Source organism: Erythrolamprus reginae, chromosome 1 (genome assembly GCF_031021105.1).
Source record: "Erythrolamprus reginae isolate rEryReg1 chromosome 1, rEryReg1.hap1, whole genome shotgun sequence".
Taxonomy (NCBI): domain Eukaryota; kingdom Metazoa; phylum Chordata; class Lepidosauria; order Squamata; family Dipsadidae; genus Erythrolamprus; species Erythrolamprus reginae.
Window position 1 is genome coordinate 397,797,153 of NC_091950.1, and position 138,210 is coordinate 397,935,362.

The following is a 138,210-nucleotide window of genomic DNA, read 5'->3' on the forward strand; positions in this document are numbered from 1 at the left end:
AATATTATAAGCATATAATATGCTATACATTAATTAGTTTAATTAATATTGTTAGATATGGACTGATTACTGACATTAATTAATCCATTTGTCGGACACTCTTTATTAACCATGCCCCCAAAATAACTAAAAAAATATTCCACAATCAAGCCCTCACAAAACGATGACCGCCCTCTACCAACGACGGCTTATACTATAAAGGTAATAAAATGATTGACGGCGGCGTCCGTTGGAAAAAAGCCGGTCGGCCTCACGCGGGCCTTCCACCGTCCGTTGGCCTGAGGGGCGGGGTGGGGGGGCGAGGCAGGCGGAGAAGGCGAGCGGGCGCGAGGCGGCCTCGAAAGCCTCGGTGGCGGCTTCCCCGCAGACCGAGCCACCTCGATGGAGGACCCACTGCTCTCAGCCGCGCCCATTAACCCCAACAACTTCCCCGCCAAGCTGTGGCGCCTGGTCAACAGCCCCCGCTTCCGCTCCATCCGCTGGGACGCCCGGGGCGAGGGACTCCTCATCGACCAGCCCTTGTTCGAAGCCGAGCTGCTGGGCGCGGGCGGCAGCGGGATGGCCGTGGCGGTAGGAGGCGGCCCTGGAGGCGACAGCGCCGGGCCCCCCTCCGCCGGCGGCTCTCCGGTGTCCCCGTCGTCGTCGTCGTCCGCCTCCTCCTCGCCGGAGCTGTTCAAGACGACCAATTTCACTAGTTTCATCCGGCAGCTCAATTTGTACGGCTTTCGCAAAGTGGTGCTAGGCCCGCCGGGAGGCAGCGGGGGCTCTTCGTCTGGCGGCGGGTCCACCGCCGGCGCCTCAGCCGCCGCCGCTGCCGCCGCCTCGGCCCCCGGCGGGCCCTTGCACCATTTTCACAGCCCGCACTTTCGCCGCGACCGGCCCGATCTGTTGGTGCACCTCAAACGCCTGACTAGTGCCAACAAGGCCAAGCTCGCCGCGGGCCTGGAAGTCACTAGCCGGCCGCCCAACCGCTTCCAGCGCCTCCTCAGCACCTCCCTTCACGGTGGCGAGGCCCTGCTCAGCCAGCAACATCAGCACCATCACAATCCCCCGCCGGCACATGCAGGGGCCGTGGCTGCCAAGAACGACAGCAAGCCCGGTGAGAGAGGAGGGCGTGATGGTCACCGCCATGAACGGCACCTTCTCCCTTGTGCAATGAGAAAGTTACTAACGATGACAGCCATATGGTCATAACAAATAAAGGTTCAGTCAGGGTTGGTCACATGGTACTGAGCACTTGCAGAGTGCGCCTTGAGCAACCAGTCTGCCAGAGTTCAGCCCCAGTTCAAATGGGAAGCATGTGCAGAAGCTCTCCCATTCCATCAACATTTAGCATCTAAATGTTTATTTAAAAAAAACAAAGAGTTACTGCCTTTCATTTTAAGAATAGTGAGCTTTCTCTGTGCCCTTAAGGCTGAAGGGCAGTGGTTCTCAACCTTTCTAATGCTGCAACCCCATAATACAGTTCCTCATGTTGTGGTGACCCCCAACCATAAGTCTAGCGCCAATTCTCCCAACACAGCTTTAAGCTGATTGGCAGGAAGGTCAGAGGGACACCCCCACTGTAAGCACCTGATAGGTCAGATTGAAAAAAATACATTCCAATTTGTCAGAATAGAAGCTTTATTTCCTAACACCATGGGAAATTTGCCTTTTCCCATGGTCTTAGGTGACCCCTGTGAAACTGTCATTCAACCCCCAAAGGGGTCCAGACCCCGAGGCTGAGAACCACTGCTGTACAGGTACTCCTCAACTTACAACAGTTTGCTTAGGGTCTTTTCAAAGTTACAACCACTTAAAATCATTTTTCGCACTTAGGACCGCTGGAGCACCCCCATGGTCACATGATTTACATTCGGATGGTTGACAACTGGTTCATATTTATGATGGTTGCAATGTCCAGGATCATGTGATCATACTTTTGAGACCTGACAAGCAAAGTCAGTGCGAAATCTAGATTCACTTAGCAAGCAAGTTAACTAATTTACTTAACATATGTAGCAAGAAATGTCGTAAAATGGGCCAAAACTCAAATTTCTTGCTTAGCAACATAAATTCTAGGCTCAATTGTGGTTGTAAGTTGAGGACTACCTATATTTATATGTCATTTTTACCCCAACTGGACCGCTATTTGCTCAACTTAAACATTCTGGGTTTGCATATTAAGTATGAAACACATAAGTCAAGATTAATCCAGTCAAATATGATTGGCTCTTCAGTATCTCATAGGAATAAACCTATAACTCACTGGCTTTGTTCACAAAACACACTTAACCAGATTAATTAAAGTTCTAGTGGCTGTGTTTGCACAACATATAAGCTTGATTGCTACTAGTTTCCATTAGCTTTTATGTGGCCTAGTATGTTATTCAAAGCCACACTGATTAGTCAATTGTTCAATGTATTATATGAATCAGAAAATGAATTTTCTGTAACCAAGTTAACTATTGTGTGAATAAAGCCATGTAATCACTAAAGAAGCAATATGAATCACCCAAGGGCCCTGGTTCAAATCTTTGGTTATTCAATGTCAATGCAGAATCCGTTCAGTACTATGTTGAAGTCTGGTGATTAAAGACCTTTACTCTGCCATGCATATTTTATACAGGTAGTCCTCAAATTACAACCTTTTGTTTAGTGACCATTTGAAGTTACAATGGCACTAAAAATAGTGACATGACCATTTTTCACACTTATAACTGTTGTAACATCCCCCTGGTCACATGATATACATTCAGATGCTTGACAGTTGACTTCTATATAAGATGGTTGCAATGTCCCAGAGACGTGATCACTTTTTTCATTCTGACAAGCAAAGTCAATGGGGAAATTAACATCCATGTCACTAATTTCACAACTGCAGTGATTCACAACTGTGACTAGAAAAGTTGTAAAATGGGATAAAGCGCTTAACAAATTTCTCACCTAGCAACATAAATTTTGGCCTCAATTGTGGTATAAGGTTGAGGACTATCTGTATTTAAGTAGTTAGAAGTCTGTGAATAGAAGATTTTTAGCTATAGAATCTCCGCTCCTCCAATATATTAAATAAGGTTTTAAATTAGATTTCATTGAAGTCAAAATTATTATAGAAATAAATGCTTGCAGAATAGAAACATTTATTTAATGTTAAAGATATCCCCAAATAAATCTTCGTACTACGACACACTTCTATAACAAAATCTCACACAACTTTCAGTCACAATTTATTGCATCGTACTAAAAGACCAAAGAAAAGTCCATTTTGAATCCACTCTGCCTGAAAAAATGTTAAAGCCAAATGTTAAACCTAAAATAGTGTTTTTAAACAATTATCTCCTGCTCTGCAGATTTAAGCTGTGCAGTGCCTTTCAAGGCTGATAGATTTAATGAGGATTCACCTATTCATTTAGTACACCTGCTCGATGAATATTCAGAATAATCATCCCTACTTGAAACCACTCTGCCAAATCTTTAAATAACCTGACCAGTTGGGTTTATATCATGAAAAATTAAAAAATAGGTTTGAGCTTAGCACATTTTGTGCATCCAGCCAATTCATTTTATAAATATTAATTAAAATATGATTTAATTGCATATTTTCTTTTCCTCAAACAATGCTGGGTAATTCATTTTTTAAAAAAAATCTGAAAAAACTGTAAAAGTTTACCTGGCTTATTTGGAACAAGATACATGTTTTATGCATGTTCCATTTGTTTCATCTTTTGTTAGAATATGCTTGCAGTGATTCCTTTCTTGCAGCTTTTAAATAATTGGTGCTGTATGTATTTCATACTATTACCATTGTGTTAGTTAATGCAGCTCTTTTTTCAAGTCTCCATATCACTGAAAAATGAGCATCAAATTTACTAGTTGCTATGACTATAAAGGTAAAGGTTTCCCCATTCAGCCATGTCCAACTCTAGGGGGCGGTGCTCATCTGTTTCTTAGCTGAAGGACCCAACATTATCCTTGGTCATGTGGCCAGCATGGCTACATGTTAAGGCATATGGAACGCTGTTACTAAAATAATATCTATCTATCTACTGCAAACTTTCAAAATGCTAGATAGCTAGGAGCTGGAGCAAGTAACGAGCACAGCATATGGCACTTGGGTCTCAAACCTGGGCTGTCATTGACAAATTCACTCTCTTTAACAGCTGAGCCAATGTGTCCTCTTTTGCTATGGCTTTAGAAACATTAAATAATACTTGTCAGCCATAGGACCAGGATGAAAATAGATTAAATTATTCATCAAGATCAATTGGAGATTACTAGCAGGTTAATAAAATCTAAACAAAAAGAACAGAAGCAGGCATTCTATAATATTTTCTCCATTTTTAATAGGGTATATTATTTTTTTATTTAGACCCAGTATCGCAGAGGAGAAAAAGTAGAAATGTCACAAACAGCTAGAAGAAGTATTTCACAGATGGTCATTATAAGCTTAGAACTATAAATTATCATTTTTAATTGCATCCATTATCAGGATGATTTCATGTATTGCTACACAAATATACCCATGTAAGAAAATAACACATATATTACAAAAAGTAATAAATACACGTGTAACGGTTTCGGTAAAATGAAGACCCACATTGTTGGTGGCAATATGCTGACACTAAACCACTCAGACAGTGCTGTTAAGCATTATGGAGTGGTATATACATCTGAATGCTACTGCTATTGCTATTGCCAAAATACTTCTTGTAATTGTAAAATAATAAAATGAGGTTTGATAAAACAGCAAAAAACAGGTTCTGTTTATAGATAATCCTTTAAATAATTTAACTGAACAGCATCTAGCACGTTAAAGCAATGAGAGAATAGTAACTCTTAGAATATTTGAATTATCCAATGTAAGTCTGAAACAATGATTATGATGAATCTCATTTGGGATGAAAAAGATATCGCTCTCTTTCCAAATAAGATTACTACTGAGAGTTTATTAGCACCAGGACTTCAGTTGAAAATTTCCTCAGGCTGTTAAACAGCAGAAAGTAGTCTTTTGCATATTCTGGTCCAAAATGTTTTAAAGGATATTACTAGTTCTCTATATGCAGTCCAAAATAAACAATAAGCCAATGCATTTTTTAAAATCACATACTTCCAGTAGGTGACAATTCCTTAATTGCCCAGTCTGTTCTGGAACAATTATAGTTTCTCAGTAAAGTTGGCTTCATATAGAATGTACTGCTGTAACACACAGGTAGTGTAAGTAGAGTAAGGTATGTGTCATTTGATAGTGTGATCTTCAAGAATAGGTGTAAATGCTCTAGCCCACAGTAATATGTCTATAAATTTAGACTAGTGCATTATTTATTTATAAAATTTATATAGCCATCCATCTCACCAAAGGCAACAATGAGCAGCATACAACAGAGATAGCAACAAATATGTGTGTGTGTGTGTGTGTGTGTGTGTGTGTCTGTGTGTTTTCGTAGATTTTCACGGGTACAGGTATGAAGGTCTTGGCATATTCGGGTTTCTTCCCGTGTAGGATTCAGAGATTTCTGGCAACGTTTCGACGAGGTCCCACTCGTCATCTTCAGGCTGGTGCTTCTGTCCTTGTTCTAGGGCGAACACAGCAAGACCTGAGCTGCCTTCCCTCTATAAATACTGGTGGGGGGTGTGGTTTGATGGCTCAGCAGCTGTGTTGAAACTTCCTGGTGAGTCAGTGGGGTAACCAACCCTCATTAACAAACGTACCTCAGCCATACAAACTGAAACCAGACTCAGAACAACACAGGACACTACCACCAATCACCTCCACCAGACCCAAACCCACATCCACCCTACAGACCAAATACGACCACCACCCAGAAGCCAAACTATAGCAGTGCTCCCAACTGTTGCAGCCCCCTCTGACTTACACACAAAGCAAACCGACAAACACCATAAACACACGACCAGACCACAAACTCGCATCCAAACAAAAATTGTTACACCCCAGACACACATTACAAAACAGCTAAGTAGCCTGCAAGCTCCAACTACTCAGGATATCACCCCCAATCCACAAACATCAACTAATCAGCATACATAAATTACATCAACGATCCCAGGTGTTACCCCACTGATTGGATACTGTAGCCTAGAGGGTAATTCTCTGCCTTACAAGGCAAAGGTTGCAAGTTCAAGTCCCAATAAGGGTATGGCTAGCTGATGAGGCCAAAATAAGGCTGAAACAGGGCTATCCTAGTCTCCCTTAATTTTCAAATTCAGCAAAAACATGTGACATATATATATCTCCCAGATTATTATTAGTGTTAAATATTATTAAAAAGGGGCCTATCATATTTGATTCTGAAATTGATACTCCTAATATCAAATTAAATATAGGAATCAGGGGGGGGGGGTGACAAATCAGTACATCAATCCAGATTATGTTATCACTCTAGACCAGTGATGGCGAACCTTTTTTTCCTTGGGTGCTGAAAGAGCATGTGTGCGTGCTGTATCATTTGATGAAAACTAATATAGGCAAACATGTTTAGCCGTTATTCTACAATATTAGAGACTTAGTGGCTTCCGACATATGTTTGATAGTACATCAAATTTCTCATTTTTCTCTCCATCTTCAGCTCCATTGACTTTAGAACAGGTTCATCGATCTTTTCGGCGAGACAGTTTATCTCCTTATTCCTACCTGTCACCATCATCTCACAACCAAAATGCTTTTCCACTGAAAGGTTCCGATCGGACTCCTTTTCCTCCCAGAACATGGCAGAACTCTCTTGGAATGCTCCCAGGTCAGGTGGAGACATCAGCTTTTTCAGACAAAGGTGTTCCATTTCCTGTGTTGCAGAGGTTCCCAACAGAAGTAACTTACACTCTGCAGCCCAGCTCTACATCTGTGCATATTCAACAAGGGCCGCAGACAATGGCCCCATCTTCCCAGAAATATACCAGTTATGCAGCTTCAGCTCCATACTCCCAAGCTTACTATCCAACAGGTAACATGTTCCAATATTAGTTTATTTCATCAAAAGTTTAAGAGTGTGCTTTAAAAAGTTTACAAGCAACAACCTCCAGCAAGGCTCCCATGCAACCACAAAACTATTAAAATATCTGTTATATAAAAATACAGATGCAAATTTGTAATAATGTATATAGTATGGAGATCATTTCATTGTAGGATTTGTGATAAGGTATCCCTGATAATATAGAAATGCCATGGAAAATCTGCTTGTTATTTAGACAAAAAGAGCCATGGGGAAAATTTGGGGCTTCTATGTCCTGCCCACTATTGTATTACAGCTATTTTTTGTGACCACTGGCTGTGCCACCTGCAGCTAATAGAATGAAGCAGTAATAGTCCAACAATACCTGAATTTATAGTTTTTTCTTATCTCCGCAATAGTAATCATTTGTTTCAATGCAATGTAAAAATCCAGCAAAGAGCTATCATCAAAAATACTGATGGCAGCTCCCCACCATTCTTTTAGCTGGAAATGTAAGAAAAAAGAACATAGCCTGGAATTTATAATTTAATCTGCACTCAAGTTTATACTTTAGAATTGTGTTTACTATGGAATCACACATCTACTTTTTAAATATTTGATATTTGTTGTGATCTACCCCAAACATCTATACTCAATTATTTTCAATAATGTCAGGAAATAGCAGTGTTTTGATTTATGACTTACCAGTAAGTCTAAAAGTTATTTCATATGTATTCAGAATCCATGTCATACACTTTGATCATAGACTAATGAAGTATTTACAATATGTCTATTTTTTAAACTTCAAATACCCTGGAAATCTGCTGCACAGATCCATAAACTATGCAGTGTTTCTAGTGTAAGTCACCATACAAAGGAATACATTTATTTAATGTTTACATTGCACCCACTGAAGTTTTAGCAGGGACTTAGGGCTCTGTCATATTAGCTTTTGCTGTTCATATTAGTTAAAGCAGCCCTGGGGTTTTACCTTAACACAACAAGCAAACAAAATGTTCAGACAGACTGTTCTATTTTAAACACCAGTGCTGTCAAAGCTGTGCTCTTCTACTGAGGTCATAAGCAGACACTTGGTTAAAAATGACTTCTGAGCAGTAGGATTATAAGCTTGTTCAACATCAAACAATAGAGAAGATTCATTCAACACAATCATGTTTCTGAATGACAGTCTGATTATTTACATCTGAAACTTATTTTGAAAGTTGTTCTTTACTGGTTCTATAAATTAGTTGTGTACAGTATCCAGTGAGTTTGAATATTATCACTAAATGCTGATCTTTTCTTTCCCTTATTTATTATTTATTCAATTTTTATGCCGCCCTTCTCCTTAGACTCAGGGTGGCTTACAACATGTTAGCAATAGCACTTTTTAACAGAGCCAGCATATTGCCCCCACAATCCGGGTCCTCATTTTACCCACCTCAAAAGGATGGAAGGCTGAGTCAACCTTGAGCCAGTGATGAGATTTGAACCGCTGACCTTCAGATCTACAGTCAGCTTCAGTGGCCTGCAGTACAGCACTCTACCTGCTGTGCCACCCTGGCTCTTATGCAATAGAAGTAGTTCTTAACTTATGACCGGAGTGGGCTACTGCCTGGGTGGGGGGAATGCTGTGGGATAGCGAAAATGGAGCTCCACCCCAGAGCACCCGATTTGCACTGAAAGATGCTGAAAGAAAATGCAGGGTGTCCTGCATAAGCCACACGTACAGTGTAGTAGTAAACATTTTGTTAGCCCTTCACTGCTTACGGCCATAATTGAATCCAAAATTTCTATTGCTAAGCAAAACAAGTGAGTTTTGCCATATTTTATTTATTAAAATTTTAAACTTTTTGACCTTCCTTGCCATAGTTGTTTAGTGAATCACTGCCGTTATTAAGTTTGTAACCCAGTTAAGTGAATTGGGCTTCATTGACTTCGCTTGTCAGAGGGTCATAAAAGGTGATCACATGACCTTGGGACACTGCAACTGTCATTAATATGAACCAGTTGTCAAGCATTTGAAGTTTGATCACATAACCATGGATAATATAGTGTAAAAAGCAATTATAATCATTTTTCCAGTGTTTTGTAACTTTGAATGAATGGTTGTAAGTTAAGTTGTATTTACCTTCATAAATTCCACAATACTCCTTGGTGATGTTCTGCCTTTAAAAGTTTACTAAAGAAATTATCATTGAGTGATAACTAGCTGACTTTCTATATATATTGGGCTTTGTAATTGCGAAACAACTGCACACGCTTTTGTTTTCATGGACTCAAAAATTGGTTTATATAAAACATATTAATGACCCAGTGGTGGGATAAATAGAAATAGAATAATCTTTGTTATGCATTCTTCTGCATTTGCCAATTTGAAGACTGCAGTATCTGGATCCATCCAGGCTAAGTAGCTAGTCCAGGTTTAAATTTTAGGTTTAGTGAATTTTATCACAGGGCCAGGCTTTAAGACAGGGTGCTCTAGAAAGCACAATTCTTTACAAGACTATGTTTGGCGCCCCAACTCTGAACCTACCGTAGCTATACACAAATTTTGGATTAATAAAGAATTTACTCGAGTCTTTTTTCACGTTTCTTATGTTTGGGCTGCTATATATCAACTATGGGACTCAAGACATGGTGTTGATTTGGGAGAGAGGATATGTATTAGTATATTTTACCCAGTGGAGAACTATTTTCAGTTTTCCTCTTATACTTAAAGAACCCTTTCAAACAATGTGTTTAAAACATATAAATCATTTACTTAAGGGAAGGAATTAGTCCTCAGATCATGTCTGCTTTTTCTATAGCCCATCTCTGCTGATCCTATACTATACCATAATCCACTGCTAGATTACATTTGAGAAAACTGTAATAGTATTAAAAGCAATTCAGAAAACCCTTTTAATTGAGAATATTATTTCTGCCTTTTAATTTTTTTTCTTTTCTTTCTAGCTGTATTACAATGTTGTTCTCCACCAACCCACATGGATCCCTTAAGTGGTTGTGGTAGTCCTACAGCCTCAATCTATACACACTGCAGCTATTTTCAGGTGAATGAATTGGCTAACTTCCAGTGACCTATCTAAGGCATGTCCAATGCAATATATTGTAAGCTTTTCTGAATCCTGACCTTGATGGCATGTCATAACATAGTGAAGTTTTGAAAATTCACTTTTTTTCTATAGTAGTTAGCTGTATGGTATTAAGATTAAAAAGTAAATTTAAGAAACATCAAATTGATTCCATCTTAGTCACAAGTTTATTATATCTGTGGCTGAACACGTAAAATTTTTGTTCATGGTAAATTATTTCAATTAGAAATTTCTTGTTTACAAAAACAAAAAAATAGTTGTAGAATGATATATAATATTTAAAAATGCTGTTAAGCATTTTCTTTTGAAGGAAAATAGTTCCTAAAAGCATAAACATCTATATTTAAATGTTCTGTATTAATTGTTTTGACTCTGAACTAATATAAATTATTCACACAATAGACTTTCTCCCAAGATTTCTGAAGATTAATGTCAGGAAGCCCAGTTCAAATTCAGTCTCTGAATTATATTAGTTATATTAAATTCAAATAATATTTAGTTGTTTATTTCCTTAGAACCTTTCCTTTTAGAGATAAATTACAAAGAGGATGCCATTTGTTAATGAAGACTTTGGAGTCTTCATTAACACTTTTCCCCCCAAAAATAAATACAGTGGTACCTTAACTTACAAACTTAATTTGTTCCGTGACCAGGTTCTTAAATAGAAAAGTTTGTAAGAAGCAGCAATTTTTCCCATAGGAATCAATGTAAAAGCAAATAATGCGTGCGATTGCGGAAACCACAGAGAAGGTGGAGGCCCTGTTTCCTCCCAGGAGATTCCTAGAGAGGCCCCACGGAGCCTTCCCCCACTTTTTCCGGCCCTGTTTCCTCCCAAGAGATTCCTAGAGAGGCCCCACAGAAGCTTCTCCGTCTTTTCTGGTTACATTTTCGGAGGCTCGGGTTTGTAAGTGAACAATGATTCTTGAGAAGAGGCAAAATAATCTTGAACACTAGGTTCTTATCTAGAAAAGTTCGTAAATAGAGGTGTTTGTAGGTAGAAGTACCACTGTTCTTTTTTCCCAAAAGTATTGTAGACAGCATATGCTAAAGACAAATGTATCATTGGGTTATATAGTCTTGTTTTACTCATCGTTGCTAAAATGCACAACTAAATGTCTGTGTCTCACTAGAATCCAGCAATGCAATCTTCATATCCAGTTGAATTTTTGCCTTCTAATTGGTCCTGCAACACTTCTGATGAAAACAAGAAGACAGAAGTCAATCTAGAAGCTGTCTTCCAGATTGTTGATGAAATGCATTCATCCCCAAAGCTGGAAATGGTAAAAGTAGAACCAGTGGAGAACCAATGTCCAACTTCACAGTCAAATCGAAACCAGCAATTAATAGTTAATTCAGGGAATAGTGATACAGCTTCTTCAGGTCAAACCAGCCACTTAGAACCTCTAACACCTGTAGGCTCAGATATCACATCCTTTGTTGTAGAATCTGAACAAGCTATAGCCTGCTCCTTGCCACAGTCTCCAGAGTTTATCTATGCTATTCAAACCACAGAACCTGTGGAGAATACCACAGCTCAAATAGTGCAACAGCCTACAGTCACACCACAAACATTAGCAAAGGTCAAAGAACAACTGAACCAGTCTTCTGCAGTGTCTCCCATGGTATTTGTTCAAGAGGAGCTTCCATTCAGTCAGCCACAGGTAGGGAACAATGATATATTCTGGACTGATAATCTCATCTCCATGTTCTTCAGTAGTAAGCCGATATTTAAATTAGAATTAAAACAAAATATTTCATGGCGTCATCAAATCGTTGATTTTCAAAATTATAAAATACAAATATTGCTTAATGTGCACAATTGAATATAATATTCACTATTAAAGTTTTGTTAAAACAAATTCACCTGTGTTCATATAACATACTTGACAGGTCAGTTAAAAACCAGCAGCTGTGTTTACACAACTTTCTAAGGTTAATATTTGGTTAATATTAACTTTGCCTAGCTTTTTTGTCACTCAGCATGTTGTGTGAACCCGGCCAGTTTCATTAGTTATTGTTGACTGAATTGTGTAAACTCAGAAAATGAGCAATTTAAAAACAAGTTTATTGCATGATTGCAGTCATAATATTAAGATTATTGTCATGATCATAGGTCAAATTGTAACTAAGGAAGTCTGAACTCAAATCCTCTATCCCAAAATTTTTATTGGCCTGCCTTAGACCAATTACCCAGGGCAGGTTATACAAGTTGCGTTAAACTATAGTTTGTTTAATTTGGTTCATAAAGTATTCTAAACTATATTCAGTAACTTCTTATCAATTCTGAGGGTTCTGTTCCCCTCCAACTAGTTAATTGGAGATGATAGATTTAATACTTTATGGGACAAAAAGATTTAGGGTTCACTAAGTCATGCATCACAGCATTAAGAAATGGCAGAGAATATTTGAAAATTGTGTTTCTAAAACATTTTTACCATTATGTATTACTAAAATGATGCCTATTTGGATGACACTGGCAATTAAAATAAGAGGGATAATTTTAAGAGTAAAATTTAATTGTTCTTTGAAAGATAGTCTCCTTTTCCACAATAGCCCATATATTCTGTTGGTTGTTCTAAACATATCTTTGCGCGTGTAGCTTTTATAAAGGAATCTTGGATGATAGATTTTCCACTTTTCCTTCTTACCATAAGTCTTTGTTATGGCATCATGTGTGGAAAAGAACAGAAACCCGTGATGGCAAACCTATGGCAAGTGTGGCACAGGTGGCACGCACCTGTGGGCACACGAGCTGTCATCCAGCTCAGCTCCACCACGCATGCATGTGCACCTCCTGCCAGCAGCTGAATTTTAGGTATCTGCTGGGCATGCACAGAGGGCAACGGTGGGGTGGGTCACCTGCGCATGGGGCGTGGGAAATGCTGGGTGCTCTGACTTCCCCCCCAGCCCATTATGGTCCCAGGAGGCTGCAAGGAGGCCTGCTAGGCCCAAACGGGGCGGGGAGTCATGTGCGCATGCACCGGTCGCATAAGGGGTCATGTATGCATGCGGAAGATGTACAGCTTTCGGCACACGATGAGAAAAAGGTTAGCCATCACTGACCAAGACCATCTTGGCCCCCTGGAAAAGTAATGAAATACAGTGTTCCCTCGATTTTCGCGGGTTCGAACTTTGCGGAACGTCTATACCATAGTTTTTCAAAAATATTAATTAAAAAATACTTCGCGGTTCCCCCCCATACCACGGTTTTTCCCACCCGATGATGTCATATGTCATTGTCAGACTTTCGTCTGCCTTTAAAAAACATTTTTTAAAATAAACTTTAATAAATAAACATGGTGAGTAATAATCTGAATGGTTGCTAAGGGAATGGGAAATGGTAATTTAGGGGTTTAAAGTGTTAAGGGAAGGCTTGGGATACTGTTCATAGCCACAAATAGTGTATTTACTTCCGCATCTCTGCTTCGCGGAAATTCGACTTTCACGGGCGGTCTCGGAACACATCCCCCGCAAAAATCAGGGGGACGCTGTAAATATTATATTGTGGACTTCCTTGAAAGGACTTGTGTCGGTTTCTGAAATTTTTGAAATAAAATGTATTGCTTATTTGTGTGTTTTACTTCTTTATAAGGAGGATCCTAATGTAAAGTGTGAGACAAATACATCAGAGACTGTTGCATCCTCAGAACAAATTGGTTTCCTCGTTTCAGAGGTGGGTCCTCTCAACAAAGGTGCCAAAGATTCAGTTTCCTCCATCCAAACCAAAAGCAGAGAAAGAAGGAGCAGTTCACAGAAGGGCAAATCCCCTGGTAAGAATGGTAGGCTTTCGGGGTCTTCTCATATAAATTTAATTATATTGAAATAGCTGAGGCTATGTTTTTCCTCAATTTTAGAGGAATTTTGTTTCTACTAATTCCCTCGACACCTGCATAAAAGGACAGTTAACATGAATTACACTTATTAATAATAATAATAATAATTTATTGGACTTGTATGCCGCCCCTCTTTGAAGACTCGGGGCGGCTCACAACAATAATAAAACAATATAGCAGTAAAACAAATCCAATATTAAAAAACATATAAAAAACCCCAGCAATTAAAACTATGCAGCACATACATACTAAACATAAAATATAAAAGCCTGGGGAAGGATGTCTTAGTTCCCCCATGCCTGGCGATATAGCTGGGTCTTAAGTAATTTGCGAAAGACAAGGAGGGTGGGAGCCGTTCTAATCTCTGGGGGGAGTTGATTCCAGAGGGCCGGGGCTGCCACAGAGAAGGCTCTTCCCCTGGGGCCCGCCAGACGACATTGTTTGGTCGACGGGACCCCGGGAAGGCCAACTCTGTGGGACCTTATCGGCCGCTGGGATTCGTGCGGTAGAAGGTGGTTCCAGGGGTATTCTGGTCCACTGCCATGTAGGGCTTTAAAGGTCATTACCAACACTTTGAATTGTGACCGGAAACTGATCGGCAGCCAATGCAGGCCACGGAGTGTTGCAGAAACATGGGCGAATCTAGGGAGCCTCACGATGGCTCTCGCGGCCGCATTCTGCACAATCTGAAGTTTCCGAACACTTTTCATGGGTAGCCCCATGTAGAGAGCATTGCAGTAATCGAACCTCGAGGTGATGAGGGCATGAGCGACTGTGAGCAATGACTTATCTTTTGTACAAAGATTGAAATACAGGTAGTCTTCGACTTATGACAACTGAGCCCAAAATTTATGTTGCTTAGTTAATTTTGCCTCATTTTGCGACCTTTCCTGCCACAATTGTTAAGTGAATCACTGCAGTTGCTAATTTAGTACCATGGCTGTTAAGTGAATCTGTTTTCCCCACTGACTTTGCTTGTCAAAAGGTCGCTAAAGGAGATCACATGACCCTGGGATGGTAATGATGATGATGATGATACAACAGCACATAGTTGCTAGAAGACCTTGGAGGTCTTCTAGTCCAGTGTTTCCCAACCTTGGCAACATGAAGACATCTGGACTGGCTGGGGAATTCTGGGAGTTGAAGTCCAGATATCTTCAAGTTGCCAAGGTTGGGAAAAACTGTTCTAGTCCAAAGAAGCAATTGCCAATAATCTGAATTTTGATCATGTGACTACAGGGATGCTGCAATGTTATACGTGTGAAAAATGGTCATAAGTCCCTTTTTTTAGCACTGTTTTAACTTTGAATAGTCGCTAAATGAACTGTTCTAAGTTGAGGACTACCTATATTTGTATGGGGCATGTTAATAATTCTGATTATTAATGCATTATTGATCATCCCTCATAATAAATGTTGAATAACCTTCATTCGATTCTGTGAATGAAGAAATGTGCAGAATTGTAGGGGTGGTGGTGGTATTTTTCTGCTCAGTTAGTCCCGCTTATGCTTAGAAGACTTGTGTAGGATTTCAACTGAAGGACAATTTGAGTATTAGATTGACAATCTACAACGTGTTGACCTTTATCTGATCTCTTTATTTTACAATCAAAATATAGTCAAAGATCTGAAAATAATTTAGAGTATCATTTAGGCCTGCTCAATGCAAGGTTTGCAAGACAGAGTGGAACTTCACAGCCATACATATCTAGCAAAGAGAAAACCCAACAATTCCTGAAATAGCTTGTTTAAATGTTAAACAATTGTTATCACAAAGTCTGAACTGTTATCATCTTTTCTGCAATGAAATGTCCGTTGTAATTGCAGTGCTTATGGTTTAGGGCTTGTGTTAAGTATTTTTGGAATGTTTTAAAATCAAAATGTTTGGTAGGAGGACCCACACTTACCTCCCATGTCATAGGTTTTATTCCTGGTGATTTTCATTCACTTTTTTTCTAATCACCATAGTAATTGCCTCTCTGAGAGCTTTCTGTTTTGCTGAAGAAAATTTGGTACTTGGATAATAGGCACCTACAAGGTGGGAGTGCAATTGACAAAATATTGTTGCGATACCACCGTACAAACTCTCTATTTATGTACTTGCACACTGTTGTGATGCAATATGAAAGAGTAGGGCTTATTTCATGACATAGCAACGTCTGTCTAATCATTTTGGCCTCATGATGCTTAGGAATGGATCCTTGTGACTTTAATAATTTCTTCCTTGATAGCACTTTATTTGATCCAGGAATGATATTTCTTCTTGGAGACATGAATTCTTTGGCTTTTGAAATTTTGTTTCAGAAGTATAAAAATTGTGGCAACACCTTCCTCCTTCTGATTATGCTAATCAGATGGAGGAAGGTGCTGCCACAATGCTAATCAGATGTCTCATCTTGAAATACATAGTATGCTGTGATTTCTTTGTTATCTGCTTGGACTGCACTTACATACCGTACATGTGTATTTAAATAAAAATATTAATAGTAACACTTAAACCTGCAGGTTCAGTCTGTTACGTTTCAGCTTTATTTGCTGCCTTTCTGAGAAGGATGTCTGTTTGATATAAAAAAACAGTGTAATTTCAACTCACTACCTTTATTTGGTGTTACAGATTACAAGTTAAAGCCAATGCAGATGAGATCTTTAGCAGCAGCTATATTTATTTATTTGTTTGTTTGTTTGTTTGTTTGTTTGTTTATTAGATTTGTATGCTGCCCCTCTCCGAAGATTCGGGGCGGCTCATAACAGCAATAAAAACAATATAGCAGTGGAACAAATCTAATATTAAAAACATATAAAACCCTATCATTATTTAAAAAACCAAACAGCACATTCATACCAAACATAAAACAAAATATAAAAAAGCCTGGGGGAAAGGTGTCTCAACTCCCCCATGCCTGGCGGTATAAGTGAGTCTTGAGTAGTTTATATTCCCTTATATCTTGATGCTATATATGTAAGGAAGAACTTCCTGACGGTCAGAGCGATCAACCAATGGAACTGCCTGCCAGGGGAGGTGGTGAACTCCCCAACTCTGGACACCTTCAAGAGGAGATTGGACTTCCATTTGGCTGGGGTGCTGTAGGGTTTCCTGCTCAGGCAGGGGGTTGGACTCGATGACCTAACGGTCCCTTTCAACTCTATTAATAAATAAAATAAATACCTACCCTATATTCGTTAACGATAACGATTAACTATTCACCAATATACATAATAGAAAGAGACCACACAAATATAGTTATCTGTAGATTTTCCAGGTGCCCTGTGGTAGAGGATTAATCTTATCATGTCCTAAGGGTGAAGGTCTTAATCCCATCACCCTGGAGTTGAAGTGGGGCAGGGAGCCGCAGGGAGCTGCTTTGTATTTAAAACACGTTTCTCCTCATCCAGAGAAACTTATTCTTCCTTTTCAATATTTCCTAGGATATTTCATTTTTCTAGGAGAGGGGAGGTGCTAACTTCCGTCACCACTTACAAATCCACATCTGCCATGTTCTCCTGTCCATCATTAAATCTTATTTCCAAGCAAGTTCCATGAATCCAGTGTCTTTTTCCCAATTGGAACTGAATCCGGAAGGATATTCCTTACAACAGGGGCTATCTGTGCCGGGAGTCACTGCTCACAGTCACTCATGCCCTCATTACCTCGAGGCTCGACTACTGTAATGCTCTCTACATGGGGCTACCTTCGAAAAGTGTTCGGAAACTTCAGATTGTCCAGAATGCAGCTGAGCAATCATGGGCTTCCCCAGTATGCCCATGTTACACCAACACTCCGCAGTCTGCATTGGTTGCCGATCAGTTTCCGGTCACAATTCAAAGTGTTGGTTATGACCTATAAAGCCCTTCATGGCATCGGACCAGAATACATTCGGGTCCGTCTTCTGCCGCATGAATCCCAGCGACCGGTTAGGTCCCACAGAGTCGGTCTACTTCGGGTCCCGTCAACCAAACAATGTCATCTGGCGGGACTCGGGAAAAGCCTTCTCTGTGGCGGCCCCGACCCTCTGGAACCAGCTCCCCCCGGAGATCAGAATTGCCCCCACCCTCCTTGCCTTTCGTAAGTTCCTTAAAACCCACCTCTGTCGTCAGGCTTGGGGGAACTGAACTACCCTTTTCCCCCTAGGCCTATACAATTTATGCATGGTATGTACGTTTGGTTTTAATAAGGGTTTTAAAATTATTTTAAGCATTAGATTTGTTACATGCTGTTTATTACTGTTGTTAGTTACTGAGTCTATGGAGAGGGGCGACATACAAATCTAACAAACAAATAAGTAAGTAAGTAAGTAAGTAAGTAAGTAAATAAATAAATAAATAAATAAATAAATATAAAATAAATAAATAAATAAAATAATAAAATAAATAAATAAATAAAATAAAATAAAATAAATAAAATAAATAGAAACATAGAAACATAGAAGTCTGATGGCAGAAAAAGACCTCAGGGTCCATCTAGTCTGTCCTTATACTATTTTCTGTATTTTATCTTAGGATGGATATATGTTTATCCCAGGCATGTTTAAATTCAGTTACTGTGGATTTATCTACCACGTCTGCTGGAAGTTTGTTCCAAGGATCTACTACTCTTTCAGTAAAATAATATTTTCTCATGTTGCTTTTGATCTTTCCCCCAACTAACTTCACAGATTTGTAACTAACAGTAACTAACTAAAATATTCTCCCTACAATGTGCAAGAAAGAAAATGCCTAATTTTTCACTGAAACGCTGTTCTGCCGCAGCTGCTGGGGAACTCTAGTTGGCAAATATGGGTTTGGAACCCCATTAATTAAGACAGGCAGGGTACATTTTCTATCTCTTAAGATGTACTATACACCCTAAGAACAAAACTACAGAATAAATATTGGATTGCCATTTGTGTTCTTCCTAGATCTACATTTGCTAGTGGATGTGGCTTGCAAGCAAGAACATTTTCCAAAGGAAGAAGAATTAAGGGAGTGAGAAGTTGATGGAAAGTATGTACAATTGCAGAGCAGTAGCCAGCTGGGGAAGAGCAGTGGCTTTCATTCCAGGAGTATTTTGGGGACTGTTACGACAAATAAAACTCTCTTCCATTGCTCATTTTTGTCACTTGTAAATAATCCTACCACTGTTTTTAATACCTCTTTAATAGGTTTAAATTATTTTTTAACCTGTTTCATTTAACTAATAAACTTATTTGTCCAAATCTGTTAAAAGTGGAAAAGCTGTATTTCAAACAGCTGCCACAATTGTCCCCTTAGGATTGTTCAAATTTCATTTGAAAACTGTTTATCTCATTTTCTAGTTAATTACACAAACGGTTTATTTCTTTCTTCATTTTTCCATCTCTAATAGCTGCTGGATATTTTATGTTAAAGGTACATTCTTGTGTTTTAATAATTTCCTCATTCTAGGGCCAACATAAAACAAATGTTAAGGCTTATGTTGTTTTATTGCTCATCTTAAATGTCTTTGCAAGCTATTTAACTTGTTCGATATGATTGTATTTATTGACAATAGATTTTAAAGAGTAATGACTTTCTACTTGAATGTATTTATGTTGTAATTAGAATACATGCAAATGATGTAGCATGATGAGAATGTGTTTTAAGACTATTCTGATTTCTCAGAACTCTGAAAAATGCGTAAGGATATAATTCCTCAAAAACTCAGATCAGATAGATCTGTTATTCTAATTGACTTTAGTTCCTAGACTTCTTATATCCATTATCTCTCAATAAAAGGCAGGATGAACCAAAGTCAACCACACAAACTCAGCTATAGCTTCATATTGATTTGCAAGATAGTAATATATTATTTCTTACAAAGCTTCCATTGCTTTGATATACTGATTATTTTGAGATAATTCCAATCATTTTTCAGAGGCTCCATTTGTCCATCTATATACATTCAGTCTAATATTACGATAAGAAAATTAAGTGAAGAATAAAATGCTACACAAGCAGTGAGAATATTTAGCAAGGTCTCTGAATTTTTACAAATGGTAAGAGATGCTTGTATATCAGTCCTGACTTAAATTAAAAATAGGCATTTCGTTCAGGTCTGTTGCAGATCCAAATAAATGTTGCAAATACCTGGTTGGACTACAGGAAATAATTGTGTTGTAGCATAGCTTTATTAATAATTCAAAATTATTAATAAAGAACATTTAAATGTGCCTCTATTTTTAAGGCTCAGTCTGGAAATGGTGATATTTATATCTTTACATCTGTCTCTAAACTAACTGAAAAATGAAGCCAAGGAGCTGGATCTCCTACCATATTTATAGATCAGTTATTTGGCTCTTAAGCATTTGTAGAAAAGAAAGAATATTCAAACTGGCAAAAGAGAAAATTATATTCAAAATATTTAAGAAATATGTACAATATTGCTTGATGCTAATACACAGCATAACTCTATCTGGAAAAACCTTCTCAGAACTTTCACAGCTTTCAGCTAAAATGCATTCTATTAATAAATAATAAAAAGGATTACTCCAAAGAAGTCCAGTGTTTGCTATAGTAATACTTAAGTAGGACTACTAGATTTTCTGGCAAAAATCCAGAATAGCTAGACAGCAGAACGCTAGGTTGAATTTTCTGTATCTATATACCATCGTCTAATGATTATCTGAAATTTTGCTGCTTCGGTCTAAATAGTCCTATGGGAGAGTAAAGTATTTGATTTTCATTTGAATAAAATTAAGCACTAAATCACTCCACCCTCAAAAGTGTACTGCACCCTGAAAAGTGTACTAAAGTGAAAAGACACAGTCATTTTAACATTGTATAATAAGCAATTTAAAAGAAAAAAAATTCAGTAACAGCCTACAAATAGATCTTCATTATAATAAAGAACAAATCAAAACATCAAATATCTATATTTTCCTTCTTTTATTTGAAGAAAATTGACCTTTCTCCGTATCTAAATAAAATTATTGCAAAACTGGTTTTCGTATGGAGTTCTGTACATTACTGAATACTTGACTTTCTAGTAACCTGAATGCTGTACCCAGTGGAATTATACCACATCCTAAATTACAGCTTCAACTGGGTAATCTTGCTTTGAAGTTTCCTGTCTGGCCTGTGGTATTACTCACCCAGCTGATGTCAGAAGACAGTAATAGTTGAATTCCAGATTTCTAAAAATCAGCACTACCTAAAATCTTCCTTGCAGTGGCTATTGGGGAAAAAACAACACAACCAAAATTAAGACTTGAAGAAAAGCTATGGTACTAGTTGCAGACTTTAGCTATTCTATTTATAAGCCAATCCTTCTTTCAGGGATGAAATTACTGTAGTTATTTCAATATATGGTTGGGCGGTAGGAAAAGCAAGTAGGATGCTTGGCTGCATAGCTAGAGGTATAACAAGCAGGAAGAGGGAGATTGTGATCCCCTTATATAGAGCGCTGGTGAGACCACATTTGGAATACTGTGTTCAGTTCTGGAGACCTCACCTACAAAAAGATATGGACAAAATTGAACGGGTCCAAAGACGGGCTACAAGAATGGTGGAAGGTCTTAAGCATAAAACGTATGAGGAAAGACAATGAACTCAATCTCTATAGTCTGGAGGACAGAAGGAAAAGGGGGGACATGATCGAAACATTTAAATATGTTAAAGGGTTAAATAAGGTTCAGGAAGGAAGTGTTTTTAATAGGAAAGTGAACACAAGAACAAGGGGACACAATCTGAAGCTAGTTTGGGGAAAAGATCAAAGGCAACATGAGAAAATATTATTTTACTGAAAGAGTAGTAGATCCTTGGAACAAACTTCCAGCAGACGTGGTTGGTAAATCCACAGTAACTGAATTTAAACATGCCTGGGATAAATATATATCCATTGTAAGATAAAATACAGGAAATAGTATAAGGGCAGACTAGATGGACCATGAGGTCTTTTTCTGCCGTCAGTCTTCTATGTTTCTATAATTGAAAGTGTCATACTAAAAATCTTGAGAAACAGATTTGTCTTAGTACATTTGATTAAATTATTTTCCCTTTCCATTTCTCTGTGCATAATTCTTTGGAAAACGCAGCAAGTGAATCTTGCTCGCATAGACTAGCCAATTCACGTCAAAAGGAAGCAAATGTGAAGTGCAATTTACTACTGAATCAGGAGAGGGAGTCTAAGAACTCTGAAAATCACATTCGGGGGGTGGAGTTATTGCCTTTGGCGGCTCCACCCTCACTTTGTGTCAGCAGGTAGAAAGTGCTTGTAGTTCTAGGGGAGGGAAGCGAAGAGCATAAGCTACAGACTACTTTTACCTTCCAGGAGCTAAGCCAGTTGTGATTTTCGGGAAAGAAGACTTTTTCAAGAGCTCTGCAGAACTTTTCAAGTTCACTTCATCCCACTGGGCTCTGTTTTGCCTTTGAAGATTGACTGCATTGTGTTTTTCATGCAGCCTCCTCATGGATATCTGCTGTTTCAAGCAACTGCCGTCCTGCGTACTGCTTAGATATGCCTCCTGTGTTTGCTGAAAGAAGGGGAGACTACTCAAATTCAAAAGGAGTTTCCAGAAATTTTCCTGGATTTTTAGCAAGATTTTAAAGTTGTTTTTGGAAACTAGATTTCAGCCACGCCTGACTCACAAGCCTTCAGCCGGGAGTCAATTTTTCTTTCTGATTCAGACTCTGGAATTTCACATTTACCTGTATAAAGAGTTCCTGTGAGTTTTCCCTACTTCTCTTTCCTTACCTGAAATTTGTAGGTAAGATTCAGAATACATTTTGATCATTGAAATATTTTATCCGAGATTTTTTTTTTTTAAAAGCTGGGGGTTCTTTTTTCACATGGATTTTTAGAGGCACAACTCTCTAACAGATTTGCATACCGGTTTAAATTGATTTTTTTCTTTCTCTAATCAAAAAGTTTAACTGATAAATTTCTGCAGCTTTTCTCAAGCATGCTTTTTTAATGTTTAATTGTGTTAATTTGCATTTAACGTCTAAAAGGAAACACATTCTGAGATTTGCACAGCTATGAAATAAAACACAGGTGTATCTATAGTTGTTTTTCCTGTTTTTTTAGCTTCCAAGTTCTGGAAGACATCTAAGAAATGCCTTTTTTATGTCATAAGTTTGGAGAGCCACGGACTATATTTTCTGTATTAAAAATGACAAACCGCTGGAAAATTCCAACTTAATTTTTTTTTAATTCAACAATTACATTTTTTTAAATTCAAATGAGAGGTGCAAGCATTGGGGGCATGCAAATATGAATAAAAGATCAAACAGATGACAATGAGTAAGAAAAACCAGGTTTGCATTCAAATTCCTAAATGCAAGTACATGCACGGTTACTCTGTGCTTTAACGTGTGGCATAAATAGAAGCAAAAGACAAAGGTGGTTGGCATTAACTGGGAAAAGAATATATGAAAAAAGCAATTCACTTTTCAGGAGCCGACAAGGGCTGCTAAGGTCATCTGATAACAGGTTCGGTCCCATTTGCCATCCTAGGATGTAAAAGCCTGAAAGGATTTGAGAAGCTGACACTGTCTTCCATGGGGAACTGTCTAAAATCAGGTATAGCAGTCTTCCTAGAAGAAACCAAGAACTCTTCATACCATATGCTATTCGTACCCCCTTGGTTTTTCTCGCCATGTCTGAATTTATCTGGAGGAGGAGGAGGAAGAGGAAGACCTGATCTGGGGTTCTTATAATCTGGTGAAGCTCGAGGATTTTACAAACACGTGGCATGGAGAAACTTTGAGGCAAAGGGGAGAGGAAAGCCTGGGAGAAGCTCCAGGTAACTACCCTTCGCTTCTCGTTTGCCCCATTGACTGCAGTTGCACAGAGGGCTATAATCCTCAACAATTTTACCAGTTGTTGGAACCTGCTGGTGGGGTGAGGACACATTCCTAAGCAGTATGTGTGGCCAGAGCACACTGCTGCAGCTGGGAGCATGAGTGTTGGCCCCCAGCTACAGCTGGCAGTCCTCTGGCCTTGGCTGCTAATGGCTATGCTGCAGATACGACTGGGCTACTCGGGACTGGCGCTGGTGGCAGCAATGGAAGCTGAGTGGACTTTGGCCCAGAAGGCGATTATCCGGGTAATTCCTTTCAAACTGGAACCCCTCACCCTGGAAGGAGTCTTTGCTAGCATTGCAGAGATCACCCCTGCTGAAGGCAAACTCTTGCAGGTAAGCAAACCTTTCTTCTGTTGCACTTGTGGACTCCCATGCAAGATCTGCTTGGCCACAGTGGTGATTGATTCGGCTTTGTAACTGAAACCACCAAGTAGAACTGCCCACCTTGTAGCTTCACAACGTTTTCCTCATTGTGTCCCTTTTTATAGCTATTCTTCAGCTAAGCACACGTAAATGAATGGGCAGGTGCACATCGTTGTTCCCAGGGACATTTTGATTTTGTTCTGTATGAATGAAATACAAAGGCATGAACTATCAGAGGCACTCTCATTGGGCCCATGATTTTGGTTTTACCTCTATTTCAATTTCAATTTCAATTTCAATTTATTAGATTGGTATGCCTCCCCTCTCCGAAGACTCGGGGCGGCTCACAACAACGATAAAAACAATATTATAATGGCACAAATCTAATATTAAAAATAACTAAAAACCCTATCATAATTAAAAACCAAACAGCACATACATACCAAACATAAATTATAATGAGCCTGGGGGAAAGATGTCTCAAATCCCCCATGCCTATTTTATATAAAAAAAATAAGGTTAGTTGGGGGAAAGATCAGAAGCAACGTGAGAAAATAATATTTTACTGAATATTATTAGATGCTTGGAACAAACTTCCAGCAGACATGGTTAGCAAATCCACAGTAACTGAATTTAAACATGCCTGGGATAAACATATATCCATCCTAAGATAAAATACAGGAAATAGTACAAGGGCAGACTAGATGGACCATGAAGTCTTTTTCTGCCATCAATCTTCTATGTTTCTAAAATCATGTTCCCCTGGTTCCTTTTATCCATAAGATATATATTGAATTGGATATTTCCACATGTTACTGATCCTACCATGCCTTTCAGAAAGTGCTTCAAGTGACAACCAAGCCTCTTCTTTCCCACAATGACTCAGGAATGTTAGTCTTGGATTCTCTTACTTTGATCAGAGAGAGAGAGATGCTTGGAGGAACTTTCCATGGCTTGAGCAAGAAGAACCAAGTGGAAAGACTGAATGAACTTCTCGGTTGTAAAGATCAGTCTATTGTGATGAAGTGCAGTTGCTGGCCTGACTTCATGTGCCATCTTGTCTTGCAACCTGTGACTCACCTTGCAGGGTCCTCACATGACTTGAATTCATTGTTCACAAGCAGAATGGTGCAAATCTCAAGCAATGTCATATTATACAAAATGCAGATAGATACGGTAGCTGATGCCTTCCAGTAGTAGTGTTCAGGGTGAAATTGAAATAGCAAGGATGTTGGAACAGTTGATTAGAATGAATCAGTTTCGGGATACTTTGCAGGGGCATGGAAGGAGAAAAGAACTTGAAGGTGTTATTAGGGATTGATGAATGGTCAGAGTCCATTGTATCAAGGCACTGCAACTGTCCTGGTTGGTTTCTCCTGTGAAGTTAATTCAAATCCCAAGGAAAACAAACACACATTGTATAGTACTTTTCTATCTTATTGTTTAGGAGCCCACTGATAGCTCATCCAGTTTGCAAGCAAACGATCCCCAATCATGTTCCTGATAGATCCAGTTCGAATGATCCCAATTGGAACTGAAGAAAGATTCCCCACCTGAGAAAGCTCCAGTAGAAAAAAACTGGGGACATCCTAAGGCAACTCTGCTCCTATGAACATCTGTCCTTTTTGAAATAGGGGTAATTCAATGACAGGATTTCTTCCTAGGATGACAAATTTATGAACTGCATACTAACAAAACCTATTAAATGTATGTGAGTAACAAGGAAGGAATAATCTCTGCTTTAGATCTTGTAATCTGCTTCCACCGCATAAAACAGGCTCATATGCTATTTTTGAAAATATAATCATAGTGTGTGTCAGGAAAAGTAGTCTTTCATATTTGCAATGTACATTGTGGCCTCAAGCTGCCAGTGATGTCTACAACGTAAGCCCTGATTCTAAATCCTTTTCTAGGTAACTCTGAGCAAACCCCAATCATTCTGTTCCCAAATTGTATCGATTAAAAACACACTCTTAAAATAGGACTTCTTAAAAAAACCAAAAGTCGGAATAAGGTGTATTTTCTTGTTCATGCTGTTTCAAATTTTAAAGGGCTTAAGCCAAAAAATTAATAGAGATGACATTTTTTGACCACCTTCATTGCTATACAATTATAATCATTCGTGATTTTATATCATACTTTCCTATCCAATCACTTCCCAAGAGTTCCATTTATTATTTTTGTATTAGAAATAGTATTTTTCTCTTTTATCTCTTTAACAAACCCATGAGGAAAGTTACCTTGAAACAGTGACCAGCTTGAGGTCATTTGAAATTATAACACTCCATAGTAATAGCAGTACCTTCTGTGTGCACAGCAATTTAGAGTGGAAGAGGATGGTCCCTGCTTAACCAAGGCGTCCAACATACCCAAATAGAAAAACAAAACAAGTAGAGGAAGTGACATTACAGAATGTTTCAAAATGCATTTTTAAAGGTTCAATTCCAGAGTTAGGTTACGGTAAGATACAAAAAGGAGGAAACTTATTAACTTTTTAATGTTTTAAGTCCATATTGAGAATGCTTTAGTTTGTGATGCAATATTATAAAAGAAAGTGGAAGGAATTTCATATACCTATAGATCAGCATCCTGAACTCAGCCAGTTAAAGTCTGCTTCATTTAACTGTAAGGCAATCTGAATCTGTTTTCAGGGAAATATATGGGCCATATTCAATGCTCTGATCAGTTGAGATGTATTTATGGCCTCAAACGGAGGTGATACCCTTTGTATAGTTTACCATGAATAATTCTAAAAAATTATCATGGCCATTGTTTAACATAGCTTCACAGCACTTTACAAGAGATAGATTGTGTACCAATCCTAAAATTACTCAAAATGACCATTAATTTATTAGCTAATAGAAAGGGAAACTGCAATGCCTAGAGGGGAAAAATTGAAAGACAAAAAGATAATTATTTTCCAAATGTAAAATAGTAATGCACTTGGGGAAAAGGAATCCTCAATCTGAGTATTGCATTGGCAGTTCTGTGTTAACAAAAACTTCAGAAGAGAAGGATTTAGGGGTAGTGATTTCTGATAGTCTCAAAATGGGTGAGCAGTGTGGTCGGGCGGTAGGAAAAGCAAGTAGGATGCTTGGCTGCATAGCTAGAGGTATAACAAGCAGGAAGAGGGAGATTGTGATCCCCTTATATAGAGCGCTGGTGAGACCACATTTGGAGTACTGTGTTCAGTTCTGGAGACCTCACCTACAAAAGATATTGACAAAATTGAACGGGTCCAAAGACGGGCTACAAGAATGGTGGAAGGTCTTAAGCATAAAACGTATCAGGAAAGACTTAATGAACTCAATCTGTATAGTCTGGAGGACAGAAGGAAAAGGGGGGACATGATCGAAACATTTAAATATGTTAAAGGGTTAAATAAGGTTCAGGAGGGAAGTGTTTTTAATAGGAAAGTGAACACAAGAACAAGGGGACACAATCTGAAGTTAGTTGGGGGAATGATCAAAGGCAACATGAGAAAATATTATTTTACTGAAAGAGTAGTAGATCCTTGGAACAAACTTCCAGCAGACGTGGTTGGTAAATCCACAGTAACTGAATTTAAACATGCCTGGGATAAACATATATCCATCCTAAGATAAAATACAGGAAATAGTATAAGGGCAGACTAGATGGATCATGAGGTCTTTTTCTGCCGTCAGTCTTCTATGTTTCTATGTTTCTATGTTTCTATGAGTTTCAAGTGGGGTTACTTTTGGAGAATTATTGTACCACAATTGTCAAAATTCTGCTTTATAGGCTGATAGTTACATTATTCATTTAATCATAACTCAAGACTATTTTGGACTGTATAAGAGAAAGTAAGTAAATTGAACTCTATAAGAAACAAATAGCTGAACCAGCCAAGCAGTTATTTTGTAAATAACAGATTCCCATTTCCAGATGTTTCAAAGCAAACAGCTGTTTTTCAGGTTCAGTAAAGTTTCTGAGCTGTCTTTTAGGGGCAGCTCCACTGAAAACACTTGTCATATTGCATCCTGGATGTTACATATGAAATTATGTTAGATTATTCCAGAGGAGAAGACAACTGATATTGGTGGGTGCAGTTTAGTTGTCATGCAGGCAGTTCTTCTGAGGAACAAAACCCTGGTAGGGTTTGAAAACTGAAGACTTGCTGAAGGTGGATAGTTTACAACCACCAGATTAAGGAATTTTATTATATCGACCAGCTGCTTGGGTGAAGAATTAATAGTTTAGCGTGGTGCGAAGGCAAGTGTCAATACGGCTAAGGAAAAAGAGAGACGTTTGCCATTTCACTGGGCAACTGGCACCAATAGACTATCTCCCAAGTCAGATGTTCCTCATGGAAAAACCAGAAGATTGGAAGGTGGGAATGGCAAATGTTCAAGTTATGATGCATTTAGAAACAGAAGGGATCCCAGTAGGTGATCAGCCACTAGAAGTTGAAAGCTCAATAGGGGAGTGGACTGACAGTTGAGTAAGGCCACGGGGAAAAGAATAGGGGAAAATATCTCATAGTCTCTAGATCAGTAATGTAATATCTTTGAAATAACACACACACCCCTCCACTTGCTAATCTGGAGACAAAAGAAATATCTGCAGAATGCAGTGTGGCCATGAACCTGAGACTTGCTAAGAGTCAGTTATAGACATGGACTGTGGGGCTTATCCATCTTCATGCAATCAACATTCAGATGGTCCCCAGGAGAATCGGTAGCTGACCATGAAAGGAATGAAAGTTCAAGTGTTACTATCTGTAGAAAGAGAGTACAGAACAGAAAAGGAATTGAGATAAATAAAAAGAACAGCTGAGAGGAAAGAAGCATAAGGGGTAGGGATTTAAACAGGCTAAATTTGAAGCCCAAATTCTCAATGTGAGTTTTAAACAATATGCAGCGTCCTTTTAAATTAGGTTGGTGGTAAGTCCCGTGTTATAATAGGAGAAAAGAGAGAAGAGAGAAATCCATAAATCATTTTTGATTCCATTGTACATTCATGCTGCGTCATAGAAGTTGGTATGTCTTGAAACTGGATAAAATTCAATTTCTTCCTATTTTGTATTTTTAAAAAACCTATAGCTTGCAATCCAAAGCTACACATTTGGACTGCAAGCTTTTAGCCAGTAATAAACCTGCAGAAGTGGAGGTGTGTGTATCCTGATGCCAAGACAACCCAAGTGTGCAATATAAACTGGACACTGAAAAGGCTGGTTTCTAACAGATATAATAATCCAAGAGAGCTTCATCACTATAGCAACAATATGAAATGTTTTTCCATAGTTTTAACCCAATCCTTTTAACTTCTGTGTATTCATGCTTTTCTACCTATCTCAGTTTATACTTTCATTTTGTCATTGCCAAGCCTTTCTTTGACCGCCCCTTCCCTTATCGCTGTAGCTCATAGAATTTTCATTTTCTTTGTGCTATTCTTAACTCTCTCTCTCTCTCTCTCTTTCTTTCTCTCTCTCTCTCTCCTGTTCTTCCTGTAGATTTTTTCTGCCTGTTATACTTTTTTTCGTGTGTGTGTGTGTGTGTGTGTGTGCAGGTGTTGTGTTCTACCCAGCTCTGCTTTTCTCTTTCATTTTTCAGCCTTGCAGTCAAAGCATACAGAATTGTTACTCACCCAGTAGTTCATACTCTGCAGTAGGCCATGTTGTGCTATACCGTATAACTAGCTAACCACAACAATTTGGACGTTCTGGCAGTAACTTCATTATATTTCTAGGAAAGGAAAAAGCATATCTTTCTATCCCCATCCTGTGCAAGCCACAGATATTTCTATAAAGAGGAAGAATTATAGGTATTTCAAATTCCTTTTGGTGGCAAGAAGTCGATCTGTAGGAATCAAATAGCATGGGCCCGGTTTTATAGATCAGTGTTTCCCAACCTTGGCAACTTGAAGATATCTGGACTTCAACTCCCAGAATTCCCCAGCCAGCGAATGCTGGCTGGGGAATTCTGGGAGTTGAAGTCCAGATATCTTCAAGTTACCAAGGTTGGGAAACACTGTTATAGATAGTAGCATTTCATTACATTTGTCCTAAATTCCCACTGTTCTTTTTACCAATAAGAAACATGCAACAGCATTTACATGCATTCAATATATGGAAGAAGAGTGTGTGCTTGAACGTGGCAATAGTTTTAAGATGCTTAATCCCTAGCTTTCCTCGTGGTGCTAACTTGTTTTAAGGTGATTAATAATGTGAGTAAAACAAAGTTTGATCGAAAAATGTACAATGAAGCAGTACAACCCTCATACAGTGCCATCTTAAGTTTCATATTTGAGAACTTTCCACATCTCCATGTTATAGAATATGCTGTGTGTTGAAATGTTTTGATATAACTATCAAGCAGTACAAAGCTGCAAAGTAGTGATTAATGCTTTTCTTTAATGTGCAGAAAGACATACTGGTTCTGTAATAAATAGGCATCATATCATATACTGTACAGTGTTCCCTCGATTTTCGCGGGGGATGCGTTCCGAGGCCGTCCGCGAAAGTTGAATTTCCGCAAAGTAGAGATGCGGAAATAAATACACCATTTTTGGCTACGAACAGTGTCACAAGCCTTCCCTTAACATTTTAAACCCCAAAATTGCCATTTCCCATTCCCTTAGCAACCATTTAGATTATTATTCACCATGTTTATTTATTAAAGTTTATTAAAAAAATATTTATTAAAGGCGGATGAAAGTTTGGCGATGACGTATGACGTCATCAGGCCGGAAAAACCGTGGTATAGGGAAAAAAACCGCAAAGTATTTTTTAATTAATATTTTTGAAAAACCGTGGTATAGACGTTTCACGAAGTTCGAACCCGCGAAAATCGAGGGAACACTGTAGTTGGTAAAACGCCCCTTGTCAGAAGGATTGGGATTCCTACTGTCTAATAAAATCACCTATAACTGACCCAATTCTTCACACATGCATGGATTGGTTAATATTATATGTCCCATGTCTAATTTAGCATGTTTCTAGAACAGGGTGTCAAACTGGTGGCCCATGGGCCAGACGTGTCATGCACAGGAGACACCCACCCAGCTCTGCAAAGGGAAATAAATTATTATTTATTATTATTATTTATTAGACTTGTATGCTGCCCCTCTGCGGCTCACAACATACAATGCAAACAATACCCATTAATTTAAAAAACAGTCAATTTACTCAATCACACCCACACATAACATTAATGGTCAGAACAGAGGGGGGGCATATACTAGTTGCCCCACGCCTGGTGACATAGATAGGTCTTAAGGCTTTTGTGGAAGGCGAGGAGGGTGGGGGCAGTATGAATCTCTGGAGGGAGCTGATTCCAGAGGGCCGGGGCAACCACAGAGAAGGCTCTTCCCCTAGGCCCCGCCAAACGACATCATCTGGTTGACGGGACCTGGAGAAGGCCAACTCTGTGGGTCCTGATTGGTCGCTGGGATTTATGCGGCAGAAGGCAGTCCCGTAAGTAATCTGGTTACATGATGGCAACATTACGCCGCAAGTTTGACACCTGTGTTCTATAAGGTGGCTCCACAATATCGGTATTAGGCAGCTAACGTACTTATTAGTGAAAGGGGAGGGGGGAAAGGGGGTTGCTATGAGTGGATGAGGACCACATCTAACACTCTTATTTTGAAGAATCTGAGAAACATGGTTATTGGACAAGAGTCACATCTGGATATATCTTAAATTCTTGGAAAACTTATGCTATATTTCAAAAGGTATAAATGAACTTGAATGTTAACTGATATTAAACAACATCAGGGAGAAACTACCGTACATTGGCAGAGTAATTAGAGAGTATGTATGTCTTTTTAATAATGGGGTTTTTAAATATTTTAAATTGTAAATTATTAGATTTGTCATGAACTGTTTTATTGTATTGTGAGCCGCCCCGAGTCTACGGAGAGGGGCGGCATACAAATCTAATAAATAAATAAATAAACATCACTTAAAATATATTTTGTAGTCTCGGGCAGAAGCTACAATGGATGCATCCAGACACTCCAGTCTGGTTGTAAGCCACAGTTCTTTCAACAGGATAAAGTACAGTAGATCCATTTCCTGAAGTCTAAATCTAGACTGCTAAGAGTCTGCAAATTTTATACAAATTATTATTTTCATTTCAAATTGGTTTATTTCTATTCACCCGTCTTGCCCATCAATGGTTAGCCACGTTTCTTTCAACATGTGGTGTAAATATAATTAGGGTTGAGCACCCTTGTCTCATTCTCCCAATCCAGAGCTGTTTACTTTGGTGGTGATAATCGTTAATGATCCCATCCCTGATTTATCAGTTGCCATAAATTGAATAGATGGTGAAGGTAAATCCTACAGTATTTCTCTAGTGAGGATTTACATTAGAGCCCCTTGTAGCGATGACATACCATATTTGCTATAATAATAATAGTAGTAGTAGTAATAATAATAATAATAATAATAATAATAATAATAATAATAATAATTTATTGGATTTGTATACCGCCCCTCTCCGCAGACTCGGGGTGGCTAACAACAATAATAAACAAAACATGTACAATCCAATAATAAAAAACAACTAAAAACCCCTATTATAAAACCAAAAATACACACAAACATACCATGCATGACTTGTAATGGCCTAGGGGGAAGAGCTATCTCAACTCCCCCATGCCTGGCGGTATAAATGAGTCTTGAGTAGTTTACGAAAGACAGGGAGGGTGGGGGCAGTTCTAATCGCCGGGGGGAGTTGGTTCCAGAGGGCCGGGGCCGCCACAGAGAAGGCTCTTCCCCTGGGGCCCGCCAAATGACATTGTTTAGTCGACGGGACCCGGAGAAGGCCAATTCTGTGGGACCTTATCGGTCGCTGGGATTCGTGCGGTAGCAGGCGGTTCCGGAGGTAATCTGGTCCATTGCCATGTAGGGCTTTAAAGGTCATGACCAACACTTTGAATTGTGACCGGAAACTGATCGGCAGCCAATGCAAGCCACAGAGTGTTGAAGAAACGTGGGCGAATCTTGGAAGCCCCACGATGGCTCTCGCGGCTGCGTTCTGCACGATCTGAAGTTTCCGAACACTTTTCAGAGGTAGCCCATGTAGAGAGCATTACAGTAGTCGAGCCTCGAGGTGATGAGGGCATGAGTGACTGTGAGCAATGACTCCCTGTCCAAATAGGGCCGCAACTGGTGCACCAGGCGAACCTGGGCAAACACCCTCCTCGCCACAGCCGAAAGATAATACTCTAATAATCTAAAGACATATGGCAATTAATGCAATGGCATATGCACTATGGTGCATTTTCACAATACTAGGCTATTCAGATATTAAGAATTTGCAAGTTTTAAATGAGGTACATTTCATTAGAAGTTCTGGTTGCTGCTTTCTGGTCATTAATGGATTTCAAAACTCCACTTAGATGCAGGAATATATAACAACATTCATCTCCCAAAGCAAATGAAATAATTCTTCATAAAATACAAATTATGACATCCAGTCAGCTTGCAAATCTTCCAAATCTCAATTCTTGCTATGATGCTCCATTGGAGACATATCTCCAAGCTCTTAGACCCAGTGGATTGTTCTTACTATCAACCTATTTTATATTTATTTTATATTAAATGTCTTCATGGCCCTTCTTTCTTGTCCTATCTTCACTACTTCCAGAATTTTTTAACAAACAGCAAAAAAAAATTGCCCTTCTATATTGGAAACTGCCTTAAATATTCTTATAATATCAAAAAACATTCTACTGGGCACTACAATTTGCTATATGTATTACACTACCAACTCACTAAACAGGCAGTAGGCTGAGAAAACTGTTATGCTGAGATAAAATTGGCATGTGTCGTGTGAATCTTGAGTAAGATAGATGTCATAGTGCCAAGATAAAAGCCTATGTAGATCTCGCCCAGATTTTGTATTACAGCTGTGCGTGTTTTAAATTAACATAAAGATAAATGTTCATGTATGGCCATCAAAGAGGACATTTTCAGACTTAGACTTTAGTTTAAAGAAAGGCTAGTTAGTTAGTTAGTTAGTTAGTTAGTTAGTTAGTTAGCTAGCTAGTTAGTTAGCTAGCTAGCTAGAGAGCGTCCGCAACTTGGGCGTCCTCCTCGATCCATAGCTCACATTAGAGAACCATCTTTCAGCTGTGGCGAAGGGGACGTTTGCCCAGGTTCGCCTGGTGCACCAGTTGCGGCCCTATCTGGACCGGCACTCACTGCTCACAGTCACTCATGCCCTCATCACCTCGAGATTCGACTACTGTAATGCTCTCTACATGGGGCTACCTTTGAAAAGTGTTCAGAAACTTCAGATCGTGCAGAATGCAGCTGTGAGAGCAATCATGGGCTTCCCCAGGTATGCCCATGTTACACCAACACTCCGCAGTCTGCATTGGTTGCCGATCAATTTCCGGTCACAATTCAAAGTGTTGGTTATGACCTATAAAGCCCTTCATGGCACCGGACCAGAATATCTCCGGAACCGCCTTCTGCCACACGAATCTCAACGGCTGGTTAGGTCCCACAGAGTTGGCCTTCTCCGGGTCCTGTCGACTAAACAATGTCGTTTGGCGGGTCCCAGGGGAAGAGCCTTCTCTGTGGCGGCCCCGACTCTCTGGAACCAGCTCCCCCCGGAGATTAGAACTGCCCCCACCCTCCTTGCCTTCCGTAAACTCCTTAAAACCCACCTTTGCTGCCCCCCGGCCTATACAATTTATAGGACCTGGATTGTGGGGGCAATAGCCTAGCTCTGTTAAAAAAGTGCTATTGCTAACATGTTGTAAGCTGCGCTGAATCTAAGGAGAAGGGCGGCATAAAAATTGAATAAATAAATAAATAAATAATGTATGGTATGTCTGTGTGTATGTCTGCTTAATAACGGGTTTTTTAAAATGTTTTTAAATTATTAGATTTGTCATGAATTGTTTTATTGCTGTTGTGAGCCGCCCCGAGTCTACGGAGAGGGGCGGCATACAAATCTAATTAATAATAATAATAATAATAATAATAATAATAATAATAATATTAATAATAGTTTGTCTTCTATGCTGCCCCTCTCCGAGGACTCGGGGTAGCTCACAACATATAAAGTTCTTCATATCAAAAGCTAAACTTCTGCGGGAACCAATTTTTAGATTTTTGATTAAGCAATACCGGTGGCTATTTAGAAAAAGAAATTGCAAGAATAAAAATGGGGGGGAAAGAGAATAAAATAACAGAATTATTTCTTGGTCAAGTGTAATTGGACACACAAATAATTTGTCTTTGGTGTATATGCTCTCAGTGTACATAAGGAGAATCAAAAACATTTATCAAGAATAAAAAGATGCAACACTCAGTGAGTCAAGGTTACTAATAAGCTATCAAATTGTAGGAAACACATAAAAACAATATAAATTGAAAGATACAAGCAACATGGTTATAGTAATAAGTGGGAAGAGATAAATACTAGTAAGGAAGAGAAGAATAATAGTAATAGAGTCTTATTAAATTAGATGCCGCCCCGAGTCTTCGGAGAGGGGCGGCATACAAATCTAATAAATTATTATTATTATTATTATTATTATTATTATTATTATTATTATTATTAGTTGATAGGGTTGTGGGGAGTAGTTGGCATGGGGAGGGCAACTATCCTTGTGTATAGTTATTCTGGTGTGCATATAATTTCTATTATTATAAAGAAGTGGGATCTCAGAGATAATTTGACATGTATTGTCTTTTTAAGTTCAGCTGAATTTAATATCCTTTGACTGTCCTGGACTCAGTATGGGTCATAAACTTTTTAATGGGTATCTTTAACTTCCCTTGTCCATTGACAGCATTTCCTTAGTGCTGATTTGTGTAATGATTAACCAATAAGTGGGCTTTGGGGCACAAAGTACAATTGATCTATGCAGTCCTTTGAAATGGATGCTGTGAAGACTGACCCTCCATTCCTACGGTGATCTAGATCTGGTGTTAAATCAAAAGGGTTAACACTGCCCAGCTTCAAAAAGCTGCTTTAGCTACACAAACACCATCCAATGGCCGTAGATTGACCAGTGAAATATATAAGGGAACACAAGAATTCCTCTCTTCCTCCAAGCTTAAATGTATTAAATTCTGAACTAGCTTCCCTGAAATTTGTATTGTGAGGTTGAAATGTTTTATTAGCTTCAAGAGAAATATATTATTCAATTCAAAATGTTGGTCATGACCTTTAAAGCCCTACATGGCATTCGACCAGTGTACCTCCGGAACCGCCTGCTACCGCACGAATCCCAGCGACCGATAAGGTCCCACAGAGTTGACCTTCTCTGGGTCCCGTCGACTAAACAGTGTCGTTTGGCGGGCCCCAGGGAAAGAGCCTTCTCTGTGGCTGCCCCGGCCCTCTGGACCCAACTCCCCCCCCCCCCCCCGGAGATTAGAACTGCCCCCATCCTCCCTGTCTTTCGTAAACTACTCAAGACTCACTTATACCGCCAAGAATGGGGGAGTTGAGACACCTTTCCCCCAGGCTTTTTTATACTTTGTTTTATGTTTGGTATGTATGTGCTGTTTGTTTTTAAATAATGATAGGGTTTTATATGTTTTTTTTAATATTAGATTTGTTCCACTACTATATTGTTTTTATTACTGTTGTGAGCCGCCCCGAGTCTTCGGAGAGGGGTGGCATACAAATCTAATTAATAATAATAATAATAATAATAATAATAATAATAATAATAATAATAATAATAATAATAATAGAGGTTTTGCAATAGAAAAGATGTGAAAAGGCAAAATAGAAAGAAGGGCTGTAGCAAATGATGATTGCGTAGTATTCCCTTTAAAATTTGACAAGACAAAACTTTACAGAATCCAACCTTGGATAAGTTCCTAGTGGGAGAAAAATCAGGTGACACGTTTTTGAGAAGCACCCCTGCACAACTACAACTCCTCAAATCCTTAGCCCTATGGGTTGTCTGAGGAGCCCTGGATTAGGGAATGCCCGATCTGGGATGAGCAGCAAGTGTTAAAAGGATAGCATCACTGCTGCTGCTTCTGAATAAACATGAACAGACATGCACTAATATTCCTCACATTTTTTCTTCTCCCCCTAACAATTATTTCTTTAAACACCAGCACAGGGGCTCCAAGTTAGATTTCCATGTTCTTTTGAAGTACTTAAGGGTGCTTCTAAACTAGGTATATATTTGGAATCACAAGATCGCTCAGGCACAGAAAATAGTTACCGTTTTAGACAGCTGGGGAATATACTGTAAATCGAAATCTCTAGATCCACCCAGGGTTTTTTTTAGCAAAAACTTCAGAAGAGAAGGATTTAGAGGTAGTGATTTCTGATAGTCTCAAAATGGGTGAGCAGTGTGGTCGGGCGGTAGGAAAAGCAAGTAGGATGCTTGGCTGCATAGCTAGAGGTATAACAAGTAGGAAGAGGGAGATTGTGATCCCCTTATATAGAGCGCTGGTGAGACCACATTTGGAATACTGTGTTCAGTTCTGGAGACCTCACCTACAACAAGATATTGACAAAATTGAACGGGGCCAAAGACGGGCTACAAGAATGGTGGAAGGTCTTAAGCATAAAACTTATCAGGAAAGACTTCATGAACTCAATCTGTATAGTCTGGAGGACAGAAGGAAAAGGGGGGACATGATCGAAACATTTAAATATGTTAAAGGGTTAAATAAGGTTCAGGAGGGAAGTGTTTTTAATAGGAAAGTGAACACAAGAACAAGGGGACACAATCTGAAGTTAGTTGGGGGAAAGATCAAAAGCAACGTGAGAAAATATTATTTTACTGAAAGAGGAGTAGATCCTTGGAACAAACTTTCAGCAGACGTGGTTGGTAAATCCACAGTAACTGAATTTAAACATGCCTGGGATAAACATATATCCATTCTAAGATAAAAATACAGGAAATAGTATAAGGGCAGACTAGATGGACCATGAGGTCTTTTTCTGCCGTCAGTCTTCTATGTTTCTATGAAAACTCACTGAGTCCAACAAAGCTCTGCTCCCTTGAAATGTTGGGGTTTAGGGCTGCACTCTGGAGCAGAAAAATGTACCGTGTTTCCCCGATAGTAAGACCCCCCCGATTGTAAGACATATGGGGGGTTTCAGGGGGGTCGGCTAATTATAAGCCATACCCCAAAAGTAAGACATATGTCTTACTTTCGGGGAAACATGGTATGAAAAGACAGTAGAACCTCGACATACGTCCCCCCTGCCGCCGCCGTCCCCCCCCCCGCCGCCGCCTGCAAGCGCTCTGCCAGGCGGCTCTCCCCGCTCCGCTCTTCGATATGCCGGAGAGCCGGAGAAGGGGGCGTCCGGACCCCCCCCCCCAGCAGATGTGTTTGTTTGTTTTTGCAACGCCGCTCCATTGGGGAAAGAGGGAAGGTGGTTCGCTCGGAGTTGGGGCTGAACAGAAGCGCGTGGAGAAGCCCAACCTTGGGGTGGGGGGGGGAGAAGGGAGAGCAAGGAGGGCCATTGTGCATTGCCAGGTGGTGGGGGTCTCCCCCAGTTCAAAAGGTGCCTTGGCTGGAAGAGTAGCTGGTTTCCAGGGCATAAACTGGCTCGCTTCCGGGGATGGTGCACATCCGCTCACTTGCAGGGAAACAGCTTTGGGGCTAAAGAGGCGCTCCGGGCGCAAGATTGTATCCCGAGTAGTAATTCCATTTACTGCTCCGATGTGCCTCGTTGCAGGCTTTCTGTCAACGAAATAACAGCAACATGTTCTCGGAAGCCACCGCCTCTTCCCCTGCCTCGCTGCCCCTTGTCTCGGGCGACAAGGGGTGGAAAGGGGGGGGGGTCCGGAGCTGCGCCCTCCTTCGCCCGCCTCCTTTCCAATGTAAGACATACCCCGAAAGTAAGACATAGTGGGGCTTTTGGGGGTAAAAAGAAAGTAAGACACTGTCTTACTTTCGGGGAAACACGGTATGGAGAAACACTTGGCATAGAGCACCCACCTGAATAAGCATAAACAAAGAGGGAGGACTGGAGCCTTCATATTTCAATCTAATAATCTCACCAGATTTCTCTAGTTGATCATTTAATACACATGTAGGCGGATCCTTCAAAGATCTACATATGTTCAGATACTAGGGTTGTAGAATCTCTAAAAAGTTCCATCCTGAAGATCTAGAACAATTGAATGTAAAATACCACCAGTGGAGAAGGTAGGATCATTTATGGTTCTACCAGTGGGATTTTCTGTGTTTCTAGTGTGTTGCATAAACCAATGGCATCTGCTTGTATTCAGCCCAATATTAACTATTAATTGTTTTCCCGAAACCTGATTCTCACTAAGTGTGTCTAACTCCCATAATTCCGATCAGCACCAAGTCCAGTACACTTAAAAGTCCAAGACAGAAACATAGAAACATAGAAGACTGACGGCAGAAAAAGACCTCATGGTCCATCTAGTCTGCCCTTATACTATTTTCTGTATTTTATCTTAGGATGGATATATGTTTATCCCAGGCATGTTTAAATTCAGTTACTGTGGATTTATCTACCACGTCTGCTGGAAGTTTGTTCCAAGGATCTACTACTCTTTCAGTAAAATAATATTTTCTCATGTTGCTTTTGATCTTTCCCCCAACTAACTTCAGATTGTGTCCCCTTGTTCTTGTGTTCACTTTCCTATTAAAAACACTTCCCTCCTGGACCTTATTTAACCCTTTAATATATTTAAATGTTTCGATCATGTCCCCCCTTTTCCTTCTGTCCTCCAGACTATACAGATTGAGTTCATTAAGTCTTTCCTGATATGTTTTATGCTTAAGATCTTCCACCATTCTTGTAGCCCGTCTTTGGACCCGTTCAATTTTGTCAATATCTTTTTGTAGGTGAGGTCTCCAGAACTGAACACAGTATTCCAAATGTGGTCTCACCAGCATTCTATATAGCGGGATCATAATCTCCCTCTTCCTGCTTGTTATACCTCTAGCTATGTAGCCAAGCATCCTACTTGCTTTCCCTACCACCTGACTGCACTGTTCACCCATTTTGAGACTGTCAGAAATCACTACCCCTAAATCCTTTTCTTTTGAAGTATTTGCTAACACAGAACTGCCAATACAATACTCAGATTGAGGATTCCTTTTCCCCAAGTGCATTATTTTACATTTGGAAACATTAAACTGCAGTTTCCATTGCTTTGACCATATATCTAGTAAAGCTAAATCATTTACCATATTACAGACGCCTCCAGGAATATCAACCCTATTGCACACTTTAGAGTCATCGGCAAATAGGCAAACCTTCCCTACCAAACCTTCCCCTATGTCACTCACAAACATATTAAAAAGAATAGGACCCAGAACAGACCCTTGTGGCACACCGCTAAAGATAAAAGAGAGCTACATTAAATTAAAGACTATGTGGGTTGTAGATTTTATGAAGAGCTGCAAACTCACATGTTTCATGGGTCAAACTCTGTTTCATCTAATGCAGAGCTGGGAATTGAGTGGCCACAGAGATCTACAACTTCCGATTCTTTTGAGGAACAACCCCAAAATATAAAAGTATGAAAAAATGCTAATTCCATGTTGCAAAGAAAAAGCTTCTCAGATCTTGGTTCTGTTTATGATGAGATAAAGTTCCTCTGACTCCATGCGCGTTCTCTCTCCAAACATTGAATTTTAATCTTGACCTTCTAAACACTGATTATCCTAAGAACATTTACTGGAAAGATGTGTACAATATAGCTTCATATAATACTGTATAGCTTCATATATTTATAGATAGCTGTCCCTTCCAATTAAAAAATGGCACTCGGGTAACTGGTTTCAAAAAAGCCCAGCTCTTTTTAGGTTTTATGGAGGCAAACTTTGCTTCATGAGCATCTTACACTATCTTTAAGAAATGGGGCACAAATGTCTTCAACTCACATTAATGAGTATACATATGTAAAAGACCATAGCAAATGATCCACTATTTTTCTTGCTCAAAAGTATTTTTGTGAGAAACTGAAGGAACTATGGCTTTAAATCCCACAATTGTTATATATTGACAATGACAATATTCTCCTGAGTTATCATCTGTAACTGATTGTTGGGATGAGGGACAGCAGGGAAAAGGAAGAATTGGAAAAAATGTAAACTTTTGTCTGGTAACATAGCTTTAAGAATTTCCATTAATATTCTTCATTGGCAGCATTCACACAGCCCACTTAACCTCGGTACTGATTAATTAATTAATTTTCTGGATTTGCAACTATAATGATCCATAAGTTAACCCAATGAGCTGTGTTTTTACAAAATGCTGGGCCACAAACCCCCCTAGCAAAGGTTAAAACTAATAAAGCTTGCAATGTTTCACAAATGCTGCCCTTGCCAAGTCATTACTTAACCAGGATAAACATTCAGTGTGAATACAGCCATGACTTAAGTTATATCAGTTTCTGTGATACCTGATTTTTGGGATATCAGATGTAAATAGTACTATGGGCAGATAAGGAAGAGCTTTTGGCCCCAAGTGGGGCTACAATCTAAAAGAAGCTAATCCTATTCCAGATGTGTACCATACACATATCCCCCGTCCTCTGTTAATTTGCAATGTCACTACTAACTTCACTATCCAGAGTGCCTGCAGCTTCACTATCACGGTATTTCTCCAAATTATTGCTCAAGCTTCTTGGCCCAGTTGCCTATCTATCTGGGTCACTACATGAGTGCTAGGGTTTCGGCTAGTTAATTCTAGCAATCTACCCAGGGGTCAGAGAACAGATATTGTAACTATTAAACAAAAGCATGAGCAGGACATTTTATCCAGGTTTGTACTCTTAGTTGATAATATTTTTTCTTTGGGTATCCAGAAAACATCTCTTTGTCCTTCAGAGTTACTGGTATTCAACCTTTATTATTCTCAAACCAACAAGGTCAAAAACGTCTTGGAAATATGGTGCTTGAAGTTCCAGAAATCTAGAGTTCAGTTGAACATAATGTGACCTTTTAGCTTAATCTAAGAATGAAAATATATTAGATTTGGTTCGGTCTCAAGATTACTAATGGAAGCCTGTACCTCTCTGTTTGCATTGAGTAAGATTTGGGATCAATGCCATAGAGTTCCAGAATGAAGACTGTGATTGACATTGTTATAACAATCAGATCACAATCCATGGCAGATGATATTTTACGTTGGAATTCTATATAGAGAGAGGCAAGCTTTCTCACTTTCCTTATAGGCTTTTAGAGGACACATGGTTTATCACTTTGGGAAACAGGATGCTGGATAGGATCCAACAGGATTCTTCCAACTTTCAGATCATATTATGTCTCAGCACTTATCACTGCAGAGGAGACCACAACTCCATGCCTTCTCTCTTGCAGGGTGTGTGTTGAGCCCTTCTTCCTTCATCGGGGTTGAGGAGACATTCCAATCCCTCCTTTGCCTATAAAACGATTTCTTTTGTCAGTGGGAAATTTTTGCAGGGTGTGATCACTAAGGCAAAATAAAGAGCTCCTTTGAAGTGCAGGAGAGTTACTTAGCAAGCCCCTGGGGGTGAGAATCAAATTCCTCCCTCTCTTAGCAGGACAGGCCTGCCTGAACAAGCTGGGAAGCTGGAGGAGCCAGCAAATGGCTCCTAGTGACATGGGATGCGGGCGATCGAAACCTGCCAACAGCAAGCTCCCAGGCTTTCCATCAGGAGCACATTAACTCAGCCCAGAGTTCCAAGCTGCACACTTGTTTACAGGCCTCCCTGCCCACTCGGCTTCCCTGCCTCAGCCGAGGCTCCCCATCTGCCAACGTCTTGCTTAAGTTGCTATGAACACTGGAAGTGCTTTATTTAAATGGGGATTCTGAACATAATGGTGGCAGGGAGACTCTACAAAAGGAAAGTTGCATCAGTTTATGAGCAGTCGTGGTTGCTAAGATTTCCAGCACAATTTAGGTAATGCACTGTATCAAAATTCCATTACAATGGTGCTAATTGATCTGGGGCACAATGATTGAATTATGTCGCTCTGGATGGCTGCCCAAATTATTTGCTCTCTGCAGTAGGTGGGTAAGGCTTCGACCCATGGCTTGTTGGGGAACTCTGAAAAAACGAAATCCAACCCACCTGAAGGGTAACAAAAAAACACAAAACAAAACCCAGCTGCTGTGCCTGGATGTAGGGCTGGGGGTGGAGTGAGGCCTTCAAAGCACATTGGCTTTCTCAAGTCTGCATTTATAAAGGCTGGAGTGCAGCCAAAAGCAGTTTGCCCCTTCAGAGGCAGTGGGAGCAAAAGAGCCTTGGGGGGGAAATGTTACAGCACTTAGCATGACAATCCTAGTGTACCTCTGCTACTACAACCACAGTTTAAAAAAAAAATACCACCCCCTGAAATGATCTGCAATAAAAAATAGGCAGTGGTGTATTAACCAGGAAGCAGACTAAGCACATGCTTAGAGCACCAGGCCCAAAGGGGGCACTACGAAGTTGAGAAAGAAATAAAACTCAAATAAGATTTGTAAAAAAATGGATAAAGTAGGGGGGCACCAAGATTTGTCAGTGCTTAGGGAACCAGTGAGCCTTAAGTGAAAATAGGGTCTCCTCAAAAAGACACAGCTATCTAGTTATGTGGTTTGGGAATACAGATAGTCCTCGGCTTACAACCACAACGGAGCTAAAATATCTAAAACTACACCCACTGTTGCTTTAAAGCTCACTGGTGCCCTAAGCCAGTGTTTCCCAACCTTGGCCACTTGAAGATATTTGGACTTCAACTCCCAGAATTCCCCAGCCAGCGAATGCTGGCTGGGGAATTCTGGGAGTTGAAGTACAGATATCTTCAAGTGGCCAAGGTTGGGAAACACTGCCCCAAGCACTGACAAATCTTGGTGCCCCCTTCTTAGTTTTATCATTTTTCTTTTTTTACAAATCTTCATATTTTTTCCTTTCTGAACTTTGTGGCGTCCCCTTTGAGCCTGGTGCCCTAAGCATGTGCTTTATCTGCTTGATGGTTAATGCACCACTGGCTGCGCCACAGTTGTTAGGTGAACTTTGCCACATTTTATGACCTTTCTTGCCATGGTTGTTAAGTGAATCACTGCATTTGTTAAGTTCCTAACCTGGTTGTTAAGTGAAACTGGCTTCCCCATTGCTTGTCAGAAGCACACAAAAGGTGATCAAAGGATCTTGGGATCCTGCAACTGTCATAAACATGTCAGTTGAATCTGAATTTTGATCACATGGCCATGGGTATGCTGCAATGGTTCTAAGTGTGAAAAATGGTCATAGTCACATTTGTCAGCGCTGTTGTAAGTTTGGACAGACATTAAACGAACTATTGTAAGTCTAGGACTAGCTGTATCTTGAAAAGATCAGGAATGCTGATTGATGTAGGTCATTAATGAACTGGTGACCCAAAACCAAAAAAAAGAGAGAAAAGGCAACTGAGATGAACTTTTCTGTTACTACTGAGCAATGACCATAAGTTGCCCACGATGTAACATTTTGAGACAGCTTTAAAAAATATGTTTCCGGTTTCTTCTACCCAAAAAATGATGTATTACAATGAGGAGTATATACACTGCTCAAAAAAATAAAGGGAACACTCAAAGAACACATCCTAGATCTGAATGAATGAAATATTCTCATTGAATACTTTGTTCTGTGCAAAGTTGAATGTGCTGACAACATGTGAAATTGATTGTCAATGTGTGTTGCTTCCTAAGTGGACAGTTTGATTTCACAGAAGTTTGTTTTACTTGGAGTTATATTGTATTGTTCAAGTGTTCCCTTTATTTTTTGAGCACTGTATTTGCTTTATATTGAAGGAAAGACATTCTGTATATGCTCCAAGAAGCCTCGGTTTTGATTCATACTATCTAGGGCTCAATTGGCAGACTTTGTTCCTCAGCTAAACTAACAAGTTCTTTGAAAACACAATACATTGAAGAAAAGTGAGGTGACACCCAAAATACCACAAAACTACTCTCATCTATCTTGAGCTTGGTGGTTTTACTAGAAACGTCTTTCAAACTCATTTCGTCTCTGAACTGGAGATAATCCTGGCCTGACTGATTACACCCCCCACCCCCCAGCCACTAGATCACACTGCTTCTCATAATTCATTAATAATAGTTGAACTAGGTTTTATTTTATTTATTAATCTAATTTGGGTCAACGCAGGGGCCAAAGAACTATCAGTTGCATTTGACAGGCCGAGCCACAACGTGGTTGAATTGGTTTTCCTGAACCCATCTACGGTGGCTTAAAAAACCACGGCTTATGACTGAGCGAATTCTCCACATACAACCAGTTCTGATTTATTTCCCAATTATGGCCACCGATAAATTGCCATTTAGTCAGTACTCGTGCCACAGGGTCACCTAAACAGAAAAAAAAAGGAGGCTCTCAACCATGAGCCATTAATTGTTATAAGTTGCCCTATTTAATAAAAGGCTGAACTTGAGAGAGATTTGGATAACTAGGGGTGGCCATAATCCCCAAATATTAACGTACTGCTGGCTTTCCTCAACGTGGCTTCCATAGGGGTCTCTCCTGTTGCCCCTCAGGAAATAGCCCGGCCACAATGAGCGGCCCAGAGACACGCATTCCACTCTATAGTCGCCTGCAAATTTTATTTTATTTTATTATATTTCTATGCCACTCAACTCCTTAGAGCAGTGTTTCCCAGTGTGGTACAGATACCCCTAGGGCAGGGGTAGGCAAAGTTGGCTCTTCTATGACTTGTGGACTTCAACTCCCAGAATTCCTGAGCCAATCATGCTAGCTCAGGAATTCTGGGAGTTGAAGTCCACGTGTCATAGAAGAGCCAACTTTGCCTACTACCCCTGCCCTAGGGTTACGGGAAGAGTTTGCTGGGGGTACGCGTTCAGAAAAAGTTCTGAAATACATCTTGCCTTTTCCAACTTCATATTTATGTGAAGTTGCTTTTTCAGCATTTGTAGACATTAAGTTGAAAAAAAGGAACAGACTATTGGACACGGAACCACATCTCACAATAAAATTAACAACCAGGGAATCAAATTATGATGATCTGTCATCTCGGCACAAACGATTTCATCCTTCTCATTGATCCAAATAAATGTTATTTATAATATAACTTTTATTTATATTTTATTATGAATAATTTTATTTTTCGTTTATTTTGTGTATGTACCAAAAAAGAAAAGAAAAAATAAATATATTTTGATTATTAAAATACATCCATTTTTTTTTTGACGAGGGGTACTAAGCGTTAGAAAAATTATAGAAGGGGTACACATATGTCAAAAGTTTGGGAAACACTGTCCTAGAGCAGTGTTGCCCAACCTTGGCAACTTGGAGATATCTGGACTTCAACTCCCAGAATTCCCCAGCCAGCATTCGCTGGCTGGGAAATTCTGCGAGTTGAAGTCCAATTATCTTCAAATTGCCAAGGTTGAGAAACACTGTCCTAGAGGACTCAAGGCGGCTCAAATGCGGGGCCCGGCAGTTGTAAGGCTGCCTCTACCTTGCCCAGGGAGCTGAGGTGAGGGAGGGAGGGAGGTTTTCTTAGGCCCTGTGCCCACCCCGGGGCTTTTTCCGTCTCTACCAAGCCCCGACTCTCCCTGTTTTCTTTTCCCTTTGAGCCGCCGCCGCCGCGAGCCAGCCAAATCCCCCTCCCCGGGGCCGAGAGACCGCGATTCTTGTTCGGGCCTTTTGGGAACCAGAGTGACAACCAAAGGCTCCGCCTGGAGTGTCGGCAACTCTCTGAGGTGTGTTGGAAGAACTCCAGGCCGAGCATCGAAAGGGTTGTTTAATAATATCTGACGGGCGCGGAAGAATTCGGGCAGGCGGCCAAGATACACACGGCCTGTAATAGTTAACTCGATCTGTAAACAGTTCAAACGGCACTGGGGAGGCCACCGGCTCTTAACATTAGAGGCCCGCCTTTCATCTCGCCGCGCCACAAGGCAGCTCTCGCAGGCCCCTGTGGGCCGCTCCCGCCTGGCTGCGGCCGGAGTTGGGAGACGAGGGACTTGCAAGGCGAGCAGCCCCGGACAAAAGGCCTCGCTGCGAAGGGCTGACCTTCAAACCTACCGCGCTGGAGCGAACTGAGGAGATTTTCCCCCGCACGCGGTCGAAATCAACGAGAGCCGCCGCCTCAGCCGGGAGCGCGTCTTTTGTGGCCCACTTTCCCAGGCCTCTGTGTTCGGCCGGGCCGGACGGCTCGACGGAGCCTCTTGGCTTTCAAGTCCAGCCAGGGTGGAGCGGGCTTCTCCAAGCCTAGCGCCCCCTCGACGGTTGTGTTCACACGACATGCTTAACAAAGATTAGGCAAACACAACCCTTGCTGCGTTTCCGCAGCTAGCTAATCCTGGTTAGGATTAATGCATCCAGGTTCGGTGTGTTGCAGGAGCCCAAGAAACCTTTTGTTGTAATTTGTGTACTGGGGCAGGGGTAGGCAAAGTTGGCTCTTCTATGACTTGTGGACTTCAACTCCCAGAATTCCTGAGCCAATCATGCTAGCTCAGGAATTCTGGGAGTTGAAGTTCACATGTCATAGAAGAGCCAACTTTGCCTGCCCCTGTACACTGGGGGAAGCACAGAAAATGGATTTTACACCCGCAACCAGGCTAAGCATGCTGGTTGAATTGGGACAGCATCTGGCTGGAAATGCTGAAAGTCTGAAACATCTGGAAATTAGAATGGGGAAATCTTCAGTATATGGTAGAGATCACGCATGCAAGATATTTGTAGCTTGACAAATGTATCTTTTCTTTTATGTACACTGTGAGCCGCCCTGAGTTTGCGGAGAGGGGCGGCATATAAATCCAATAAATCTAATCTAATCTATATACAACAAAGACAAATTCCTTGTGTGTCCAATCACACTTGGCCAGTAAATAATTCTATTCTAATCTAATCTAATCTATTCTTTACTACTCTGCTCTGCTCTACTCTACTCTACTCTACTCTACTCTACTCTACTCTACTCTACTCTACTCTACTTACCAGTGAAGTCAAGAGCAAATTTGCCCAAACTTCCTTCACCAGCTATTTGCAGGTCTTCCACCTGGTCAGATTGTTTCCCCTTCTCCACTAAATTAAGTTTTGTTCCAGGGAATAATTGCTATTGACAACCCATTTAGGTATTTCCAATTATGGGGAAATCACACATGCTTTTTCGAGGAATTTCTGTGCTTTCCTTTCTGTGTTCCTGTCTTCTGATTGCTTTCTATTGCAGTCACTTAAAAAAAAAAAAAAAAAGCAAACCCAACCTACCTTACCTTTCAGTAATGTAGAAGTCATGAGGGTGTTTGTTTTTCTCATTAAATAGAGGCTACAAAGTCTCATTGTCCCACTGTAGGTTATTAGGAGTTCAAAATACACCTTGGCAGCAATGAGGGCACAAAAAAACGGCGGCATCTGTGGCATAAAGTTCCCTAGTTCCCTGATAATAACCTTGAACATCAAGCAACGGGAGTGCAATTAGGGCAGGATTTTGGACTAGTAATCTAGGGTCTGCTTAGTTAAATCAGATTATTAAATCCAGAATCTAATTTTATCCATAGCATTATTACTGAGAGAGAAGTTGTCCCTTTGCATTCTGAGACTTAATGTCCACCTTTGTGTTGTACATTAAAAGAATTGCTAGCAAAAGATAAAGAATCTAGAGTTTTCCAGATTTTTCTGAATTACTAGTAGCCTAACCTGCATGACCGATGGTGAAGAATTCTAGCTGTAATTCAACAGCATCTGCAGGACCATAGGTCCCTATTCTAAATAGCCACAGTCTCTCTAAAAAATTGAATAGAATTACATGCGCAATGATGAAGATTTTTGGAAATGCAGCAGCAATTTTTGGTTTATTAAGACTAGTAAACCATACCATGATGACTAGGAGGTGAAGAACCATATCTTTGAGATGCAGCACTCCTTCCTTTGATCCATTAGATATACAGTACTGTTGGCCCCACACAGAGAAACTGCTGTGTAAAACAGGCGTGCCAGCTTTCTTTTAACCAGTGTGTATGGGGGGGGGGGGGGAGATGCTATCAGACTTACAATGAAATTCTCCCTTGATCCTTTGCCAAAGCTGGCAGCAGGTGTGAGCTCACCTTTGGTCTATCAGACAACAGATGCAACAGCGCAGATGGCCATTCTTTCCTCAGAAGAATACTCATTACATTAGCCATAAACCCTTCCCTTGACCAGCTCAATACAGATTGACGCCAATTTACAGAATAAACCCCTCCAGTAGATGACCATTTTTTGTTGTATAATTGCCCTTTATCATCCAGTTGTAAAGATTTTCTTAAAGTAATTTCACTCTGCTTGGAGTTAACTGATCAATTACTCCCTTTATTTTTATTTTTTTTAGCTCAGTTTTGTGATTGGAACATTCTAGTCCCATGCCAATCCCAACCATTAGGACTATTTTTAAGTAGCCCTTACCCTTTGGAAGCAACTAAATAGTATTGGAGATTATTATTATTATTATTATTATTATTATTATTATTATTATTATTATATTTGTATGCCGCCCCTCTCCGAAGACTCGGGGCGGCACACAACAACAGAAACAGTACAAATCCAAAATTAAAACAATTTAAAACCCATTAATATAAAAACAACCATACGTCTATCTAATAAATAATAATAATTAATAATAATAATCTCATACAAACCATACATAAAGCGGAAACGGCCCAGGGGAATCAATTTCCCCATGCCTGACGACAGAGGTGAGTTTTAAGGAGTTTGCGAAAGGCAAGAAGGGTGGGGGCAGTCCTAATCTCCTAGAGGGAGTTGATTCCAGAGGTTCGGGGCCGCCACCTAAAAGGCTCTTCCCCTGGGTCCTGCCAGACGACATTGTTTCGTCGACAGGATCTGGAGAAGGCCAACTCTGGGACCTAACCGGTCGGTGGGATTCATGCGGCAGAAGGCAGTCCCAGAGATATTCTGGTCCGATGCCATGAAGATGGAGCAATAATAATAATAATAATAATAATAATAATAATAATAATAATAATAATAATAATACCAACAACGACAATAGCAACAGAGTTGGAAGGGACCTTGGAGGTCTTCTAGTCCAACCCCCTGCTTAGGCAGGAGACACTGCACTACTTCAGACAGATGGTTATCCAACATCTTCTTAAAAATTTCTAGTGTTGGAGCATTCACAACTTCTGAAGGCAAGCTTTTCTCTTTCTCTGGTCAGATTCTAAGCAATTCCTCCATTTGATGCCCACTATGGAAACAGCCAGAGGTGGGCTGCTAAAGTGCTATCTATATAAAACATAGCAGGTTAGGCTAAACAATATAGCAGGTTAGGCTACTACAGTATATATATAGCCCTTTAGCAGCCCACCTCTGGCTGTTTCCATAGTGAAGTATATATATTTAAGTGGAACGGTGACATGTGCTCGCCCCCATGGTTCTGAGTGCTGGACAGGTAGTGAAATTGCTCTCAAGGGCACGCACGATTTCACTACCTGCCCAGGTGCAGTAGCAGAATTGTGCTGGACTCCGCCAGCACTCAGAACCACGAGGGCAGCACACGTCACTTAGCAGCCCACCTCTGGCCCTGTGAAGAAACTTGCCAGTTCATAACAATCACAGTACAAGTGCAATAATTACCATACTTCAAAAAGAATTGTTAAACTGAAAACAGAACTGAAAAAGTGGAAAAGGGTGTATCGTTATACTGTATGCTTCCTAAATCAATCTGACCAGCCACTGAATGACTAGGAATTGCTGAACATTGCTTTGATTCAACAAGGTTCTCTTATGTTTTTTATGGAACAGTCTTCCATGAAAATTCCAAAAGGAAATTCTTGTGAATTAAAATAAATTATTTTTCTTACACTTATATGCATGTATATTGTATTTATAAATGTTTGTGTGATTCAAAATCGCATGAACAAAGCTTCGGGGCATTTTGAATTCAAAGGAAACACCTCTCTGTGTTTATGGAGCAACTGTAATCTTGCAAGAATAATCCTTTCCTCCCTGCCAGCTTTCTATTCTAAACAGGAATGGTTCCTTCTTTCAGTCCTGTTTGTTTTTCTTAGAATGTTTGACGAATTAATTATGAAGGTACCTTTAAAAGTGGGACTTGCTAAATGAAAGCAAAGATTTAGACATAGACAAATGATCTAAAGGCAGTGTCTATGCAAGTGACTAATTTATTCCCAATTTTAGTCAGTATCTTTGCTAGATAATCTTTAACTGGGCCAAGAAGCAAACTGACTAGCGGTGCAATGAAAGAAGAAAAGTCCCATGCATTCCTGGAAATCTTCTACTATATTAACAAATAATGCAGCAATATTTTTGTAGTGGCGGCAGCTGCTAAAAGATCTTCAAGGGTAAAACTGTATGTAGAGCACAGGACATCTATTTTTTTTTTAACTTCTTGATGAAATACCTGACTGCACTGCAGAGCACATGGTAATTAGCTGCCCCGAGTCTACAGAGAGGGGCGGCATACAAATCAAATTAATAATAATAATAATAATAATAATAATAATAATAATCTGTGTCCATTGGGTGTATTGAATCGACAGATCCTCAGAATTCCCAACAAACATGTTAACTGAGCTATAATGTAACTTTATCTGAAAGGCACCATTTGGATAGACTGTGAATTATGATAGATTATGAGTTAGGCAGATCATCCAGAAGATATTTAATATTTTTTTAAAGCTTGTGTCTAAGAAATGGAAAAATGGCTAAGGTCAACCAAAAAAAGTGTAAATGTTTTTCTGAAACTAACAAAAGTTTACTGTAGCACTTTACTCTTTATCTTAGTTGCACATCAAGTGTTGATCTACAGTCCTTCCTCAATAATGCAGTGTATTAATCTTCTGTATTACAATATAAGCCAATTACAGTGGAACCCCGACATAAGAGCTGCTCTACTTAAGAGCAACTCGAGATAAGAGCTGGGAGGGGAGAGATATTTTTGTTCTACTTACAAGCCCAAATTCGAGATACAAGCGCCAAGGAGCTGTCTCCTGAAGCCAAACGCTAACTTCCGCGTTCGGCTTCAGGAGACAGCTGCGAAGCGGCGCGCGTGTTTTAAAAGGTTGCAGCCGGCCTGGGGGGCTCGGGGGGGGTGCTTGCAGCTTTCTTTCTTGCTCTTTTTCTTTCTCTCTTTTACCTTCCCTTCTATTTCTTCTTTTCTTTCTCCTTCCCACCTTCTTCCCTCCCTCCCTTCACTCATTCCTCTCTTACTCTCCCCTTTCATAAGTTTCCTTCCTTCCTTCCTCTGTTCCTGTCCCTTCCCCCTTTCTTTCTTTCTTTCTTTCTTGCTCTTTTTCTTTCTCTCTTTTACCTTCCCTTCCTCTATTTCTTCTTTTCTTTCTCCTTCCCACCTTCTTCCCTCCCTCCCTTCACTCATTCCTCTCTTACTCTCCCCTTTCATAAGTTTCCTTGCTTCCTTCCTCTGTTCCTGTCCCTTCCCCCTTTCTTTCTTTCTTGCTTTCTTTCTTTCTTGCTCTTTTTCTTTCTCTCTTTTACCTTCCATTCCTCTATTTCTTCTTTTCTTTCTCCTTCCCACCTTCTTCCCTCCCTCCCTCCCTCCCTTCACTCATTCCTCTCTTACTCTCCCCTTTCATAAGTTTCCTTGCTTCCTTCCTCTGTTCCTGTCCCTTCCCCCTTTCTTTCTTTCTTTCTTTCTTTCTTGCTTGCTTGCTTGCTCTTTTTCTTTCTCTCTTTTACCTTCCCTTCCTCTATTTCTTCTTTTCTTTCTCCTTCCCACCTTCTTCCCTCCCTCCCTCCCTTCACTCATTCCTCTCTTACTCTCCCCTTTCATAAGTTTCCTTGCTTCCTTCATCTGTTCCTGTCCCTTCCCTCTTTCCTTCCTTCCTTCCCACCCTCCGTCCATTCATTCACCCATTCCTCTCTTGATCGCTTAAAGCCGGTCCCTGGTGCAAAAAGGGTTGGGGACCTCTGTCCTACAGGATTGGGTGGCAGAGAAGTTGAACATATGTAAATTTAAAAGTTTAAGAAAGTTTACAAGTTAAGTGAAAGAAACTTCATTATTCATTTATATGTACATGTACATTTCTTCATTAAAAACATGTCTTTCTGCATAATTTAGACTAACTTTGTGAGTTTTTTGAGGGCTGGAACCAATTAAAATTATTTACATTAATTCCTATGGGGAAAAGTCGTTCGAGATAAGAGCTGCTCGACTTAAGAGCCCAGGTCCGGAACGAATTAAACTCGTATCTCGAGGTACCACTGTACGTTATATCACCATCATTACATTATACCAGCATTATATCACAATACAAAAAACAGATGTCAAGATGGAAAGCATGTAGAGAAAAGCAACAAAAATTATAAAGGGATTGGAGGCTAAATTATATGGCAAATAGCTGAGAGAGCTAGAAATGTCTAGCCACTTGAAGAGAAGGATTAGGATAGAAACAGAAACATAGAAGTCTGACGGCAGAAAAAGACCTCATGGTCCATCTAGTCTGCCCTTATACTATTTTCTGTATTTTATCTTAGGATGGATATATGTTTATCCCAGGCATGTTTAAATTCAGTTACTGTGGATTTGGATTTGTTCCAAGGATCTACTTCTCTTTGTACGTCTCCAGAGAGGGGCGGCATACAAATCCAATAAATAATTAAATAAATAAATAATAAATTCAGTAAAATAATATTTTCTCATGTTGCTTTTGATCTTTCCCCCAACTAACTTCAGATTGTGTCCCGTTGTTCTTGCGTTCACTTTCCTATTAAAAACACTGCCCTCCTGGACCTTATTTAACCCTTTAACATATTTAAATGTTTCGATCATGCACCCCCTTTCCCTTCTGTCCTCCAGACTATACAGATTGAGTTCATTAAGTCTTTCCTGATACGTTTTATGCTTAAGACCTTCCACCATTCTTGTAGCCCGTCTTTGGACCCATTCAATTTTGTCAATATCTTTTTGTAGGTGAGGTCTCCAGAACTGAACACAGTATTCCAAATGTGGTCTCACCAGCACTCTATATAGCGGGATCATAATCTCCTTCTTCCTGCTTGTTATACCTCTAGCTATGCAGCCAAGCATCCTACTTGCTTTCCCTACTGCCTGACTGCACTGTTCACCCATTTTGAGACTGTCAGAAATCACTACCCCTAAATCCTTTTCTTCTGAAGTTTTTGCTAACACAGAACTGCCAATACAATACTCAGATTGAGGATTCCTTTTTCCCAAGTGCATTATTTTACATTTGGAAACATTAAATTGCAGTTTCCATTGCTTTGACCATTTATCTAGTAAAGCTAAATCATTTACCATATTACAGATGCCTCCAGGAATATCAACCCAATTGCACACTTGCACAGGATAATTATCTTCCAATACTTGAGGGTCTGTCACAAAGAAGAGAGGATTAACTTATTCTCTAGGACTGTGTTTCCCAACCTTGGCAACTTGAAGATATTTGGACTTCAAGTTGCCAAGGTTGGGAAACACTGCTCTAGGACACCAGAGGGCAAGACAATAAGCAATAGATGGAAGTTTATCAAGGAGATTCAATCTAAAAGGGGGGATTTTTTGGCAGCGAGAGCAATTGACCAATGGAATAGCTTGCCTCCAGGGTTGTGGGTATTCAATCACTGGAGGTTTTCAAAAACAGACTGGACAGTCATTTGATTGGGTTGGTATAAGGCTCCTGCTATGAGCAGAGAAGTGGACTAGATTCCGGACCTATGATTCTATAATTGTCCTATGATCCATCAGTAGTAACTTTCTCTTCCTTTCTCTTCACAGTTCCACCCCTTGTCTTTGTGTAATACCAGCGAGGATGAACATGATCCAGGATTTGTCTCCATTGTCAAACTGGAAAGGCCTGAGCGGGCTCCCCGGCCATGCCTGTCATTGGCCAATAAGGTATATGTGCTGAGAACAGACTTAATAAACTCCTCCAGAAAGGTTTTTGATCAGCTCCTTGGTTTATTAGATTGCAAATTAAGCTCCTGAATCTCTTTTATATTCAAAGTGGGTAAGGCCCAAACTGAATGGGCAAAGCTGCAGTCTCTCATACACTCCAGTTTCTCTTCCTTACGCTCTTTTCCTTTGAGAAAGATGAAGCATGAACAAGACTTTTCAGAAATTACCATTCCTGGTCATTTCAATTGAGCTGGTGTCGCTGGGCCTCATCTTTCCATTAGCAAAGACACTAGGGCCATGATGGTGAACCTATGGCACGCCTGTCAGTGGTGGCACGCGAAGCCATATCAGAGGGCACGCAAGACTTTGCCCTGTATCAGCACCAGTGCGCATGCTCGCGCTGGCCAGCTGATTTTCAGCCTTGGGAAAGGCCATTTTGTCCTCTGGACACTTCAGGGAAGCTTCCCTGAAGCCCTGGAGGCAAAAAAAATCTCCCAACAGACAAAGTGGAAGTTCAGAAAAATGCACTTCTGGTTGCCCTTGTACTGTTTTTTGCACTCTGGAGGGTTCAGGGAAGTTTCTTGAAGCCCCCGAGTTCAAAAAACAGCACAACAGTAAACCAGAATTGTGTTTTCCCAAACATTCGGGACCGTCTTCTGCCGCACGAATCCCAGCGACCAATTAGGTCCCACAGAGTTGGCCTTCGGGTCCCGTCGACTAAACAATGTTGTTTGGCGGGACCCAGGGGAAGAGCCTTCTCTGTGGTGGCCCCGACCCTCTGGAACCAACTCCCCCCTGATATCAGAGTTGCCCCCACCCTCCTTGCCTTTCGTAAGCTCCTTAAAACCCACCTCCGTCTTCAGGCATGGGGGAACTGAGATATTCCCTTTCCCCTAGGCTTATAGAATTTATGCATGGTATGTCTGTATGTATGATTGGTTTCTTAAATTGGGTTTTTTTACATTACTTTTAATATTAGATTTGTTCATATTGTCTTTTTACTGTTGTTAGCCGCCCCGAGTCTACAGAGAGGGGCGGCATACAAATCTAATTAATAATAATAATAATAATAATAATAATAATAATAATAATAAATAATTCAATTTGCCTGTTAAGTCATTTTTTTCACATACCAGGGTTCAGAAAGGCCTGTGTGCTTGCACACGGGGCAGCAAGGGAAGGGGTGTGGCTATATACACGCATGCTAGCACACCCATACACACCCCTTTTGGCACAAGAACCAAAAAAAGGTTCACCATCACTGCACTAGGGAAAGAGAGCCTTTGGGAGCTGGTATTTAAAGACTCCATATTCACAGTAAATGTCTCCCTTTGTCAGATTTCCTCCTGTCCGTCTGGCTTTCCGTCATGTACTTGCCTATCCATCCATCAAATCCATCTGCCAGAAATGCATTTACCATCTTTTAAATGCCTTCATGGCATCGGACCAGAATATCTTCGAGACCGCCTTCTGCCGCACGAATCCCAGCGACCAATCAGGTCCCACAGAGTGGGCCTTCTCCGGGTGCCGTCAACTAAAGAATGTCGGATGGCGGGCCCCAGGGGAAGAGCCTTCTCTGTGGTGGCCCCGACTCTCTGGAACCAGCTCCCCCCAGAGATTAGAACTGCCCCTACCCTCGTCGCCTTTCGCAAACTCCTTAAAACCCATCTTTGTCGTCAGGCATGGGGAAACTGAGATATCTCCCCCGGGCCTATACAATTTATGTATGGTATGCTTGTGTGTATGTCTGTTTAATAATGGGGTTTTTTAACATTTTAAACTGTAAATTATTAGATTTGTTATAAACTGTTTTTATTGTGTTGTGAGCCACCCCGAGTCTGCGGAGAGGGGCGGCATACAAATCTAATTAATTAATTAATTAATTAATAATAATAATAATAATAATCTTTTAACTGCATGTAAAGAGAGGCAGTTCGGTAAGGGAGGTTAAATAATCGGACTAGAAACCAGGAGATTATGAGTTCTAGTCCTGCCTGGGCACAAAGCCAGCTGGGTGATCTTGGGCTGGTCTCTTTCTCTTAGTTTTAGAAAAGAGGCAGTGGAAAACCACTTCTGAAAAACCTTGCCACGAACACAAACTTGTAGTTTGCAGGGAGTTTTCCTTACAGTTTCCAAAAACTGGACACAATTGAACAGATTTATTTAAAAAAAACAAAACCATGTTATTGTTAAATTTTCTGGGGGTGGAAATGTGATTTTTATCTCAGTTGTTGCTTCCCCAAAATACTCAGAATGATATAAGAAAATACTGGATTTCCTAAAGGAGGGAGGGAATACTGACCTGCTTCTTTCTTGAACCCAGCTTAGAACTGACTTGAAGGACGGACCAAATGGGACTCTTTGCTACTCATCCCTGTTAACCATGATTTCATATGCAATCTCTGCTGTAGACTCCACGTTCGGGAGATGAGCAAATTTGCACAATGCTCCTTGCTTTGAAAATGAGAGCGCCTTTTCCTTTAATGCAGTGTTTTCCAACCTTGGCAACTTGAAGACATCTGGACTTCAACTCCCAGAATTCCCCAGCCAGCATTCGCTGGCTGAGGAATTCTGGGAGTTGAAGTCCAAATATCTTCAAGTTGCCAAGGTTGGGAAACACTGCTTTAATGAATTCATTTCTCAGACCAAAGAATCTTGAAAAGCTTTGTAGAATCAGGGGTGCTATAAGGCCCATGTTGGATCGGTATAATTTTTAAGAGACAGGCCGACTGCTGAACATGAAGGGTTTTTTTAATCATTTTGTCTTTTTGCATTCTATTGGGATAAATTCCATATAGGAATCCATCCCAAAGGTACAGGCACACACATGTGCAAACCACAGATGAAATGCTGGAAAGGTTTAAAGAAAAGTGTAACCGGTCTCCCAGTTTGAAAGCACCTTTACAGCAAAATTTAAGCTCTCTCTGTTCCCAACCTCCCAGGGCAATCCTGGAGCCTGAGATCTGCAGTGCCTTTGATCTTACAGCTGAGAAGTTGTGCTGCTAACCTCTGACCTCCCTGTTCAAGGCAGGCTTGGCAATTGCAAAGCCAGCCTGCTGGAGCAATTCTGGCGGATACCTGCTCACACACGCTTTCCAAGGACGCTGAGATCAAAGGCAGCTGCTGAGAGTGTTCCAGCCTCTGCACTTTGCTCATCAGACTTCCTCTTTTCCTTCCTTCCAAAAAGAGGCAGGTGTTAACTATTTCCATGCCAGAATTGCCCACAAGGGTGATTCTTCAGTGCTAGAGGTGCCAGGGACTATGCAGAAATAGCTAGAGACAGCGACTCCAACTCCTAGAATTCCCCAGTCATCAGGAATTCTGGGAGTTGAAGTCCATGCCTCATAAAATTGCCAAGGATGAGGAATACTGATCTACTCCAAAGGTAGGACTGGGCCCTTCCAACCCCAGAGTCTCAAGCCTTTGGAGAGGAAGCTTTTGATTTATTATTTATTTTATTTATTTAGTTCAATTTGTATGCTGCCCAATTCCCTAAGGATTCTGGGAGGCTCACAACCAAAAAGAACAAGATATACAGTATTAATATTAAAACATCTAAAAAGAGAAACAATTTTTAAAAATTTAAAACCCACAATAAGACCACACATATCATTTATGGCCAGATCTCGGCGATACAATCTAATCAACCAGGTCTTTACAGCTTTCCAGGAAGGCCAGTAGGGTGGGGGTAATATGATTGTCAGGAGGTAGCTGGTTCCAGAGAGCCGGAGCAGCCACAGAGAAGGCCCTCCCCCACAGCCCTGCAGCTGACACTGTTTAGCTGACGGGACCCGGAGAAAACCAACCCTGTGGACCCATATTGGTCGCTGGGAGCTTTGTGGTAGAAGGCGATCCCGAAGATAGAAACAAAGATAGAAACATAGAAACATAGAAGATTGACGGCAGAAAAAGACCTCATGGTCCATCTAGTCTGCCTTTATACTATTTCCTGTATTTTATCTTTGGATGGATAGATGTTTATCCTAGGCGTGTTTAAATTTAGTTACTATGGATTTACCAACCACGTCTGCTGGAAGATAGTCTGGCCCTAAGCCATGTAGGGCTTTAAAGATAATGACAACATTACCTTTATGGGTATTATTATTATTATTATTATTATTATTATTATTATTATTATATATTAAATTTGTATGCCGCCCCTCTCCAGAGATTCGGGGTGGCTCAGAGCAATAGTAAAAAACAATGTACAATACAAATCTAATATTTAAAAATCCATAATTTAAAAAGACATACACACAACTTACCATACATAAACTATATAGGCCTGGGGAAGATGTCTCAGTTCCCCCATGCCTGATGGCAGAGGTGGGTTTTAAGAAGTTTACGAAAGGCAAGGAGGGTGGGGGCAATCCTAATCTCCGGGGGGAGCTGGTTCCAGAGGGTCGGGGCCGCCACAGTAAAGGCTCTTCCCCTGGGTCCCGCCAGACGACATTGTTTAGTCGATGGGACCTGGAGAAGGCCGACTCTGTGGGACCTAACTGGTCGTTGGGATTCGTGCGGCAGAAGGCGGTCCCAGGGATATTCTGGTCCAATGCCATGAAGGGCTTTATAGGTCATAACCAATACTTTGAATTGTGAATGGAAACTGATCGGCAACCAATGCAGACAGTGGAGTGTTGGTGAAACATGGGCATACCTTGGTCCACCCATATAACACCTACACTCTGCGAGCTTCACTGGCTTCCTATTAGTCTCCGGTCATAATTTAAGGTGTTGGTTATTACCTATAAAGCCCTACATGGCTCAGGGTCAGACTATTTACGGGACCGCCTCTTGCTGCATACCTCCCAGAGACCAATAAGAGCACACAGAGTTGGCCTTCTCCAGGTCCCCTCGACTAAGCAATGCAGGTTGGCGGGGCTGCAGGGGAGGGCCTTCTCTGTTGCCGCCCCAGTTCTATGGAATCAACTCCCCCCCCCGCCATGCCCATACTGCTCCCACCCTACTGGCCTTTCATAAGGCCACAAAGACCTGGCTTTGCCTGCAGGCCTGGGGGGCCATGAATTAACAACTCTCATGGCCAAATTGTATGAATGTTTAGTATGCATGTTATTGTGATTGATTAATTTATCGGTTTTTAAATTAGGGCTTTATAATTTTCTTAGATTTTAAATTTGACTTCTTTTTTATTGTTTTGTATTTACATTGTTGTTGTAAGCTGCCCTGAATCTTTCAGGATTGGGCAGCATAGAAGTCGAATTAAACAAACAAACATCTTGAATTGCATCCAAAGACTGATTGGGAGCCAGTACAGTTTGCAGAGAGTTGGTGTAATGTGGGTGTACCTAGGTGCACCCACACAGCTCGCGCAACTGCGTTCTGGATCAGCTGTAGTCTCGGTAGCTCCGTGTAGAGTGCATTGCAATAATCTGACCGTGAGGTGATAAGGGCATGAGTGACCGTGAGAAGAGCCTCCTGATCCAAATAGGGTCGCAATTGGTTCACCAGGCAAACCTATGCAAAGATCCCCTTTTAATTTTCCTGCTTCGTTTGGAGAGATCCTAACCGAGCAGTACTAGGTTAAATGGATATTTGATCTCAACCAGGAGGAGATCTTTGTTTCTTAGCCATAAGAATTCTCAATGGAGACTCTCTCTTCAGAGGCAACATACTCTAGAGCAGTGTTTCGCTGGCTGGGGAATTCTGGGAGTTGAAGTCCAGATATCTTCAAGTTGCCAAGGTTGGGAAACACTGCTCTAGAGCAGTAATGGCAAACCTATGGCACGAGTGCCACAGGTGGCATGTGGAGCCATATCTGTGGCACGCAGGCCGTTGCCCTAGCTCAGCTCCAACATGCATGTGTGTGCTGGCAAGCTGATTTTTGGCTTGCACAGAGGCTCTGGGAGGGTGTTTTTGGCTCCCAGAAAGCCTCCGGGGGGAATGGGGGTGGCAATTTGACCCTCCCCCGGCTCCAGGGAAATCCTTGGAGCCCGGGAAGTGTGAAACACAAGTAGGGAGGACATTTTTGGCTTCCAGAGAGGCTCCAGTGGGATGTTGGAAGGTGTTTTTACTGGGCCCACACGAAGTTGGGAAAAAGGCCGTTTCTGGCCTCCAGAGGGCCTCCAGGAGGTGAGGGAAGCTGTTTCTGCCCTCCGCAGGCATTGAATTATTGGTGTGAGCACTCGCACATGCGTGATAGCATGTGTGCATGCTCATTCGGCACCCAAGGAAAAAAAGGTGTGCCATCACTGTTCTAGAGTATCAGATTCTAAGGGAAAGAAGACTCTTGCTAGTTGTTTTACTGTTTGGAGGGTGGGGAGAGGGATCCAATTGCTTCAATGGAGCAAACATGGGCAGTAATAGTCCAAAGTTGTACTCCGAAAGTACATCAACAGCAACGATGTGCAGAGGGAGGGGGCTGAACTTGAACTTGCCCTTTGAGTAGGAAGGATGAGTATAGAAATGGCATTGAAGTTAATTTAAATACAGTATATCTTAATTTGAGTTAGTTAATTAGATGTCATGCTACACATTTAGGGTTAGCATTGCATGCTTCAAAAATAATGTGGCAGAAGTGTTTCAGATCTTGTCTCTGCTGTTCATTAAGGCTCGTGCATTTCTTTTCAAGGCCTGAGCCTGGAATAAAACGCCGCTGCTTTGAGAGTTTCATTAAACATCCATTGCTTTAATGATCTGACTCCTTAAAACATCAGCATCTTTCAGAAAACCTAAAGAAAATTACACACGCTTTAATGAATAGAAGAAAGGTGCTGTGTTCATGTGAGGTGTGAATGAATCATTTTTAAAGCATACGCAGCTAAAATATTTATCATATAATTTAATGATAAATTTTGGAAGAACAGCATAAAAAGCCTTAGTTATATGTAGTCTGGGTACCATAAAGTTCTGATAACATGTTCAGATCAATTCTAGGAGCTTGCTCCAACATGTTCAGATCAATTCTAGGAGCTTGCTCTAAAACAGTGATGATGAACCTATGACACACATGCAGAATCATGCCCTATGTCAACTCCAGCATGCATGCGCATGCTGGCCAACTCCGGAGGCTTCAGGGAAGCATCCCTGAAGCGCCCAGAGTGCGAAAAACAGCATAACTATAAAGCCCTACATGGCTCATGGCCAGACTATTTACAGAGACCAATAAGAGCTCACAGAGTTGGCCTCCTCCAGGTCCCGTTGACTTGTCACTAAACAATGCAGGCTGGCGGGTCCGCGGGGGAGGGCCTTCTCTGTGGCTGCCCCGGCTTTATGGAACCAACTACCCCCCCAATGTCCGTACTGCTCCCACCCTACTGGCCTTCCACAAGGCCACAAAGACCTGGTTTTGCTGGCAGGCCAGGGGAGGGGGCATGAATTGTCCATCTTTCATGGCCAAATTTTGTTTTATGAATGGTGTGCATGCATAAGATTTGATTGGTTTTTATATAAATGGGTTTTATTGGGGTTAGTTTTTTAGAGTTTATATTCGATTTCTTTTTATTGCTGTATCTTTTTGTATTGTTTTTATGTTGTAAGCCGTCCTGAGTACTTTGGGATTGGGCGGCATAGAAGTCGAATGACTGAATGATTGAATGAATGAATGATTGATTGATTGAATGAACCAACCAACCAACCAACCAACCAACCAACCAACCAACCAACCAACCAACCAACCAACCAACCAACCACAAACAAACAAACAAACAAACAAACAAACAAACAAACAACAGGCAAACCAGAAGTCTGTTTTTCTGAACATCTTGTTTGGCCATTTTTTCACTGTCTTAGGCTTCAGTGAGGCCTGTGCACCTGCGTGTGAGGGTTGTGCGCATGCGCAGGAGCAGCACAGAGAGAGTGCACATCTGTGGGGGGGAGGGGATGGGCGTGGGCATCATAAAATAGGGCACAATTCACTTAACTGTAAACAACATAAATTTTAGGCTCAATTATCGTTGTAAGTCAAGGACTATATGTATAGTGGCCTGTTTAAATCATGGTGTATATTACAGAGGCCAGCATATAAACAAGCCAAGAAATGGATTGCAGTTGTAGATAAGACAGTAGCCGAAGGCCTTGGCTTTTGCTCTTGGCATTTGCTAGTAACATACAAATGTCACCAGAAGGTGTAGGGCAGTGATGGCAAACCTATGGCACGGGTGCCACAGGTGGCACGTGGAGCTGTATCTGCTGGCACACAAGCCTTTGCCCTAGTTCAGCTCCAACCTGCATGTGTATGCCAGCCAGCTGATTTTGGGCTCACACAGAGGCTCTGGGAGGGCGTTTTTGGCTTCCAGAGAGCCTACAGGGAGGGAAAAACACGAGCCTATTGGGCCCATCAGAAATTGGGAAACAGGCCATTTTCAGCCTCCAGAGGGCCTCCGGGGGGGCCAAGGAAGTTGTTTTCACCCTCTCCGGGCATTGAATTATGGGTGTGGGCACTCACACATGTGCAATAGCGCATGCCCACGGAAAAAAAGGTACGCTATCTCTGCTCTAGAGTATTTTGCCTCTGAAGATAGAGCCTCCATTGAGAATTCTTATGGGAAAGAAACAAAAAACTCCTTGCCATCACTGCCCTAAGCCATGTAAAAAACTGACTTATGACTATTTTTCACAGTTACAGCCTTCGCAGCATCCCCAAGCGATCGTGTGATCAAAATTTGGATGCTCGGCAACTGGTTCACACTTATGACCGTGGGCTGTGCCTCGAGGTCATGTGTGATCCCTTTTGGCAACCTTTTTGAAAAGCATTTATTATTTTATTTATTATTATTTAGATTTGTATGCCGCCCCTCTCCGAGGACTCGGGGCGGCTCACAGCAGAGAAAAACAAATCATAAATAATCTGAATACATTTAAAACATTTAAGATTTAAAAGAAAACCCCATATAGTACATACACACTCACAAGCATACCATACACAATTTAAACATGCCCAGGGGCAGATGTCTTAGTTCCCCCATGCCTGACGGCAAAGGTGGGTTTTAAGGAGTTTACGGAAGGCAGGTAGAGTAGGGGCAGTTCTAATCTCCGGGGGGAGTTGGTTCCAGAGAGCCGGTGCCGCCACAGAGAAGGCTCTTCCCCCGGGGCCCGCCAACCGACACTGTTTAGTTGACGGGACCCGGAGAAGGCCCACTCTGTGGGACCTAATCGGTCGCTGGGATTCGTGCGGCAGGAGGCGGTCTCGGAGGTATTCTGGTCCGATGCCATGAAGGGCTTTAAAGGTCATAACCAACACTTTGAATTGCATAGTCAAGGGAGAACCCAGATTCGCTTAACAACTGGGTTACTAACTTTAACAACTGCAGCAATTCATTTAGCAACCGTAGCAGGTCATGAAATGGGGCAAAACTCACTTATTTATTTTATTATGGATTAGATTTGTATGCCGCCCTTCGCAGCCCTTCGCAACGTTTGTTCACTTTATTTATTTTATTTATTTATTATTTAGATTTGTATGCCGCCCCTCTCCGCAGACTCGGGGTGGCTCACAACAAAGTGAAAACAATTTACAACAAATCTAAATTACTGTTTAAAAATATTTTTAAAAACCCCATTTTCTAAACAAACATACATACAGACATACCATTCATAAATTGTATATGCCCGGGGGAGATGTCTCAGTTCCCCCATGCCTGACGACAAAGGTGGGTCTTAAGGAGCTTACGAAAGGCAAGGAGAGTAGGGGCAGTTCTAATCTCCCGAGGGGAGTTGGTTCCAGAGGGCCGGGGCCGCCACAGAGAAGGCTCTTCCCCTGGGGCCCGCCAACCGACATTGTTTAGTTGACGGGACCCGGAGAAGGCCAACTCTGTGGGACCTAATCGGTCGCTGAGACATTTAACAAATGTCTCATTTAAACAACGGAAATTGTGGGTTTATTTGTGGCCATACATCAAGGACCATCTATGGGCAGGTGCTCTTCTTCTTCTTTTTCTTCTTCTCTTTCTTTCTTTCTTTCTTTCTTTCTTTTTAAGAAAATATCATCTTTATTGAAGATAAATAGGGGAGGGGATACATAAAGCAAAAGGACTATGCGAATATTGGTACAAATGTATATGAATTTAGAGTATACAGTTATAAATTAAAATAGGCACTTACATATATAGAAGAAAATAAGGCTAAAGAGAGAGAAAGAGAAAGAGACAAAAAGGGGAAGTAAAGAGAAGAGGAAAAATAAAAAAAATTAAAAAGAAGAAGAAAGAAAGAAGAGATAAATTCATATCTATACATTTATCAGATGTCATAAATAGTGTCAACTTATCCGTTGACCCGATTACTCTACAGCTTTTAAGATCTTTACTATCAATATAGATGAATGTTTTAAGTTTCTAAACTTGAGTTTAAGTGCTTTTCATGCAGTGGGAGAGGATGCCAGCCCTCTTTATATTCTGAGCATACGTGAACCTTGCCTGGTTCATTTAAGTCTTTGGCTGTAAACCGAGTGCCCCGATGATGGTGTTGCTTTTCCCCATAGATGTGAGAACGGTAGAACATGCCAGGGCTCAGCCTTAGATCTCAAGAGCGATAAGGGAACGGAGCGCTTTCAAGTGCCTGCCTGTGTCCTTTGCTCACCTCTAGCTATCAGATCTTAAAGGACAGGTGAGGTCTTCTGAGGGACTTAAGACCCAAATTCCTCTTTCGGGGAGAGGCTGAGCCTGGCAGTGCCCACTGCTGCCCCTTTGTTTGCCTTTTTTTTTTTTCATGTGGCTGCCTGAAGTCTGCCCGCTCTCCAGCTCAAAGCTCAGAACTGGCGAAGAAGAAAAGCCCCCGCTGAATGGCTCACACAGCCCCAGGCTTTGGCGAGGCAGGGCTGCGGTTCGCATCCTAGGCTTTGAAGCAGAGCCAGCGGGCGGCTTTGGGGCCTGCTGGGCCTGGCAGGGATCCAGTGCCAATAGGATGTGGGGGAGGGAAGCAGGTGAGCCAGCTAGCGAGGGCGGAAGGGGTGGGGAAGGGAATTTAAGGTAGACCAGGGAGAAGTGGGAGCAGGCGGGTGCACTGCGGTGCTTGGGTGGCAGGGCTGCTTTCGTCGTGGGGCAGGAACAGAGGAGAGCTTTGTTCCTCCAAGTAGGGCAGGGCTGGGCTGGGCTGGAGAGGAGGGGAACGGGAAGTCAAAGTCCTGGAGGGCTCCTGAGTTTTTCCAAAGAGAAGCAAGATCACACCTTGCTGACCCAGAGCGGGCCTAGCTGCACCATTGTCCTCCTTTGAGCTGAAACCAGGAATCGGCATTTGTGTGCGTACAAAAGTTACACACATACACACACACACGCAAAGTCACCAATCGCTTTTTGGGTTACTTTTGAAATGCGGGTGCAGTTCTCGGTTTTGCAGCGGATAAAAAAAGGCTGGAGAGGAGCTATCCGCTCGGAGCCCTAGGCCTCCAGTTCTAGTTTAAGAAAGCCTTGAATGTGGAGACGCCAAGGATTGAACCAAAAAAGCAGCTCTCAGATGTGCCAGGGTTGTGGCCCATCCCTAGTCCTAATTATAGTCTGGACCTACTCTGAAAGCAGGCTGACTCATTTTGACATTTGCATCTCATGATATTGCTCCACCGCTCATGACCACTGATTTATGTGGTTTTCTATATTTTTAATATATTGGTAGGTTTCTATTTTTAAGCTGAATAAAAACTGTTTTAAAGCTGTTTTAAAGTGGTACACACTGCTTAGAAAAACATAGCGTGACAGCTGATAGAGGCCTGTTTTCTACCCCCCCCCCCCCTTTTAAATAGATGCATCGACTAAGGCAGAGGTCTTCAAACTGGGCAACTTTAAGACTCGTGGACTTCAACTCCCAGAATTCTCTGGGAGTGAATCTGGAGCTGGAGAATTCTGGGAGATGAAGTCCACAAGTCTTAAAGTTGCCAGGTTTGGGGACCCCTGGACTAAGGATTCAGATCAGATATTATAAGGAGTGTGCTGCACCAGTCCAGTTCCATGATGAGTGTCTGTGAGCATGGCAGAGGGAGGGCAGTGCATTGCTTTGGCCCATAGGGGGCACAATCTGTTAATACTGTTACTGTTAATTAAATTTCTATACCGCCCTTCTCCTGAGACTCAGGGCGGCTTATAAAAAAACAATTACAAAATATGTAAGAAATCTAACATTTAAGATTCTAAAAAGCATCAATTATAAAAATCTAACTAATTCATATTCTAAAACCCCAGTTTATTTAAAAACCAATCATACATGTTCCTCCCAACATACACTATTCAATCATAGGCCGGGGCCCGGGGTAGATATTAAAATTCAGTGGCCCCAGGCCTGTCAGCAGAGGTGCATTTTTAAGGCATTACGGAAGGCTGAGAGGGTGGGGGCAATACGAATTTCTGGGGGGAGTTAATTCCAGAAGGCCGGGGCCACCACAGAGAAGCCTCTTCCTCTAGGCCACATCACATGGCATTGCCTGGTTGATGGGACCTGGAGAAGGCCGACTCTGTGGGCCCTGACTGGCCGCTGGGATACATGAGGCAAAAGACGGTCCCATAAGTAATCTGCTCCGATGCCATGTAGGGCTTTATAGGTCATAACCAACACTTTGAATTGTGTTTAGAGACCAGTCGTCAGCCAATGCAGCTCACGGAGTGCTGGAGAGACATGGGCATATCTCGGAAGGGCCATGACGGTTCGCACAGCTACTGGGAACATCTTCCGGGCTCAGGGAAGAAGATTGCTGCTTCTAAATGTTCTAAATATCTGAATAAATGGGCTGGGCTGGCAATAAAATTTATGCATCCCAAGTCATTTAGAATTCCCCAATTTCATTGCAACTCAGTTCTAAGGTAGTCCTCAACTTAACAAATAGTTCATGAACTCAATCTGTATAGTCTGGAGGACAGAAGGGAAAGGGGGGGACATGATCGAAACATTTAAATATGTTAAATAAAGTTTAGGAGGGAAGTGTTTTTAATAGGAAAGCGAACACAAGAACAATCGGGCACAATCTGAGGTTAGTTGGGGGAAAGATCAGAAGCAATGTGAGAAAATATTATTTTACTGAAAGAGTAGTAGATGCTTAGAACAAACGTCCAGCAGACATGGTTGGTAAATACACAGTAACTGAATTTAAACATGCCTAGGGTAAACATATATCCATCCTAAGATAAAATACAGGAAATAGTATAAGGGCAGACTAGAACGACCATGAGGTCTTTTTCTGTTGTCAGTCTTCTATGTTTCTATGTGATTTATATTTGGATACTGGGCAACTGACTCTCATTCATGACGGTCGCACTCTCCCAGGGTCATGTGATCGTTGTTTGCAAACATCTGACAAGCAATGTCAATGGGGAAGCCAGATTCGCTTTAACAACCAGTTGATTAACTTATCAATGGCGGTGATTCAGTTAACAAATGTCTCAAGAAAAGTCGTAAAATAAGGCAAAACTCACTTAACAAATGTCTCGCTCGGCAACATAAATTTTGGGCTCAATTGTGGTCGTAAGTCAAAGATTACCTGTACATACACTCCTTTGTGGCCATTTCTCTCTTTTCAATTGTGATGTTACACAACCCTCCTTTTCCCAACCTGGGATTGTTTTCTGTAAACTGTATTTTGTATTCTGGGGCCGTTAGTCTGCCCTCTGAATCAGCCACGAAGGATTGAGAGTATGCATGGTTTCTTTGTAAGGGTGATTTATGTTTTTATGTTGCCTTTTAATTGCTGTTAATATTGTAGGTCGTATTTATACGCAAAATCTCGCACACATCGGCAATGCAGAGCTGTGCGTGCAGCTGCATTTTCGCTACCGGTATGCAGTGTGGTCCATTCCAGCTAGCAACCCAACACTGCTTGGGGTGGACAAGCTTCTGCCTTAGTGTATTTTGGGATGTGAACTGTGCACGTATGTTGTGTTGTCCATCCAGTCAGAGCTGAAGAAGCTACTTGGATGAGAAGCGAAATGTCTTCAAAGAAAAAATAGAAAGTCAGTTGTCTCTTGAAAAAAACACCTTTGGAAAAAGCTTGACTTGCCTGACTGAGAATGTCCATAGATGACCAATCTATGGAGTAATTGAGGTGGACAACAAAGAATGAGAGAGGCTACGTGGTCACAATGATGCACTTGTTCACATATATTCTCTTGAATTCTTTCCTCTCTTTGCAGGCAAAACTGGCAGGCGAGAGGGGAGCCCGGGCTGTTCTTTTTGACATTACAGATGACCAGAGTGCTGCTGACCAGGTAAGGAGATTCCGAAGAAAAGGGGGGATGTTCCTTTCTTGTTTTTAACAGATTTGCTTTTAAAAAAGAAGTGAGAGGCCAGAACTTCCTTCTCTCGCTCCCCTCTTTTTAAATGTTTCTGATTTTTTATTAATTTGCCAGTTATATGAATAGAATAGAACAGAACAGAACATATTTTTTTAATTGGCCAAGTGTGATTGGATACACAAGGAATTTGTCTTGGTGCATATGCTCTCAGCGTACATAAAATAAAATATACATTTGTCAAGAATCATGTGGTACAACACTTAATGATTGTCATAGGGGTCAAATAAGCAATGAAGAAGCAATACAGTATTAATAAAAATCTTAGGATATAAGCAACAAGTTACAGTCATACAGTCAACATGGGAGGAAATGGGTGATAGGAATGATGAGAAAAACTAGTAGAATAGAAGTGCAGATTTAGTAGAAAGTCTGACAGTGTTGAGGGAATTATTTGTTTAGTAGAGTGATGACAAAAGGAATGTCTTCAGAAGTGCCATCATGAATTGGGATAGATGATAGGTAGACGGGCAAACAGAAATCCCGGACTTTCATTTGAACTGACTATGGAAAGCCTGGTTCTCTTATCTCTTCATGCCTGGTTTCCTCAGACTGTCTTCCCCTGTATTCCTCCAGACAGGAGGAATTGTCAGAGCCATTTCTTTTCATACATGTGAAGCATGTTGGTCACCAGCAGTAGAGGGCTGCAATTTTTTTTTTTACTACCATACTGTGGGCGTGGCTTATTTTGGGGGTGCGGCTTGCCAACCATGTGACCAGGTGAGAGTGGCTTCATTTATTACATTTCATTCATTTATTAGATTTGTATGCCGCCCCTCTCCGAAGACTCAGGGCGGCTCACAACAGCAATAAAAACAATATAACAGTGGAACAAATCTAATATTAAAAACATATAAAACCCTATCATTACTTAAAAATCAAACAGCAACATTCACACCAAACATAAAACAAAGTATAAAAAAGCCTGGGGGAAAAGTGTCTCAACTCCCCCATGCCTGGTGGTATAAGTGAGTCTTAAGTAGTTTACGAAAGACAGGAAGGGTGGGGGCAGTTCTAATCTCCGGGGGGAGTTGGTTCCAGAGGGCCGGGGCCGCCACAGAGAAGGCTCTTCCCCTGGGGCCCGCCAAATGACATTGTTTAGTCGACGGGACCCGGAGAAGGCCAACTCTGAGGGACCTTATCGGTCGCTGGGATTCGTTCGGTAGCAGGCGGTTCCGGAGGTACTCTGGTCCAATGCCATGTAGGGCTTGACGATCATGTGATCGAGGGGTGGCTTAAAGGTCATGTGACTGGATTTAAGGTGGCCATCTTGACGTCACTAACATCAAGGGTTTGGGTTAGGGTGGCTGGCCTCTGCTCGCCTCAAAGAGATACCATTTCCCTATCTATTTACTATTACTGAACATCCCAAATATATTTAATTCTATGTATATATGCCATATGTGTACATACATATTACACACAGGCACACAAAAATATACATTAACTACTATATAAACTGTATGTGTATGTACACCCACCCATGCACGCATAGCCCTTCTAAATTTATATACATCCAACCTCATTTACTGCGATAGGAAGACCATACCCAGAGCCCAGAAGTGAAAAAAAGAACAAAATCAATTTTTTTTCTACCGGTTTTGCGTACCTGACTGTACCCATAGGAGACTATCACTGGTCACCAGCATAGAAATGGATATGAGGATAACTAAAGTTTTTTGGGGAAAGACAGCACTGTTAATATTCACTTATTTTGGCTTTTAGGTGACTCCCTTTCCACCTGTGTCAGGTGACAGTAAAAACAAAAATATTATAACTGCCCTTTCATGTGATATACAGTACAGACTTCCCCATCTATGCCAGATAATGTCATATTTCTTAATGTTAGGCCTGCCATTCTGCCATAATGAAACATGGAAAAGTAGTGCTAAGCAATGCTTGGGTTTTTTTTTTTTAAAGTGACAGTGGATATGACACAAATACACTTCGGAATCCAATTCCATCACACCACATTCACAAATATTTTTTCTTTTTTTTCACCACTAAATTTGAATACTAGGAAAACAGTATTCAGGGATTTCTTTTGGTAGCTCTTAATCTTCATCTCATCCCTGGCCCATGAAAGAGAATGTCTTAGGTTAGAGGTCTTCAAACTTGGAAACTTTAAGACTTGTGGACTTCAATTTCCAGAATTCTCATAGCTGGCTGGAGAATACTGGGAGTTGAAACCCACAAGTCTTAAAGTTGCCAGGTTTGGGGATCCCTGCCTTAAATCATAGAATCATAGTGTTGAAGGGTTGGAAGAGATTTTTGAAATTATCTGGTCCAACTCCTTTCCCTGTCTTGCAGATTTGAAGACTGAATGTTTGCACCAGCAACTAGAATCTTAAACCCACATATTTTGTGACGATACTTGCTTTTGTTCTTGTCACACTTAGTGGAAGTGTGATTACAATAGTCGGCATGGCAAAAAACCACCCGTGCTTTAGAATTAATATGTGCAGGAAAACTGAAAGACAAAGAGCAAGACTGAATACAGATATGGCCTTGTGGCAATAAGGGTATTGATGTGTGCTTATTTCTTCTCCCTTATTGTGCCTGCAGATTACTGACCAGCAACCATTTTAAGTGATTTGGTCCCTTTTGAATAAGGTGGAGTTGGGGATCATTCTCAATGTGAGAATTACATTGAGGATCTGCTAGATAAAGTTGCTTGAATCTGCTTGGAATTGTCCGACTTTCAGCTGTGCTGTCCGGTTATCTGGCCTGAATTTGATCCAATTACTTCCAAAGGAATGGACAGAGTTCCTTGGAATGCTACCTTTGTGTTAGATCCACCTGCTTTACAGATGCCACAGGGACTGACTCGCTCCCAGGTCCTTTTTCATGTCTATATGGAAGCACTGCATATGGTTTGGCATAGGGTGGAGTTTCATCAGTATGCTGATGTCACTTATTTTTATATCTGTGCCTCAGGCTGTCCAAGTGTGGCTATTGAGGCGCTTGCGTTTTCCCAATGCCTGGAGGCTGTGTAGGTCTGGATGGGGGGGGGGGGGGGGAAACTACTTCATTTCAACCTTGAGTGGCTGTGTGTTCTGGAGCTCCCCATACCTGGTTGTTTGCCATTGCTAACTCTGAACGGAGTTACATTGCCTCAACCAGGGTTGATTTGCAATCTCGGGGTCTTCATGGTCTGGTAGCTGATTATTATTATTATTTTTTATTATTATTATTTATTGGATTTGTATGCCACCCCTCTCCGTAGACTCGGGGCAGCTAACAACAGTAGTACAAAACAGCATGTAAATCCAATACTAAAACTAATACTAAAACAATTTAAAAACCCTTATTTGTAAAAGCAAACATACATACAAACAAACATACCATGCATAAATTGTAAAGGCCTAGGGGGAAAGAATATCTCAGTTCCCCCATGCCTAACAGCAGAGGTGGGTTTTAAGGAGCTTACAAAAGGCGAGGAGGGTGGGAGCAATTCTAATCTCTGGGGGGAGTTGGTTCCAGAGGGCCGGGGCTGCCACACAGAAGGCTCTTCCCCTGGGGCCCGCCAAACGACATTGTTTTGTTGACGGGACCCGGAGAAGGCCAACTCTGTGGGACCTAACTGGTCACTGGGATTCATGCGGCAGAAGGCGGTCTCGTAGATACCCTGGTCCGGTGCCATGATACCTAAGAAGCCCCCCTATGGCTAGGGGGGCTCTTTCACACGAAAAGTTCTCATGCACCAGTTGTACCCATTCCTGGATTGGAGGCACTTCTCATTCTCACATTAATCAACCTCACACATGGACTGTTGCGACACATTCTTCATGATGCTGCCTTCAGAAGTATTTAGAAGCATCAGTTGGTCCACAATGCAGCAGTACGTGCAGAATTGCATGCATCATGATACTCCCACATAACACCAATCTATGTGCTCTGCAGTGACTCCAGCAGGATTTTGGTTGCACTTCAACAGACTCATGATCTCTTTTCATGTGATGTGTGGCATGGGGCCAGAGTAACTGAGGGACCACCTCTCCTCAACCGGTTTTGCCTGACTCATTAGATATGACAGAATGAGCATGATCCTGGTCCCCTCAGCCAGGCAGGGCTTGCCGATACCACCACTACCAGTGTGTTGCACACACAAATTTGGGTCTCTGCTGCATGCACGGGTGCTCCAGCGAGATTTTGCTACTGCGCATGTGCAGGAGGCAAAATCTTGCGATGAGATGTGTGTGAGAGAGATTACGGTGATTTCTTTCCATGCGCAGAAGCAAAAAAATTGCTGAAATTTCTCTTGTGCGTGTGTCCGCTCGCAAGATTATGCTCCTGCGGATGCGCAGAAGCAAAACCTAGCTGGGGCTCAGGGGCATGCACCACAGACCCAAAGTTGTGCACACAATGCGCTGTTAGCAGTGGTACCGCACAATGTGCTGTTAGCAGTACTACCGGCGGTGGTACTCACCTGGCTTCCTACTGCACATGTGCAGGAAGGAAAATCGCGATTGTGTGAGATTTCGGTGATTTATTTTCATGCGCATAAGCAAAAAAATGCTGAAATCTCCCTCTCACATACGTGCACTTGCAAGATCTTGCTTCCTGCGCTTGCGCAGAAGCAAAACCTCACTGGGACTCATGTGTGCGCACACCGCAGATATGAAGATGCGCAGGCAGCTCAACTTTTTCTACTGGTGCAGCATCCTCATCCGTATCGATAGGAACCCACTAGTGCCCTCAGAAGAGGTGGGTTACTCCCGGTTTGGACCAATTCTATAGAACTCGTAGTAGGAATTCCAACTCCTGCTCGCCAAATTGGGAGTGATTGCCAGTTGGCCATGCCCTCGAACTGGCTCTAATGGTGGCGCCATAGGCACTGCCACCTTGTTTTTGGCTTTTGCACACACGCAGAATATTGTTTTTTAGCACTGCGTATATACACACAAAGCATTTGCGCTTTCGTGCAGCACAGCAATGTGTGCACGCTCAAGCGGCACAGGAGGAAGTGAACTGGTGGCGAGGTAAGTTAGAACCCACCCCTGCCCCTCAGTGAGGTCATTTCACCTGGTGGATCCTAGGAAGCATGTCTTCTCTGTCATGGTTCCTGCCGTAAGGATCATCTTTGCCCCTAAATATGGATGACCCCTGACCTTGCTAACTCTTCCTGCAGGCATTCAGGCCAGGCTGTTAGTTCTGAAACTCCAATGTCAATGTAAAGGATGGGTATCCTTAGATATCTCAGGGGTTGCAATTATGTTGGAAATGTAAGAAAGAAATAGATACCTATTATCATCAATGGTGGATGTGTAGTAAAGTTAAGCTTTATTGGAAAATGATAGAAATAATTTTAAAAGAAATAGTAATGCTAGAGATAGAAAAAACCCCTGGAATTTTATTTATTGGGTATAACTAGTCAGAAATATAAGAAAGAAATTTTACATTTAGTTATACATATTTTGACGGTGGCCAGGATTGTTTATGCGCAAAATTGGAAAGGGGAAAATATCCCCAAAGAAGAAGAGGTTATCAAGAAAATATTAGATTGCGCTGAAATGGATATGATGACAAGACGGTTAAAAGACCAAGAAGAATCAGAATTTTATGTAGTATGGAATAAACTGTATATATGGATAAATAAGAAAAAGAAAAATGTATGACTTACATCTTGTGTTTTATTTAGTCTATAAATGAAAGTTTTATATATATATAAGATCAAATAGAGTTTTCTTCTTTTCACTTAAAGTATTAAGCTGACTTAAAGTATTAATAAGGTATTCTCTTTCTGTATGGAAACTTAACTTCTAGAATAAGCAGGGGTATTGCAACTCCAAATTTATGTTAAATGTATGTTTGTTGGTTTTCTCTTTTTATGAAAAATCCAATGAAGTTTATTAAAAAAAGAAAAGATATCTCAGGGGTTGCCACAAAGAAGGAGTCAACCTATTCTCCAAAGCACCTGGGGGTAGAACAAGAAGCAATGGGTGGAAACTAATGAAGGAGAGAAGCAACTGAGAACTAAGGAGAAATTTCCTGACAGTCAGAAGGGTTGATCAGTGGAACAGCTTGCCTCCAAAAGTGGTGAAGGCTCCAACACTGGAACCTTTTAAGCAGATGTTGGATAGCCATCTGTCTGAAGTAGTATAGGGTTTCCTGGCTAAGCAGGGGGTTGGACTAGAAGACCTCCAAGGTCCCTTCCAACTCTGTTGTTGATGTTGATGTTGTTGTTGATGTTGTTGTTGTTATTGTTGTTGTTATTATTATTATTATTATTATTATTATTATTATTATTATTATTAATGAGGAAACATTGACCTGGGGTGTGGGTATGTTTGTTATAACTGTTGTTATTTTGCATTTTATATTTGCTATCCAGAGTATCATTGGAGAGGTGGGTGGCCTTATAAATTCATTAAACAAACTGAGTGTATCACTAGCTAAATCAGAAAGGAGCACCGTTTGGATTTCAAAGCAGCTTGATGGTCTCACCTGGTCATTAGGATTGCCTTCTTATCACTACACTGACTGTTAAGCAAAGAGCTTTCTGGGCAGTACCATACAACTCAACGAGATTTTAAGATAGCCATCTCCCCAGTAGAGATGAGACTTGAATCCACTATTTGCTGAAACATGCTAAGGAAGTGATTTCCAGGTTTCCCCCAAGCCAAGTGAATGTTTTGTAGAATGGTCCAGAGAGCCCAACTCATATTCAATCTCTCCACAGTTGAGGAAGCCTCAAGAGCTGAGTCATCCTGTTGTTCTGATCTGGGGCCATAATGCTGAACTTCTCATGAGAGTGGTGAACAACAACCGTGAAGCCCATGTGAAGATTGAGGTGAAGGAAATGCCAGCTTGGGTAAATAAGTTTTTTTTCTTCTTCCCTGGATTCTTATTGAAAATCTGAAGTCAATCTGCTGTATTTTTGTTTCCTCTTTAGCCTAGGACAGGGATGTCAAACTGAAGGCCAGGGGCTGCATCCATTGCTTAGATATGGCCTGCAAAGCTGCCCTGGAAACAGTGAAGGACTGGTGTCTCTACGTAGCCCTCCTGAACTCTGTTTTTGGCTGTGATGGCCTCCAGCAGCCTTCTATCAGCGGAAATGGAGCTCAGCAAGGCCATGCGTGGCCCATCTGGGCTCCTTTTTACTGGCAGAGGGTTGCAGAAGCCCGTCACACCCAAAATTGGAGTCTGTTTGCTGGCAGAGGGCTGCAGTGGCCATGTCCCTCCCCGGGCACGTGCCCCCCCCCCCCCCCCCCGAGGTCAAACACAACCCTGATGCAGCCCTCAATGAAATTGACTTTGACACTCCTGGCCTAGGACAACTTTTTTCAAATTAATTCTCCTTCCAAAGGTGCTTGGCTATAACACCAATCCCTTTTCAGCCAACTTTGATGTAAAGATCAAAAGCAACAGGAGAGAATATTATTTTACTGAAAGAGTAGTAGATCCTTGGAACAAACTTCCAGCAGACGTGGCTGATAAATCCACAGTAACTGAATTTAAACATGCCTGGGATAAACATATATCCATCCTAAGATAAAATACAGAAAATAGTATAAGGGCAGACTAGATGGACCAGGAGGTCTTTTTCTGCCGTCAGACTTCTATGTTTCTATGTTTCTATCTGTATAGTCTGGAGGACAGAAGGAAAAGGGGGGACATGATCGAAACATTTGAATATGTTAAAGGGTTAAATAAGGTCCAGGAGGGAAGTGTTTTTAATAGGAAAGTGAACACAAGAACAAGGGGACACAATCTGAAGTTAGTTGGGGGAAAGATCAAAAGCAACGTGAGAAAATATTATTTCAGTGAAAGAGTAGTAGATCCTTGGAACAAACTTCCAGCAGACGTGGTTGATAAATCCACAGTAACTGAATTTAAACATGCCTGGGATAACAATATATCCATCCTAAGATAAAATACAGAAAATAGTATAAGGGCAGACTAGATGGATCATGAGGTCTTTTTCTGCCGCCAGTCTTCTATGTTTCTATGTTTCTATGCTGACTGTGTGAATTTAGCTAAGGCATATTTGTGACATTTATGGTTTTGATTTTCATATTTTTTCTATTCATTCTTTCTTCATGCCTTGGTTAAATTTAGCTGCTCTCCAGGAGGTTTCTGTTTATTTTACCTGTTTATTATCTTCTTTTACCTGCCCCTCGCTTATTCCCAATTTTTTTGTTTTCACATCAAAGCTGTCAAAAGATGCCACTAATCCTATCATGGCGCAGATTTGCATTGTGAAAGAGTTTGATCCTCTCTTCCTCTTTTTTCCCTGTTGCTTTCAGCTATTATTTTGCTTCTTTGGCAAATGGTCCTGGATTTTCCTCTAACCAGTTGTTGAATGCCTTTATTCTCTGCTCTGGCCATTTACTTTTGAAACAAAACAGACATATAAACGAGTTTCATTCTTGTTCTTTTTCTTGGAAATGTCAGTTAGGGTTTTTTTAAAAAAAAAATCAATTTATTGCCAAATCCACGCATTTTAGTCAGTGGTGGGTTGCTCCTGGTTCGGCCCAGTTCTGGGCGGGTGGGCTCCACCCACCTGCCCAGGATGCTCCGCCCACCCACCTGGGATACTCCGGTGACCTGCCTAGGACACTTCTCATGTGTAGAAATGTTGCAGGCATGTGGAAACATGAAGCACGAACCGGTAGCAATGGGTTTTAGAACCCACTACTGACCTCAGGGGTTTTTGTATAGGTAGCCCTCAGCTTACAATCATAGTTGAGTCCAGAATTCATGCTTCTAAGTGAGATATAGGTTAACTCTAAGTTTTGTCCCATTTTACTTTTCTTGCCACGTAAGTGAATGACTGCAGTTGTGAAATTAGTGACAGAGTTGTTGAGTGAATCGAGCTTCCCCATTGATCTTGCTTGTCAGAAGGTTGCAAAAGATGATCACGCGACCCCAGGACAATGCAACCATAATAATAATAATAATAATAATAATAATAATAATAATAATAATAATAATAATTTATTGGATTTGTATGCCGCCCCTCTCCGTAGACTCGGGACAGCTAACAACAATGATAAAAACAGCATGTGACAATCCAATAATAAAACAACTAAAAGCCCTTCATGGCACTGGACCAGAATATCTCCGAGACCGCCTACTGCCGCACGAATCCCAGCGACCAATTAGGTCCCACAGAGTGGGCCTTCTCCGGGTCCCGTCAACTAAACAATGTCGGTTGGCGGGCCCCAGGGGAAGAGCCTTCTCTGTGGCGGCACCGACTCTCTGGAACCAACTCCCCCCAGAGATTAGAACTGCCCCTACTCTTCCTGCCTTCCGTAAACTCCTTAAAACCCACCTCTGCCGTCAGGCATGGGGGAACTGAAACACCTCCCCCGGGCATGTTTAATTTATGCATGGTATGTTTGTGTGTGCGTCTGTTAGTTTATGGGGTTCTTTTAAAGCTTGTATAAATTTTAAAGTTTTCTGATTATTTATGATTTGTTCTATTCTGTTGTGAGCCGCCCCGAGTCTTCGGAGAGGGGCGGCATACAAATCTAAATAATAAATAAATAAATAAATAAATAAATAATAAATAAAAACCCTTATTATAAAACCAAACATACACACAGGCATACCATGCATAACTTGTAATGGCCTAGGGGGAAGGAATATCTCAACTCCCCCATGGCTGGCGGTATAAATGAGCCTTGAGTAGTTTACGAAAGACAGGGAGGGTGGGGGCAATTCTAATCTCCGGGGGGAGTTGGTTCCAGAGGGCCGGGGCTGCCACAGAGAAGGCTCTTCCCCTGTGGCCTGCCAAACGGCATTGTTTAGTCGACGGGACCCGGAGAAGGCCAACTCTGTGGGACCTTATCGGTCGCTGGGATTCGTGCGGTAGCAGGCGATTCCGGAAGTAATCTGGTCCAAAGCCATGTAGGGCTTTAAAGGTCATGACTAACACTTTGAATTGTGACCGGAAAGTGATCGGCAGCCAATGCAAGCCACGGAGTGTTGAAGAAACATGGGCGAATCTTGGAAGCCCCACGATGGCTCTCGCGGCTGCATTCATAAATATCAACCAGTTGCCAAGCATCTCAACATCAATAGGGATGCTGCAACAGTCGTAAAGTATGACAAATACCAGTGATGGGCTCCTACGGGTAGGGTCAGGTACGCAGAATTGGTAGAAAAATTATGATTTTTTTTTTTTACCTTCTGGGCTCTGGGTATGTTTTTCCTATCAAAGTAAATGAAGTTGAATGTGTATAATTTTAGAAGAGTTGTGAGTGTGTGTGTGTGTGTGTACATACACATACAGTTTATATAGTAGATAATGTATATTTTTGTGTGCCTGTGTGTAATATATATGTACACATATGGCATATATACATAGAATTAAATAGTATATTTTGGATATTCAGTAATAGTAAATAGATAGAGAAATTCTATCTCTTTGAGACGAGGAGAGGCCAGGCACCCTAACCCTAACCCCTGACGTGAGTGACGTCAAGTTGGCCACCTTTAAACCAGTCACATGACTTTTAAGCCACCCCAGGTCACATGATCGTCAAGCCACTCCTATCTGGTCACATGGCCGGCAAGCCACACCCACAAAATAAGCCATGGCCATGGTGTGGTAGTAAAAATTTTTGTAGCCCTTCAATGCAAATGACATAAGTTACGTTTTTCAGTGCTGTTGTAACTTCAAACAGGCACTGAACAAACTTTTGTAAATCGAGGACTACCCGTAATATCCTCCTATTTTTTCAGTCCCACTTTTGGTGATTTTTTTTCTTTCTTGCTGCTGCTGTGTCTGAATTTTTTCTTTCAATTAGCACTTTTAGGTGAGCTAAAGCCCTAAACCTTGATTCCTTCCCTTTATGTAATAATTCCACCTGTCCAGTCTGGCTCAATAACTTATTTGTTGCAGACCTTTTGCAATCATCTTTTTGCCTCACGTCCTGTTCTTTGTATTTGTTGTCTTAGATGTCCTTCATCTAGACGCCTATCAGTCTAGCTTCCAAGCTTCTTATTCTGAAGAACCACTCAGTCCTATCTTAATAGCCTTTTCTTTGTTAATGTGTGAGCTTTTATTGCATTCTTGTTTAGTTATAATACTATCAGATTTTTTCCCCTTGTAGTAAATCTGTTGATTGGGAGTAGGATTTGTTCTTAATAGTTTCCTTTCCTACTTCCTTATTTGTTCCTTTTGTACTCAGATTTCTCATTCTTTATCCTTTCTCTACTCTGCTGATATCCCTCATATTTCTAGCCTTAATCCCCTTTATATTTTTATAATTCCTTCCCAGGTAGGTTTTTTTTTCTGTATCTGGAATTTAAGTATTTAATTTAAGTTGTATCCATATTTGATATTTCTACACATTTCTGTTATTTTCTGCCTAATCATCACCATCTGAAACTTAATATTCTAATGTGGAATTTCTAGTTATTCAAGCTTAATCTAACCTTTTCTCCTTTACTCCTTTTTGCATTAGCAATATTTATATATCTTACTTTTCTCTTGTATGTTACCGTGATATTGTTTGATTTCCTGCTCAGATAAATTATATGGTTTAATCAAATTATTGACTAAATGATAGGATAATGTAATGTAAACCACTGAACACTATGGGTATATAGAGATCTGAATTGATGCTTAATCACCACACTATTCTGATGTGTTTTGGTGTATCATGTGAGGTTGCCTATTAGGATGAATGGCAGAGCTCTAATCTCTTGGGTTTTTCCAACAGCCAGATTATGATGTCTGGATACTCCTCACCGTTGTGAGTACTGTACTGGTCATTGTTGTAATCTTCTTCGCTCGCACTCGTTGTCAGCCGAGCAGAAATCAGGTAAGAATTGTTTAATAGGACTCCATCTGATATCGAGTGTTCTCAATCCTTCCAGAAAATGTTCCTCTCTGATAACATGATTAATATTTTACTTAATATTTCCTGGTGATCCATGAAAATCACAAGTCTCTTTGAATGCAACCTAAGATGCATACAACCTAACCTCATGCATACCAGCGGCCGGTCAGGTCTCCAGGTCCCGTCAACCAGGCAATGCCGTTTAGCGGGGTCTAGGGGAAGAGCCTTATCTGTGGTGGCCCCGTCCCTTTGAAATCAACTCCCCCCGGAGATTTATACCGCCCCCAACCTCCCATTCATTCGTAAGGCTGTAAAAACGCACCTCTGCCTGCAGGCCTGGGGCCAGTGAAATTTTAACATCTACCCCGGCCTATGACATGATAGGATGAATGTGGCTGATTGGTTTTTAAAATATATTGGGGTTTTAGAATTTAAATTATATGTTTTAGTATTGAGTGTTTTAATAATAATAATAATAATAATTTATTAGATTTGTATGCCGCCCCTCTCCGAAGACTCGGGGCGGCTCACAACAGACGATAAAACAATATATATATATTGTATTTCTTACATGCTTTGTATTTACTTCTTGTGAGCCGCCCTGAGTCTCAGGAGAAGGGTGGCATAAAAATAAATAAATAAATAAATAAATAAATAAATAAAGTAAGTAAGTAAGTAAGTAAGTAAGTAAGTAAGTAAGTAAGTAAGTAAGTAAGTAAGTCAGTCAGTCAGTCAGTCAGTCAGTCAGTCAGTCAGTCAGTCAGTCAGTCAGTCAGTCAGTCAGTCAGTCAGTAAGTAAGTCAGTAAGTAAGTAGGTTCCCAAGGAATTTGAACTATAGGTTTTGGATGTCAGACCCATATTTTTACAGTGGCACCAAAAACTCACAAAGCACAAGAACTGGATTTACTCCACAATGCATAAAATCGCTCCAAACCTATAATAATACAGGTAGCACTCAACGTATGACCACAATTGATCCCCACATTTATGGTGCTAAGTGAGAAATGTGTTAAGTGAGCTGTGCCCTATTTTACAAGTTTTCTTGCCACATCCGTTAAGTGAACTCCTGCAGTTGTTACGATAAATTAGTAACACAGGTGTTAGGTGAATCTGGTTTGCCCATTGAGTTTGCTTGTCAGAATGTTGCAAACTGGGATCCCGTGTTTCTGGGTCACTGCAGCCATCATAAATGTGAGTCAGTTGTCAAACATCCAAACGTAAATCACATGGCGATGTTGAAACTGCCATAACTGTGAAAAATGGTCATAGGCAGCTTTTGGGCTACTAGCTGGAATGCCAAATTGCACTCGCCACGGCGGCTCATAAGTGCTCGTGGGGCCAACGTGATTTTGCTTCTGCACCTGTGGAGGTAGCAAAATCGCACACCTGTGTTTTGGCATGCGCTGAAGCAAAAAAACCTCACTGAAATACGGATGCACCTGTGGCTCCACGTGCGATTTTGCTACCTCCACAGGTGCAGAAGCAAAATCGCGCTGGCCCCACAAGCACTTGCGAGCTGCGGCGGCGAGCGCAATTTAGCGTTCCGGCTAGTAGCCCACCGCTGGTCATAGGTCACTTTTTTTTCCAGTAACGTTATAACATCAAACAGTCAAAAAGTGAACCGTTGTAAGTTGAGGACTATCTGTACTTTATTTAATATTGGACTCAAACTAGTATCATTCCATTTCTAGAGAGACTGAGCAGCAGGCTTCTTTATATCAGGGTTTTGGTATAGATGGACACAATTGAATTTTGATCTGATATAATAAATTATTTTACTGAAAGATTTTATGATGATTTTGAAAAAAGTAGCTGCCAAGTGAGTTTATTTATAAATTTATATACCATCTAACTGCCAGCAATTCTGTAATAATCATTTCCTGTACAAGGAAAACTAGATTCTCTTCCTAGTCTGACTCAGCCTGGCTTCCCAGCAGCAGCTCAAAGATCAAAGAGTTGCGTTTTTTTGTCTGCATCCTCCCAACCATATCTGCCATATGTTGAGCCTGCTACAAGAGTTTTATATTTCTTCATTTATTTATTTCTTCAATTTCTATGCCACCCAACTCCCTGGGGATTCTAGGCGACTCGCAGCAGAAATATAAAACATCAATAATAATAATAACAACAACAACAACAACAACAACAATAATAATTCATTCATTGATTCATTCATTGATTCATTCATTGATTCATTCATTCATTTTAGTCAGAAGGGACCTTGCAGGTCATCTAGTCCAACCCCCTGCTGGTGCAAGAGACCCTACATCACACTAGCCCAATAGCAGTCCATTTTTTTCTTGAAAGTCACTAGTGTTGGAGCGTTCACCACTTCTGCAGGCAAGCCTAATACAAAAACCTCTAAAAACAGTTATAAACAGTTTACAATTCACAGTTAGACCGCTGCATATCGCTCATGGCTGGATCTCGCTGGTTAGCACCATAAGCGGAACCTCCTGCTACCGCACGAATCCCAGCGACCGATAAGGCCCCACAGAGTTGGCCTTCTCCGGGTCCCGTCGACCAAACAATGTCGTTTGGCGGGCCCCAGGGAAAGAGCCTTCTCTGTGGCAGCCCCGGCCCTCTGGAATCAACTTCCCCCGGAGATTAGAACTGCCCCCACACTCCTTGTCTTTCGTAAATTACTCAAGACCCATCTATACCGCCAGGCATGGGGGAGTTGAGACACCTTTCCCCCAGGCTTTTTTATATTTATGTTTGTGTATGTATATGTTGTTTGCTTTTTAAAATATGATAGGGTTTTATGTGCTTTTTAATATTAGATTTGTTTTCGCTGGAATATTGTTTTTATTATTGTTGTGAGCCGCCCCGAGTCTTCAGAGAGGGGCAGCATACATATCTAATAAATTGAATTGAATTGAAATTGAATAAGAACAGCGGCCCCAGGCCTGTCAGAAAAGCCAGGTCTTTACCGCTTACCGGAAGGCCAATAGGATGGGGATAGTCTGGATCACAGGATGTAAGTGGTTCCAGAGAGCCGGGGCAGCCACACTGCAAAAGAGACATTGATACTCTAGAAAAAGTGCAGAAGAGAGCAACCAGAATGATAAAGGGACTAGACACTAAAACATACGAGGAAAGGTTGCAGGAATTGGGCATGGATAGTCTAGCAAAAAGGAGGGCCAGAGGGGTCATGATAGCAGTCTACAAATACTTGAGAGGGCTGCCACAAGGAGGAGGGGGATACGTTATTTTCCAAAGCACCAGAGAGCCAGACAAGGAGCAATGGTTGGAAGCTGTCCAAGGAGAGATTCAACCTGGAAATAAGGAGGAACTTTCTGACTATGAGAGCAATCAACCAGTGGAAGGGCTTGCCCGCAGAGGTGGTGAACGCTCCAGCACTAGTGACCTTCAAGAAAAAAATGGACTGGTATTGGACTAGTGTGATGTAGGGTCTCCTGCACCAGCAGGGGGTTGGACTAGATGACCTGCAAGGTCCCTTCCAACTCAAATGAATGAATGAGTGAGTGAGTGAGTGAGTGAGTGAGTGAGTGATTGAGTGAGTGAGTGAGTGAGTGAGTGAATGAATGAATGAATGAATGAATGAATGAATGGTCCTCCCCCATGGACCTGCCAGCCGGCGCTGTTTAGCTGATGGGACCTGGAGAAGACCAACTCTGTGGGCCCTTACCTATCTCTGGGAGCTATGTGGTAGAAGACGGTCTCAAAGATAGTCTGGCCCTAAGCCATGTAGGGCTCCGAACACTCTTCGGGGGTAGCTCCATGTAGACTGCATTGCAATAATCTAACTATGAGGTGACAAGGGCATGAGTGACTGTGAGATGTCAGGACTGTCAGGATTGTCCTGAAATTCTCATAGATGGGTTTCCATTGCCATTACCATAGCAATGGCTTAGCAGCCTGCTGTAGGAAGACATGGCTCCCTAAAAAAAATTATGTATTAAGCAAAAGAGGCTCGGTTGAACTAGGCTGCCACAAACCCCTTTAACTTGATCATCTGTTTAAACTGCAAGGAAATGCTGACTATTGTAACCCGTATCAGCTGCGCAGGAGGGGAGGCCTTGGAACAGTGGTTCTCAACCTGGGGGTCGGGACTCTTTTGGGGGTCAAACGACCATTTCACAGGGGTCACTTAAGGCCATGGGGAAAAAAACAAATTTCCCAGGGGCTTAGGAACTAAAGCTTCTATTCTGGCACCTTGGAACCTATCCGACCAATTGGACGTTTACAGTAGTGGGTGTCCCTCTGACCTTCCTGCCAATCATCTTAAAGCTCTGTTGGGAGAATTGGCGCTAGACTTATGGTTGGGGGTCACCACAACATGAGGAACTGTATTAAGGGGTCACGGCATTAGAAAGGTTGAGAACCATTGCCTTGGAACTATTCTCTCATCCTTCCTCAGACGAACGTGCAGGAAACGACTATGCAAGCAATCAACCGGCTGGCCACGCGGAGGTATCAAACCCCCCATCGGCATGCGCCAACGGGGGACTCTGTTAGCACCTGCAGTTCTCCTCCCATATGTGCAATCTGCTTGGAAGAATTTTGCGAGGGGCAGGTAAGCCTACATTTCTGGGTTTGGGAGTTCTCATGTAGATTCTCAGATCAAATAAGCAGGCCCTTCAGAGTCCACTATGGCAGGGGTAGGCAAAGTTGGCTCTTCTATGACTTGAGGACTTCAACTCCCAGAATTCCTGAGCCAATCATGCTAGCTCAGGAATTCTGGGATTTGAAGTTCGCATGTCATAGAAGAGCCAACTTTGCTTACCCCTGCACTAGGGTGAGTGAAAAGAAGGCCAAAGCCTCATGTTTGTAGAGCGAGGTAAGAACCAAGTCTACCCAATCTGTGGATGAAGTGATTAAAAACATGGCTCTTTGCATGTGCATTCTATATTCTAGAGTCCCTTAGTGAAGGGCTCTCCAGCCTTGGTTGCTGGCTGAGGAATTCTGGGACTTGAAGTCCACAAGTCTCAAAGTTGCCAAGGTCGGAGACCTCTGCCTTAAGTGTGCCCTGTGGAGTGCTCTTGGATCTATTATTGGATCCAATTATTTTTAACTTTGTTGTACTCCACCCAGAGTCAGGTTTTTGTTATATGGATGGCTATATACATTTGAAAAATAAATCTAAAATGCGAGCTAGTGCATTTTTCTTTCTTTTTTTTTAAAATAGATTTTTATTGAATTATATACATATTAAAAACACAGAAACAGATCAGTGTATTGTCGGTTCATGAGTACAATTGTAAGATGTCTGTTGTATGACAGTACAATATAAATGCCCTCCCCTCCCCCCCTCCCCTGCTGTATCTTTACAGCATATCTCATTATAAGTTCACGGATATTTGTATCAGCGTAATTATACATATATAGAAATAATGATAATATTACATGATGAAAACAGCATTGCACTCTCAAGTTCTGTCCCCTTTGGATAGTATGGTGACATAATGCATGTAGAAAAAGGGCATATGTGTGCTGTAAATCTGGTTGGATCACCCTGACTATCCCTTCCTCCCCACTGAGTTCAGTCTGGCCCCATCTGTGAACAGGAGAAGCAGCAATTCCCCCCCCCTCAAAAAAAACACCCTTTGTAACTATACACTATTTTAATTCTTCCCAATCATTTAACTGTCTTATTTTAGTCTTTTATAAATCATTTTGTAATTTTTTTTAACCCATAGACTAGATTAAAAACACACGAAACCTCAAATGAACAGTGAGGTTTGGGAGACAGAGACATGTTTTTCACAAGACTTTGATTCCTCAACCTCATCACTTGTTTGAAGTTCAGAAATTTAACCACGTTCCCACCAGACCTTTCCAGTGAGATAGGCCACAAGAAACAGGAGACTGACTGACCCACCCAAATCAAGACTGTTCCTTCCTTGGAATCTAGATCGCTGCCTTCCCATCCCATTGCCTTCTTCCTACTTTACAGGAACTACGGATCATCACCTGTTCCCATGAGTTTCATCGGCAGTGTGTGGACCCTTGGCTCCAGCAGCACCAAACATGTCCATTGTGCATGTTCAACATTGTTGGTAAGAGTGAGTAGAAACATCTCTGAGAGCAGTAGTTAAAATCAAGCATGCTGGATAAATCCTAAGACTAAATAGAATAGAATAGAATAGAATAGAATAGAACACAACAGAACACAACAGAACAGAATAGAATTCTTTATTGGCCAAATGTGATTGGACACACAAGAAATTTGTCTTTGGTGCAGATGCTCTCAGTGTACATAAATGAAAATATAGATTGTCAAGAATCATGAGGTGCAACAATGATTGTCATAGGGGTCAAATATTTTTATTTATTTATTTATTTATTTATTCATTTGTCCAATACACAGATACATAGGAAGAAAAATAGACATGTGATTATATAAAAGAGGGTGAAAGTGAACTTAGAGGAGAGGATATATGAAAGGAAGAGAATATATAAGATAGGTGAAAGAAAGGAAAGACAATTGGACAGGGGACGAAAGGCACTCCAGTGCACTTATGTACGCCCCTTACTGGCCTCTTAGGAACCTGGAGAGGTCAATCGTGGAGAGTCTAAGGGAGAAGTGTTGGGGGTTAGGGGTTGACACAATTGAGTCCGGTAATGAGTTCCACACTTCGATAACTCGATTGTTGAAATCATATTTTTTACAGTCAAGTTTGGCGCGGTTCGTATTAAGTTTGAATCTGTTGCGTGCTCTTGTGTTATTGCGGTTGAAGCTGAAGTAGTCATTGACTGGTAGGACATTACAGCATAAGTAATGAAGAAACAATCAATATTAATAAAAAGCTTAAGGATACAATACAAAGTTATAGTCATACAGTCATAAGTGGGAGGAAATGGGTGATAGTAATGATGAGAAAAAACTAGAAGTAATAGTAGTGCAGACTTAGTAAATAGTGCATACCATTGCATACCGTGGGCAATCAAAGGCCTCTGGTAATTCCACAGACAGATGTAAGGCACAATACTCTTCTTCCACAATTGTTCTCAAGCCTCAGACATCAGAATTCAGAGGTATTCTACCAAAGACCTTAAAAGATTCTGAATTTTTTTAACAGGAGGTCTGTAGCCATTAACTCAGCTGTATTTGGTTGAATGAATCTCATCTAATTTCTTGGACTAAAAAGTATAACAATAACTAAACGGTGCTGCCATTGCAGGCAATTTGGAGGCAACACTTGGCAGTAGTCAGACTCTGCTATTGGGAGAAATACCAAATGTGATTTTGGTATTGATAGTAAGGTTTGGATCCAATTCAAAGTGTTGGGCATGACTTGGAAACCTTGGCAGGGGGTTATCTTAGGGACTGCATTATGCAAAATATGTATACTATTAGGACCTCCGAAGAAAGTTCTGTTTAAGACGCAGTCTCTGAAAAGTTCTGCTAGAATTTTTGAGTAGAATAAAAGTACAGTGGTACCTCTACTTAAGAACTTAATTCATTCCGTGACCAGGTTCTTGAGTAGAAACGTTCTTAAGAAGAAGCAATTTTCCCCCTAGGAATCAATGTAAAAGCAAATAATCCATTAGGAAAGAAATAAAAGCTCGGAATTTGGGTGGGATGAGGAGGAGGAAGAAGAGGAGGAGGAGAGTCACTGCCGAAGGCAGAAGGTAAGATGAGGTGAATAAAAAAAATCCAAAACTTTAGGGCTTAAAAAAAAAAGGGACTCTGAGGCAGAGAGGATGAGCACGCGCCTCCATTACACTGGCGGGAGGCTGCCTCCCATACACTGCTGCTACCTGCTGCCTCTTCCTTCCCATGCTGAAGGGCTCCCCTCTCCTCTCGCTCGCTCTCTTTGTAGCCGGCGCCTTTCCTTCGCTGTAGTGACTCCTCAGCTGCCCAGAGCGAAGGGAGTGTTTCTTTTCTCTGGGCGCTGGCAGAGGTTTATTCCCTTTCCAAGCGCCCAGAGAAAGGGAGATGCTTTGTTCGCTCTGGACTGCCAAAGCCTCCTTAAGCACCATCGAAAGGCTCCTCTGGCAGCCCAGAAAAGCCCGAGATTTCCTGGATTAAAGGGGGAATGGCAGGAAACTGGCCGGGCTTTCGTGCCGCTCTCAAATTTCCTGGGAAATTTTTCCAGGCTCGGGTTCTTAAGTAGAAAATGGTACTTAAGTAGAGGCAAAAAAATCTTGGGCACTTGGTTCTTATCTAGAAAAGTTCTTAAGTAGAGGCGTTCTTAAGTAGAGGTTCCACTGTATACCCATTTGAAAGAAAAATAAGGAAAAAAGTTTAAAATATGAAAAAGAGATAATAAAAAAAGTTTCTCTATGGCTGCCTTCAAACTGTAGAATGTATTATTCCCCTTCCCTCCTCCGCTTGACATTCAGGAAAACTTTTTTTCTCTCTTAAATGGACGTTCTATACTTAGTTAATGTCTTAACTAAAAGACTGAAAGGGCATCCTTAGTAAATTCCACGAGACTTCTTTTTTTTTCTGCTGCCAAACAAGCTGTATTAAATGGTCTGTGTCCTTGAAGAGTTTGTGGAGGCAGTTGCAAAAATATTAGTACCTTTGTATACCATTCCAAAAATCTTGTTTGCTAAGGTAAAGGCAGGATATGACCTCATATCATGACTATAAGCTGCCCCCCTTTGCTCAGAGTTGCCCAGGATTCTGGACGAACATAATACTGAATAGGTGAATTACTTTAAATTCCTGAGCTTTGTAATCCAGTCATCAGGAAAAAGAAACACCCACATTTTGCAATAGCCACATTGTTCTATCCATTTTGACTGCCCAGACACCGTCTTCTTGTATGGCAGAGGAAAATGGTATTTCCCAGAAGAATTCAGATAATTTGAAGCTGAAGTATTTTCACATAGCTTCTGGTGTAAACCCTGTTAAATTATAGAAGTTTTGATGTCTGCATGTAAACTTCTCTATAAAACATCTATAGACTGATCTTCTTGAGTATTATATTTAAAAACTGTAAATTATTTCTGTGAAGCAGCCCCTGTAAATGGGTCATGTTATCTAGAATATTTACAGTACTTCAATGCTGTTTCAATGGCTTTGGTGTATTTATCAGATTTTTCAAACTGCCCACTTCTCTTTTTTTACATATTAATCAACATGTAGGCTTTTAATTTTCATTTTCATTTTGTGCTATAGAGAATTTTCTGTTTTATCCTCCAAACCTTGTTTCCCCTCTCCCTCTGCAATTTTTACCTGCACAAACACAGTCTTTCTGAAAGTAGTAAATCCTGAGAAAGGGCAGGAACTGGGCATGGCTAGTTTAATCAAAAGAAGGACCAGGGGAGACATGATAGCAGTGTCCAAAATATCTCAAGGGGTGCCACAAAGAAGAAGGAGTCAACCTATTCTCCAAAGCACCTGAGGATAGGACAAGAAGCAATGGGTGGAAACTAAACAAGGAGAGAAGTAACTTAGAACTAAGGAGAAATTTCCTGACAGTCAGAACGGTTGATCAGTGGAACAGCTTGCCTCCAGAAGTTGTGAATGCTCCAACACTAGATGTTTTTAAGCAAATGTTGTATAACCATCTGTCTGAAGTAGTGTAGAGTTTCCTGCCTAAGCAGGGGGTTGGACTACATGACCTCCAAGGTCCCTTCCAACTCTGTTGTTGTTGTTGTTGTTGTTGTTGTTGTTGTTGTTGTTGTTATTATTATTATTATTATTATTATTATTATTATTATTATAAGATTCCAAAATCAGCATAGTCAATGCATGGTTCTTTCTCTTGTTACACCATCTTGGTTTATTGTTTGGGTTCTGAATCCCTCATGAATGCATAGAAAAAACAGAAAAGGGCCCGGATAAGCCTAGATTGGACTGATCCAGATATTTTTTTAAAAATCTTTTCTAAAACTGCATTTAAAAAAGGAAACAGCCATCCAGCTTCCACCAAGGAAGCTAAAATAAAACTGCTCCCAATTAAATGAAGCAGTTTCGTTCTTTGCTGATTTGTCTGCTCCCACTTTATCAGGTATTTATTCAAGCACCGCTGCGGATTAACAGTGTTGTGGCATTTCCTGGTAGGGCTGGGAGAGAGACCCCTGGCTGAAATTGTGAGACGCACCGCATATCGGCTCAGAATCATATTAAGACTGATGACCTAATGGTCTGACTCAGTATAAACTTTCATTTGTTTGTATTGCTATAGTGTTGAGTTCACGCCCAAGTTGAAGATGTTGGTCATTACCAGAACACAATGAGACCCTGTATTTTACTTGAGACGTTGCAAACTCATTTAGATAGAAAGATAGCTGCTAGTCCTAGAAATCTTTTGTTAAAATTACCATACAGCATCATTAGGATTCACAAAGGTTTAAATCTCTGCTCAAAATTAATTTTCTTTTCCAGATCGGATTCCCCCTACCTTACCTAGGCAATCTCGTGAGGGCCGACACAATCCTGGATCTAGACAGAGGCCTCATTTATTCCGGCAACGACCGGGACGTGCCTTGTACCACATCTCACGAACGGTCCCTCAAATGCCCTCCAGGAACTGCTCTTCGGTGGGCTCCCGTGGGCTCCCTTTCTTCCACTCTCCTGAACTCTCCCAGTTGGATTTTGCAACTATGCATTACTTGCCCTATAGGCCAATTGGCTTTGAGCCTTGGTGTGGCCACCAAGCGCCTCACAGCAGAAGCCTGTTACGTCCTCAGCATCACCTGGAGCCCCCAGCGTGTGACCCAGCCCTGCCCTCTCATGGGCTGTGTCTGCAGCACCAGCCCTCTTGCCAAGGTCTCAGGGCCCCCCTTACAGCTCAGATAAACCACGCTGTCCCTTTGCATCGAGGGATTCGCCATGGGAGGCATCACCACCACCACAGTAGTGGTTCTGGGGAGAGTTACCTTACCGAACCCAGCGGATACCTTCCAGATGGCCCTGGTAGTGACTCCAGTTCAGGTCCTTGCCATGGCAGCTCCAGTGACTCCATGTTGAATTGCACTGACGTCAGTCTTCAGGCTATCCATGGCAGTTGCTCTACTTTTCATAGCTCCTTGAGCAGTGATTATGACCCATTCACCTTCTGCGGCTCAGAGAAGCCGACCGCCGAAAGCAAGCAGGATTCTTCTTCATCTGGGAAGGATTCACAGCTTCCGTCAGTAGACTCAAGTAGAGCGCAGCTAGCCAGTAATCATGTCCACTATCATCACCATCATCACAGGCATCACCATTATGGGCAGAAACCTTCCAACTGCCCGAGTGGCCGGCCAAACCAAGAGTCCAATCCACGGAGGATGAAATATTCCAGGACTAAGGTGGGATCACAAAACATCTCGGTACCAAAAAGGACGGAGAAAGTGCAAATGCTGGATTTTTCTAGGCAAGGACACACTGAACTACATTTGGCAGATGGGTCCGACGTTAGCATGGCAGCCGGTAGCCCAGCTGGAACTATGGGGCCGTGGGGTACTCAGAAGCACCATGCGCAAATCCATCCAGGTAGAAGGAGATGGAAGTGTCCTCTTGAGACGTCACCCGAGGACTCCAGCACAACCCTGGAATGCAGAACGGCTAGCCATCCTGGTGGTTCTTCTAGAAACCAGGGTCCCACAGAAATCCAACCTCTTTTAGTAGGGGGTCCCCCTGCACATACTTTTGCAGCATTGCCGGCGGGATCAAAATGCCTAACTCCGTATGTTACCACGGAGACCCAGGAAAAGAGGGACACGCTGGGACAATTGGATTGTGAACACTCATTTCCAGAAGAATGTTCAGGTGTGGACGCAACAAGGAGCAACACAAGCTCTTACCTCATTAATAGAGTTGTGCAAAATCTTCAGGGTAAGTTTGAACCTTTGGAGTCTCGTATATCTTTATTTTCCAGGATCATTCCACCTGCAGTATGTAGACCCAGTATGTTTGAAAACCTTGTAATGTCTAAAATGTATGCCAACCTTCCCCCATAGAATTCTGGAAATAGAAGTTAGTTTGTTAGTGGGCTTTAATACAATCCTGGATTTGGAGGGTTGCATTCGCTATAAGAATAATATAGAGTGGGTTAATTAAGAAGTCTTTGAACATGATTGTGAAGATCCTTCCCTTGATTAAAACTTTAGGATGCTTTGGTTTGTTTCCCCATCTTATGGCCTTGTGCTTGCATTCACCATATATCCATCCTAAGATAAAATACAGGAAGTAGTATAAGGGCAGACTAGATGGATTATGAGGTCTTTTTCTGCCGTCAATCTTCTATGTTTCTGTGTTTCTATGAATGGGATGGGAGCTTTTGATCAAAGATGCCAACACCTTCAGTTTTTGGGAACTCAAGCACAATGTGCTTTACACACTCTGTAACTTCTCTCTAGGAATCCAATTTAACCTCTGATAATGGTGACAGCTTTACAATTGGAAAGAAAAGGAATAACCTTAATATTCCCAAGTTTCAAAAAGTTTATGACTTTGAATTGTTCCTGAAAATGGATTTAAATATGCCATAAATGCCTTTTCTTTGTTTAATTTTCTATCTATGAAATCAGAACAGTCTTGACATTACTTCAGTGTCTATTTTGCAACTTCTTTGTAAGAACAAATCTAATGAAGATGTAATCTCACTTAAAGGTTTTATTTAAGTCTCAGAATCAGTTTAGGTTGCAGTTGATCAACATAAAAAATATCAATTTTCTCAATCTAATTGCTTGTGGGGTTTTTTTTAATTACAGGATCTACAGAAGATATCCCCCATGTGTATGAACATTCAGTTTGATGTGAGGTGAACGTTACTCTATCAGACAGCCTAAGAGAAGAGATCAGAAACTCAGTGGGAACGGGCTTTCTTACAAACTCTTTATGCCTCTTTTGTTGGCGTTGCAGTACTTAAAATCTTACTATATTTTCTGTCCAGACAATTCAACCCACAAGTGGTCGCCTGCCTGTCAGAACTATAAGCTGCCAATGTCACTTGCGTTGTTTGGGGAAGCTGCCATCTTGAAGACTTTTTCATTTGTTGCAATGGAGGATCCTTACGGTTCATATTGTCCCTTAAAGAGAGTGGAGTGAAATCATTTAAAATGTCTAGGGAGAAAAAGAGCCACCATAAAGTGCATTTACATTTGCTTTTTAACTGCAAAATAGAATGCAGGAACAACCCTACACTTTCACCCCATTCCAAGAGCATATATGATATGCAGGTTGAAACTAGACAGAGAAATCATTCCATTCTTTTCTTGCTATTTTGTTTTTCTTCTGATGTGCCTGTGAGTCTTGGTTCAAGTTGAATGTAGTTTGCAGGATCCAAACTCTCTTCCCCATCCTCAGCAAAGGGGATTATTGGAGGTCACTCTGGTTCTGTCCCATGGGAATATTGTTACTGCTCGATTGGTCAACTCCCGAAGGTACATTTCTCCTTCCCTTCTGAATCCTGTCTGCTACATCAGATGATAGCATGCGAGAATTTCAAAGCTGTTTCATGTGAATTACAGCTATTGGCTATGTACTAACTGAAATGCCTGATCCTTAAAGAGCAAAAAAGACCTAATAGCGCTGATTGATGGTTATTATATTTCTGACCATTTAGAAAACATGGTAGATAGGAATATTTCAGGATGCCCCAACAACATCTGTTAACTACGGTACAAAATCCATTTATCTACACATCTTTAGATTCCGTGTTGAAATCTATTTAACCTTCCTTACCAATTCGGAAGCACGTGTTTGCGCTCACGTGCCATCATGGCACTTGCTTTTTCACTCTCTGCATGCGCAGAAGGCTTTGTGCATGCGTAGAACATAAAAAACAAGAAAATGGTGACGTACGGGTGGGTGGGCGGAGACTCGTGCTGCTGCCGCTACCGGTTCTCCAAACCACCACCAGCCACTGCTACCAGTATGCCCAGCTAAGGGCGCCACTTACTTTTTCCTACCAGTACAGGATCCCGAGGCCAAAAGGTTTGGCAATTTTTGCCCCTTTTTTTTGCTTCTGCACATGCGCAGAAGCAAAAAGAGGGCAAAAAATTGTTGAAATCTCACCCGCACATGTGCAGAAGCAAAATCGCGCACGGAGGCGCATATATACTTGGCTGCATGTGCAGTCAGGCTGGCCTTTGGAACCCATCAAAAAGTGCTAACAGATCGCCGATCCCAAGAATCTCCATACCTAGCCTTTTTAAAATTACCTATCTTCCCCAAGACCCAAAACTGATACTCAGACATTTCTGGGTGTTTTTGCCATGATAGGCCCAAGATTTCAATTCTCAGAATAGCCCTGATCAAAGATTTGAACCCTCCTTACTCCTCCTCCTCATCAGTATCCAATTGTGAATAGGTAACAATTCTATTCGGAAGACAGTCATGCTGCACTTTACAAAAAGTTGAAGTTTGTGGAATTAGAGGTAATATTTTCAGGTATTTTTTTCCCCTCTTTGCTCTGAGTGAATAGAGGAAAGCGGTTTAATAACTGGTACATACACACCTCAAATCCTGAGGTATAATTGAATAGTAATGCTGTGATAAGTTACTAATTGGAAAATGTAACCTGTAGTCAAACATCAGACTTTGGGATTCTAATATGGTACTATTGTGAACGTAGCAATGGACATTTTTGTGCTTTAAAATACCATGGCATTTTAGGTACCTCCATACACTGATTTAAATCTGACTGAGAATAATCAGTTTGCTTATCAAACCAACAGTCCTGGATTCTCTGGAAAGAAACTGTATTGACGTAAAGTAGGATATAAATCTTTACTTTAGATCAGAAGTGGGTTTCATCCTGGTTCGGAGTGGTTCACCATAACCGGTGGCAAACCACTGGTGATTTCATGATGATGTCACAAAACTGGTTCCGTCGGTACCAGTCCATGAATACTGCCATTTTTGGGGGGATTTTTTTTTGGGAGAGGGGGTTATTTGTAATTTTTTTTCTTCTGTGCATACATAGAAGCCGAGTTTCTGGCACTGTGGATGCATCGCCACCTCGTTTTTGGCTTTTAAAAAAATTGAGAAATTTTCAGCGCTGCACATGTGCTCGTGTACACCCATGAGTACAGCCATGTGTTGAGGGAGGAAGCGAACTGGCGGGGAGGTAAATTAGAACTCACCCCTGCTTTAGATATACTCAGTTTCACTGAATATACAAGACCGTTAACTCTTGAAGCATTGCAAAGACATTCACCCTTTGCATAAGATTTTGATTGGGACATAAAATGAAAATGCTTCATGGTTAAAATGATTCCTTTCTTAAGAACCCACCAAAGGTTAATCAGATTTCAGGCTCTTGGTGAAGTGAGCAAGGGAACCAAGAGGTTTGAACCTATTACTGTTGCTTTCCTCATAATGCATTGCAAGTACAGTGGTACCTCTAGATACGAGCTGCTCCACATGCGAGTATTCCAAGTTACGAGCTGCGACGCGAGCGAAATTTCTGTTCGACACCCGAGCTCAAATTCGGGATACGAGCCGAGCGTCCGCTAGTTGGTGCAAGAATATCCTTGCTTCCGGTTATCTCGGCGTGAAAAACAAAGTCTAAAGGCATTCGTTCGAGATACGAGTTGATCGACTTACGAGCTCGGGTCTGGAACGAATTAAACTCGTATGTCGAGGTACCACTGTAATGAAAGAGGACCAGGTTTGACCAGAGATGTATCTTTAAAATGTTTTTAGGATTCATGAAATTGCAAAATATATACTTCAGATTTATTATTTTATTCATTTCAGATTTGATAAAATAATGTAATGGAAGTGGTGATCAGGCTATAAGCAGCTGTGATATTAATGAACTGGAGTTAGAGGGAGGGCATGCTTGACATGCAAAAAGTAGCAAATTCAAACCATAGCGTTTCCAGGATGCGCTGGCTAAGATCCCTGATGTATAATACAGGGCTTTCCAAGATTTAAATCAGAATTACTGAGCCACCTGGGCTTGATAGTATGATAGTATGTCTGGGAGAATTCTGGTGATTATAATCCTATGCCAGTGATAGCGAACCTTTTTATCCTCAGGTGCCAAAAGCACATGCACACCGATTATTGTACATGCGTGAGTGCCCACACTCATAATTCAATGTCTGGGAGGGTGAAAATGGCTCCCCTCGGCCCCCACAGAGACCTTTTGAAGGCTGGAAATGGCCCATTTGCTGACTTCCAGTGGGCCCATTAGGCCTGTTTTTTGCTCTCCCCAAGCTCCAGAGGCTTCCCTAGAGCCCGCAGAGAGTGAAAATGCCCTCGCCGCCACCTGGAGGCCTCTGGAAGTAAAAAATCAGCTGGCTAGCGTGTAAATGCATGCTGGAGCCAGCAGATATGGTTCCATGTGCCACTTGTGGCACGTGTGCCATAGGTTCACCATCACTGTCCTATGCCAAGGGTGTCAAACTTAAGGCTTGGATCTGGCCTGTGGGGCCACCCTGGAAATGGCAAAGGACTGGCCTGCTGTGCCTCTGCCAGTAAAAATGGAGCTCAAGAGGGCTGCATTAGCAATTGGGTCATCACAGGCGCACCCGAGACTTTGAGCTGGCAATGCCTATCCAGGTCATACCGAGGTTAAACACAACCCTGATGCGGCCCTCAGTGAAAATGAGTTTGATACCCCTGTCCTGTGCCATCTGGGGAATACTAGATTGAGGAACTATTATAGGTGATATTGATGAAGCAGCTCAATAATTAATGCAGATTTTAAAAAAAAATCCTGAAAATTCACAGAAATTGCTGACGGGTGAGCAGTTCATCCAAAAATTGGATGTGAACTTATGAGATATATTCATGGATATAAAGTTCGTGGCATGTTGGTGTTAGAAAGCTGTAAATGCAAGAAAACAGCTTATTTTGTGTAATGTAGGAAGTTCAGTCCTAAAATGTATTTAAAAGCACCACAGGTAAGAAAGCATTGTGTCATAGGATAAAGACTTACATTGCTTTGGAAGAGAGTTATGTTCCTCTTGAGCACAGAACAGGAAAAGGGTGACCAGGTCTATTCATAGAGCGGTGCCCCAAGTCACAGGTTGTATGTTCTATGGCAGGGGTCTCCAACCTTGGCAACTTTAAGACTTGTGGACTTCAACTCCCAGAGGAACACTGGGAGTTGAAGTCCACAAGTCTTAAAAGTTGCTAAGATTAGAGAGTCCTGTTCTATGGATCTACCACCATCTTTATTGGTGAGGTTCAATGGGATGTTTTCCACCATACTGCACAAGAGAAAGAGCACCCAACATTCACAATGATTCTTTTTTTTCAGCCCCCAACACCACCAAAAAAACCCCAAATCCAAGAAAAGTACACAGAAAACCCCATCATCCTCACTGTCTTTAAGACATGGACCCAACCCCTGTCTCACACTTCAAAGTTACACACTAGTCTTTTCAGGTCAATACATAATTTCTTGTATGCTAGGAGTACCTCAAATGGAGCAATTTAATGGCAACTATTAGAGAGACTAGAAAAACTGGAATTAACCTTGCTGTATTTTTAGACTTAAGCACTGGAAAATGTTTCAGGAGCAAAAATAGCATTCGTTTAGATGTTCCGAAACTTGTCAGAAAACATCTGAAGACTAGGCACCAGTTTGGCTGTAGTTCTGTTTCGGTTGGAGTCAAAGCACAAGCCATAGAAAGGATGAAAAAACTTAACTCCACGGGGAAACAGTGAGTCAGTGAGAAACACGTTGAGTCGTTTGTTTCCTTTCAGCACCTTCGCCTCCAAATTTCTTCAGCTGCAGTTCTTCTGCTCCTTCCTCCTGGCAACCTCAGACCCTTTGAAATGTGAATAAGGAATATATTTTTATACTTTGTAATTAATTTTTTTGAATCTACTTTTCAGGCACTTGGGTACTTTTATAAACCAAAAGGGAAAAATTATGTTTATGTACATACATATGCAAAACCAAATATTTATGTCTAAGAGAGAGAGAAATTGTTTGAATATGGGAACATGCTCAAATCTATTTATTTTGCTAATATATTTATCCACGTGTAAAGCTGTTCATGTGGCTATTTTTTTTTCTGTATAAAATCATGGGTGCCTATGTTCAAGAGATGCCTCTTCCTGTTATATTTGTCAGAAATAAATTTTTAAAAAATATCTACATGTTGGCTTGTAATGTACATGAGAAATAACACTGGAAGGAAATTTGGGTATGGTTTGGATTGATTTCTTTCAGTACTTCCTAGATCAGACCTGGGTAAGATGTGGCCCCGAGGGCCGGATGTGGTCCGCCTGCTGTCTGTGACCGGCCTGCGGAGGTGGGTCCAACTTTTATAGATAAGAACCGGGTGTTCAAGATATAATATATAATTATAATATATAATATAATGTAATATATAATTATAATTTATAATTATAATATAATTAACTCAGTTCTTCCCAATAATGCACCACCCCGGCTCTTGTTTGTTGCATTTATATGCCCCTCACTCCAAAACTGACTTTGATGGTGAACCTTTTTGGGCTAGGGTGCCAAAAGTGTGCCAGCATGTGTGATAGTATGCACACCCATACCCACACCCATAATGCAATGCCCTCCCGCACACGCATGCACACAACCACTGGGCTGCCCTCCTTCCCCCATGTACGCAGGCATCACTGAAACCTCTGGATTTCTGGTAATCCCATTGGGCTGTTTTTCACCATCCTCAGGGTTTAGGAAAGCCTCCTGAAGCCTGGGAATGGTGAAAAACGGCAAAAAGAGCCTGCCAGAAATTTGGAAACAAACTTCCGGTTGGCCTGTTGAGCCGTTTTTCGCCATCTCCAGGATTCAGGAGGCTTTCCTGAAGCCTGGAGAGAGTGAAAACAGCTGAAAAGAAGGCCAAAAATCAGCTGCCCAGAGTGCACGTGTGCTGGAGCTGACATAGCGCAATGCCTTGCATGCCCTCAGATATAGCTCTGTGTGCCACCTATGCCACACGTGCCATAGGTTTACCATCACTGTATTAGATCATTTAAGAAAGGAAGAAACATGAAATACGTGGCAGACAATGTAGTAAAAGAGGTCAGATCTAGCGCTCTATTTCTGTGGACAACTTATCCTTTTATTTAAAAAGAAGTTCAAGAAAAGTAATCTTTAAAAAAAACATAACAAGTATAGCTATGGTTTCACTCATTGGTGAAAATATGAACATCAATCCTCTTTATTGCACTCATAAAAAGACTTAGGACAAACCACATGAATCCCAGCGACCCGTCAGGTCCCACAGAGTCGGCCTTCTCCAGGTTCCGTCCACTAGACAATGTCGTTTGGAGGGACCTAGGGGGAGAGCCTTCTTTGTGGGGGGCCCAGCCCTCTGGAATCAGCTCCCCCAGAGATTTGCACTGCCCCCACCCTCCTCACCTTCTGTAAGAGTCTTAAGATCAACTATACTGCTGAAATGCATTTTCCAAAGGGATTGCCTTTAAAGCCACTGGTCCAAACTGCATTGGTCCGTGTATGTTCATCAACAGGAATCCATTATTCTTGTGCTAGGAACCCTGGTTTGGCTTCATAGAGACTTTGGAGTGCTGATGCTTACACTCTTAGGTAAGACCCAAACTGGGACAGTCACTGGGACCAGAGCTTTCGGACTTATGCTGGAGCCCATCTGCAGGGGAGCTTCTCTCTACTAGAATATGTGCTTTGGGTTATTCTATGATTTTAAAACTCTTATGACTTGGCACCAATGTTTCTTCACAAATACGATCATCCAATAGAATTGGTCAAACCTATTTGATTTACCATGAAAAACAACTGTTGGATCATGGATATTTCAATAAATGCATTCCAATGAAGCTACCTGCGAGGTAAATATAATAGATAAATTTAACATGCACACAATAGATAAATTTAACATGCTGTGCTATTGCAACCTGTGCAATTTTATAAACCTCAGAGGATGTTACTCTGAGCGATGACTGACAGAAATGCAGTGAACAATTGCAAGCCACATATAAAAAGCAAAAAAGTACAGCAAAATGTTTATGGGGGGAAATGATGTGCAGATGCTACAAAAGTTAGTGGTATATGTTGCAAGGAACGTAGGACACAATTTCTAATGTGAAAATGGCTTTGTACACATGGTACATGAGAAGACATGCTAACTCTTCCCTATTCAATACTCGAAGGGCTGCCACAAGAGGGCATTGATTTTTTTTCTCCATAGTACCTAAAGGTAAGACAAGAAGCAATGGGTAGAAGCTTGTCAGAGAACTCCAATGCAAAAATAAGGAATCATAGAATCATAGAGTTGGAAGGGACCTCAAGGGTCATCGGGTCCAACCCGATGAATTCTGATATTAAGAACTATTAAGCAATGAGACAAGCTTGCCTCCTTGAGTCATGGTTGCTTCATCCCTGGAGTGTTTTTTTAAAAAGACTTGAACAACCATTGTCCAAGATAACAATAACAATAAAATTGGAAGGGACCTTGGAGGTCTTCTAGTTCAACCCCCCTGCTTAGGCAGGAAACCCTACACTACTTCAGACAGATGGTTATCCAACATCTTAAAAATTTCCAGTGTTGAAGCATTCACAACATCTGTAAGCAAGCTGTTCCACTGATTAATTGTTGTCAGGAAATTTCTCCTTAGTTCTAACTTGCTTCTCTTTGTTCAGCTTCCACCCATTGCTTCTTGTTCTACCCTCAGGTGCTTTGGAGAACTCCTTCCTTCTTTGTGGCAACCCCTGAGATATTGGAACACTGCTTTCATGTCTCCCCTGGTCCTTCTTTTCATTAAACTAGCCATGCCTAGCTCCTGCAACTGTTCTTCATATGTTTCAGCCTCCAGTCCCCTAATGATCTTTGTTGCGATTCTTTACACTTTTTCTAGTCTCAACATCCTTTTTGCATTGTGGCGACCAAAACTGAATGCAGTATTCCAAGTGTGACTTTATCAAGGCATTATAAAGTGGTATTAGCACTTCACGTGATCTTGATTCTATCCCTGTTACGCCTTGGGCTAGGGGTTAGACTAGAAGACTCTTCAAGGTCTCTTTCATCCGTATCATTCTCATTTTGGAAGAAAGGATTCTCAGCAGGGCTTCTTGTAATTTCTTTTTTTTACAGGACAGGCAGACTTAACCAGGATAATGTTATATTTAATGTACTTTAACGGCATTAATTGCTATCAAATATTTTTTTAGGATTGCATATTTTTAGGGAAAAAATGGGTTACCTAATACCAAAGTTAATTTTGAATAATATAAGACAGGGGTCTCCAACCTTGTCATCTTTAAGACTAGCAGACTTCAACTCCCAGAATTCCACTAGCCAACTGGGGCATTCTGGCAATTGAAGTCCCTAGGCTTAAAGTCGCCAAGGTTGGAAACCCCTGATTTAAGCGATAGATAAAATAGAATTTAAAATATTTAGAATAAAATAGAGCTGGAAGGGATCTTGAAATAGGAGAACCTATACCATTTCAGAACACTTCAGTCCTTGTGTACATTCGCCAGAGGAAAAAAAAGAATTCGACTATTCAGTACATAACTGTAAAGGTAGGTTCGAATTAGGCGCCAAGGCCTTTTCAGTTCTCGAAACCTCGCGTGACTACAATCTGTAAAACCATCGTTCGGTTTCTAGAGGCGGAGCTCAGGCGCCATTTAGGCGCTTGCGCACAAAACAGCATCGAATAAGGCAACGCGCCATTGCTGTGAATGACGCCAATTTCTCGCAGGCAGTTGTGCGCATGTGCCTCTCGAGTTGCAACGAGAGGACTCCCAGAGCGGCACTGAGGACTATGGTGGGAATGCCTTTCGGCGAGGGAAGTGACGTGTGTTCGGGTGTCTTCTTTTTTTCCCTTAGGTGTATGCTGCCGGTTGGTGGTGGTCATGGCGTTGGATACGGTTCCTAAGGATCTGCGGCACTTGAGGGCTTGCTTGCTGTGCTCGTTGGTCAAGGTGTGCCTTCCGTTTAGCGGAGCGGAAATTCCTCTCTTTTTAAATTGTAGTTCGCTCGATATATTTCTAGGTTGTGTGTCGGGGACGAGTTTCCTAGTCCAGGGGGGTCTGCAAACCTTGACGACTTTAAGACTTGTGGACTTCAACTCCCAGAATTCCTAGCCAGCAAAGCCTTAAAGAGTTAAAGTGGCCAAGGTTGGAGACCCGTGTCATCTTGTTTGGTCTCTATGGTGTTGTCTCTTGAAATATCCGATTGTTAAAATTCGGCTGTCCTGAGTGACAATCAGTGAAAATCTCCCACCCAACAGAACAGGGGTTCTTTTTTTCTTTCAATTAGATTTTTTATTGTTTTTCACTTTTCCCATCATTCCTATCACCCCTTTCCTCCCACTTATGACTGTATCACTGTAACTTGTTTTCTTGTATCCTTAAGATTTTTATTAATATTGATTGTTTCTTTATTGCTTATTTGATCCCTATGACAATCATTAAGTGTTGTACCACATGATTCTTGACAAATCTATATTTTCTTTTATGTACACTGAGAGCATATGCACCAAGACAAATTCCCTGTGTGTCCAATCACACAGTCAATAAAATTCTATTCTGTCTTTTCTATTCTTTTCATTTCTATTCATTTCTATTTTAAAACATCACAATATTTTAATACAGATCTACATCCATTTTCTTACATTACGTCTACTCAATAATATACATTACATCATATATTTACAATTGCATAGTTTTGAACAGACCAGGGTTTCTTGTTCCTTTTCCCTCCATTCCTGCAGTCAATTATGTGCCATCAAGTGGTTTTTTGACTTGTGGCAACCCCACAAGTCTCTAACCTGGTCATTAAACAGAGCACCCATCGCCACTCTGAGTCCATCCATCTTGCTGTTGGTCTTCCTCTTCTTCTCTTTGCCTTCTACCCTTCCCAGTATTAGAGCTTTTTTTCCCTTTTCTTTTTAAAATTTTCTTTATTAATTTTCAAAGTTTTTCCACGTTACAATATACCCTTAAGCGATTCTACACCTACTTATTTACATTGATTTCCTATTTCAATTTCTGACGTGCTTTTCTATGTATTTATTTATGTAAGCCACCCTGAGTCTCAGGAGAAGGAAGGCCTAAAATCAAAATAATGAACAAATAAAATAAATTTGTACAATACATTAATTTCAATGTTTACAGTATTTTATATCTTTTTTTCATTTCCCCTTTTTTTGTTTTCTAAAGTTAGTCCAGTGATACATGTTTTCTCATATTTCATAGTATTCTGAGTCTTTTTGTTTTTCTTAATTCTATAGTTAGTTTGTCCATTTCTACACAGTTGTAGATCTTCTTAATTATTAAGCTTTCAATGGGTGAATGAGGATTATTACTAGAGATGAGGTATTAGAGCCTTTTCGTCTTTGTATAACGTGTCCGAGGTAGTTCCCACAACATCTGGGGCTTATTTCATTCATTCATTCATTCATTCATTCATTCATTCATTCATTCATTCATTCAATTAATTATTTAGATTTGTATGCCAACCATTCCTGAAGGAATCAGGGCAGCTTTCAACAGTAGAAATAATAAAACGACATAAACAGTTAATAACAACAGTAACAGTCATATAAAACCATATAAAATTTCATTCATGCAGTCATACCATATCATACATCCCAATTCATGTCTTATTGAGGCAGCCTTCCCACACTTCAGACTTCCTTTCTCTCGCAGGTTGACAAATAGTAGTTCCCTTTTTCCCCTCCCCTTTCTCCCATTCAATAAATACTTTCTAAAAGTTTTTGCTTAGAATTTTAGCTTGCTTACTCTGAACACTGCTGAATGTGTTTAGCTTCTTAATTGCTTTACTCTTTTATTTTTGCTCTTAGTTACTTGCAAATAAGTGTAATTGTGCTTTTACTGAAATGTGTCATTTGGGATAATATATGTAACAATTTGGATTGTAAGCTGAAATGATTTTTAAAAAGCATCCTGAGTTACACAGTAATAAGCCAGATTTGTCTTTGGAACTCTTCATAAACCTTCCTCTAATACAGTGTTTCCCAACCTTTGCAACTTGAAGAGATCTGGACTTCAACTCCCAGAATTCCCCAGCCAGTAATGCTGGCTGGGGAATTCTGGGAGTTGAAGTCCAGATCTCTTCAAGTTGCCAAGGTTGGGAAACACTGCTCTAATAAACATTCTATAGCAATTATTTATGTAGAAAGGGTAGTTTGCCCTTCTTCAACCAACCGGAACATAGATCTGAATAACTCCCCCTATATTAAACTTCCCTTAGCAACAATGCAAAAGTGGTTTGCCATTGCCTTTTTATAGACATTTTTAAACTAGTGTGGGTTTCCTGGTGGTCTCACAGCCAAGTGCTAACCAGTTTAGCTTTTTCCAATTCAGCTAATTCAGTTAAGTGCTGCTAACTACTTGGAATACACATGTAAATCAAATTAATAAACCACATGTTAAAGAGTGGTAGAGATACTTGGAATATTACTATTCAGACATAATTTGCTCCTGAAGTTTCATAGTTCCACCATGGTTAAGAACTTTGTCACACATCAATACCTCCCTGGGCTGTTTTTATCCTTATAAGCTGTATTTCTTTTTTTAAAAAAATATTTTTTTATTATTTTTCAAAAAAGACAAACAAAGACAAACAACATTAAACATTTAAGGAGCTACCATTGCTCCGCTTGTCATAGAAATCTAACTAGTACAGAAATATAAAACCCTAACTGTTGTCAGATCAATACAGAAATGTCACGCGTGCACATTACATCCTTGTTAAATTTAACTCTATATTCTTTATGTTAATTATGTTAGTTACATTTCTTTATCTATAAAATATCATATACTTATTCAAAAAGATAAAATATAAAAAATGCAAGAAAAATAACACTTCTAACTTTATCGTATTATAATGAAAAAAGAAGAAAAAAGAACAAAGTTTCTATGTTTATATTGTTTTTAAACTATTTCACTCTATCTTATACATCTTAATAATAAGCTGTATTTCTTCTTGTCCATGGCTTAAGTCGTAGAATTAAATGCGTAAGAAGAAAACAACTTCAATTTCTTTGTATCATGTTTAATTTTACAAGACAATTTAAAATTGTAACCCTGTAATAGTAAATCTTTTAAAAAGCATTAATTTTTTCCAATGAGCACAAGCTTCGACTTCAGATATTTGCTTACTTGCTGTACTAATTGACTAGTCATATTTTTAGTCTTTCCCAACAACTATGGTTATTCAAAACAAAAATGGAAGAAAATTGCTTGCTATTATCTGAAAGGAAACTAATTGTATCGTTGACATAGTTATAAAATGTGAAGGGAGTTGCAAAGGAAAAGCAAGTTGAAGGGTTAAATGTAAGGGAAAGTTGGGTTTAATTTAAATATGAATTAGTTGCAGCAAAAATATTTTGAGATAGAACTATACATAAAAAAAGATATACTATTGGAATCTTAGGAGATACTCGCAATTTAAATTTGCTTGTCCTTTAGTAGCAGTACTTCTGGTTTGTCTGTTATAACTTTTTTCTTCTTCACCAGACTATTGACCAGTTTGAGTTTGATGGTTGTGACAACTGTGACTCCTATCTCCAGATGAAGGGGAACCGTGAAATGGTTTACGATTGTACCAGTTCTTCTTTCGATGGGTACGTGTCCTTGTGTCAGTTCCCCACATAACTGTCAGGGGTGTTTTCAGGTGAGGGTGAGATATTTGACCGAAATCCAGCATTCTTTTGCTGTTGCTAGTTATAATTAAAGCCTTACATGGCTAAAGACCAGATTACCTATGGGACCGCCTTCTGTCTCATGTATCCCAGCGCCCGGTTAGCTCCACAGGGTTGGCTTTCTCCAGGTCCCATCGGCCAGGCAATGTTGTCTGGCGGGGCCTAGGGGAAGAGCCTTCTCTGTGGCGGCTTCAGCCTTTTGGAACCAACTCCCCCTGGAGATTTGCACCACCCCCACCCTTCTGGCCTTTCACAAGGCCCTGAAGACCCAACTTTGCCGGTAGGCATGGGGGCCGTGAATGTTAAGAGCTAACTCTAGCCACGAATGGTTGAATTAGTTGGATGGATGTGGATGAGTGTGTTTTTTAAGATAATGGGGTTTTAGAAATTTTTAGATTGTAATATTCCGCAGAACTTTTCATTTTCAAAAATAATATGCAACTGATATGTTTTTTGAAAGCCTGTTTACTGACCTTCCAGCCTGTTGTTACAATAATGTAAAAGAGAAGTACAGTGGTACTTCTGCCTAAGAACGGCTCTAATTATGAACTTTTCTAGATAAGAACCGGGTGTTCAAGATTTTTTTTGCCTCTTCTCAAGAACCAAAATAGTTTAAAATATTCGTACTAGCAGTAAAATCAGCATAATTTTTTAAAATATAGCAGTACAGTAAAATAACAAAAGAATAAAACCGTAAAAGAAAATAAATCAAATGGCTCTTTTTGCAAAACAATAATTCCTGTAGACTGAGCCATTTACAGTAATAATTTGAGTAAGCATCAGTCAAGATAAGTATAAACAGTCAGTCCAATACACTCCCATTTCTTTTTCTTTCATTCAATTGTGTCTGAGGCTTCCTGGATAGGTCACTGCAGTTTTCTTGCCAAGGTATGCAGAAATAGTTTACCATCGCCTCTTTTCTAGGGCTGAGACAAAGTGATTAACCCAACCCAAGTCCACCCAGCTGGCTTTATGCTTAGAGTGGGAGTAGAACTCTTGAGCCTCAGGCCTTAATAACTTCAAGTGGTACCTCGGAACTCATGAATAATTGGTTCCTCAGGGTGTGATGAGTATTAAAAATGATGAGTGCCAAACAAACCATGTGACTTACCACATGGCCCTTTATTTCGGCTGGGAGGGACTTTCTGTCTGTCCCTTTTCCTATGCTGACTTCCTGTCCATTCCCAACCATCCCCCTTATCCTATTACAGCATGACTTGTACCAACCAATGAGTACTGGGACAACATTTTCATGTCAAAATACACCAAGTACCAAATTTGACGAACTGACAAACAGTCGAGTACTAAGGTACTACTGCAAACCAAACTACCATTTTATTCATCCTTGTGTAGCTTTTGGAAGAACATATTTTATTTAGGGGTAGGATTTAGGGGTAGTGATTTCTGACAGTCTCAAAATGGGTGAGCAGTGTGGTCGGGCGGTAGGAAAAGCAAGTAGGATGCTTGGCTGCATAGCTAGAGGTATAACAAGCAGGAAGAGGGAGATTGTGATCCCCTTATATGGAGCGCTGGTGAGACCACATTTGGAATACTGTGTTCAGTTCTGGAGACCTCACCTACAAAAAGATATTGACAAAATTGAACGGGTCCAAAGACGGGCTACAAGAATGGTGGAAGGTCTTAAGCATAAAACGTATCAGGAAAGACTTAATGAACTCAATCTGTATAGTCTGGAGGACAGAAGGAAAAGGGAGGACATGATCGAAACATTTAAATATGTTAAAGGGTTAAATAAGGTTCAGGAGGGAAGTGTTTTTAATAGGAAAGTGAACACAAGAACAAGGGGACACAATCTGAAGTTAGTTGGGGGAAAGATCAAAAGCAACGTGAGAAAATATTATTTTACTGAAAGAGTAGTAGATCCTTGGAACAAACTTCCAGCAGACGTGGTTGGTAAATCCACAGTAACTGAATTTAAACATGCCCGGGATAAACATATATCCATTGTAAGATAAAATACAGGAAATAGTATAAGGGTAGACGAGGTGGACCATGAGGTCTTTTTCTGCCATCAGTCTTCTATGTTTCTGTATTTGTAGTTCACAGAGCGTTTGTAGTTCACAGAGCGTGTGGTCTGGATATCCAGGTGTAAAGGAGAGTTTCCAAATAACTGATTTTGTCCAAAATCTTTTGTAGCTGCTTCCCTAGTACAGTGATCCCCCAGTTATTGCGTCCCCGACCATTGCGAACAGGGTAATTTGCGATTTTTCAACCCGGAAGTCAAAACACCATCTGCGCATGCGTGCCCTTTTTTCTATGGGCACGCATGCGTAGATGGCGCCCGGCAGATCAGCTGCTGGGCGGCTTCCCTGGGTCTTCCCCCTCTTGCTGGCGGGAGGGCGAGCAGCGGGCATCAGCAAGGAGTTTCCCCACCGCCCACGCAAACTCCTCGCTGCCGCCCGCCCTTCGCCCGCCCACGCCGTTCATTCTCGCCGCTTTCGAGCTGAGTCCTGAAGCGAATTCGCTTCAGGACTCAGCTCGAAAGCGGCGAGAGCGAGCGCGGACAAGCCGTTCACTGGCGCTCGGTCTCGCCGCTTTCGAGCTGAGTCCTGAAGCGAATTTGCTTCAGGACTCAGCTCGAAAGCGGCGAGACCGAGCGCCAGCGAACGGCTTGTCCGCCGCCTGCCTGTCCGCTAGCGAGGAGCCGAAGATTGGGGGCGGCGTGGCTGTTTTAAAACGTCGCCGCCGGCATGTGGGGGCTTGCCAGCACCCCCCGGACCCCCAACCCGGGTTTGGGGGGCTGCTAGGAAGCCCCCCATGCCGGCGGCGACGTTTTAAAACAGCCGCGCCGCCCCCAATCTTCGGCTCCTCGCTAGCGCTGCGGGAGTAAAAACACCATCTGCACATGCGCAGATGGTGTTTTTACTTCCGCAGCGCTACTTCGCGAAAACCCGCTCGTTGCGGGGGGTCCTGGAACGGAACCCTCGCAACGAGCGGGGGATCACTGCCGCCTTATAATCTTTACTGGGAAGTGAAAGCAGGAAACTACACCCCTACTTCTTTGAAAGTATGTATTACTAGATGCTTTTTCAGAGAACAATTTATTTTCTCATGGAGCCAGCTATCATGCCCTGTCTAATTAGGCAAGGACTTCAAACTATCTACGGGACTCCAGACTTATTTATGGGGCCAACTCTTGCTGCATACCTCCCAGAGACCAATTAGATCACACAGGGTTGGCCTTCTTCAGGTCCCGTCGACTAAGCAATGCAGGTTTGCGAGCCCGTGAGGGAGGGCCTTCTTTGTGGCTTCCCCAACCTTATAAAACCAACTACACCCCCCCAAAAAATGTCTGCACTGCTCCCACCCTAAACTTGGCCTTCTGAAAGGCCGTGAAGACCTGGCTCTGCCGACGGGCCTAGGGGCCGTGAACATTAACATCTAGTCACAGACGAATTGTGACTGACTTGGTATATATGTGTGTTTGATTGGATAGTTCCCCAGGGGTTTTATAAGAATATCTTCGGGACCGCATCCTGCCGCGCGAATCCCAGCGACCGGTTAGGTCCCACAGAGTCAGCCTTCTTCGGGTCCCGTCGACTAAACAATGTCATCTGGCGGGACCCAGGGGAAGAGCCTTCTCTGTGGTGGCTCCAACCCTCTGGAACCAGCTCCCCCCTGAGATTAGGATTGCCCCCACCCTCCCTGCCTTTTCTAAACTCCTTAAAACCCACCTCTGCCGTCAGGCATAGGGGAACTAAAACACCTCCCCCTTGCCCATGTTGTTTTGCCATTTGATTGATTGACTGTGTGCCTGTTTTTTATATATATTGGGACTGTTTTATGAATTTCTTAACTTAAATTGTAATTAGATTAGTGGGCATTGGATTTGTTACTATGTACTGTTTTTACTATTGTTGTGAGCCGCCCCGAGTTTGCGGAGAGGGGCGGCATATAAATCCAATAAATCTAATCTAATCTAATGGGTTTTTTCCTGTTTCTATTATTTATATCTGACTTTTGTATCACTATATTGTATGGTTTATTGTTGTAAGCTGCTCTGAATCTCATGGGATTGGGCAACATAGAAGTCAAATGAATTAAATTAAATTGACAGACATGTGGCAGAGTTCCGACTGCTGCAGAAAACTCAACCAACACCCCACAAGATCAAAAGAATCCCAGATCACAGCAGAAAACATTACTTTGCTTATTATCGTGGACATCAGATAAAAGAGATATTGCTTGCCATGAAACCTGGACATTTGATTGACACATTCATCCTGCATCCCTGCAGGAGTTCAGTTGTACCAATTTTTCTCTAAAAGGCTTCCAGATAATTTTTAACATGTTTGATGTACAGGACTTTGCAGGCACAGAGAATAATTGTCACTTCAGTGGTCTCATTGTAAAATCAGTTGTTGAACTCTTACCTCAATACACAGTTGTGTCTACTTTGTTTGGGAATTTTTCTTTCAGTAGTTCCTCAGTTTACTAAGGAGTATCTTGGGACTGGCAATTGGTCATTTATTTTATCTATCTATCGACCGACCGACCTACCTACCTACCTACCTATTTATTAGATTTGTATGCCGCCCCTCTCCATAGACTCGGGGAGGCTAACAACAATAATAAAACAGCATATGACAAATCTAATATTAAAATAACTAAGAAACTCTTATTAAAAACCAAGCATACACACAACTATACCATGCATAACTTGTGTAGGCCTGGGGGGGAAGGGAATATCTCAATTCCCCCATGCCTGATGACAGAGGTGGGTTTTAAGGAGCTTACGAAAGGCAAGGAGGGTGGGGGCAATTCTGATCACCGGGGGGAGCTGGTTCCAGATGGTCGGGGCTGCCACAGAGAAGGCTCTACCCCTGGGTCTCGCCAAATGACATTTTTTAGTCAACGGGACCCAGAGAAGGCCAACTCTGTGGGACCTGACTGGTCGCTGGGATTCATGCGACAGAAGGCGGTCCCGGAGATATTCTGGTCCGATGCCATGAAAGTCATGATCCAGCATCTAGTTGTTTCATTTCTCCTGTCACCCTGTCACTTCCATTCACCTTTCTAGTCCTCCATTCTAGTTTATTTATTTATAGGATTTGTATGCCGCCCCTCTCCGGAGACTCGGGGCGGCTAACAGCAACAATAAAACAGTGTACAATAGTAATCTAATACTAAAAACGATTAAAAACCCATCAATATAAAAACCAAAAATACATACATACATACCATCCATAGAATTGTAAAGGCCTAGGGGGAAAGAGGATCTCAATTCCCCCATGCCTGGCGGCAGAGGTGGGTTTTAAGTAGCTTACGAAAGGCAAGGAGAGTGGGGGCAATTCTAATCTCTGGGGGGAGTTGGTTCCAGAGGGCCGGGGCCGCCACAGAGAAGGCTCTTCCCCTGGGTCCCACCAAGCGACATTGTTTAGTTGACGGGACCCGGAGAAGATCCACTCTGTGGGACCTAACTGGTCGCTGGGATTCATGCAGCAGAAGGCGGTCCCTGAGATAGTTCTTACAGTACCTCAAATTTCATCTTTTGTTGTGCAGCCTCCATTTTTATTTTGTAAATTTTGAACTGACTTCATATTTCCCAGAGGGCTTAAAATTTTATTACCACTGTTTCTAGCTAAGCAAATCTCCCCACCCCCTCTCTCTGACTTTTTTCAATTTTCTGACTTTTCTTGTGGTCTTGCAGCATTATTGCAATGATGAGTCCTGAGGACAGCTGGGTCTCCAAGTGGCAAAGGATCAGTAAGTTTTCATCTACCTTATATTTAATTATACAATTAAACTGTATTAAACAAATGACTGCGTTCAATTTTGGGAAGGATTGGTGAATAAATTAAAGACAAGTAGTAGCTTACCGAAAGGGTAATTTCTGTCTACAGGAATAAGTAGGTCACATTACTGATGTTTTCCAGTGTTGGAAGGTTTCTGCAAGAGGGGTTCCTCCCTTGCTGACAGCAGAGATTAAAACTTCAGGAGTTGAAATTTGCTAGCAATTTTGTGTTGTGTGAGTTTCTTCGCAACAACCTAACAATTAACAAAACATCATTATGGCCCAAGAGTGAAGCATCAGCCCATGGAATATGCTTCACCTGTGAGGGGAAAAAAATCAAAACCCATGGAGATTTTTAGTTACATTTTTTGAAGGGACACTTCAGAATCAATCAAATTGATTTCTTTGAACGTGGCACTCACTATCCGCTCAAAAGCATGACATTTAAAAAGGGTAGTTGAACACTGGAAGCTTAAATGTCCATTCGGAAGTATAGCAATGAAATTATTTGAAAAACAGATAGTAGACACATTATTAGAAACATAGAAGACTGATGGCAGAAAAAGACCTCATGGTCCATCTAGTCTGCCCTTATACTATTTCCTGTATTTTATCTTACAATGGATATATGTTTATCCCAGGCATGTTTAAATTCAGTTACTGTGGATTTACCAACCACATCTGCTGGAAGTTTGTTAAAAAGGATCTACTACTGTTTCAGTAAAATAATATTTTCTCATGTTGCTTTTGATCTTTCCCCCAACTAACTTCAGATTGTGCCCCCTTGTTCTTGTGTTCACTTTCCTATTAAAAACACTTCCCTCCTGAACCTTATTTAACCCTTTAACATATTTAAATGTTTCGATCATGTCCCCCCTTTTCCTTCTGTCATCCAGACTATACAGATTGAGTTCATTAAGTCTTTCCTGATAAGTTTTATGCTTAAGACCTTCCACCATTCTTGTAGCCCGTCTTTGGACCCGTTCAATTTTGTCAATATCTTTTTGTAGGTGAGGTCTCCAGAACTGAACACAGTATTCCAAATGTGGTCTCACCAGCACTCTATATAAGGGGATCACAATCTCCCTCTTCCTGCTTGTTATACCTCTAGCTATGTACCCAAACATCCTACTTGCTTTTCCTACCGCCCGACCACACTGCTCACCCATTTTGAGACTGTCAGAAATCACTACCCATAAATCCTTCTCTTCTGAAGATTTTGCTAACACAGAACTGCCAATGCAATACTCAGATTGAGGATTCCTTTTCCCCAAGTGCATTATTTTACATTTGGAAATTGCATTATTTGCATCTGCATTTGTTCTGGGGAACTCAGGATAACTCAAATAATAACTTTAATTAATAGTAATTCAGTCCTTGGAATTGTATTTACAGTGAAGCAATCCGGAAATGCTTTTAAGTTAAACATTAAATCTGAGGACTAACACCCTTGTTCATAGAAACATAGAAGACTGACGGCAGAAAAAGACCTCATGGTCCATCTAGTCTGCCCTTCAGTTCAATTTTGAACTTTTTGTGGCTTTATTTAATACTTAACTTTGTGCAAGGAATTTAATGTAATGATATCGCTCACAACAGCAACAATAAATACTGCTCAATATTTGAAGAAAATAATAATTCTGATAATAGCTAGTTGGGAATGTAAACTTGGAGAATATACAACAGTGGCAAAATTAACAATATGTATACGAAATGGAAGTTTAAACAAATTTGAGCAAGAATGGTTTCTACACATATGCAGCATGACAAGTATAAGCATTTGTAACCTGACTTTTAAGAATGCCAAATGCTTACAAATATAGTAGATTAGTAGATGCTCAAAAAGGGGTGATTTAGAAATTGAATAGTCTCTTTTTTAACATGCTGGTATTTCAGTCATTTGCTTTGTTTTTTTTTCCTTATTAGCATGCATAAAAACACGAAGTAAACAACACCATGTAACCTTAATACTAACTAAAGAGCTTAAGGCCATATGCTGTACTGATTTACTGCTCAGCAAATACTTTGAACATTTTGAAGCAGTTTTTAAATGTTCATTATCAATTTTGTATGTACTGTAATAGGCAAATATGTAATAGTGCAGTACTGAAGGCCACTAAAGCCGACTGCAAGTCAGCAGTTCAAATCTCATCACAGGCTCAAGGTTGACTCATCCTTCCATCCTTCCGAGGTGGGTAAAATGAGGACCCAGATTGTGGGGGCCATATGCTGGCTCTGTTAAAAAGGGCTATTGCTAACATGTTGAAAGCCGCCCTGAGTCTAAAGAGAAGGGCGGCATGAAAAAAAATCAAATAAATAAATAAGTTGGTAGGTAAATAAGTAAATAAATAATTTTTATGTTCATTAATATTGATATCTCTGTAATCAGCATTGGTATAAAACGTATCAGGAAAGACTTAATGAACTCAATCTGTATAGTCTGGAGGACAGAAGGAAAAGGGAGGACATGATCGAAACATTTAAATATGTCAAAGGGTTAAATAAGGTCCAGGAGGGAAGTGTGTTTAATAGGAAAGTGAACACAAGAACAAGGGGACACAATCTGAAGTTAGTTGGGGGAAAGATCAGAAGCAACATGAGAAAATATTATTTTACTGAAAGAGTAGTAGATCCTTGGAACAAACTTCCAGCAGACGTGGTTGGTAAATCCACAGTAACTGAATTTAAACATGCCTGGGATAAATATATATCCATCGTAAGATAAAATATAGAAAATAGTATAAGGGCAGACTAGATGGATCATGAGGTCTTTTCCTGCTGTCAGTCTTCTATGTTTCTAATTTTGTCAATTGTCTACATTTATCTAAACCAGTGTTTTTCAACCTTTTTTCTTCAGGGGAACCCTTTGGTGTCGTCAGATTTCTGACGGAACCTGTACTATGTACCGGTACCGTTTATGTCCCTTCAAGGCGAGCCCCCAATTTTTTTCGATCTAAAAATGTAGATGTAATGTAGTTAAGTGTCGTTTCAATTTAGCCTGCGCCATGGCATTGTTAGCAAGCTGTTCCCCACAAACAATGCAAAGAGGTGATGGACAGTCTGGGTCTTCTGTCCAAGTGAATCCCATAGCTAAATAATTGTTACTGTACTGACTAATCTTATGACGAGAACCGACAGCATCAATTTTCTGCCCTGTCGGCTCTGTGGATTCGGATACAACATCAGGTGATTGCTCAGTAACATCGGCTTCATCTAACTTTTTTTTTAATAAATCGGTCCCTGTTTTATGCTTAAGAACTTCCACCATTCTTGTAGCCCGTCTTTGGACCCGTTCAATTTTGTCAATATCTTTTTGTAGGTGAGGTCTCCAGAACTGGAATACTGTGTTCAGTTCTGGAGACCTCACCTACAAAAAGATATTGACAAAATTGAACGGGTCCAAAGACGGGCTACAAGAATGGTGGAAGGTCTTAAGCATCAAACGTATCATGAAAGACTTAATGAACTCAATCTGTATAGTCTGGAGGACAGAAGGAAAAGGGGGGACATGATCGAAACATTTAAATATGTCAAAGGGTTAAATAAGGTTCAGGAGGGAAGTGTTTTTAATAGGAAAGTGAACACAAGAACAAGGGGACACAATTTGAAGTTAGTTGGGGGAAAAGATCAAAAGCAACATGAGAAAATATTATTTTACTGAAAGAGTAGTAGATCCTTGGAACAAACTTCCACCAGACGTAGTTGGTAAATCCACAGTAACTGAATTTAAACATGCCTGGGATAAACATAGATCCGTCCTAAGATAAAATACAAAAAATAGTATAAGGGCAGACTAGATGGATCACGAGGTCTTTTTCTGCTGTCAGTCTTCTATGTTTCTATGTTAGCGGTAAAAATACATTTAGATTTAAACTATATTGAAAATTAATGCGTACGACAGCGTACGGTCTAACAATGGAAATAGTATGAAGGTAAACAAGTGCAACAACTAATAACCGCATAGTGTGCATGCATAGGTTAGGAGTGATACGGTCCTGGTTGGTTTTGCCCTAACTTTTTTTTTAATCATTTTTTTTTCTTATTAAGTCACGAAATTCCTAGCTGGCCCTTGCGGAACCCTTGGGTTTCACGGAACCCTGGTTGAAAAACACTGATATAAACATTAGAGTGTTAATTATCTTCAGTCAATATTAGGCAGTACAAGTATCAAAATAATACAGTGCATTTTACAACACAAAAGCTTATAAAAGCCTTCTGACAACTGATTAAAGAAACTTAGACTGAGGTAAAAAGTGAGCATTTAACATGGACCCCCCTTCCTGAGAGTAATATTATTTAAACCATGTTATTAATCAGAAGACCCTGAGTTCAAATCTGGCTGTAACCATGAAAGCCAGCTGAGAAGCTTTGGGCCAGTCATTTTCTCGTAACTCAACCTACCTCCCAGGATTGTTGTGGGGAAATAGGAGGAGGAAGGTGTGTTGGATATATTTGCCTTCTTGAATTACTTGTAAAAGTATTATTTTATATTGTAATCCTCAGCGGTCATAATTTGCATTTGTTCCTACCTTCTTAGGTAATTTCAAGCCAGGCGTGTATGCTGTGTCGGTGACTGGCCGTCTGCCACAAGGTAATCTACAGCAGCAATAGCCCATCTTTATGGCTTGACCGCCCAGGGAGGGAAGAGGGGAACCGGGCCACGTAAGCAATGGGCCAGAATGGGTGCATGGGTGCGTGCTGTCCCACCACTCACGCAAGTTGAACTGTGAACAAGTGTGTGCCAGCCCGCTCCTTGTGCAAATTGAGCAACATATGTGCTACTGCTACTGCCCATGTTTCTACAACACTCTGAAGCTTGCACTGGCTGCCGATCAGTTTCCGGTCACAATTCAAAGTGTTGGTAATGACCTTTAAAGCCCTACATGGCATTGGACCAGAATACCTCCGGAACCGCCTTCTACCACATGAATCCCAGCGGCCGATAAGGTCCCACAGAGTTGGCCTTCTCCGGGTCCTGTTGACCAAACAATGTCGTTTGGCGGGCCCCAGGGGAAGAGCCTTCTCTGTGGTGGCCCCGGCCCTCTGGAATCAACTTCCCCCGGAGATTAGAACGGCCCCCACCCTCCTTGTCTTTCGCAAGTTACTTAAGACCCACCTATATCGCCAGGCATGGGGGAACTAAGACATCTCCCCCAGGCTTATTATATTTCATGTTTGATGTGTATGTGCTGTATGGTTTTTAATTGTTGAGGTCTTTATATATTTTATTATTACATTTGTTCCATTGTTATACTGTTTTTATTACTGTTGTGAGCTGCCCCGAGTCTTCAGAGAGGGGCGGCATACAAATCTTAGAAATTGAATTGAATTGAATTGTGCAAGTCAGACTGTCCACCAGTGAAGGGCTACAATTTTTTTTACTGTGGCTTATTTTGTGGGTGTGGCTTCCTGGTCATGTGCCCAGGTGGGAGTGGCTTGACAATCCTGTGACCGGGGGTGGCTTAAAGGTGGCCAACTTGACATCACTCATGTCAAGGGTTAGGGTTAGGGTGCCTGGCCTCTCCTCGCCTCAAAGAGATACAATTTCCCTCTCTATTTACTATTACTGAACATCCAAAATATAGTATTTAATTCTATGTATATATGCCATATGTGTACATACCTATTACACCCAGGCACACAAAAATATACAATATTTACTATATAAACTGTTTGTTTATGTACACAACACACCCACTCACAGCTCTTCTAAAATTATACACATTCAACCTCATTTATTGCGATAGGGAAAACATACTCAGAGCCCAGAAGGGGAAAAAAGAAAAAAAAAAAATCAAAATTTTTCTACTCGTTCTGCGTAACTGACTGTACCCATAGGAGCCCATCACTGCTGTACACCCACTTGTGCTGACCTGCTGTTTGTGTGGCCCGGTTCCAAACAGACCACGGCCCAGGTGTTTGGGATGCCTGATCTACAAGATCCTCTTCAGGAGGACTAGGATTTGGAGATCTTTTCTCATTTCTAAAAAATCCAACAATTACAATAGAAACTTGTACCCTCTTTACTCTTGAGCCAAAGAGACTGCGAGGACCATAGCTTCAAGGACCAATCATAGCTCTTCATTTTTAGCACCATTATAACTTTGAATGATCACTGAACAAGTGGGTGGTGAGCAAGGATTAACTATATTTCATCCATGTTCTTTAAATTAATTCATATTTTTGTTGTTGTTGCAGGCATCGTACGGGAGTTGAAGAGCCGTGGAGTGGTCTACAAATCTCGGGATACAGCCATAAAGACCTAAACATTCCTCAAAAGTCTTTCCAGCTTCCTTTTCTTGTAAATACTGCCATAAAGATATGGAGGACAATCTACATGGATCGGGTTTTTAATAAGAACTCAAAAGCTGCCTATTAGCGGCTCCATTTTTCTGGCTTTGAGCTAGATATGAAGGGGTGGGGGGTTTCCTGAAAGACTTAAGGAACAGGAGCCAGTAATTCCCAAATGTTTCTGATTTCTCTTAACCATTTTTAATAAATGTGGTCATAGCATCAGAAATCTGTGCTTTGGTTTTTGCTGGTGTTCTAGTCTGCCTGATCTCAATTTGTAGGATTTTCTCTGAAATACCCTATAAGACTAGACTTTCAATCCTGGTCCTAGAAAGCCTAGAACTAAGACGCCTTAAACAAGATCTAAGTATTGCCCACAAGATCATATGCTGCAACGTCCTGCCTGTCGGTGACTACTTCAGCTTCAACCACAACAACACAAGAGCACACAACAGATTTAAACTTAATATTAACCGCTCCAAACTTGACTATAAAAAATATGACTTCAGGAACCGAGTTGTCGAAGCGTGGAACTCATTACCGGACTCCATAGTGTCATCCCCAAACCCCCAACACTTTACCCTTAGATTATCTACGGTTGACCTATCCAGATTCCTAAGAGGTCACTAAGGGGCGAGTACAAGTGCACTAGAGTGCCTTCCGTCCCCTGTCCTATTGCTCTCCTATATCTCCTATACCTTTCTTCTATTCCTATATCTCTTCTTCAATTCTTTCATTGATATGTTCTATTACTATACCTTCTTTTCTATTATTTCTTAGATATATTTTACTATGAGTATCTCCTCTATAACCTTCATCATGTATTTTACTATGTGTATATATATACATAGTAAAACAATCAAACATAGCACACATTGCAAAACAATCAAGTAGCCTGCAAGCTCCAACTACTCAGGATATCACGCCTAATCCACAATCATTAACTAATCAGCATACCTTAGGCGAGGAGGGTGGGGGCAATTCTAATCTCCAGGGGGAGTTGGTTCCAGAGGGCCAGGGCCGCCACAGAGAAGGCTCTTCCCCTGGGCCCCACCAAACGACATTGTTTACTTGATGGGACCCGGAGAAGACCCACTCTGTGGGACCTAACTGGTCGCTGGGATTCGTGCAGCAGAAGGCGATCCCTGAGATAATCTGGTCCGGTGCCATGAAGGGCTTTATAGGTCATAACCAACACTTTGAATTGTGACTGGAAACCGAAAGATGTTTCTCTAAAGTGAGCTGTGGATCGAGGAGGACGCCCAAATTGCAGACCATCTATGACTCCCCTCCCAGGGTGATGGACGGACAGATAGAATTGTCCTTGGGAGGCAAAACCCACAGCTACTCCCTCTTATCAGCGTTGAGTTTGAGTCTTGACACCCATCCAGACCCCAACAGCCATTTGCCCATCTGCTGATTCTGTTTAGGGTTCCCTTTGTAACTCTCCACCCCCGTCCTACTCCCAGCATCCCGCTGTGGATCATCAGTTCCCGGTTGCTCTGAGCAGCAGGACACCAGCAGTTTCAGCAGGACACCAACAGGCTGGAAGGAATCAGATTGCAGGTTGCCTGCTGTCATTTGTGTGACATGATGATCATCGCAAGGGGATGCCATGGGGAAAAGAGGAGGAGGAAGAATTATTGTAAGTATTTTCACTGCCTTGCGTTACTTATAAAGTAGTAATGTGTGTGTGTTTGCTATTACATGGGGTTTTTCTTAAATCGTTAAATATTTTAATTAATTGGATTGTTGTGACTGTTTTTACTTGTTGTGAGCCGCCCCGAGTCTTCGGAGAGGGGCGGCATACAAGTCCAATAAATAAATAAATAAATAAATAAATAAATAAATAAATAAATAAATAAATAAATAAATAAATAATAAAAAATAAATAAATAAATAATAAAAAATAAATAAATAAATAAATAAATAAATAAATAAATATGGGATAAAAACCTAGCAAATAAATTGATGAATAAATAACAAGAAGGTAATATTTTCCATGATGGACATTACACTAGAGCTGAGGGTTATGAGTTTATTTATATTTATTTATTTATTCAACTTCTATGCCGCCCAATCCCAAAGGACTTGGAGCGGCTTACAACTATATAAAAAAGTACAGTTAACAATAAAAAGTAGCCAAGTACAAACTAAAACAACCCCAGTTAAAACTCACAACTCGGCAATCCAATCAAAACATACATATCATTCAATATGGTTTGGCCATGAAAGATGTACAATTCATGGCCGCCAGGCCTGTCGGCAAAGCTAGGTCTTCATAGCCTTCTGGAAGGCCATCAGGGTGGGAGCAGTATGAACCTCGGGGGGGGGGGGGGGAGTTGAGAGTTACAGGTTGCTTGCCTATGTCTTAAAACATGGGTGTAAAATGGTTTTATTGATGCTGCACAGTCTCTGAAAGCTTTAAATATGACTCCAAAGTCCTAACTTGCTATTGAACTGTAATGTTTGACATGAAAGAAGGAAATATATTGGGAACAATAATATTAATTGCAATATAATTTGCAGTACGTGAAATTAAAAATCATTTTTTTGCCCTTCATTTCAGTGTCTTTATTTCGTTCTTTGAAATTTGCTCATTGGCACATTATTCAACAACCAGTCATGGATTTTTTTAATGTATAGTGATAACTTTCTGCACTCAATAAAATATCAGATTAGCAGAGTTGGGAGGGACCTTATAGGAGACAAGAAGATGCCTAATATTGGTGGAGACAAACAAGTGAGATTCAAACCTCAGGGAAGCAGTTATCAACAATCTGGAAAAATGATGTTCATTGTGTCACGATGAAGCCACTGTGACGGCATTCCAAATAACATCTGAGAAATAAATCAGAGTCCAAACCTTAACCTACTCCCAAGTTCCAATTTATTGACAGAGTCATGTTGGTTACTGTTGTGATTCCGTCTGAGGCTCCTCAGGGAACGGCTGAACCTCTGCCGGCTCCATGCTCAGAGGGGGAGGATGAGGAACAGGAGGAGGAATATCAGGCCGAGGGAGAGGGAGAACAGCCTGAGTCCCCCGGGGTGGAGCTCTCCCCAGCAAGCAGCCTGGAGTCCTTAGATGAAAATGCACAAGCCATCATCGATCTCAGGCAGAGAAGAGCAGCACAACGAAGGGGACAATTAGCCAGGTATTTCCAGCCCTAAATAGGCAACAGCTGGGTTTGGGTGTGGTTCTCCCCAGAAAGGCTGAAAAGGCAGACCCACCCTTCCTGTATTGTGGAGTATTATCTTTGGGAGTCCTGGGACCTGGCTGTGATCTTTGGCGTCTCTGATTCTGGCTTGTGGCCTTGAAGGCTGAAACCTTGGGGGGAAAGGCGTGGGTCTTATTCTCTACAGTGGTGTGGGTGCCAGCAAGAAGTCTGCTGTATTGTCTGGCCGTCAGGACTCTGCTGTGAAGCCTCATAGCCTGCCTGTTGGGAAGAACAGGTTTTTCTCTGTGTTTATTTTTCAAACTATAAAGTGCCTTTGCTTTTACCAGCGTGTCTGGCTGTTTTTTCCAGTTGGTGTTGAAGTCTGGGGGCACCCAGACAGAACAGTTACGAACCAGTGTTCCCTCTAATTTTTTTTTGGGGGGGGGCGGAAAAGTATAGTGTCTGAGCGGCAGTCCCTTCGGGACTGGGCGGCACAGAAATAATAAACAAACAAACAAACAAACAAACAAACAAACAAACAAATAAAAAATCCACCCTGTTTTGCCTCAGAGAATTTCAAAATAAAATACTGTACAGTGTGTCTATAACAGTGAGCTCATAATAGGGCAACTCTATCAATATCAAAATGCCACTTAAATAGTTGAGCTAGTTTCAAACTAGATTTTGATTTTCTTTCTCTCTTCCTTACTCCCATTCTTTTTCTTTCTCTTTTCCTTCCTCTCTTTTTTCTATCTGTTTCTCTTCCTCTCTCTCTCCTCCCCTCTCCCTCTTTCCCTCTCGGCTTCTGGGCAGGTTTGGAAAACTCTGAGTTGATGATGATTTTTAAGTGAGCGATTGCTCACTGCTCAGCTTAGAGGGAACTATGTTACGAACTGTAGTCATCCCAATAGAAACATAGAACCATAGAAGTCTGACGGCAGAAAAAGACCTCATGGTCCATCTAGTCTGCCCTTATACTATTTTCTGTATTTTATCTTACAATGGATATATGTTTAGCCCAGGCATGTTTAAATTCAGTTACTGTGGATTTATCTACCACGTCTGCTGGAAGTTTGTTCCAAGGATCTACTACTCTTTCAGTAAAATAAAATTTTCTCATTTTGCTTTTGGTCTTTCTCCCAACTAACTTCAGATTGTGTCCCCTTGTTTTTGTGTTCACTTTCCTATTAAAAACACTTCCCTCCTGGACCTTATTTAACCCTTTAACATATTTTAATGTTTCGATCATGTCCCCCCTTTTCCTTCTGTCCTCCAGACTATACAGATTGAGTTCATTAAGTCTTTCCTGATACGTTTTATGCTTAAGACCTTCCACCATTCTTGTAGCCCGTCTTTGGACCCGTTCAATTTTGTCAATATCTTTTTGTAGGCGAGGTCTCCAGAACTGGACACAGTATTCCAAATGTGGTCTCTTTGGAACAAACTTCCAGCAGACGTGGTTGATGGGATCCAGAGAAGGCCAACTCTGTGAGCTCTTATTGGCTGCTGGGAGGTATGCGGTAGAGGGCGGTCCCGAAGATAGTCTGGTCCTGAGCCACATAGGACTTTATAGGTGAAGCCAACACCTTGAATTGTGTTCAGAGACCGACCAGCAACCAGTGCAGCTTGCAGAGCATCAGTGTTGTATGGGTGTATATGGGAATACCCAGAATAGCTTGTGGGGCTGCATTTTGTACCAGTTCAGGAAAAGTTATAAGGTTCAGGAGGGAAGTGTTTTTAATAGGAAAGTGAACACAAGAGCAAGGGGGCACAATATGAAGTTAGTTGGGGGAAAGATCAGAAGCAACATGAGAAAATATTATTTGACTGAAAGAGTAGTAGATGCTTGGAACAAACTTCCAAACTTCCATAAACATATATCCATCCTAAGATAAAATACAGGAAATAGTATAAGGGCAGACTAGATGGACCATGAAGTCTTTTTCTGCTGTCAATCTTCTGTTTCTATGTTTCTAAGTGACAAAGCCACAAAGCCCCAAGTCTTTCTCTTCTACATTTATATGTTCACACCCACCATCCTAATTCTTTTTGGAATCAGCAACGTTATAAAACACGGACAGAGTAAGAAGAGTTACACCCCAAAATTGAAGGTCCAAGGTAAGTTTGGTCTGGTGATTAAGGCAGCAAACTAGAAAGTGGGAGACTCCTGAGTTCAAGTCCTGCTTGACAACTATCTGGATGATTCTGAACCCAACCTACCTCTCAACGTTATTGTGGGGGGAAACAGGAAGAGGAAGATATGTTGGATATGTTTGTCACCCTGAGATACAGTAGTACCTCTATTTATGAACTTAATTTGTTATGTGACCAGGTTCTTAAGTAGAAAAGTTTGTAAGAAGAAGCAATTTTTCCCATAGGAATCAATGTAAAAGCAAATAATGTGTGCGATTGGGAAAACCACAGGGAGAGTGGAGGCCCTGTTTTCTCCCAGGAGATTCCTAGAGAGGCCCCATGGTGGCTTCTCCCCGCCTTTTCTGGCTCTGCTTCCTCACAGGAGATTCCTAGAGAGGCTCGACGGAGGCTTCTCCTTGCCTTTTCCGGCCCTGTTTCCTCCCAGGAGGTTCCTAGAGAGCCCCCACAGAGGCTTCTCCCCGCCTTTTCCGGCCATGTTTCCTCCCAGGAGGTTCCTAGAGAGCCCCCACGGAGGCTTCTCCCCGCCTTTTCCAGCCCTGTTTCCACCCAGGAGATTCCTAGAGAGGCCCCATGAAGGCTTCTCCCTCTCTTTTCCAGTTATAGTTTTGGAGGCTCGGGTTTGTAAGTGGAAAATGTTTCCTGAGAAGAGGCAAAAAAATCTTGAACGCCCTGTTCTTATCTAGAAAAGTTCGTAAGTAGAGGCGTTCTTAGGTAGAGGTACCGCTGTAATTCTAAAACTAATAAAAATGGGATAGAAATCAAATGAACATTTAGTGTACCTTTTCCTATTTTTCTATCTGCAGACCCTCGCATTCACCATTTCCATACACTGCTTTCCCCCCCTGTAAACATCTTTTTTATTATCTTAACCACTTCCATTCAGCTACTTCCCTCTTCCTCACTTTCATTTTTCTTTCCATTTTCATTATATAAACCACCTCAACGTACAGTAAGCCTTTCGCGGCCGCGAGAACCATCATGGGGCTTCCCAGATTCGCCCATGTATCTACAACACTCTGTGGCCTGCATTGGCTGCCGATCAAAGTGTTGGTCATGACCTTTAAAGCCCTACATGGCATTGGACCATGCCATTGAACCGCCTGCTACCACACGAATCCCAGCGGCCAATAAGGTCCCACAGAGTTGGCCTTCTCCGGGTCCTGTTGACTAAACAATGTTGTCTGGCAGGCCCCAGAGGAAGAGCCTTCTCAGTGGCGGCCCTGGCCCTCTGGAATCAACTCCCCCCGGAGATTAGAACTGCTCCCACCCTCCTTGTCTTCCGTAAACTACTTAAGACCCACCTATACTGCCAGGCATGGGGGATTTGAGACATCTTTCCCCCAGGCTTATTATAATTTATGTTTGGTATGTATGTGCTGTTTGGTTTTTAATTATGATAGGGTTTTTAGTTTTTTAATATTAGATTTGTGCCATTATAATATTGTTTTTATCGTTGTTGTGAGCCGCCCCGAGTCTTCGGAGAGGGGCGGCATACAAATCTAATAAATTATTATTATTATTATTATTATTATTATTATTATTATTATTATTAATTATTTCACAGTTGTTTGTTGGTCCTGTTTGCTTTGGATCCATATTAATTTATTTCTATCCTGCCTTTATTATTTTTAGAAAACAAGGTGTCAAATATTCAAACACTCTGCCTTCTTTTGGTGCTCCTATTGCCACATGGTATATGAAGGCATTGTCAAGTGATAGCCATAATCTCTGCATTTTGAACATGGGAGGATGATCAATGTTTAGGGACAGCAGGATAGATGCAGGAATAGTAGCAACTGATGGGAACAGAGTTGTGAAATTGTGGGACTCAAAAGATTGATGGTTTCCTTTAAGATTTTTCCCCCCTGCCACTTGGAGGCAGTGCCAGCCTGCTTTTATTTTTTTTAGCGTAGCTTGCTAACTGCACGTCTTCTAGAGACTTCCAATCTCCAGTACAGTAAATCAATGAGACATATTGATGATTTCTATAAGTGATGTATGACTGTCCATCTATATGATATCTATGTTGGAGATCACTGGGACAGCCACTTTTCCAGAATCCAACAGAAATCCTTGGCAAAGACCATATATAGAGATGGATATTTTCACACACACACACAAACACACACACACACAATCACAGACACACACGATGGGCCACATTACTGTTTATTTGGGAGGGAGGAACTCCAGTGTGCAGGGCAATAGTACAATATTGCATTAGAAAAGCATCATTTATTTTGGTAGAACTTTGATTATTTGGGGGATAGGGGATTGGAAATTACTAATTAAATTAATTGGATTTAGATATTGTTCCTTTATGTGTTGTAAGCTGCCACAAGTCCTTGGAGAGGGGCGGCATATAAATCCAACAGACGGACGGACGGACAGACAGATAGATAGATCAGTTGATAGACAGACAGACAGATAGATAGATAGATCTTTTCTTTCTGTTAGCATATATATTATTTCTCCTTTTTATTTAATATATATTGTGAAGTTATCAAATAATTTCAAATAATTATTTTCAAATAATTTTTAGAAAATTGCCAAGAAACATTTAACATTTGTGATATAATAATAAATAATTGTTACAACAACAACAACAACAACAATAATAATAATGCCTATTTGCTGATGACTCTAAAGTGTGCAATAGGGTTGATATTCCTGGAGGGGTCTGTAATATGGTAAATGATTTAGCTTTACTAGATGAATTGTCAAAGCAATGGAAACTGCAGTTTAATGTTTCCAAATGTAAAATAATGCACTTGGGGAAAAGGAATCCTCAATCTGAGTATTGCATTGGCAGTTCTGTGTTAGCAAAAACTTCAGAAGAGAAGGATTTAGGGGTAGTGATTTCTGACAGCCTCAAAATGGGTGAGCAGTGTGGTCGGGCAGTAGGAAAAGCAAGTAGGATGCTTGGCTGCATAGCTAGAGGTATAACAAGCAGGAAGAGGGAGATTGTGATCCCCTCATATAGAGCACTGATGAGACCACATTTGGAATACTGTGTTCAGTTCTGGAGACCTCACCTACAAAAAGATATTGACAAAATTGAACAGGTCCAAAGATGGGCTACAAGAATGGTGGAAGGTCTTAAGCATAAAACGTATCAGGAAAGACTTAATGAACTCAATCTGTATAGTCTGGAGGACAGAAGGAAAAGGGGGGACATGATCGAAACATTTAAATATGTTAAAGGGTTAAATAAGGTTCAGGAGGGAAATGTTTTTAATAGGAAAGTGAACACAAGAACAAGGGGACACAATCTGAAGTTAGTTGGGGGAAAGATCAAAAGCAACGTGAGAAAATATTATTTCACTGAAAGAGTAGTAGATCCTTGGAACAAACTTCCAGCAGACGTGGTTGGTAAATCCACAGTAACTGAATTTAAACATGCCTGGGATAAACATATATCCATCCTAAGATAAAACACAGGAAATAGTATAAGGGCAGACTAGATGGACCATGAGGTCTTTTTCTGCCGTCAGTCTTCTATGTTTCTATTTTTCTATAATAATAATAATAATAATAATAATAATAATAATAATAATAATAATAATAATAATAATAATAATTATTCATTAGATGTGTATGCTGCCCCTCTCCAAGCATTATTAGCAAATATCCCTCCAGGAAGATAGGTGCAGAAGATACAATGATATAAATATCTGGGCTACATATTGAATGATAGATGGGGTTGTGGCATGGACAGAAAGAACACGAACAGGTGAGGGTAGCTTTTAAAGAAGGAGTAAACTTGTTTACTCTGGGACCTTAAGACTGGAGCTTCACTAGTCAGAAGTTGTTGTTGTCATGTACAGCAAATTCTTTCATATTGAATGAGAGTGACTCAAATGACAATTAGCATTATAGATGTCTTTGAAATGCAGATTTACAGAATATTTAAAATATAGGTTGAGCATCTATGAAATGAGAGAAAGAATATACTGTTCTGAATATTAATAAGAAAAGGACATTAGAATACTTATGACACATGCTAGCTAACAAGAAACATCAACTACAGTTAATTATACAAGGAAAAATTCAAGGAAAATGTAGAACTTGCGTGGGAGAAAGAAACAACATACATCTTTGCTGAAAAAACATGTTTGTGTTTTGGCAGAAAGGCAGTGGCGTTGGAGAGAAAGATCAAAAGAAGGTTGGATACCAATCATTGTAGAAGAAGGCATTAAAAGCAAAAAGTGTGTGGGTCTTAGTTTTTGAAATGTGTCAGAACTATTCTAAAGATCAGATGATTAATTTACCTTAGACACAAGTTCTTATTTCTGCTTGAAATGAATAAAAATTGGGGTTATTCTCTGGCCTATACACACAATCCTTGACTTGTGACGACAATTGAACCCAATATTTCTATTGCTAAATGATAGTCTCCTGCTTGAGCAGGGGGTTGGACTAGATCAGAGATCTTCAAACTTGGCAACTTTAAGACTTGTGGACTTCAACTCCCAGAATTTTCCAGCTAACTATGCTGGCTGGAGAATTCTGGGAGTTGAAGTCCACGAGGTTGCAAAGTTTGGGGCCCCCTGGACTAGATGATTTCCAAGGTCACTTCCAACTCTTTTATTCTGTTAATTAGACAGTTGTTAAGTGAGTTTTGTCCTATTTAATGACCTTGCTGCCACAGTTGTTAAGTGAATTCCTATAGTTATTAAGTTAGCAATACAGTTGTAGGAAAAGCAAGTAGGATGCTTGGGTGCATAGCTAGAGGTATAACAATCTGGAAGAGGGAGATTGTGATCCCGCTGTATAGAGCGCTGGTGAGACCACATTTGGAATACTGTGTTCAGTTCTGGAGACCTCACCTACAAAAAGATATTGACAAAATTGAACGGGTCCAAAGACGGGCTACAAGAATGGTGGAAGATGTCTCTTCTTGACATCCAGATAGTGTGCTAGAAATCTAGAGAAGAGCAGGTTTCTTCCACAGTCAGGATTTTGATCATTATCTAGGTAGTTACTTGTTCTTATTTTTGTTGTTTTTGTATTTTTGTATTGTATTGTCTTTTTGCTTTTGATATATGTATTTTTTTTAAAAAGAAACATAATAAAAACTATTTTTTAAAAAAATAATGGACAGAATGGAACCAAATCTGGTGCTAAAAGGGATAGGCTGGCCCAAGAAGATATTTCTTCATTTACAGAAGAGAGAGAAGGAAGCCGCTTGGTTTTCACGAGTGTATCATAAGGCAAGGTTGGGCTGCAGTGTTTTATGTCGCTGCTAATAACAGGGCTCAGCCTCTTCAGAATCTGGAGTTTTGGCTCATCTGGAGTTCCTTTTAATGGCGTTATAGTTGCTCACAGTGGGAGCCATCTTCCTTGCTTTGCTGTTCCCTCCCTTTCCTTTGAGATGCCGTGCGTGTATTTGTGGGGGGAATGTAATTACTGGGAATACTTTTTCTTTCTGGGCCAGAGAGCGTCTTTTAATTTGCAGTGTAGGAGAAGGGTTTGCTTCTGAACCGCTGCTCTTCTGTTTTAACCCTTTCCCCCCCTCTGACGAGGCCTGCCTTAGGGGATCTGTCATGTTGGGGCTTTTACGCTGTGCTCCTGTCTGCTCCCCGGGTGTCAATTCACATTTGACTTTTTGACTTCCAGATCTTAATTTGTTTAAGCTCTTGGGGTGACGGCTTGAGCTGGAAACTCAGGGCTTTCTAATTAGGAAAAGGTGGCAGGTAGGTCAGCACGAATCTCTCTAAAGTCCTTAGTTGATTGGGGACTTTGCCTGTTTCCTGTTAAACCGAGGGTTTTAAATCCTCTCTTTTAATTCTTTTTTTAAAAAGGGATGTTGAGGATTCTCAAAAACATGGATAAGGCCTTATCCCTCTGTTGCCAAAGCTCTCTTCTTGGGACTTAGATTATACACTCAGACTCTATAATGATGATCCCATGCCCTTAAACATTTAACATATCTTCTTAATACCCCAGGGTTCTGAAGGAACTGGCAGACGAGATCTCAGAACCACTGAACTATATCTTATGAAGATCCTGGAGCACAGGGGAATTGCCAGAGGACTGGAAAAGAGCTGATGTAGTTCCCATCTTCAAAAAAAGGGGGGAAAACAGATCCAGGAAACCACAGACCTATCAGCCTGACCTCAATACCAGGGAAGATTTGGGAAAAGATAATCAAGCAACAAATCAACGAATACCTAAAAGCAAACAAAGTAATAACAAAAAGCCAACATGGGTTTGTCAAAAACAGATCATGCCAGACTAATCTTATTGCATTCTTTGACAAAATGAGAAAATTAGTGAACCAGAGGAATGCTGTCAATGTGGTTTACTTGGAGTTTAGTAAGGCATTTGACAAAGTAGACTATAACTACTACTAGATAAAGTAGAACAATGTGGGATGGACAGCAACACCGCCAGATGGATTCAAAACTGGCTACTCAAAACAAACAATGCTTCTTACAACACATATAAACACTGCAACAAGAATTGCGATAGCACAACTCTGGAAAAACGACCAGACCCCAACGGAAGACTTAATTATAGATAAGATATATACTTGCGTGGAAATGGACGAACTCACTAACTCAATCAAGGGAAACAAAATCATGGATTCAAAAAGAACATGGCAAAAATGGCATGAATGGGTTCAAAAGAGAATACAGAAACAATACCGTAGTCCCTCACCTATCGCTGGTGTTACGTTCCAGACCCAGCCGCGATAGGTGAAATCCGCGATGGGGAATTTATCGACTGATAGTACTTATTTAAGTATTTATATTGTAATTGTTTGGTTAGTTTTCATTGTTTTAAGTGTTTATAAACCCTTCCCACACAGTATTTATTTTAGATACAGTATTTAAATACAGTATTTACAATTTTAGATTTTTTTTTTTTGAAAAACCTACCGATCGAGTTTGGCGGGCTGTTTAAATCTGCCGATCAACTTCCTCAGAAACCCGCAAACCAGCAAAGATCCGCAAATGATTTTTCTCATTAATATTTCTTGAAAACCCGCGATGAAGTGAAGCCGCAGTAGGTGAAGCGCGGTATAGCGAGGGATTACTGTATAATATAAAGCAACAGTACAATTGAAACAATCTACAGCTACCCTGTAAAAAGTTTTATTTACCAGTTAGTGAACGTAATAAATATTAGAACATAAAAGTATGAAATATAATGTATATAATGAAATGTAACAGGTAAAAATCTACTATAAGAATGTTAATAGAGATGGTTTATAATCTGTAAAACAGAATAATGTGTGATTTGAATTATATATGAAAACTTAATAAAGAAAATATTAAAAAATCTTTTTTAAAAAAAGCTGCTAACCAGCTACACTCAATGTGTAGTGGTCAATGGTACTACATCTACATGGAGGGATGTATGCAGTGGAGTGCCCCAAGGCTCTGCTTTAGGCCCAGTTCTCTTCAACATGTCGAAAAGAAGGACCAGGGGAGACATGATAGCAGTGTGCCAATATCTCAGGGGTTGCCACAAAGAAGAAGGAGTCAACCTATTCTCCAAAGCACCTGAAGGTAGAACAAGAAGCAACGGGTGGAAACTAAACAGGGAGAGAAGCAACTTAGAACTAAGGAGAAATTTCCTGACAGAACAATTAATGTGGAACAGCTTGCCTCCAGAAGACATGAATGTTCAAACACTTGAAGATTTAAGGAGATATTGCATAGCCATCTCAGGGTGGCTATTAATGATGGAAGCCTGCATAGATCCAAATCTAATCAACCTAACAAAAACTCTGAGTTACAAGGACATATTATATCCAGATGGTCTCCTAAAACCAAGAGAAGCCCTAAATCTCCCAAACTCCAAGATGGAATGGTGGACAATATATGCAGATTAGTACCAGATACAGAACAGATATCAAAGAAACGGGCATTGAGCTAACACCAAACCCTTTAGACAAAATCCTCACAGGGCCAGATGAGAAAAGCATTACGAAATCATATAACTATATGTTAGAAAATCAGAACCCAGAAGAAATTGTTAAGGGCACAATGTTGGCTTGGGCAAAAAATATAGGACAAAATATATACCTTGTGGAGCGGGAAAGAACATGTTTGATAACCACTAAAATCACACTATCCACAACGTGCAAAAAAACCTACTATAAAATATTCTATAGGTGGTAGCTCTCACCCTCCAGGATAGCGAAAATATACTCTGATGCAAACGGAAATTGCTGGAAATGCAAAAAAGAAATAGGCACATTCTATCACATGTGGTGGACCTGCCAAAAAGCAAAAACATATTGGAGCACTATACATAAGTGGCTATTAGAAATTACTCAAGTAGAAATAGAATTTACCCTGAAAGCCTTTTTATTAGGAATTTGGGACAAGAAGTACTCCAAACAAACTCTTCATATAATGACGCATGTAATTACTGCCGCAAGAATAAAATATGCTCAAGCTTGGAAAAGACAAGACACACCATCAGAAAAACATAATAGAAATTTTTTTTAGCTGTGCGGAGATGGATGAGATGTCAAAGGTATACAAAGATGAAGAAGATAAACCATGGGATAAATGGCATCGCTGGATCCAGAATAAAATGATACTAGGACAGGGCAAAAGACACAAAGTTACCCAGATGACTTCAGACATAAGATACAAACCACAATGTTCAATAAGATAAAGGGCCTTTTTAAAAAAAAAATTTTTTTTTATTGTTTTTCAAAAAGACAAACAGAGACATACAACTTTGAACATTTAAGGAGCTGCCATTGCTCCGCTTGTCGTAGAAGTCTAACTAATACAAAAATATAAAAAACCCTAACTGTTTTCAGATCAATACAGAAATACCACACGTGTAAGTTACCTTCTTTTTAAGTTTAACTCTATGTTTTTTTTAATATTAATCCTATTAATTAAATTTCTTTATCTATTAAGATATTGTATACTTACACAAAAGGAAAAACAAAGTATTAGCGATATAGAATTAAAAAAAAGTTAAACACTTCTAACTTTATTATACTATATACTATTTCATTCTATCTTATAATTCTTCAAATAGTTATATATTCTTGTTTATTTAATTTTTAATACTATTTTTAAGATTCCACCATTCATATACTTTGTCCCATATTTTGTACAATTCTGTTTCAGTTTGATTATTCAAACGTTGTGTCATCCTATCTAATTCTGCACATACTATAATTTTTTTAAATACTTCAACATCTTTCAGTATTTCCTTTTCTTTCCATTTCTGTGCAAATGCAATTTGGGCCGCAACCAATATATGTATTATTAAATAATAGATTTCTTTTTTATACTTTGTATTTGAAATGCCCAATAGAAAAAATTCAGGAGATTTTTTAATCTTCTCCTTTGTTATTTCATTTATCCAATTCTCCACTTTGTTCCAAAATATTTTAATCTCAGGACATGTCCACCATGTATGATAATATGTGCCAATTTCTTTTTTACATTTCCAACAAATAGGCGACACAGACGGAAACATTTTGGAATAATAATTTTGGATAAAGGGACTTTTATTTCTACTATTTTCTTCTTATTTCTCTTCTTTTAATGAAGTAATTAAACAGAAATCGAATCATAATATATGAGAACTGAAATGGGCTATGATCTGCAATGTACAATGAGATACTTCTACTTTTTTATTGTATTTGAAAACGTAAATAAACTTGGGGGGAAAAACCATCTGTCTGAAGTAATGTAGGGTTTCATGCCTAAGCAGGAGGTTGGATTAAAAGACCTCCAAGGTCCCTTCCAAATCTATTGTTGTTGTTGTTACTACTATTACTACTACTACAGGTGTACCCATGTGAATAGGGCAAAACTAAATTATCCAGTTTCAGAACTCGGAACTGAAGAGTTTTTTCTCTAACTTAGTCATTATCCTGAATTATTTTTAGGATTTTTAAAAGTCTGTTAATCAGAGCAAAGGCATAGCATGTTTCATGGTTATGTTTCTCAGTTCTTCACTAAGGATTTGGAGAAAGTAGAAGTTCAGAGAAAGGCAGCACAAACTATACATTTTAAGGAAGAGAGATTAAACTAATGGGAAAATGTATTGACATGTCTTCTTAAAAGAGGCAGGATAAGACGGTGTTCATCTCATCTTATACATCTCCACCCCATGTCCAGTCAACGAAGCAGTGGAAGTGATGTGCCGATGCCTGGAGGCTGTTGGGGCCTGGATGGGAGTCAACAGACTCAAACTCAACCCAGACAAGACAGAGTGGCTGTGGGTCTTGCCTCCCAAGGACAATTTCATCTGTCCATCCATTATCCTGGGGGGAGAATCATTGACCCCCTCAGAGAGGGTTCGCAACTTGGGCGTCCTCCTCGATCCACAGCTCACATCAGAGAAACAACTTTCAGCTGTGGCGAGGGGGGCGTTCGCCCAGGTTCGCCTGGTGCACCAATTGCGACCCTATTTGGACCAGGAGTCACTGCTCATAGTCACTCATGCCCTCATCACCTCGAGGCTCGACTACTGTAACGCTCTCTACATGGGGCTACCTTTGAAAAGTGTTCGGAAACTTCAGATCGTGCAGAATGCAGCTGCGAGAGCAATCATGGGCTTTTCCAAATATGCCCATGTTACACCAACACTCCGCAGTCTGCATTGGTTGCCGATCAGTTTCCTGTCACAATTCAAAGTGTTGGTTATGACCTATAAAGCCCTTCATGGCACCGGACCAGATTATCTCAGGGACTGCCTTCTGCTGCACGAATCCCAGCGACCAGTTAGGTCCCACAGAGTGGGTCTTTTCCAGGTCCCGTCAATTAAACAATGCCGCTTGGCGGGACCCAGGGGAAGAGCCTTCTCTGTGGCGGCCCCGGCCCTCTGGAACCAACTCCCCCCAGAGATTAGAATTGCCTCCACCCTCCTTGCCTTTCGTAAGCTACTTAAAACCCACCTCTGCTGCCAGGCATGGGGGAATTGAGATACCCTTTCCCCCTAGGCCTTTACAATTTTATGCATGGTATGTCTGTATGTCAGTTTGGTTTTTATTATAATGGGTTTTTAATTGTTTTTAGTATTGGATTATTATTATATGCTGTCTTATTATTGCTGTTAGCCGCCCCGAGTCTCTGGAGAGGGGCGGCATAGAAATCCAATAAATAAATAAATAAATGAATGAATGAATGAATGAATGAATGAATGAATAAATACTTCAAAAAATATCAAGCCAGAAGCTCTGTTTTCTGTGAATTCAGAGCTCAAGATGTGAAATAATGGATTTAGATTTCTCAAAAGCAGAAACATTAGGGGTGGTGAACAACTTCCTAATTTAGGAGACATTTTTTTTACAGTAAGAGCAGGTCAGCAGTCAAATCAGTTACTAAACACCTATTAGACTTTGTGGATTGATCATGTCCATCATGTCAATGGCATATATAAGGGTATTTTCTCTTGGATGAACCATGAATGAAGGCAAATATACCGTATTTTTCAGAATATAAGACGCACCCTTTTCCCTCCCTAAAAGAGGCTTAAAATTCAGGTGCATCTTATACTTTGAATGTAGCTTTTTTTTTAAAAAAGCTTTACCCGCCCCCCCCCCCAGACCTAGGTAGGTGCTAATGATCTTCCCAGCTCTTATTTTGCAGGTTCTTTCATTGTTACTCTCTCCAAATAAGTCCTAACCAGGGGATAAAATAATGTGCTGAAGCCGACCAGACTATGAATATCCAGTAACAAGATTCTTTCCCCTTTTTTCCTCCCCAAAAACTAAGGTGTGCCTTATACTCCAAAAAATACGGTATGTGTCCCAGGATAATGTCACAAGATCCAATCTGGTTCAGTCATTGCGACCAGAGGTTTTGTCTTCCCAGCTTTCGGATTCGTGCTAGAGCCCGTCCTCAGGGAACTTGGCATTGGACCAGAATACATCCGGAACCGCCTTCTACTGCACAAATCCCAGCGGCCGATAAGGTCCCACAGAGTTGGCCTTCTCCGGGTCCTGTCGACCAAACAATGTCGTTTGGCAGGCCCCAGAGGAAGAGCCTTCTCTGTGGCGGCCCCACCCCTTTGGAATCAACTCCCCTCAGAGATTAGAACGGCCCCCACCCTCCTTGTCTTTCGCAAATTACTCAAGACCCACCTTCATCGCCAGGCATGGGGGAACTGAGACATCCTCCCCCAGGCTTTTATATTTTTATGTTTGGTATGTATGTGTTGTATGGTTTTAAATTGCTGGGGTTTTAGATATGTTTTATTTTAATATTAGATTTGTCTCACTGTTATATTGTTTTTGTATTACTGTTGTGAGCCGCCCCGAGTCTTCGGAGAGGGGTGGCATACAAATCTAATAAATAATAATAATAACTTCTTTCTATAGCACTGGGGTGGGGGGTGGGGTGTCAAGCTGGCGGCCCGTGGGCCGGATGGATCACACACAGTCCACATCTGCCCCATTTCCACAAAGGGAGAAAATGTCACTTTAAAACTTGTGGACTTCAATTCCCACATGATGCTGCGAGTTCGACAACTGTGCTCTAGCACAGGGCTCTCCAACCTTGGCAACTTTAAGACCTGTGGAAGTCCACAAGTTTTAAAGTTGCCAAGGTTGGAGACCTCTGCTCTAACAGAAGAAACCACGTCTAACCTGGTCTTTCAGGTTCTCCAATCAGAGGTGGTTCCTCCTGGTTCGAACCAGTTCGCCCGAACTGGTAGCGACCCACTGGTGATGTCACAATGACTTCCACAGAACTAGTTTGTTCAGTACCGGTCCCTGGGTGCTGCCATATATTTTGATTTTTTTCTTCTTCTGAGCATGTGCAGAAGCCAAGTTTCCGGCCCTGTGCATGCAGTCACCATCTTGCTTTTGACTCTTTCTTTTAAAAAATTTGGGAGTTTTTGCACGCACGGCTATGCAGCATGAGAAGAAAATAATCGATAGCGAGGTAAATTAGAACCCACCTGTCGGCCATGCAGTGTGAGAGGAAAACAATTGGTAGCGAGGTAAATTAGAACCCACCTGTCGGCCATGCAGCGTGAGAGGAAAACAATCGGTAGCGAGGTAAATTAGAACCCACCTGTCGGCCATGCAGCGTGAGAGGAAAACAATCGGTAGCGAGGTAAATTAGAACCCACCTGTCGGCCATGCAGCGTGAGAGGAAAACAATCGGTAGCGAGGTAAATTAGAACCCACCTGTCGGCCATGCAGCATGAGAAGAAAATAATCGGTAGTGAGGTAAATTAGAAGCCACCTGTCGGCCATGCAGTGTGAGAAGAAAACAATTGGTAGCGAGGTAAATTAGAAGCCACCTGTCGGCCATGCAGCATGAGAAGAAAACAATCGGTAGTGAGGTAAATTAGAACCCACCTGTCGGCCATGCAGCGTGAGAGGAAAACAATTGGTAGTGAGGTAAATTAGAACCCACCTGTCGGCCATGCAGCGTGAGAGGAAAACAATCGGTAACGAGGTAAATTAGAACCCACCTGTGGGCCATGCATTGTGGGAGGAAAACAATCGGTAGCGAGGTAAATTAGAACCCACCTGTCGGCCATGCAGCGTGAGAGGAAAACAATTGGTAGCGAGGTAAATTAGAACCCACCTGTCGGCCATGCAGTGTGGGAGGAAAACAATCGGTAGCGAGGTAAATTAGAACCCACCTGTGGGCATAGTTCCCTCTAAGCTGAGCAGTGAGCAATCGCTCACTTAAAAATCATCATCAACTCAGAGTTTTCCAAACCTGCCCAGAAGCCGAGAGAGAAAGAGTGAGAGGGAAGGAGAGAGAGAGGAAGAGAGGAAGAGAGGAAGAGAGGGAAACAGATAGAAAAAAGAGAGGAAGGAAAAGAAAAAGAAAAAGAATGGGAGTAAGGAAGAGAGAAAGAAAATCAAAATCTAGTTTGAAACTAGCTCAACTATTTAAGTGGCATTTTGATATTGATAGAGTTGCCCTATTATGAGCTCACTGTTATAGACACACAGTACAGTATTTTATTTTGAAATTCTCTGAGGCAAAACAGGGTGGGTTTTTTATTTATTTGTTTGTTTGTTTGTCTGTCTGTCTGTCTGTCTGTCTGTCTGTCTGTCTGTCTGTCTGTCTGTCTATCTATCTATCTATCTATCTATCTATCTATCTATCTATCTATCTATCTATCTATCTATCTATTATTTCTGTGCCGCCCAGTCCTGAAGGGACTGCCGCTCAGACACTATACTTTTCCGCCCACCCCCCCAAAAAATTAGAGGGAACACTGTCTGTGGGCCATGCAGCGTGAGAGGAAAACAATCGGTGGCGAGGTAAATTAGAACCCACCTGTGGGCCATGCAGTGTGGGAGGAAAACAATCGGTAGCGAGGTAAATTAGAACCCACCTGTGGGCCATGCAGTGTGGGAGGAAAACAATCGGTAGCGAGGTAAATTAGAATCCACCTGTCGGCCACGCAGCATGAGAGGAAAACAATCGGTAGCGAGGTAAATTAGAACCCACCTGTCGGCCATGCAGCGTGAGAGGAAAACAATCGATAGCGAGGTAAATTAGAACCCACCTGTCTGAAGGGAAACTGCCCTTCCCCAGTGGGCCGACCTCTAGGAAGGCACAGGATGCCATAATTGCCACATCAAAATGAAGCAACGGAG

At 41.1% G+C, this 138,210-nt stretch overlaps 3 protein-coding genes across 3 annotated transcripts; all 3 read left to right on the top strand.

Moving 5' to 3' along the window:
* The first annotated feature begins 316 nt into the window (after positions 1-316).
* On the top strand, positions 317-20,710 carry HSF5 (heat shock transcription factor 5). Its single transcript, XM_070742167.1, has 6 exons — positions 317-1,099; positions 6,564-6,935; positions 9,879-9,976; positions 11,149-11,679; positions 13,611-13,788; positions 18,746-20,710. Exons 1-6 carry the CDS (start codon positions 382-384, stop codon positions 18,814-18,816), a joined length of 1,968 nt encoding a protein of 655 aa, XP_070598268.1. The 5' UTR covers positions 317-381; the 3' UTR covers positions 18,817-20,710.
* A 2,852-nt stretch (positions 20,711-23,562) lies between these two features.
* RNF43 (ring finger protein 43) lies at positions 23,563-94,224 on the top strand. The gene is made up of 9 exons (XM_070735058.1): positions 23,563-23,980; positions 54,654-54,773; positions 68,837-68,911; positions 75,678-75,809; positions 80,671-80,772; positions 85,176-85,331; positions 86,712-86,814; positions 91,101-92,531; positions 93,410-94,224. The coding sequence occupies exons 1-9, from the start codon at positions 23,744-23,746 to the stop codon at positions 93,451-93,453; spliced, it is 2,400 nt and encodes a 799-aa protein (XP_070591159.1). The 5' UTR covers positions 23,563-23,743; the 3' UTR covers positions 93,454-94,224.
* Positions 94,225-102,395: 8,171 nt separating this feature from the next.
* On the top strand, positions 102,396-118,564 carry SUPT4H1 (SPT4 homolog, DSIF elongation factor subunit). The gene is made up of 5 exons (XM_070735059.1): positions 102,396-102,543; positions 106,105-106,211; positions 111,961-112,016; positions 116,582-116,635; positions 118,243-118,564. Exons 1-5 carry the CDS (start codon positions 102,475-102,477, stop codon positions 118,308-118,310), a joined length of 354 nt encoding a protein of 117 aa, XP_070591160.1. The 5' UTR covers positions 102,396-102,474; the 3' UTR covers positions 118,311-118,564.
* Positions 118,565-138,210: the final 19,646 nt, after the last annotated feature.

Coding starts and splice junctions, on each gene's coding strand:
- HSF5 (XM_070742167.1), top strand. CDS start 382: ATGGAGGACCCACTGCTCTCAGCCGCGCCCATTAACCCCAACAACTTC. Junction 1,100..6,563: donor CAAGAACGACAGCAAGCCCG/GTGAGAGAGGAG, acceptor CTCCATCTTCAG/CTCCATTGACTTTAGAACAG. Junction 6,936..9,878: donor CCAAGCTTACTATCCAACAG/GTAACATGTTCC, acceptor TTTTCTTTCTAG/CTGTATTACAATGTTGTTCT.
- RNF43 (XM_070735058.1), top strand. CDS start 23,744: ATGAGTGTTGGCCCCCAGCTACAGCTGGCAGTCCTCTGGCCTTGGCTG. Junction 85,332..86,711: donor AAGAATTTTGCGAGGGGCAG/GTAAGCCTACAT, acceptor CCTACTTTACAG/GAACTACGGATCATCACCTG. Junction 92,532..93,409: donor AGTTGTGCAAAATCTTCAGG/GTAAGTTTGAAC, acceptor TTTTAATTACAG/GATCTACAGAAGATATCCCC.
- SUPT4H1 (XM_070735059.1), top strand. CDS start 102,475: ATGGCGTTGGATACGGTTCCTAAGGATCTGCGGCACTTGAGGGCTTGC. Junction 102,544..106,104: donor TGCTGTGCTCGTTGGTCAAG/GTGTGCCTTCCG, acceptor CTTCTTCACCAG/ACTATTGACCAGTTTGAGTT. Junction 112,017..116,581: donor CTCCAAGTGGCAAAGGATCA/GTAAGTTTTCAT, acceptor CTACCTTCTTAG/GTAATTTCAAGCCAGGCGTG.